The 144,179-nt window shown below is 39.7% G+C and overlaps 2 protein-coding genes across 22 annotated transcripts; both read right to left on the bottom strand.

Moving 5' to 3' along the window:
• Positions 1 to 33,206: 33,206 nt before the first annotated feature.
• GPRASP1 (G protein-coupled receptor associated sorting protein 1) lies at positions 33,207 to 120,680 on the bottom strand. 21 transcript variants are annotated; one of them, XM_071213322.1, is made up of 13 exons: positions 120,285 to 120,609; positions 118,623 to 118,691; positions 118,201 to 118,304; positions 116,366 to 116,422; positions 114,528 to 114,697; positions 88,693 to 88,847; positions 63,658 to 63,770; positions 61,778 to 61,913; positions 58,410 to 58,589; positions 54,749 to 54,904; positions 38,472 to 38,539; positions 38,128 to 38,206; positions 33,207 to 37,809 (listed from the first exon to the last, which is right to left on the bottom strand). In XM_071213322.1, exon 13 carries the CDS (start codon positions 37,485 to 37,487, stop codon positions 33,525 to 33,527), a length of 3,963 nt encoding a protein of 1,320 aa, XP_071069423.1. In that variant the 5' UTR covers positions 37,488 to 37,809; positions 38,128 to 38,206; positions 38,472 to 38,539; positions 54,749 to 54,904; positions 58,410 to 58,589; positions 61,778 to 61,913; positions 63,658 to 63,770; positions 88,693 to 88,847; positions 114,528 to 114,697; positions 116,366 to 116,422; positions 118,201 to 118,304; positions 118,623 to 118,691; positions 120,285 to 120,609; the 3' UTR covers positions 33,207 to 33,524. The 21 variants fall into 21 exon arrangements, with proteins under 21 accessions (XP_071069423.1, XP_071069424.1, XP_071069425.1 ...); XM_071213323.1 differs by lacking the exons at positions 61,778 to 61,913; positions 116,366 to 116,422; positions 118,623 to 118,691 and having other exon boundaries at positions 58,410 to 58,656; positions 120,285 to 120,425; positions 120,562 to 120,655; XM_071213324.1 differs by lacking the exons at positions 54,749 to 54,904; positions 58,410 to 58,589; positions 61,778 to 61,913; positions 63,658 to 63,770 and having other exon boundaries at positions 120,285 to 120,425; positions 120,562 to 120,680.
• On the bottom strand, positions 116,327 to 118,033 carry ARMCX5 (armadillo repeat containing X-linked 5). Its single transcript, XM_058291112.2, has one exon. The coding sequence runs from the start codon at positions 118,031 to 118,033 to the stop codon at positions 116,327 to 116,329; it is 1,707 nt and encodes a 568-aa protein (XP_058147095.2).
• Positions 120,681 to 144,179: the final 23,499 nt, after the last annotated feature.

Here is a 144,179-nt window from a genome sequence, read left to right as displayed (position 1 = left end):
GCCACAAAGAAAGGCTCAATGAATTCAGAAAGATCAAAATCATACAAAATAATATCTCTGACCACAGTGGAGTGAAGCTGGAAACTGCAAGGTCAGAGGTCCTGACCTTGATATGGAAGATATGGAAATTAAACAACACACTCTTAGAAAAACACTAGGTCAAAGAGGAAATCTCAAAAAAAATTAATAACTACCTTGAAACTAATGAAAATCATAACACAACATATAAAAACTTATGGGACACAGCAAAAGCAGTACTGAGAGGGAAATTTATATCCATAAATTCATACATCAAAAAAGATGAAAGAGTGAAAATTGAAGAACTAACTGCACATTTGAAGGAATTAGTAAAGAAACAACAAAGTAACCCCACAGGAAGAAGAAAGAAAGAAAGAACAAAGATAAGAATAGAACTAAATGAAATAGAAAATAAGAAAGCACTTGAAAACATAAACAAGACCAAGAGCTTGTGCTTTGAGAAGATGAATAAAATTGACAAATCCTTAGCAAGACTAACAAAGAAAATAAGAGAGAAGATGCAAATACACAAAATAAGAAATAAGAAAGGAGATATCATCACTGACCCCACAGAAATAAAGACTATCATAAGAGGATACTTTGAAAAACTATATTCCAACAAAAATGACAATTCAGAGGAAATGGACAAATTCCTAGAAACACATAAGCAGCCCATATTGACGAAAGAAGAAATTGATGATCTTAACAAACCAATCACGAGTAAAGAGATAGAAGCAGTCATTAAAAACCTCCCAGCTAAGAAGATTCCTGGGCCAGACAGCTTCACAGGTGAATTCTACAAAACATTCCGGAAAGAACTAATAACAATCCTGCTGAAACTCTTCCAAAACATCTAAACAGAAGGAACATTACTGAACTCATTCTATGATGTCAACATTACCCTTGTACCCAAACCAAAGACAACACAAGAAAGGAAAATTACAGACCAAATTCTCTAATGAACCTAGACTCAAAAATCCTCAAAAAAATATTTGCTAACCGTATTCAACAACACATTAAACGAATTATAGACCATGACCAAGTGGGATTCATTCCAGGTATGCAAGAATGCTTCAAAATAAGAAAATCAATCAATGTAATACACCATATAAACAGATTGAAGGAAAAAAATCACATGATTATATCTATAGATGCAGAAAAAGCACTTGACAAAATACAGCACCCTTTCTTGATAAAAACACTGCAAAAGATCAGAACACAAGGAAATTTTCTCAACATGATAAAGAGTATATATGAAAAACCCACAGCTAACATCGTTTACAATGGTGAAATCCTAAAATACTTCCCTCTAAGATCAGGAACAAGACAAGAATGCCCACTATCACCTCTTCTATTAAACATTGTCTTAGAAGTACTTGCTCGAGTACTGAGGCAAGAACCAGATATAAAAGGCATTCAAATTGGAAAGGAAGAAGTCAGAATTCCATTATTTGCAGATGGCATGATCCTATACATAGAAAACCCTGAGGGGTCTACAACAAAGCTTCTAGAACTCATAAATGAGTTTAGTAAAGTCGCAGTTTATAAGATCAGTGTGCAAAAATCAGAAGCATTTCTGTACACCAATAATGAGCAAGCTCAGGAGAAAATCAAGAAACAAATACCATTTATAGTAGTCAATAAAGAAATCAAATACCTAGGAATAAATTTAACTAAAGATGTAAAAAACTTATACACGGAGAACTACACAAGACTGTTCAAGGAAATCAAAAAAGACCTAAATAATGGAAGAATATTTCCTGTTCATGGATAGGAAGAATAATATTATTAAGATATCTATCCTACCAAAAGTGATTTACACATTCAATGCAATCCCAATAAAAATCAACACAGCATTTTTTAAGGAAATAGAAAAACTAACTATGAAATTTATTTGGAAAGGTAAGAAACCCCGAATAGCCAAAGACATATTGAGAAAGAAAAATGATATTGGAGAAATAACACTACCTGACTTCAAAACATACTACAAAGCTACAGTAGTGAAAACAGCATGGTATTGGCATAAGGAGAGACACACAGACCAATGGAACCGAATTGAGAGTTCTGATATAGATCCTCATATAAATAGCCATATAATATTCGATAAAGTTACCAAACCCTCTTAACTGGGAGAGAATGGCCTATTCAACAAATGGTGCCTGGAGAACTGGATATCCATATGTAAAAGAATGAAAGAGGATTACCATCTCACACCTTATACAAGAATCAACTCAAGATGGATCAAAGACCTAAGTATAAGAGCCAAGTCCATAAAGAATTTGGAACGCAGTGCAGGGAAGCATATACCAGACCTTGTAACAGGAAATGCCTTCATGAACTTCACACCAAAAGCACGAGCAGCAAAATACAAATAGATAAATGGGACCTCCTCAAAATTAAAGCCTTCTGCACTTCAAAGGTGTTTGTCAAGAAACTGAAAAGAGAGCTTACACAATGGGAGAAAATATTGGGTAACCATATATTGGATAGATTTATAACTTGCATATATAAAGAACCATATATCTTGAAAATAAAAAAATATACAACCCATTTTAAAAATGGGAAAAAGATTTAAACAGGCACTTCTCCAAAGAAGAAATACAAATGGCAAAAAGCACATGAAAAAATGCTCCAAATTTCTAGCTATCAGGGAAATGCAAATCAAAACTATAATGAGATATCATCTTACTCCCATAAGATTGGCAGCTATGAAAAAAATAGAAGACTGCACATGCTGGAGAGCATGTGGAGGAATGGGAACACTCATCCACTGCTGGTGGGAATGCAGAAGGATCCAACCATTCTGGAGGACAGTTTAGCGGTTTCTCAAAAAACTAACCATATATTTGCCATATGACCCAGCAATACCACTGCTGGGTATATACACAGCAGAACTGAAAACAAGGACACAAGCAGATATATGCACACCAATGTTCATAGCAGCATTGTTCACTATTGCCAAAAGTTGGAATCAACCCAAATGCCCATCAACAGATGAATGGATAAATAAAATGTGGTATATACATACAATGGAATACTGCTAGGCTTTAAGAACAAATACAGTACAAACACACGTGATAACATGGATGAATCTTGAGAACCTTATGTTGAGTGACCTCAATGATATGAAATCAGTAAACCAAGGTGCCTCAGAGAGCTAGAGACTGGATGATAGGCATACAGGAAATCAGGGGTAGAGGAAGGATATAAGCTGACACCTACATGGGTGAAATCTATGATAAGCTGGAGGTAAGTATTTGTACAAGGAAGGGATAAAACGGGGGCATAGGGTTACCTTTGGGTGGGGCTTTGCGTGCTAGAGGGGGTCTAGGGATGGGAGAATGGGTAATATTGCCCAAGAAATTGGGGGGAGGGTGGGGCAACATACAAACTTAGGAGAAGGTCAGCTATTTGGTTGAGAGTATAATGCTGAGAAAAACTTTTCAAAAATATATTAAGGAAAGTTACCTGATCAAGATGCTTAAAGGGAACAATCTGATGCAGGACAGGCTCTTAGGGAATATGTGAATGCTAATTTTGCCATAGTGGGTTATATCATTGGGTAGAGACCCATATAATGAGAGTGAAGGTATACCCACATCCTGGGGAGGACTGATGCCATCAAATAGAGGGAATGGTATGTCTCAAGAGAAATTGTGTCTCCCAGGGTATTAGGACAGTTGAGCATGTCAAGACCTCAACACTGTTGCAAGTATCCCTGAACATGGCTCTTCAAGAAATGAAGATTGACTGTCACTGTGGGCCCTAAGGGGAGGGGGAAATTGGTATTGAATAGATGGAACCAATGTAACTGTGTGGGCAATAGAAGTGTTTGGCAAGAGTATGCAAGGATGGATATAAGACATGTAAAATTACACCAAAAATATATAGGGGCTGATAGGCTAAAATGTAAATCATAATGTAAAACATAAGATAACTAAAAATTTAGAAAATTGTATAGTCTAAAATATAAATGACATTGTAAACACAAATATTCCCTTGTTTGAAAGCTATTGTCTCAATATCTGTACATCAGTTTCAGTAAATATGGTGTGAATATGTTAAAAGATTATTGCGGGAAACGGACTTTGGCCCAGTGGTTAGGGCATCCGTCTACCACATGGGAGGTCTGCGGTTCAAACCCCAGGCCTCCTTGACCCGTGTGGAGCTGGCCATGCGCAGTGCTGATGCGCGCAAGGAGTGCCGTGCCACGCAAGGGTGTCCCCCGCATGCGGGAGCCCCACGCGCAAGGAGTGCGCCTGTGAGGAAAGCCGCCCAGTGTGAAAAGAAAGAGCAGCCTGCCCAGGAATGGCGCCGCCCACACTTCCCAGTGCCGCTGACGACAACAGAAGCGGACAAAGTAACAAGACGCAGCAAATAGACACCGAGAACAGACAACCATGGGAGGGGGGGAAATTAAATAAATAAATAAATCTTTAAAAAAAAAAAAAGATTATTGCTGTGGAAGGGAAAAGGTTTTATGTTGGATATGTGGGAGTATTGTATATTGTATATATGAATTACTGCGATCTAAAACTCTTGTGAAGATAAGCTTAATAATTACGAAAAACAAAAGAAGATAGGACGAAGATAATTTTTTGATACCCCAATTTATTTTTACCGTAATTTTTCCAAATTAATATGTATTCTATATCTAACCTTTAAACTCATCGCTATATTCCATTTTACTATTAAGGGAACCTGGCAATATATTGCGCTTCACTTTTCAGGAAGTTTTGGATCACAGAGAGGTTCACCAATGGCTGTGGAGGAAAACTGGTGTGAGATGTTAATGACAGGGGACACATGGTTGGCAGGGAGTTCTACAGGGCATATATCCAGGGTACATAAAAATTTTCGGTATTTTCATAGTGGATACAATTAAAAACAACAACTGAGGGAGTGCTGAGTTCCTAGCCAGGGGAGCTCTATCACACTCCTTAAAGGAACAGCAACAATCCCCCAAGTGCAACAGCAAAGACCAAAAAAGAATGAAGGTCCAACCTGAGCCCTTGATACTAATGATTATGCTTGTGAGCCTGTGCACCTGAAATAAGAACACAGCCTAGAGCTGCTGGGTGCCTAAGAGTTACCTCCTGAGATCCTCTGTGTTGCTCAATGGTGGCCAGTCTCAAAGCCAAACTCAGCATGTAAATGCGTTGCCTTTCCCCCACCGTGGGACATGACTCCCGGGGATGAGTCTCTCTGGCACCGAGGGATTACTATCAAGTACCAGCCGATGATGTAAGTAGAAAATGATCTTAAATAAAAAGGTGAACTCGGACCAGCAGAATATCTCAGTCTACATATAATACCAGGAATTAAAATACTTTCTGACCTGAATCAAGGGGGAAATAGAAAGGACAAAAGAGTTTATATGGCTATGAGTCTCCAAAAAAGAGCCGGGAGGTTATCAGAGGGGTTGCCCTTATGCACATCTCAGCAGAGTCCCAGAGACAGACAAAGTAGATACAACCACGGGTATTGGTTCTTCTGAGGGCTACAGAGACCCACAGGTTCTATGGTCATGGCAGATGGAGTTCAGTGCCATGTCAGTTGGCCCTTCTTTGGAGTTTGTGTTTATATGTGATGGAGCTCGACTCAGATATGTTCTTTTTTCACAAGCCTCTCCTGTTACTTTTACTGGATCTATAGTTGTTGCTGGGGTTTAATATATACCCAGGGGATCTGAATCTCTGGTCTGACCATATGATAGCCAGGCCCTGAGCCTCAACAGACTTCAGCTCCTACACTGTGGTTTGTTAGACTCCCCCCCCCTCAGGTAACATGGAGTTGAAGAAGGTCAACCACCACACCATGGAGCCAAGAGTGCCTACAACTGAAAGCAGGAGGATTGCATCCAGCATCCATGTGGAATCTAAGGTCCCTCTTGATATAGATGTGGAGTGGACACAACCATTCCAAGGTCCACAGGATGGAGGAATAGAATATGGATTAGAGTTGACTTACTGATATTCTTTCATGAACTATTGTGATTAGTATTTGAAGAAAATGTGGCATTGGTGTGGAGAAAGTGGCCATCATGGATGCTGGGTGTGGGGAATGGGAGGAAGAGATGAGATGTGGAGGCATTTTCAGGACTTGGAGTTGTCCTGGGTGATGCTGCAGGGACAGTTACCAGACATTGTATGTCCACCCATGGCCCAGGGGATGGAACGAGGCAGAGTGTGGGCTATGATGTGAACCATTGACCATGAGGTGCAGCGGTGCTCAGAGATGTATTCACCAAATGCAATGAATGTCTCATGATGATGGAGGAGATTGCTGCTATGGGGAGAAGAGTAGGGTGAGAGTGGTGGGAGGTATATGAGGACCTCATTTTTAAAAATGTAATATTAAAAAAATAAATAAAGACAATAAAATTAAATTAAATAATAAAAAAAAGACACTGGGTGACCATAAAGACTATTTTTAAAACCTGATGAATTCTACCAAGGATTCTGAGAAGAATTAACACCCATTATATTTAAACTCTTCCAAAAAGTTGAAGGGGGAGGGGGGAATTGCTCAACACATTTTATAAAGCCAGCATTACCCTAACACCAAAATCAGATAAAGATAACAGAAGAAAAGAAAATTATGATCCAGCTAGGACTTAGTGACCTGAATGATAATGCAAAATGCTCAAACATACCTATTATAGGATCCCAGAAGGAGAAGAGAAGGGAAAGGGGTCAGAAGGAGTGTTGCAGGAAATAATGGCTAAAAACTTCCCAAATCTACTGAAAGAGACAGATGTACATATCCAAGAAGCACAGCACACCCTAATCATCATAAACCTCAACAGGCCCATGCCAAGACATATTCTTGTCAAATTATTCAATGCTCAAGACAAAGAGAAAATTCTAAAAGCAGCAAGAGAAAAGAAAACCATCACATGCAAGGGAAGCTCCTTAAGATTAAGTGCTGATTTCTCATCTGAAACCATGGAGGCAAGAAGGCAGTGGTATGATATAGTCAAGGTACTAAAGGAAAAAAATTTCCAACCAAGAATACTCTATCCAGCTAAACTAGCATTCAAAAATGATGGAGAGTTCAAAATATTCACAGATAAACAGAAACTGAAAGAGTATGCCAACAAGAAACCTCCCCTTCAAGAAATCCTAAAGGGAGTTCTGCAGGAAGAAAGGAAAAAACAGGACAGGCAGAGTTGGAGGAGAGTGTAAGAGCAACAAAAAAGACAAAAAGAGAAGGGGAAAAAAAAAAGGAAACAAAATATGACAAACACAAGTCCAATCAAAATATGGCTAACACAAATAATTCCTTGAAAGCAATAACACTGAATGTCAACTGATTAAACTCACCTGTCAAAAGATGCACACTGGGACATTGGATAAGGAAATATGACCCATCTATATGCTGTCTACAAGAGACACATCTTAGACCCAGAACTCATGGAGGCTGAAAGTGAATGGTTGGAAAACAATCGTACAAGCAAACAATAACCAAAAAAAGGCAGAAGTAGCTATATTAATACCAGACAAAATAGACTTTAAATGCGAAACAATTGTGAGAGACAAAGAAGGATACTACATTTTAGTGAAAGAGACAATTTGTCAAGAAGAACGAACACTCATAAATATTTATGCTCCTAACAAGGGCGCCTCTAAATACGTGAGGCAAACGCTGGAAAAACTAAGTGAAAAAATAGATGCATCTACAATTATAGTGGGGGATTTTAATACACCACTATCAACTCTGAACAGAACATCTCAAAAGAGAATCACTAAAGAAACAAAATATTTGAACAGTATATTAGAGGAGCTGGATCTAATAGACATATATAGATCATTACACCCAAACACAGCAGGATATACATTTTTCTCAAGCATACATGGATCATACTCCAAGATAGACCATATGCGAGGCCACAAAGAAAGGCTTAATGAATTTAGAAAGATTGAAATCATACAAAATAATATCTCTGACCACAGTGGAGTGAAGATGGAAATTTGCAAGGGTCAGAGGTCCAGATTTCACACCAAGATATGGAAATTAAACAGCACACTCTTAGAAAAACACTGGGTCAAAGAGGAAATCTCAAAAGAAATCAATGACTACCTTGAAACAAATGAGAATGATAACATAACATACCAAAATTTATGGGATGCTGCAAAAGTAGTACTGAGAGGGAAATTTATAGCCATAAATTTATACATCAAAAAAGAAGAAAGAGCAAAAATTGAAGAACTAACTGCACATTTGGAGGAATTAGAAAAAAACAACAAAGTAATCCAACAGGAAGAAGAAGGAAGGAAATAACAAAGATAAGAGCAGAACTAAATGAAATAGAAAGTAAGAAAGCACTTGAAAAGATAAACAAGACCAAGAGCTGGTTTTGTGAGAAGATCAACAAAATTGACAAACCTTTAGCGAGACTAACAAAGAAAAAAAGAGAGAAGATGCAAATACACAAAATAAGAAATGAGAAAGGAGATATCATCAATGATCCCACAGAAATAAAGACTATCATAAGAGGATACTTTGTAAAACTATATTCCAACAAAAATGACAATTCAGAGGAAATGGACAAATTCCTAGAAACACATAAGCAGCCCATATTGATGAAAGAAGAAATTGATGATCTCAACAAATCAATCACAAGAAAAGAGATAGAATCAGTCATTAAAAACCTCCCAACTAAGAAGAGCCCAGGGCCAGACAGCTTCACAGGTGAATTCTACAAAACATTCCAGAAAGAACTAACACCAATCCTGCTGAAACTCTTCCAAAAAATGAAAACAGAAGGAACATTGCCTAACTCCTTCTATGATGCCAAAATTACCCTAGTACCAAAGCCAAACAAAGACACCACAAGAAAGGAAAACTACAGACCAATTTCTCTAATGAACCTAGACGCAAAAATACTTAACAAAATACTTGCTAATCGTATTCAACAACACATTAAACGAATTATACACCACGACTAAGTGGGATTCATTCCAGGTATGCAAGCATGGTTCAACATAAGAAAATCAATCAATGTAATATACCATATAAACAGATTGAAGGGAAAAAATCACATGATTATATCTATAGATGCAGAAAAAGCATTTGACAAAATAAAGCACCCTTTCTTGATAAAAACACTCCAAATATCGGAATACAAGGAAATTTTTTGAACATGATAAAGAGTATATATGAAAACCCTACAGTCAACATTGTTCACAATGGGAAATCCTAAAATCCTTCCCTCTAAAGTCAGGAACAAGACAAGGATGCCCACTCTCTCCCCTTCTATTTAACAGTGTCTTAGAAGTACTTGCTCGAGCACTGAGGCAAGAAGCAGATATTTAAGGCATTCAAGTTGGAAAGGAAGAAGTCAAAATTTCATTATTTGCAGATGACATCATCCTATACATAGAAAACCCTGAGAGATCTACAACAAAGCTTCTAGAACTCATAAATGAGTTTAGTAAAGTCGCAGGTTATAAGATCAATGCACAAAAATCAGTAGCATTTCTGTACACCAATAGTGAGCAAGATCAGGAGGAAATCAAGAAACAAATACCATTCACAATAGTAAATACAAAAATCAAATATTTAGGAATAAATTTAACTACAGATGTAAAAATCTTATATACTGAGAACTATACAAGACTGTTCAAGGAAATCAAAGAAGACCTAAATAAATGGAAGAATATTCCTTGTTCATGGATAGGAAGACTAAATATTATTAAGATGTCTATCCTACCAAAATGATCTACACATTCAATGCAATCCCAAGAAAAATCAACACAACCTTCCTTAAGGAACTAGAAAAACTAACTATGAAATTTATTTGGAAAGGAAAGAGGCCCCGAGTAGCCAAAGACATATTGAAAAAGAAAAACGAAATTGGAGGAATCACACCACCTGACTTCAAAACATACTACAAAGCTACAGTAGTGAAAACAGCATGGTATGTGGCATAAGGAGAGACACACAGACCAAGGGAATCTAATTGAAAGCTCTGATATAGAACCTCATATATATAGCCATATAATATTCGATAAAGCCACCAAAACCTCTCAACTGGGAAAGAATGGCCTATTCAACAAATGGTGCCTGGAGAACTGGATAGCCATATGTAGAAGAATGAAAGAGGATTACCATCTCACACTGTATACAAAGATCAACTCAAGATGGATCAAAGACCTAGATATAAGAGCCAAGACCATAAAGACCTTGGAAAGCAGTGTAGGGAAACATCTACAGGACCTTGTAATAGGAAATGGCTTCATGAATATCACACCAAAAGCACGAGCAGCAAAAGAACAAATAGATAAATGCGACTTCCTCAAAATTAAAGCCTTCTGCACCTCAAAGGAGTTTGTCAAGAAAGTAAAAAGGGAACCCACACAATGGGAGAAAATATTTGGCAACCGTATATCTAATAAGAGACTTGTAACTTGCGTATATAAAGAACTCCTATATCTTGAAAATAAAAAGATAAACAACCCATTTAAAAAATGGGAAAAAGATTTAAACAGACACTTCTCCAAAGAAGAAATACAAATGGCTAAAAAGCACATGAAAAAATGCTCCAAATCTCTAGCTATCAGGGAAATGCAAATCAAAACTACAATGAGATACCGTCTTACTCCCATAAGATTGGCAGCTATGAAAAAAAAACCAGAAGAATACAAATGCTGGAGAGGATGTGAAGAAAGGGGAACACTCATCCACTGCTGGTGGGAATGCAGAAGGATCCAACCATTCTGGAGGACAGTTTGGCGGTTTCTCAAAAAACTAACCGTATATTTGCCATATGACTCAGCAATACCACTGCTTGGTATATATCTAGCAGAACTGAAAACAAGGACACAAACCATTATATGTACACCAATGTTCATAGCAGCATTGTTTACTATCGCCAAAAGTTGGAATCAACCCAAATGCCCATCAACAGATGAGCGGATCAATAAAATGTGGTATATACATACAATGGAATACTACTTGGCTGTATGAACAAATACACTACAAACACACGTGATAATATGAATGAATCTTGAGAACCTTATGCTGAGTGAAGCAACCCAGGCATTGAAAGACAAATACTACTTGACCTCAATGATATGAAATAAGCAAGCTGCCTCAGAGAGCTAGAGACTGGAAGATAGGCTTACAGGAAATCGGGGGGGTGGAGGAAGGATGTGAGCCGACGTCTGCAGGGGTGGAATCTATGATGAGCTGGCGGTAAGTATGAGCACAAAGAAGAGATAAAATGGGGGCAAGGGGTTGCCTTTGGGTGGGGCTTTGCGGGTTTGAGGGGGGCTGGGGATGGGCGGATGGGTAATATTGCCCAAAAAATTGGGGCTAGGGAGGGGCAACATACGAACTTAGGAGAGTGTCAGGTGTTGGTTGAGAATAAAATGCTGAGAAAGCCATATCAAAATATAATTACGAGGGTTACCTGTTTAGGATGCTCAGAGGGGATTCTCTGACAGGGACAGACTCCTGAGGAATGTCTGAATGCTCATTTTGCCAGGGTGGGTTGTACCATTGGGTAGAGACCCAAGTAGTGAGAGTGTGGGTGGACCCACATCCTGGGGAGGACTAATGCCATCAAAAAAGAGGGAACTGTATCTCTCGAGAGAAAGGGGGCTCCTAGTGCATTAGGGCAGTTGAGCAAGTCAGGCCCTGAACACTGTTGCAAGTATCTCTGGACGTGGCTCCTCGGGAAATAGAGATTGGCTGACACTGTGGGCACCAAGGGGAGGGGAAAAAGGATGTTGAATGGATGGAACCAAGGTAAATGTGGGGGCAAGAGAGGAGTTTCGCAAGAGTACACAAGGATGGATATAAAACATGTAATATTACACCAAAAACATATAGGGGATGACAGACTAATAATGTAAACCATAATGTAAAACATAGGATAACTAAAAATTTAGAAAACTGTATATCCTAAAGTATGCACCACAATGTAAGCACAGATGTCACCTTGTTTTGAAAGCTATTGTCTCAGAGTCTGTACATCAGTTTAAGTAAATATGATATGAATAAGTTATAAGATTATCGCTGTGGAGGGGAAAAGGTTTTATGGTGGATGTGTGGGAGTACTGTATATTGTATATATGAATTACTGTGATCTAAGGCTTTTGTGAAGAGAAGCTCAATAATTAGGAAAAAAGAAAAGAAAAAGATACGATGTAGAATTTTTCCAGATCAATACGTATTCTAGGTCTAACCTTTAAACATTTCTATATTCCATTTTACTAGTAAGGGAACCTGACATTATATTGGGCTTCACTTTTCAGGAAGTTTTGGATCACAGAGTGGTTCAACAATGGCAGCAGAGTAATACTGGTATGGGATGTTATTGACAGGCGATATATGGTTGACAGGGAGTTATACAGGGCATATGTCCAGGGGGCATGGAAATGTTTGGATATACTCATAGTGGAAACAATTAAAAGCAACAGCTGGGGGGTACTGAGTTCCTGGCCGGGTGGGGGCAGGGCTCTGTCATGGTCTCTAGCGGAGCAGCGGCAGTCCCCCAGGTGCAACGGTAAGGACCAGGAAGGAATGAGGGTCCAACAGTGAGCCCCTGATACTAATGACTATGCTTGTGAGCCTATATGCCTGATATAAGAACAAGTCCTAGAGCAGAACTGTGCCTAGGAGTTTCCTACTTACAGCCTTCATGTTACTCAAATGTGGCCAGTCTCAAAGCCAAACTCAGCATGTAAATGCAATGCATTCCCCCCAGCGTGGGACATGACACCCGGGGATGAGTCTCCCTGGCACTGAGGGATCACTACCAAGTACCAGCTGATGATGCAACTAGAAAATGACGTTGAATTAAAGGTTCAACGCGGACCAGCAGAATATCCCTGTCTGCTTATAATAACAGGAGTTTAAAATGCTTTTTCACCTAAATTAAGTGGGAAATGGAAAGGACAAATGAGTTTATATGGCTATGAGTCTCTAAAAAAGAGTCTGGAGGTTGTCAGAAGTATTGCTCTTATGCACACCTGAGCAGAGTCTCAGAGACAAATAAAGTAGATACATCCCCAGGTATTGGTCCTTTTGAGGGCTAAAGAGACCCACAGGTTCTATGGTCATGGCAGATGGGGTTCACTGCCATGCCAGTTGACCCTTTTTTGGAGCTGGTGTTTCTGCATGATGGAGCTGGACTCTGATGGGATCTCTTTTCACAAGCCTTTCATGCTACTTTACTGGACTTGTAGTTGGTGCTGGGGTTTAAGATATATCTAGGGGATTTGAATCTCTGGACTGACAACATGATAGCCAGGCCCTGACCTCAACAGAGGTCAGCTCCTACACTGTGATTTATTGGATTTTCTCCACTCAGCTAACATGAAGTTGAAGAATGTCAACCACCACACCATGGAGCCTAGAATGCCTACAACTGAAAGCAGGAGGATTGCATCCAATATGCATGTGGAATCTAAACCCCCTCTTGACATAGATGTGGAATGGACACAACCAAGTCAAGGTCCACACGAAGGAGGAATACAGTAAGGATCAGAATGGACTTAATGATATTTTATTCATGAACTATTGTGGTTAATAATCGAGAAAATGTGGCATTGATGTGGAAAAAGTGGTCATGGTGGCTGCTGGGTGTGGGGAAGGGGAGGAAGAGAAGAGATGTGGAGGCCTTCTTGGGACTTGGAGTTGTCCTGAGTGGTGCCCCAGGGACAATTGCCAGATGTTGTATGTCCTCCCATGGCCCACTGGATAGAACGAGGGAAAGTGTGGGCTATGGTGTGGAACACGGGACATGGGGTGCAGCGATGCCCGGAGATGTACTCACCAGACGCAATGGATGTGACATGATGATGGGGGAGAGTGTTATTGGGTGTGGAGTGGTGGGGTGGGGGCGGTGGGGGCGAATGAGGACCTCATATTTTTTTTAATGTAATATCTTTTTAAAAAATGAATAAATTGAGTAGAAATTGGAAAAAAATAAAATAAATTTAAAAAATTATGGACCAATCTCTGTATTGAACATAGATGCAAAAATTCTCAGCAAAATACTTTTATAAAAAATCCAATATTATGTCAAAAGAATTATACACTGTGACCAAGTGTGATTTATTCCTGGTATGCATGGGTGGTTCAACATGAGGAAATCAATTAAGGAAATACATCACATTTAAAAATAGAAGAAAAAAATGCATGACCATTTTGATTGATGTAGAAAAGGCATTTTACAAAATCCAGCATTCATTCTTGAAAAAAAAAACACTGAAAGATAGGAATAGAAGGAAATTTCTTCAATATAATAAAGGGCATATATGAAAAACACAGCTAGAGAAATAGTAACAATCCTTTAATGTTGGTGGGATTGTAAAATGGTGCAGTCTCTGTGAAAGACAGTTTGGCGGTTCCACAGGAAGCTAAATATGTAACTTCCATATGATCCAGCAATTCTTCTCCTAGAAATATATCCGAAGAACTGAAAAGTGTGACATGAACAGACATCTGCACACGATGGTCATAGCAGTGTTATTCACAATTTCCAAAAGATGGAAATAATCCAAGTGTCCATCAAACAATGAATGGATAAACAAAATGTGGTATATACATATGATGGAATACTATGCTCAGTAAGAAGAAATGAAATTGGGACACATAGGATAACATGGATGAATCTTGAAGACATCATGCTACGTGAAATAAGTCAGACAAAAAAGGACAAATATTGTTTTATCTCACTAATATGAACTAAATACAAAGAATAAATGCATGGAGTTAAAACCTAGAGTATAGGTTATTAGGAGATAAGAGGAGGGCTGTGAAGGAGTATTGATGCTTAATGTATATAGAAGTTTTAATTAACTTGACTGTAAAAGTGTGGACACAGAGTTGATGGTAACACATTATACTGAGTAGCAGCTGGTTTATAAATGGGATTGTGGATGGAAAGGGTAGTCTAGGGATGGAAATGTCAATTTAAAGAAAGCTAGAGAATAATCTAAGGACTGAATAACACAGTGAACCCAGAAGTGGATGAGGATTGTGGTTAATAGTACAAATGCAAGAAAATACTTTTGTGAACTAGAATGGATGTAGGTTACTATTGTAGGGAGGTGGGAATGCGGAGAAGCATAGGAAAATTATAATTAATGTAATCTAAAGACTATCATTAACCGAAATACTGCAATATTCTTGCATCAATGCCAAATACATACTGTTTTGATAATAGGGGCTATGGAAAAATATGCCAAATATATGCTAATGCTCCACAATGGTGTGGTGTGTTGGTGAAGGGTTGTTGTATGGAAATTCTACACCCATGCATGATTGATTTGTAAGTCACAACTTCTGTAAAAATAAAAATATATTTTAAATCACACAGGCAACATTGTACCAATGGGTAAGATTGAAAGCTTTCCCTCTATTATCGGGAAGAAGACAAGGATGCCCACTGTAACCACTGCTATTCAACATTGTGCTTGAAGTTCTAGCTAGAGCACTTAGAAAAGAAAAACAAATAAAAGGCATCCAAATAGGAAAAGAGGAGGTGTATTAGTCAGCCAAAAGGGTGCTGATGCAAAATATCAGAAATTGGTTGGTTTTTATAAAGGGCATTTATTTGGGGTAAGAGCTTACAGATACCAGGCCATAAAGCATAAATTACTTCCCTCACCAAAGTCTATTCTCACGTGTTGGAGCAAGATGGCTGCCGACAGCTGCGAGGGTTCAGGACTCCTGGGTTCCTCCCTTCCTCAGGCTTCTCTCTGGGTTCAGGTTTCCTCTCTTTCCACAGCTTGCTATTTACTGGGCTCAGGGTTCCTCCCTTTCTGGGACTTGCTTCTCTTTCCTCTGTGAGCTTAATTCCTGGGGCTCCAGCTTAAGGCTTCAGCATCAAACTCCAAAATCAAAACTCCAACATCAAAAACCCCCAACTTTGTCCTTTGCCATGCCTTTTATCTGAGTCCCCAACCACCAAGGGGTGGGGACTCAATGCCCTAATGATGTGGTCCAATCAAAGCCCTAATCATAGCTTAATCACATCCAGGTAAAACCAGATTACAAAAATAATCCAATATCTATTTTTTGAGTTCATAACCATACCAAACTGCTACAGGAGGTAAAACTCTCATTATTTGCAGATGACATGATCCTGTATTTAGAAAAATCTGAAATATCTATTCCTAATTTACTTGAGCTAATAAAGGAGTTCAGCAAAGTGGCATAATACAAGGTCAACACACAAAATTCAGTAATGTTTCTGTATACTAGTACTGAACAATCAGTGGAAGACATCAGGAAAAAATTCTGTTTATAATAGCTAATGAAGTTGTATGTACCCCAGAAAAACATGTTCTTAAATCTAATCCATTCCTGTGGGTGTGAACCCACTGTACACAGGATCTTTTGATGAGGTTACTTCAGTTAAGTTGTGGCCCAGCTCAATCAGGATGGGTCTTAATCCCATTAATGTAGTATTTTATAAGAGAATGCAATTCAGACAAAGAAAAGCCACAGGATCAGCCAGAAGCTGAACATCAGTGGAACTTGGAAGAGAAGGGAGAAACCAGGGGACACCTCCATGTGCTTTACCATGTGAAAAGCAAAGGACCAAAGATCACCAGCAGCCAGCCCCAGAACACCACAGTCTTGGGGGAGGAAGCATCGCCTTGATGATTTCTTGATTTGGGCATTTCCTAACCTCAAAAGTGTGAGTGAATAAATTTCCATAGTTTAACCTGACCCATGTCATGGTATTTGCTTGAGCAGCCAAGGAAACTAAAACAGGTACATATAGACTAGCAGAGAAGATGGAAGAAGGAACATTAAAGCAGAATATGAAGATCTTTGAACAGCTGTACAAACAAACAGGACAGGTTAGCCACTAGAGTGAAGGTATAAAGACATTAGTTTAGGGGGTATAGTCAAAATAAGGTAGAAGTTCATGTGGTTGGTGAAAGGGATAAGGTGCATCACCATGAAGAGGGTGGATGGCCTTCTAGAAAATCCTTTAAGAATGGAAAGTCTTCTGATTGAGAGATTGTAAGGCCCTGGGAATGACTGATTGAAAAGGACAATGCAAGTGAGAAATTCAGCTCCTCCAGGAAGAAGGAACTCTAAATAAACTGTAGTTCAAATAACACATACGAGGGAAACGGACTTGGCCCAATGGTTAGGGCGTCCATCCTATCACATGTGAGGTCCGCAGTTCAAACCCCGGGCCTCCTTGACCCATGTGGAGCTGGCTCACGTGCAGTGCTGTTGCGCGCAAGGAGTGCCGTGCCACGCAGGGGTGTCCCCTGCGTAGGGGAGCCCCATGCGCAAGGAGTGCGCCCCGTGAGGAGAGCCGCCCAGCTGGAAAGAAAGTGCAGCCTGCCCAGGAATGGCGCCGCCCACACTTCCCTTGCCACTGAGGACAACAGAAGCGGACAAAGTAACAAGACGCAGCAAATAGACACAGAGAACAGACAACCGGGGGAGGGGGGGAATTAAATAAATAAATAAATCTTTTTAAAAAAATCTTTGGGAAAAAAAAACAAAAAGCAAATAACACATATGAAAAACCCATTTTTATTTGTAAAATAAAATGTAAGTGTGCTCCAAAAGGCATTATGTACCGAGGAGTTTAGAGACAAGTTCTAAGTTATCTCTAAGGCATAGACAAATCTTATCTTTTTTTTTTTTTTTAAAGATTTATTTATTTATTTAATTTCCCCCCTCCCCTGGTTGTCTGTTCTTGGTGTCTATTTGCTGCGTCTTGTTTCTTTGTCCGCTTCTGTTGTCGTCAGCGGCACGGGAAGTGTGGGCGGCGTCATTCCTGGGCAGGCTGCTCTTTCTTTTCACGCTCGGCGGCTTTCCTCACGGGCGCACTCCTTGTGCGTGGGGCTCCCCCACGCGGAGGACACCCTTGCGTGGCAAGGCACTCCTTGTGCGCATCAGCGCTGCACATGGCCAGCTCCACACGGGTCAAGGAGGCCCGGGGTTTGAACCGCGGACCTCCCATATGGTAGACGGACGCCCTAACCACTGGGCCAAAGTCCGTTTCCCGACAAATCTTATCTTATAGAAAATGTTCCTAAGGCGAGAAAAAGAAGAAAACTATCCAAACACATTTATTGAGGTTAGTATAACCTTGAAACCATAATGAGAAAACTATAGTGCGACAAATTAAAATTATCTCAATCATGAAAAAGAATGAAAAAATTGGCAAGCTGAATCCAGCAGCAAATTAAGCAAAACCAATAATAACAACAACAAACCCACTGTGATCAGACAGCCTGAATCTTAAGAATTCAAGAATGGCATAACATGGGAAAATAGAGCAGTGTACTTCACAAAAGGAGAAAAATATACAATCAAAAAGCACTAGGAGAGAGGGGGCAAGATGGCGGCTGAGTGAACATCCCTGTTAGAGTCTTCTGCAGGGAATCGGCTGGACGGCGTTGGAGACTCTTTGGGACCGGATTGTTTCGGGATTTTTGCTGGTCCGGAGGTGTCTGGACATCGATTTGGAGGGAAGGTAACAGAGAGGATTCGTCTGTGAAATATACACGGAGATCCCAGCTACCTGTAGAGGATTCCCTTCTTGGGTAGGCGGAGACGAGGCATCTAGCCCCGCTCGGTGGGGCTGAGCCAGGCCGGGCCGGGCCACGGTAGCGTTTGGAGCCGGGCGGGGCCGGTGCAGGCCCCGGCTGCAGGCCGCGGTAGCGTTTGGAGCCGGGCGGGGCCGGTGCAGGCCCCGGCTGCGGGCCGCGGTAGCGCTTGGAGCCGGGCGGGGCCGGTGCAGGCCCCGGCTGCGGGCCGCGGTAGCGCTTGGAGCCGGGCGGGGCCGGTGCAGGCCCCGGCTGCGGGCCGCGGTAGCGCTTGGAGCCGGGCGGGGCCGGTGCAGGCCCCGGCTGCGGGCCGCGGTAGCGCTTGGAGCCGGGCGGGGCCGGTGCAGGCCCCGGCTGCGGGCCGCGGTAGCATTTGGAGCCGGGCGGGCCCGGGTCAGGCCGCGGCGGGTACGGAGCCGGGCAGGGCCGGTCCAGGCCGCGGTGGCGGGAGGTGGACGCCGGAGCCGGCTGGGCCGCTGTAGCGAGCGGAGCTGGGCGGAGCCAGGCCAGGCCAAGGCGCCGTGAGGAGCCGGGCAGAGCCGGTCCAAGCCTCCGTTTTTGTTTTGTTTTTTTTTTTTTTAATTTTACTTAATTTTTTTTTTTTTTTTTTTTTTTGAGCATCTGCAGTACTGGGGAGTTCGTGGGCCCTGGGCGGCCTGTTGGGGGTTTGTGGGAAGGGAGGTGCTTGCAGACCCATTTGGGCAGACAGACGGGGGGATTTTAGGGCAAAGCGGGGGGAAGTTGTTGTTTTAGATAGTGTTGCAATTGTGACACGTGTGTACCTGTATCTCTCTTCTCCCTATCCGTTCCCCACCGTTTGCCCATCCTCTTTTTCTTTCTTCCTTTCTTCTTGCCTTTCGTTTTTCTTTATTATAATTAGTTTGTTTTTTTTTTTTTGTTTTTTTTTCGGTTTTCTCTTTCCCTCTTGTCCCTCATCTTCCACTTATTTTTACTTTAACTCAAGTATACAATAGGTGCTACAGGGAACACCTCACATTTGCTGGGTTTTCCCATCCTCCACTGCCTCATTTCTGTGTGAACTGATTTAGGCTACCTACACTATCCCCCTTCCCCTGCATCTTGATATCCACTATCATCTACTGTCTCTCCTATATTCCACCCCCCACCTCCCGTTCTTTGATCCACAAAGTGTCTAACTCTTAATTTCTAATACCTTTGTTCTGTTTTCTGTCTATTATCCACTCTTGAAACTATTACCTTTCTTTTCTTTTTCCCTCTCTCATGAAAACAATAGCTGTGTAGTTCATACCATATTCCTCCCAAATTCAGTCATCTACTTCATAAAAGGTACTCTACCTACAGCTATAACTCTATACAATCTACATGAATCTAACCTCCATCCTTCCAGATCTCATATTCCTGCTTTATTAACATACATCACCAATACAACTTTACACTTTTCCCTTGCTTACACAATTGCCTTTCCCCAACACTAATACTTTCCTCTAAAGTGAACTTAACCAACAACAAGTAACTAGAATAAGAAGAAAAAAGTGACAAAGAGAAGATATAACACCTGTGCAAAAATAACAACTAATTAACCTCCAAGAGCAGACAAAGAAGCTAAGGAACTGATTAAATTCGTCAAAATAAAGAGATGACCAGAAAGCAACAAAAATCTACGAACCAAACCAATAATCAGGAAAACATGGCTGAATCCAATCAACAAACCAATAATCACGAAGGGGAGCAAAACTTGGCACAAGCAATGAAAGATCTCAGAACATTTATCACCGACAAATTTGATGCAGTAATGAAAGAGGTTAACAACATGAAGACATCACTTGGAGGGGAAATTGCAGACATACGCAAAAACATAACAGATATGATGGGAATGAACACCACAGTTCAAGAAATCAAAAATACACTTGCAGCAAATATCAGCAGACTAGAAGAGACAGAGCAGAGAATTAGTGATGTGGAAGACAGTACATCAGAAATCAAACAGATAGTAGAAGGGGTCAATAAGAAGATAGAAAAAATCCAATTAGGATTTAGGGACCTGAATGACAATGCAAAACGCTCAAACATACGTATTATAGGCATTCCAGAAGGTGAAGAGAAGGGAAAGGGGTCAGAAAGAGTGTTGCAGGAAATAATGGCTGAAAACTTCCCAAATCTACTGAAAGAGACAGATGTACATATCCAAGAAGCACAGCGCACTCCACAAGTCATAAACCCCAACAGGCCCACCCCAAGACATATACTTGTCAAATTATCCAATGCTCAAGACAAAGAGAAAATCCTAAAAGCAGCAAGAGAAAAGAAAACCATCACATACAAGGGAAGCTCAATTAGATTAAGTGCTGATTTCTCTTCTGAAACCATGGAGGCAAGAAGACAGTGGTATGATATAGTCAAGGTACTAAAGGAAAAAAATTTCCAACCAAGAATACTCTATCCAGCTAAACTAGCATTCAGACATGATGGAGAGTTCAAAATATTCGCAGACAAACAGAAACTGAAAGAGTATACCAACAAGAAACCTCCCCTTCAAGAAATTCTAAAGGGAGTTCTGCAGGAAGAAAGGAAAAAACAGGAAAGGCAAAGTTGGAGGAGAGTATAAGAACAACAACAACAACAAAAAAGACAAAAAAAAATATACAAACAAAATATGACAAACACAAATCCAATCAAAATATGGCTAACACAAATAATTCCTTGATAGTAATAACACTGAATGTCAATGGATTAAACTCACCTATCAAAAGATTCAGACTGGGACACTGGATAAGGAAATATGACCCATCCATATGCTGTCTACAAGAGACACATCTTAGACCCAGAGACGCATGGAGATTGAAAGTGAAAGGCTGGAAAACAATCATACAAGCTAACAATAACCAAAAAAAGGCAGGAGTAGCTATATTAATATCAGACAAAATAGACTTTAAATGTGAAACAATTGTGAGAGACAAAGAAGGATACTACATTTTAGTCAAAGGGAAAATCTGTCAAGAAGATCGAACAATCATAAATATCTATGCCCCTAACAAGGGTGCCTCTAAATACGTCAGGCAAACGCTGGAAAAACTAAGTGAAAGAATAGATACATCTACAATTATAGTGGGGGATTTTAATACACCACTATCAACTCTGGACAGAACATCTCAAAAGAGAATCACCAAAGAAACAAAACATCTGAATAGTATATTAGAGGAGCTCGATCTAATAGACATATATAGATCGCTACACCCGAACACAGCAGGATATACATTTTTCTCAAGCGCACATGGATCATTCTCCAAGATAGATCATATGCTAGGCCACAAAGAAAGGCTGAACGAATTCAGAAAGATTGAAATCATACAAAACATTATCTCTGACCACAGTGGAGTCAAGCTGGAGATTTGCAAGGGAAAGAAGCCCAGATTTCACACCACGATTTGGAAATTAAACAACACACTCTTAGAAAAACAGTGGGTCAAAGAGGAAATCTCAAAAGAAATCAATGACTACCTTGAAACAAATGATAATGATAACACAACATACCAAAATTTATGGGATGCAGCAAAAGCAGTACTGAGAGGGAAGTTTATAGCCATAAATTCATATATCAAAAAAGAAGAAAGAGCAAACATTGAAGAACTAACTGCACATTTGAAGGAATTAGAAAAACAACAACAAAGTAACCCAACAGGAAGAAGAAGGAAGGACATAACAAAGATAAGAGCAGAACTAAATGAAATAGAAAATAAGAAAGCACTTGAACAGATAAACAAGACCAAGAGCTGGTTTTTTGAGAAGATTAACAAAATTGACAAACCTTTAGCAACACTAACAAAGAAAAAAAGAGAGAAGATGCGAATACACAAAATAAGAAATGAGAAAGGCGATATCACCACTGACCCCACAGAAATAAAGACTATCATAAGAGGATATTTTGAAAAACTATATTCCAACAAAAATGACAATCTAGAGGAAATGGACAAATTCCTAGAAACACATAAACAGCCCATATTGACAAAAGAAGAAATTGATGATCTTAACAAACCAATCACAAGCAGAGAGATAGAATCAGTTATTAAAAATCTCCCAACTAAGAAGAGCCCAGGGCCAGATGGCTTCACAGGTGAATTCTATAAAACATTCCGGAAAGAACTGACACCAATCCTGCTGAAACTATTCCAAATCATCGAAACAGAAAGAACATTACCCAACTCCTTCTATGATGCCAACATTACCCTAGTACCAAAGCCAAACAAAGACATCACAAGAAAGGAAAATTACAGACCAATTTCTCTAATGAACCTAGACGCAAAAATACTTAACAAAATACTTGCTAATCGTATTCAACAACACATTAAACGAATTATACACCACGACCAAGTGGGATTCATCCCAGGTATGCAAGGATGGTTCAACATAAGAAAATCAATCAACGTAATACACCATATAAACAGATTGAAGGAAAAAAATCACATGATTATATCTATTGATGCAGAAAAAGCATTTGACAAAATACAGCACCCTTTCTTGATAAAAACACTCCAAATGATTGGAATACAAGGAAATTTTTTGAACATGATAAAGAGTATATATGAAAAACCTAAAGCCAATATTGTTTACAATGGAGAAATCCTAGACTCCTTCCCTCTAAACTCAGGAACAAGACAAGGATGCCCACTGTCGCCGCTCCTATTTAACATTGTCTTAGAAGTACTTGCTCGAGCACTGAGGCAAGAACCAGAAATAAAAGGCATTCAAATTGGAAAGGAAGAAGTCAAAATTTCATTATTTGCAGATGACATGATCCTATACATAGAAAACCCTGAGAGATCTACAACGAAGATTCTAGAACTCATAAATGAGTTTAGTAAAGTCGCAGGTTATAAGATCAATGCGCAAAAATCAGTAGCATTTCTGTACACCAATAATGAGCAAGATCAGGAGGAAATCAAGAAACAAATACCATTCACAATAGTAAATAAAAAAATCAAATACTTAGGAATAAATTTAACTAAAGAGGTAAAGAACTTATACACTGAGAACTATACAAGATTGTTCAAGGAAATCAAAGAAGACCTAAATAAATGGAAGACTATTCCTTGTTCATGGATAGGAAGACTGAACATTATTAAGATGTCTATCCTACCAAAACTGATCTACACATTCAATGCAATCCCAATAAAAATCAATGCAGCCTTCTTTAAGGAACTAGAAAAACTAACTATGAAATTTATTTGGAAAGGAAAGAGACCCCGAATAGCCAAAGACATACTGAAAAAGAAAAACGAAATTGGAGGAATCACACTACCTGACTTCAAAACATACTATAAAGCTACGGTGGTGAAAACAGCATGGTATTGGCATAAGGAGAGACATATAGACCAATGGAATCGAATTGAAAGCTCTGATATAGAACCTCACATATACAACCACATAATATTCGATAAAGCCACCAAACCCTCTCAACTGGGAGAGAGTGGCCTATTCAACAAATGGTGTCTGGAGAACTGGATAGCCATATGTAGAAGAATGAAAGAGGATTACCATCTCACACCTTATACAAAGATCAACTCAAGATGGATCAAAGACCTAAATATAAGAGCCAAGACCATAAAAACCTTAGAAAGCAGTGTAGGGAAACATCTACAGGACCTTGTAATAGGTAATGGATTTATGAATATCTCACCAAAAGCACGAGCAGCAAAAGAACTAATAGATAAATGGGACTTCCTCAAAATTAAAGCCTTCTGCACCTCAAAGGAGTTTGTCAAGAAAGTAAAAAGGGAGCCCACACAGTGGGAGAAAATATTTGGCAATCATATATCTGATAAGAAACTTGTAACTTGCATATATAAAGAACTCCTACATCTTGAAAATAAAAAGATAAACAATCCATTTAAAAAATGGGAAAAAGACTTAAACAGACACTTCTCCGAAGAAGAAATACAAATGGCAAGAAAGCACATGAAAAAATGTTCCAAATCTCTAGCTATCAGGGAAATGCAAATCAAAACCACAATGAGATACCATCTTACACCCATAAGATTGGCAGCTATGAAAAAAACAGAAGAATACAAGTGCTGGAGAGGATGTGAAGGAAGGGGAACACTCATCCACTGCTGGTGGGAATGCAGAAGGATCCAACCATTCTGGAGAACAGTATGGCGGTTTCTCAAAAAACTAGCCATAGATTTGCCATATGACCCAGCAATACCACTGCTGGGAATATACCCAGCAGAACTGAAAACAAGAACACAAACCAATATATGTACACCAATGTTCATAGCAGCATTGTTCACTATTGCCAAAAGTTGGAATCAACCCAAATGCCCATCAACAGACGAGTGGATCAATAAAATGTGGTATATACACACAATGGAATACTACTCGGCTGTAAGAACAAACACACTACAAACACATGTGATAACATGGATGAATCTTGAGAACCTTATGTTGAGTGAAGCAACCCAGACATTGAAGGACAAATACTACATGACCTCAATGATATGAAATAAACAAGCTGCCCTAGATAGCAAGAGACTGAACGATAGGCTTGCAGGAAATCGGAGGGTGGAGGAAGGATATGAGCCGATGTCTGCAGGGGTGGAATTTAAGACGAGATGGTGGTAAGTATGAACACAAAGAAGAGATAAAAGGGGGGCAAGGGGTTGCCTTTGCTTGGGGCTTTGCGGGTTTGAGGGTGGCTGGGGAGGGACGGGTGGGTAACGTTGCCCAAAAGTGGGGGGAGGGAGGGGTAGCATACGAACCAGGAGAGGGTCAGGTGTTGGTGGAGAGTAAAATGCCGAGAAAATCATATCAAAATATAATAAAGAGGGTTACCTGTTTAGAATGCTCGGAGGGGAGGGTCTGATGCAGGACGGGCTCCTGGGGAATGTCTAAATGCTCATTCTGCCAGAGTGGGTGACACCATGGGGTAGAAACCCAAGTAGTGAGAGTGGGGGTGGACCCACATCCTGGGGAGGACTAATGCCATCCAATAGAGGGAACTGTATCCCTCGAGAGAAAGGGTGGCTCCCAGGGCATTGGGGCAGTTGAGCAAGTTAGGCCCTGAACACTATTCCATCTATCTCTGGAAGTGGCTCCTCAGGAAACGGAGGTTGGCTATCACTGAGGGCACCAAGATGGAAGGGAAAATGGACGTTAAATGTGTGGAACCAAAGTAAATGGGGGGTAAGAGAGGAGTTTCTTGAGAGTACACAAGGATGGATATAAAACATGTAATATTACACCATAACATATAGGAGATGACAGACTGATAATGTAAACCATAATGTAAAACATAGGATAACTAAAAATGTAAAGAACTGTGTATCCTAAAGTATGCACCATAATGTAAACACAGATGTCACCTTGTTAGAAAGCTAATGTCTCAGACTCTGTACATCACTTTAAGTAAATATGATATGAATAGGGCGTAAGAGTATCACTATGGAAGGGAAAAGGTTTTCTGGTGGATGTGTGGGAGTGCTGTATATTATATATATACATTGCTGTGGTCTAGGACTCCTGTGAAGAAAAGCTGAATAATTAGGGGGGGGGGGGGGAAAAAAAAAAAAAAAAGAAAAAAATAGGATGTGGAATTTTTTCAAGTCAACATTCTTTATCTAAGTTCTTTATCTAACTTTATCCAAGTTCTTTATCTATCCTTTAAACTCATCGCTATATGCCATTCCCTAGTAAGGGACCATGACATTATATTGGGCTTCAAATTTCGGGGAGTTCTGGATCACAGAGTGTTTCAACAATGGCAATGGAGGGATACTGGTATGGGATACCAATGACAGGTGATATATGACTGACAGGGAGCTGTACAGAACATATGTCCAGGGTGCATGGTAATGTTTGGATATACTCATAGTGGCAACAATTAAAAACCACAGTAGGGGGGGTACTGGGTTCCTGGCCAGTGGTGCTCTGTCGTGGTCCCTAGGGGAGCAGCGACAGTCTCCCAGGTACAGTGGTGGGGACCGGGAGGGAGTGAGGGTTCAACAGTGAGCCCCTGATACTAATGACTATGCTTGTGAGCTGATAAACCCAAAATAATAACAAGGCCTAGAGCAACTTTGTGCCTGGGAATTTCCTTCTGTCAGCCTTCATGTTACTCAAATGTGGCCAGTCTCGAAGCCAAACTCAGCATGTAAATGCAATGCCTTCCCCCCAGCGTGGGACATGACACCCGGGGATGAGCCTCCCTGGCAACGAGGGACCACTATCAACTACCAACTGATGATGCAACTGGAAAATGACCTTATACGGAAGGTTCAATGCGGATCAGCAGAATATCCATGTCTACATAAAATACCATGACTTTAAAATGCTGTTTGACCTAAAGTAAGGGGGAAATGGAAAGGAGAAATGAGTTTATATGGCTACGAGTTTCTAAAAAAGAGTCTGGAGGCTGGCAGAAGGTTTGCCCTCATGCACAACTGAGCAGAGTCAGAGAGACAGATAAAGCAGATACAACCCCCAGATATTGGTTCCTTTGAGGGCTAAAGAGACCCATGGGAGTTATGGTCATGGCCGATGGGGTTAACTACCAGGGCAGATGGCCCCTCTTTGGAAATGGTGTTTATGTGTGATGAATCTGGACTCAGATGGGATCTCCCTTCATAAGACTTTCATGCTAATGTGCTGGAGGTGCAGTTAATGTTGGGGTTTAAGATATATTTAGGGGATTTGAATCTCTGGACTGACAATGTGATAGCCAGATCCTGAGCCTCAACAGACTCCAGCACCTACAATCTGATTTATTGGACTTACCACACTCAGCTAAGATGGAGGTGAAGAAGGACAACCACCACACCATGGAGCCTAGAGTGATTACAACTGAAAATGGGAGGATTGCATCCAGCATCCATGTGGAATCTGAGCCTCCTCTTGACATAAAGGTGCAATGGACACAACCAATCCAGTGTCCACATAGAAGAGGTGGCATTGGATTGGGAAAAGTGGACATAATGGACAAAGGGTATGGGGAAAGGCAGGAAGAGATGAGAGGTGGAGGCGTCTTCGGGACATGGAGCTGCCCTGGATGGTGCTTCAGAGGTAATCACCGGACATTGTAAATCCTCACAGGGCCTACATGATGGAATAGAGGAGAGTATGGGCCATGATGTGAACCAATGTATATGAGGTGCAGAGGTGCCCAAAGATGTACTTACCAAATCCAATGGATGTGTCATGATGATGGGAACGAGTGTTGTTGGGGGGGGGGAGAGGGGGGGTGGGGGGGTGGGGTTGAATGGGACCTCACATATATATTTTTAATGTAATATTATTACAAAGTCAATAAAAAATAAAAAAATTAAAAAAAAAAAAAAAAAAAAAGCACTAGACAAAACTCAATAACCAGCCGTGTTAAAGTTGCTTAGAGAAACAAGAATATAACTTCTAATATTCCTAAAGAATACTATAAGACCAAACATCATGCTATCACCCCTACCAGTAATCACTGTACTTGGGATACTAACTAATTTACTAAAACAACAAAGAGAAATAAGAGGTGCAGAAGGATAAGAAATGAAAACAAAAACATCATTATTAAAATTTATCTTTGAAAAACACTTTTTATTTGTATGCAAAGATATGTATTCATATTCGTAAGACTTGCAATACTGTTTGTCACACTTAACCTATGGAAACAACCCAAAAGTTCATGAATAGTGAATAGGATAAATTAATTAATTAATAGGAGACTCAACATGAGAAGGAATGAGGTAGAAGTTTATGTACTAACATGACAAGTTTTCCAAGATAAACTGTTAAATGAAAATAGCAAGTTACAAAACGGTATGTCTAGTCAGTTATTTTTTTAAAATCCTAACTGCTTGTCAGATAGGAATAGAAAAAAAAGAAGGAAAACAAACCAACAGAGTAAAATATGTAAAATAAGTAAAAAACAGAAGGACTGAAAATGGTATACACCGATATTAATCAAAAATAAAGATTTAGTCAATATATTTATACCAGAGCAAAGACTATTCCAGGGATAGAAAGAGTCAGTTCACAAGGATAAATGAGTCAATTCATCCAGAGGACATAACAATCCTAAATGTCTGTGGCCCTAAATAATAGAGTTACTAAATATATGTAGAAGAATTGATAGAACATCAAGGATAGAGGCATATGCAAAATTGTGGACAGGTATATCCAGAGTTTTAGCCAAAGATTTCAGCACCGCTCTCTCAATAATTTACTTACTAAGTAGGAAGAAAAGTTAAGCAAAAATAAGTAAAGATAAACTACACTATGAACCAAATAGACCTAACTGACATTTACAGAACAGTCCACAAAACAGCAAAATATACATTCTCTTCGAGTGTTCATGAAATATCTATCAAGACACACCATACTCTGGGCCATAAAAAACTCTCAATATGTTAAAAGGATTCAAGTCATGCAAGTCTGACAAGTATGTTCTTTGAACACAATGGAATTAAATTAGAAGTCAATAACTGAAACATACCTGAAAATCCTCAAATATTTGCAAACAACATAGCATACTTTTAAATAATTCTTAGATCAAAGGAGAAATCAAAAGAGAAATTGATAATGAATTTAAACTGAATGAAAATTAAAACACATATCAACATTTGTGGGATGCAGTTAAAACAGAATTAGAGAGATATTCATATTACTAAAATATCTATATTAGAAAAAGAAGAAAGGTCTCAAATCAATGACCTCAGCTTCTACTTTAAGTAATTAGAAAAAGAAAAGTACCTAGAAGAAGGCAAATAATAAATATAAGAGCAGAAACCAAGGAAACAGAAATAAGCAAAAATGAGAAAATCAATAAAACTAAATGCTATGTCATTGAGAAGGTCAATAAAATTGATAAACCTCTACCCAGAATGATAAAGATAAAAAAAGAGATGATATGATTAATAATATCAGGAGTGAGAGGTGACATCACTAATATTCTACAAATATTAAAAGGATGATAAATATATTGTTGGCAAGGTTATGGGGAAAAAACATTACCATGCCAGTTCCACTTCTAGGACTCCACCCTGAAGATCCACCTCCAACCTTAGAAAAAATACATTTGCTCAAGTTTATTTCTTTCAGCATTTTTTTGTTATGGCAAATCATTGGAGGTAATTTAAAGGCCCATACACAGGAGAATGACTGAATGAATTATGATTGTTACAAAATGGAGTACTATGCAAATGTTCAAAAAGAGTGAGAAAGAAGTCTATGAACTAACTGGCTTAACTTTGTAAACTGTGCAAATGGAGAGGTTAATGGGATTAGTCAAAAACGTTTTACCTATCTACACTTTCCTAAAGGTCTTTGATATTCTATGCCGTAGAACTAAGTTCTAACTTAAAAGGGTCAGCACAAACAGGGATAGGTGCAAATCACCAAATCCAAATCACTGGTCAGTGATATGGATAAATAGAAGGAAGAGAGCAAAAAGTCTGCAGAGGGTAACTAGTGAGACTATTCATGAAGAAGTTTCTGTAGGTGAGCCCTGATCCCCAGAAAGACCCTTCTCTGAGGTCCAGGAATGCAGGGGGAGGGAGCCTCAGAATGCGCAGCCACTTTGTGACCCTGAACTCCAGAGAGCACTTGAGGGGACAGTGGAGCTGGACTTTTTCAGAACCTCACTCCTGGAAGGGCTCCCTGGAAACTACTGCCTGTGGCTGAGATCTAGGTATCTTCTAAGGGGTTAAGAAGTTTCTATGGTATTATTGGACTTACCCCGGCCAGCTAACAGAGAGGTGAAGAAGGCCAACCACCACACCAGGGAGCAAAGAATGCCTACAATTGCAAGCAGGACAATTGCATCCATCATCCATGTAGAATCTAAGCCCCTCTCAATATAGAGGTGGAGTGGACATAACCATCCCAGGGTCCATAGGATGGAGGAATAGAGTATGGATTAGGGTGGACTTACTGATATTCTACTATGGAACTATTGTGACTAGTAATGGAAGAAATTGTAGCATTGATGTGGAGAAAGTGGCCACGTAGCTGCTGAGGGTAGGGAGAGGGAAGAAGAGATATGATGTGGGGGCATTTTTGGGACTTGGAGTTGTCCTGGGTAGTACTGCAGGGACAGATGCTGGACATTGTATGTCCTACCATGGCCCACTGGGTAGACTGGGGGAGAGTGTAAACTACAATGTTAACCATTATCCATGTGGTGCAGCAGTGCTCCAAAATGTATTCACCAAATTCAATGAATGTGCCATGATGATGAAAGAGGTTGTTGATGTGGGAGGAGTGGGGTGAGGGGGGTGGGGGTATATGGGGACCTCATATTTTTTGAATGTAACATTTAAAAAAAAAATAGAGATAGAGAAAAAGAAGCTTCTGTGGTAACCTGAAGAGAACTCCCAAGTGAAGAGTCCAGCAGAGGTACTGGGACCCAGACATGTCTCAAAACATCCAGGTTCTTTCCCCCTGAGTCTATGTCCTCTCCTTTCTTCCCTAGAGCTGCTTAGATTGCGGTTCCTTCTCCAGTCGCCAGACAGCTGGAGCCTTGAAATATATATAAATAAGGCAGAAGTACCTTCCATTCCCCCGTTCTGAACTGATTTCATCCTTCCACACTACCTGGATATGATCAGTTAAGGATGACAGACAGACCGACCGAGACAGTAGAGTGCCCACTGGATGGGAGCAAGAGAGTGGTAGCTAGTGCAGCCCATAGTTCTCTGCCCAAGCCCTGACTTTCTTGATCCAACGCCACTGTTTTCACAAACTGCAACATTTCCTCTCAGTGGGCTCTCCTGAAGCCAACCTTGTTCATAGGTTCACTCCCCCATCTCTCACGTACAGAGAAGCAGTCAAGCAGTTCTGGGCGGGAAGAGAAGGGATGGCGGCAGAGGGCCGGCAGGGGTGAAGCAGGAGAGTGTTCAGAAAGTAGGAGGGACCAGCGTCGGGGCCCTTCTGGCACCGAGATCTCAGCCACCACCTTTCACAGTTGCACCGCCATTTCCCTGCTTCGCACCCACTTTCGCCAATAGCAATGGCTAGTTCTCCCTAGGTGTGTTTCCCTGCAGGATGAATTCCTACCCCTTGAGTGCCTGGTCAAAAGAGGGACTCAGGCTAAGACGCTGGCGATTGGCTTAAGAAATCTTTCCTCTACCAACAAAGGTTGTACTTCCGGTAACCTGAGAAATTAGTTTTGCCACCAGTGCCGCGATGGAGTGAGAGACAACCACGTACCCACTCATCTATAATAATATCCCGCTACTCTTCCCACTTCAGTCTGTTGAACATCACATATTAAGTCCTTCCTGTCCCTTTTCTGTGCAGGTAAATACACATTGATGCCCGCCCCAATGCGAGCCTGGTTAAGTGATTCACTACGAACTCCTCCTAAAGAAGCAATCAGCTACTCAGAGGTTGCCCTGCTACTTGGTTGGGAGAATCTTCTGCTTCTTGCTTGAGCCGGTGTCGTCTTCTTGCTAGAAGAATCTGAAGTTCCTGGCCTTTTTGAAGACAGAGAGCTGGAAGGAAGGTTAAATTTGGAGCCAAAACTTCCAGTCCTAGGACTGGGTCTAGCAGTTCCATAGCTAGCTAGGAACACTTTTAAGAGGTTTTCAGGGATGAAGTGATTTTTAATATTTTGTGTAACACTCAGGCGACCTCTTAAAATACACACCCAGGATCTATCTGTCTTGAAAAATATTGATGCAAAAAACAAAAACAAAACTCAAATTGCAATTTCCATCACCAGGATGATCCCTGTTAATATTTGTGGTTTGTGAGGGGAGTGAAAACGACCACTTTGCTCTACTTCCATAACTACAGTCAGTTGAAAAAAAAAACACTTTGCACCCTGGGACAAACCAAAAACAGGGTCACCATGCCTAGTTCTTTTCCCTGAAAATAGTAAAACTGTGTATTTCTCATAAGCCTGGACTCCCTTCCCAAACCAACTTTATCCCTGACTTTGCTCATTTGAAGATATGTTAAAAACTTTGTGAATGTGGAAAATGTGATATAAACTCAGTAACTTTGGTAACTTTACAGTTTTGTTCACTTTAAATGCTTTGTCAATGAGATTATTTGGCAACTCAAAGTTGTAAGCATGTGCACCTCTTTAATACTTGGACATATTTTGTACCATTGCAGAATTTTTCATAAATCATATAAATTTGCACAGAAATTGTTTATTCACACATTGATTTTTAAAATGGGATTAGAACCATTTTTCAAACATGGAAAGCTTAAGGGGCTTTCCTGGCTGGTTTTAAAACTTATATATCATTTTAATGGCTGTATGGTAGTGTCTTAAGAGTTTCCATGGGCTACCATCATGAGGAAATCATCCCCGACTTCATTTGTGTGCTTTCCTTTTTTTTTTTTTTTTACCCTTTAGACATTTTTGAAGAAAAACCCATTCGTTTCCTCAGTTCTTTAAAATTCATTTTATTCTGTTCCTCAATATACTCCTCACACCCACTCTATGCAAACTGGTTACCTCACTCCCACGCCATGCTTTTCTTCATACCACCAACCTCCTAGATACTCTTCAGAGTATCATTTCTCTGAAGTATGTCCTGAGTAGTGGCCTACATTAACTTCTCCATTTAAAGCTTTGAGAATAAGCTTTTGCAAGGAGCATTTTATTCACAGCTTATTTATCTGTGCTCAAGTGTTATCTCTGTATCTATATTTTAAGTTCAAGAAGTGTTATTTCTGCCAACTTTAACACAGAACTTTATTGAAAACACAAAGACTCAAACAGATAATTATACATTAGAACAATATTCAAAAGGGTACCTTACTTAGGGTGACTCAGTTCACTATAAGCTCAAATACAAAATATCACAATCTGGACAAGACAGAAATGTATTTTCAATTATAATATTCATTGGCATCAGTAAAATGATACAGCTCAGAATCAGACAGTTGGTATTAAAAGATGTGTAGTACAATAAACTGGGAAAAGCAAACATTATTCAAGGATCATCAAGGGAACTAGGGAAAATCACTGGCAAGTGATTAATCATACTAATTTTCTTGGCCTGCCTCAGAGTCATTTTGACTGTTTCTTTTGCACTGCAATTCCTTAGCATACTCCTCAAATTCATGGAATGCAGAAATAAGTGGTTCAATACTGAAATCATCATCAGTGAACAGCATTGCTTCATTTTTAATATGGTCACCAATATTCTCAAACATTGCAAGAACAATTTGAATATTGTCATTTGTCTCGTTATTACAAAGGCCCATAAATTCTGACACTGCTTCAGCACTGAGTAGTTCTTTTGTCATGACAGGATTTTCAGACAAATTCAAAAGCATTTTCAGAGCATGATATCTTGTTTTTGTATTGCCTGTGGCTAATAAGGAGAGAAACCCTGACATATAGTTGGCAACCAGTGTGTGATAGTCAGTAGTAGTAGTGAGATATCCAACCATCCTAAGTCCAGACAGCTGCTCAAGAGAATCCAAGCTATAAGCAAGGGTTTCTTCACACACTTGACATATGTATGTTTCAATCATGTTTAGATTTGGATAGGGTGGAGCCATGCGAATCATATTTTCCAAAAAACTGTTCCTAACTCGGGAGGAGGGATAATTGAGCAAGGTTTCAATAAGTGAGACAACACCTGAATCCCGAATGAAATCTCGGGTAAACTGAGAAGCACTTCTCGTACCCATTGCAATTTTAGATATTTCATGAATAAAAGGATCCCGAATTCTGTCCATTAATAAAAGGAGTTCTTCAAACTCTTCAGAACTAATTCTAAGCTCACATTGTATGCAACTGCAAGACCAACTCTCAGGCTCTACACTTTCTTTGGCCTTAAGATGCTCTCGAATCTCTGTGACTGACCGGTAGGAAGATTCATACTCAAATAGAAACTCAGGGTCAGGTTGATCAGGCTGAAGCAAAGATTCCTGCTCTTCCCCTTCTGGACTCAGTTCCATGTGTTTAGGCTTTCCACAAAACATTTCAGAGAATAGAGATGATGCTTCTTTTGAGAATCTAAAGAAGCTTGTGGATGGGAAGCCGACCCTACCCCACGGACCAGGTTTGAACTGAACAGTAACTTCCTCCCAGCTTTGGGGCCTGCGAGAAGGATCAGGTTCCTCCCCAACTGTACACATAGACCTACAAATGTTTCTGAAAACAGGCATAGGATTTGATTCAAAGTGGGTCTCATCTCCTTCCCAGAACCAGGAACCCACTATGGCCTCCTCCTCAGCTACTAGACTGGACTCACAGTTGGTCCCACTGCCAGTCTCATTACTGACCTCATCTCTCACTCCAAATCCAGACCCAACAATCTCCTCTTTATCATTCTCTGGCCTAGACTCACAGGTGGCCACAGTTTCAGTTTCCTTAATGGTTTCATCTCCGGACCAGAACCATGACTCAATAACCATTTCTTCATCATCTTCTTGCTTAGATACACAGCAGGTCCCTGTTTCTATAGTGACCTCTTTTCCAGCCCAGAACCAGGGTGCAAAAATAGTTTCCTCCTCAGTACTTGACCTGGTCTTTTCTCTTATCTGAGACTCAGCATCTAGACTGGCTCTTTCTTCAGTGCAGAACCAGGACCTGATAATAGCCACCTCCTCCTCTGCTTCAGGACTGGATTTGCTGCAAAATCCAGACTTCTCTCTAATGGCCTCTTCTCTGGCCCTAAACCAGGACCCATCAGTAACTTCTTCCTCATGTACTAGTCTCTTCTGTTCCCTAGCCTTAGCTGTTGCCTCGATACTGTCTTCTTCCCCAGGCCAGAACCAAGAACCAATAGTAGTCTCCTCCTCAACCTCTGGTCTGGACTCTTCTTTGCCTGTAGCCTCTATAAAGGCTGCTTCTGTGCAGGAACAAGACTGGATCATGGTCTTCTCAGTCAACTGCCTGGGCTCTTCTCCAGCTCCTTCTACACTGCTCTCTTTCCTAGACCAGAACAAGGATCCTATTATGGTCTCTGGCTTTGCGTGTTTTCTGGATAAGAACAATGAACTGATAGCATCTTCTTCCTTCTCTGTCCCGGACTTCCAGCTCTCTCCATTGGCAGGGTGCATACAGGGATCTCCAACAGTCCAGAAACAAGACTCATTATTGGCCTCCTCAGCTCCTGCCAGAGGTCTGCAACTGTTACAAGTCCCAGACTGCATACTGACCTCTTCTCTAGCCTGAAACCAAGATGGTTTAATATCATCTTCTCTATCTTCCAAGGTGGACTTGCTACTGGCTCCAGCATCTACACTAGCTTCTACTATAGCCCAGAACCAGGACCCAACAATGGGCTCCTCCTCCTCTACCTCTGTTTTGGTGTCACAGTTGGCTTCAGGCCCAGAATCCATGCTAATCTTATCTCTAGCCCCAAACCAGGACCCATATGTTGTCTCTTCTCCAGCCCATGGTGTGGCCTCTTCTCCAGTCCAGAACCAGGAACCAATGACTCCTTCCTTAGATTTTGAGCTGGACTCACAGCTGGCCCCAACATCAGCTTTCACACTGGCATCATCACTGACCCAAAACCAAGACCCAAAAATAGTCTCTTCCTCTGCCTCCTGGTCGGCTGCATCTCTAGCCCAGAACCAAGAACCAACAAGTATTTCTTCTTCTTCATCTGATGGTGTAAATTTAGAGTTGGTAACACTCCCATTTTCTATACTGGTCTTTTCCTCTGACCTGAACCAGCACTGGACAACAGCCACCTCCTCAGCCCTTTGACTGGATTTAATACTGGCTGTAGTACCCATACTGGCTTCTTCAGTCCAGAACCAATTCCCAAAAATGGATTCATCCTCTGATTGTGGACTAGCCACCACACTATCCTCTTCTGCAGCCCAGAACCAGGTCCCAATGAGGACCTCTTCCTCAGACCTGGCTTCTTGCTTGGCCTTGGCCTCCTCCTTGGCCACTGATCTGGCCCTGATCTTTTTCTTGGTCTTGGTCTTTGATAGGTTATTAGCTTTTTCTTTAGGCCAAAACCAGGACGCCTTTTGGATTACTTCTACAGGTCCAGTCATGAAATTACTGCAGGTCTCTCTTTTGGCCCTGTGCCTAGATCTGATACTGATCTCTTTCCTGGGTTTCAACTTGGATTTGGCTTCCTCTCTATCCCAGAACCAAGACTTCATATGGGTTTCACCCTCAGACCCAGAACTGGACTCAAGAAAGACTTCTTTCTTAGTCCTAAACATGGACCTGCTGCTACTGGCCTCTTCTCTAGCCCTAGACCAGGGTTTAGTCTTTTCTTTGGCCCACATACAGGACATCTTAACAGACTCATCCTCAGAACCAGAACTGGACACAATATAGAGTTTTCGCTTGGTTTGGGTTCTAGACATGGTTTTGGCCTCATGTTTGACCCTGTGCCTGTACCTCTTATAGGTCTTTTCCCTGTCTTTAGGACAAAATCTGTTATTGAGCTCTTTTATATTCCAGACCCAAGAACCCAAAGAAGAGTTATCAAAATTGTTAGAGGCTTCTTGTTTGAATTGAGTCCTGGGACAGCACCAAGACTCCATATTAGACTCTTTCCCTGACAAAAAATAGGGATGGATTCCTCCTTGGGACTGGACCTTGGGGCCAGGAAAGGACGCAGTCTCCACATTGCCAAGTTCCGTATCTGTAAACAAGGTATTAGTTTTAGCAACTGGCCCAGAATCAGTAATAAACAATGGGCAGGCCTTGATATTGGATGGGTCTTTTCCTTTTGTCTTTGAAATTGCCTCAGCCCCAAAGTCAGTAAGAGACCAGGCTGGGGCTTTATCACTGGGCCTTGCCCCAGGGATGGCCTCAACCTCAGACAGAGGATGTTCCCCATTAATTACTGGGGCCACAGTTTTGGGCCTTACCCCAGTTGTGACATGGGCCTCAATCCTGACCTTGGGTCTGACCACCAAAGGGACATCAACCTTTCTCTCAGCCCCATCCCCAACCACTTCACCAGTCTTCTTTTCAGATTTGACCTGAGTTCCAGGCTCAGTCTCAGCCCCCGTCATGGTCCAACTTACAGAGAAGGCACAGTTATATGGCCCTATCCCAGGCTCAGCCTTGAACACAGATCTATCAAAGGGTTTCTATCTTCAAACTCTATAAACTTTCAATGATTCAGTCTTAAAGATGGAAGCAAGGGTTAGAGTCAAATGCCAGCCCAGCAGTCAATAAGCCTCACCCCCAAGCAAGCCTCTGCCAATAAAACAGTATACAGAAGTGGGACAACCAAGCTCTGGAGGATGGATGGATCTTGGGTGTGCGTAGACCTGTTGAGGGTGGTGGTTGGCAGCAACTCCACTATCACCAGGGCTGCCACAGGAGTTGGATCTAGAGAGAGAGAAAGGAAATGGGTTTTGAGTCTCTTCTAATTGTGTCATCCCACGCAGAAACTCACCCAAGGGAGACTGGACACTGAAAGCTCGGTGAGACAGTGGGCCTACTAAAAACAGTCCCTGAACCCTCATTTCAGCCATGCACCTTACAACTGGAGCAGCCAAGCTACCTTGCCTGCTACAAAACAGGTGCCAGAAAGGTGGGAAAGCAGCTTGGCAATGGGAGAGGCCCTCAGATTGGACCCTGACCATTATGGGAAACATGCTGGCTTACACAACCCCACCCCAAATGTCAACCCACTCTCACACCAACCTGCACTGAACTGGTGCAATTTCCCTCTCCTTTCCTGGCTTTCAGCAGTGTCAAGTCCACAGCAGACCAGCCGGCAATTCTATGGACAAGTAAAGAAACAAGAGAGAATGGAGAAGGAGTCTGTGGTAGGCAGGCACACACCCTAGGCCCTGATGGAAATACCTCCCTTTCCATTCAGTGGTCCAATTTGTCCAACTTTCCCATCTTCTTGTCCCACTCACAGGCCAACTACCCCTACCCCAATATTCATAAAATTCCCTGCATGAAATGGATGAGAGATGCAATGGCAGTATGGAGATATGGCAATATGGAAATCTCTACAATAGTTATCCCCTTTCACGAACCTCCAGAGATCTGCACCAGTTTCCTCCTCCTTCCCTTCTTTGCAGAACTGACCAATCCTAAAAGAGACCTAGGGACAAAGAGAAGTAAAAGTTAAAGACAGGAGACAGAGGTATCAACTGTGGGCTTGGTGAACAAACCAATACCCAAGATCGGAGTCCCCATATTATCTGTCTTTCGACATTTAGGGTCCTGTTGGAAAAACATTCTCCATCGCTACTTTAGGCCCTCTGTGTCAGGCGTCTGGTTCTGGAGATGATAACCTCCCCCTCTTCCCATTACTCCCTTCTCCAATTTCTGAGATTCACCACTAGGTGGAACACAACCTGCGTGCTGCGCAGCATAAATTGGGGGAAGGGCGCCTGAATATTCTGGAAAGCAAGTTGGAAAGAGGTACCACTAACTATGACCCCCTTCCCAACCCCACCTCCAATGCCTAATTGTTTCTTCCCCGAATTTGGGGGAGAGGGTTTACAAGTCTTAGAACACCGACAGACTGGGAAATATTAGGAGGTGCCCCTCCATCTCCTGGACCTGCTCTAGGTACAGTCACCACAACCCACTTCAGGACCTCCAGTCGCAGCCCATGGACCATTGCCAAGTTACCACACACCTTCGGAAATCCAGGCCATTTTCCAGCTCCTGCTTTTCCTCCAGCCTATTCTCTACAGATAGAGACTGTAGAGGAGTCTACATCTAGATAATTCCACAGACTCCGCTAGACCTACTGCGCAGACAGGAGACTCGGGCATCAACCCAGCGCACAAGGAAAGAAACGAGGCCAAGGAGGGCTGGAAAGAAAAGCGCCCAAGCCGCGGGGCCCCACAGGCCCCTCCCAAAAATCAGGGCCGGAGTGGCTAAGGAGAACACTCCTCCAGCCGACTCCACGCAAGGCTCTGACGCCAACCACCGCCCCTGGCGGCCTCTCCCCGCGCCCCCCGCCCCCCAGAGCCTCTCCGCCATTGCTCCCTCAGCAGCCTCTCTGCAGCCTTCTCCCAGCACAGACGCGGCCTGGCCGGGCGAGGGCGCCTGGAAGCCTGGCTGGGGAGCGGGTAGCGCGGTTCCTTCCAGAGGCCCCGGGAGAATCTCCCTGACCACCCCTCCGCCCTCAGCCCGGGCCTCGTCGATCTCCGCATCCTCAGCGTCAGGGCTTCCCGGCCGCTGAGCACCTCTCTCGAGCCGGGCCGCCTCCTCTCCTTGCCAGGCTGCCACGCTCTGAGGGGCACGCCGTCAGCGTTCAACAGGGGCGACCACCTCTCCCCCCCCCCCGTCCCCTTCGCCCGCACTTGCCTCTACTGGCCCAGAGCCCAGCTCGTCGGCCTCCCCCTCCTCGCAGAGGGCCTCCCCCTCCTCTCAGAGCGCCTCCCGCGGAGTCCCGCCGCTCTCAGCAGAGCGCGGTCACAATCGCAGAGGCGCTCCAGTCTCCTACGCTGCAGCACCAAATCCGGCAGGGGCTGCGCAAGAGTGCGACGCGAAAGGCTCGCGGCGAGGGTGTCGGGAAGGGGGCGGAGGGATACGGCACGAATGGGCTCGACGCCCCCTCCCAGGCCCACCGTAGTCCCGACCCAGGGGTGGGCGGGGCCGAGAGGGAGGCGGGTTAGCGCCAGCATGCCGCAGTCTGCGCGTCCCCTTACGTGGCGACCACCGCCATGTTTCTGCCCCTGGGATACCATACGCGGGAATGGCGGGCGGCTGGGGGTGGGAGCAGGATCTGGAGGTCGGGAAGAGCCGTGCCTCCCAGAGCAGCGGATGAACACCGAAACCCCGCTTGTTGTGTCTGGTAGCGTGTGTGTGTGCTGTGCTCCCTCCTGCTTTATACCTCCCCACCTCCCCAGCCCCATGCAGCCCAGCATCCTTCCAGGACGCTGACTGGGGGCGGGGAGTCCGGAAGGCAAGCTGAGGGGAGAGGCGACTCAAGGCAGACCACCCCGGACGTCTTGGGGGTGGTCGCTCCCATGTTGTCCTGGCATCGCTTCAGTAGGACAGGAAGAGGAGGAGGGAAGGTAGATCTGCCCTTAAGGGAAGTGTGGGAGATGGGGGTGGGCATAGAGGTGGTGTGCGGTCCCTCCCATAAAGGCCTCTCCACTGCCCTGCTTCTCAAAGAGTGGAGACCTAGACTTCTAACTCTGGGAAACAATCCACTCCTGTCTGCACCAAGTGTCATTCTTTCTGCCACACTGCTTTTTTCTCATCATTCCAAGTGGTATGTTGCCTTGGTGTTATAGGGTCACCAGTTGCCCAGGAAATGGGTGGCACCGAATCATACCGTCGTTTTTCTCTGTCTCCCCCAGTCAATCTCAGGCACGAGTCATGGCCTGTCCTGCCTCTTCCACTGTTCTCTCTCTCAGAGGTTTCCTTCCCAGTCACATCTAGCTCTCATGATTGGTGGCAGTGTGGAAATGTGGCAATGATGCCGATGGCCTGGAACTCGGATCTCAGGTCTTTGAGGAACCCACCTGTCTAGCTGTCCCAGGGCACCCTTGGTAATCCTCACCATGTTTACATTCCCGAAGACAGAAGTTTAGCTGTTCTTCCTGAATAATCTGGTTCCACATCCCTACATTTTTTCTCCAGTCTTGAGCCCCTCCTTATGCTCCAAAGGGCAAGCAGAGTAACTTTGGTTAAAGACAAATATGGTGCTGACAATGCTGCACATTTTGAAACCAATTTGAATGTACCCTCATTGTGGTAGGCAAAATAATACCCCCAACCTCACCTGCACATGTCTGAGTCCTAATGGTGAAACCTGTGAATATGTTCTCTTTATGGCAGAGGAGACCTAAGGATGCAGATGGAATTAAGGTTGCCAATTATCAGCTGACCTTATAAAGTATTTTCCTGGCCAATGTGACAACAAGGGTCCTGTACATGTGGAACAAGGAGGCAGAAGAGAGAGAACCAGGGAGATGGTAATTTGGGAAGTACTAGACCAGCTATGATTTCCTTTGAAGATGGAAGCAGGGCAGAAGCCATGTATACAGGAAGCCTCTAGAAGCTGGAAAAGGCCAGGAAAGAGAGTCTCTCCAATCAATTGGATTGTAAGACAATCAATATATTATTTTAATCTACCATGTTTGTAAAATTAATGCACAACCACAGTAGGAACCTAATATATTATTTCTGGATTAAACCCATTCTCCTTGACTTTCTTCACCTGGGCTCTTTATTTTGGGGCTCCTCTCTCATCACAAACCTACCTGAACCCTGCCATACCCGACCCTATATTTGGTAAAGCAAAGAAATTTTTCAATGGCCCTTGAAACCAATGTTGGAGAAAGTCTCCTTAAACTGAAAACAACTGATGTCCTGGATGAAAAGGGAACCATATACCATGAATTTTCATATATTTTTATATCAGCTTTTATTTGTTATCAATACTTATAATTTTCCAATACTTGTTGATAGATAAGACCTGGAGATACCATCACTGGAAGACCACGTTTTTACTGTGCTGTTTGAATGATCTCAGTGTGTGTGTGTGCATGCGCACATGCTCGCGCCACACCACACAATCTCAGTTGAATGCCAGGTTTGGAAGAAGGGAGCCTGAGATGTACTTGGATCTGAAGGTGTGTGAAACCCTGTACCTTCTCTGAAAAGTTCCTACTCTTTCTTTAATTCCCTTTTGCCATTCATTTATTCCTAGGCACTTTGGATACAATAGAAACAAAACAGAAGGAAATCCCTGTTCTCCTGGAACTTACCTTCACTTGTTGCTTCTTTCTCATTCAGTTCCCTGTTATAAATACTGGTTTGTCCAAAATACTCCCAGCAACAGCTTCTCTGATAATTTTCTGGAAGTACAGGATCTTGATAGCAAGATTTTTACTTACAAGGGAGTGGATCTACCAAGAGCTGATAGGGTATACTAAGAGGTTTGAAATATCTGTTGGATACTTTGTTCTCAATTCATTTAGAAAAGATGTGCTAATATTAACATTTATTCAATTGAGAAAGGTCCTATTTTAAGCATTTGCATATATTAGCTCATAGCAATACTAGAAATATGGACTACTACCAAACTACCTTCATGTAAAAGATGAAGAAACAGACTCAGGTGGTATCATATTTAAAGTCAGAGCTAATAAAAGAGTGAATCAGGATGCTGGCCTATGTCTATCTGACTGGTAAGCACTATTTATGCCCTCCTAAAATAAATTCCAGTGTAACAGATTCCCCTGTGCCTCCTCTAGCAACAGTAGAAGCCTGATTTGACGCTGATTATTAATTTTAGAACCAATTTTTGATACAGACACAGCTATTTTAATTCATGTTATCTCATTTAACCTACCACTCTGCCCACAGCCCACTGTACCTCATACAACAGGAGAATATTCAAAGTAGCATATCCCTTCCCTGCAAGGCCTTCATGATTTTGTGATTTACCCATACTCAGGAATCTACTGGAACTGGGCATATTTGGAAGACTGCAGGGGAAGTCTTGCAAAAGGCTGTTTGTGAGTATATTGGAGAGCCTCCTTGGAAGAGTCATGGTTTATATATTTGGGAGGAAGTGAGGGGAGTGCTGGTGCTTGTACATACCTGGAGTATGTCTGGAGAACTAACTAGCAAAATGGGCCCAATGGAAGTCTACTGGTAGTACAGCCTGAGAGCCTCCAGGAAAGAATTCAAGCTCTGTTTGCTGATCGAGTTAGGACACATCTGGTGAACTTGTGAAGAGACCTGACACAAGAACATTTTTAGGTCATATGCGGGTGGGCCTGCTACAGAGAATTCATCCAGAGGGACAAGAGCCAGGCACAATGAGCTCACCTCAGGAACAAAGCCTTGTCATTACTATAGTATAGCTATTCTAATGATAGCACTGGAATTGGGATTCCTATTTGCACCTGTTTAAACATGTGCCCTCAATGATATGTTATAGGCAGGGTTACAAGAAAGCCCAGAAAAAATATTTATATTTTCTATAATAAAGTCTTTATCACTTTAGTGTGCAAATCTCATTAATAAAGCACCATCCAAAAGAGAGGAAAGATCCCCCTTGCCTACATGGCGTTAAGAGTTATGACTGGCAATAGGCTGTGACATCATGAGGGCTCTGTGTTGGAAGGAGTGGTTTGGGAAAAATAGAGGGAGCAGTTGGAGGGGCTTAGGTAGTAAAGGAAAGCTTAAAATTCCAACAATATCTGGAAGAATCATGTGAAAACCACTGAAGGTCAGCACATGGAAAGTGCCCTTTGACGACTTCTGTAACTGCAGATGCTGGTTAGAAGAGCTAGTTAGCTTCTCAGGGAGAAAAACATCCTGAATTTTAGCATTGCCAGCAAATATTAGTGATTAATGAAATGTCTAATTACATTTTTAAAAGGAAAAAGTAATGAGAAATCCACAATACCTTTTTTGGTGATTCAGGTTTCTAACCATGGCTTCCTGTTTCACCATGAGAAGGACTCATCACAGCCTGTATCCATCCATCAAAATGGGGAACAAATGTTAGAGGTGTTCCACCTGCTTCTTAAAATCCTTTGCCAAGAAATGTGCAAACATTTTCCCTCACATTATATTGAGTGGAATTTAATCAAATGACCAAATAAAAAATTTTCCCATATAGATATCTAATTGACCCAGAATCATTTATTCACAATCCTCTCCTCTCTCCCCTGTTCTGCAGCATCATTTTACATAAATCATACACACACACATACACACACACACATCTTTTCCTATACATTGTATTCTGTTTCTTTGGTCTATAAGACTATCCTTGCACCAATAGTACGATATCTTAATTACAGCACATTTATACTAAGTCCTCCTAGCTAGTAATATGTTTCCTACATTTTGTTGTTTTCTTCGGAAGTTTTCATTTCCGTATACATTTCAGAATCAGCTTTTCAATGTTCCCTCCCTGCCTCTATCTTCAACCCACCCAGAGTCAATGACTGGACACTGAATGAGATTATATAATATCTGCCTGTTTGTTTTTTTTACCTGCCTTTCAGGTCACCAATTTTTCTCTTCTGCTCTGTTGAATGCATTCACTGTGTTTTTAATTTCTGTTATTGTATTTTTCAGTTCTGAAATCCTCACTTATCTTTTTCTTATACTTTTCATTTCTTTAGCAAAGTTCTTAATTTTATTATTTATTTCTTTTAATATACTAAGAATTATCTGTATCCCATATGGTTTTCTTTCTAATGTCTTGTTTACCTTTTGGTTTTCAGACACATGGTCTTATCTCCTCACATAGTCATTATTGTTTCAGTGACAGATACTGCATATGAAACTTTATATATATGTATATACTTTCAATTATTAGATGGTGTTGTCTTTGATTTATTTTTGCTTCCCAAAGGTTACTAGAGGCACTAACGTTCCCAGATCATGTTAATCCAATCAGGAATTGGGACTACTGGAATCTGGGCTTCAGTCATTATCAGGACCTGTTTTTGAGTCACCCTTACACCTAAGGTATATCTTTTGGAGTAACAATCTGAATTCTTGGAGTCTTGCTAGAGCATCTCTCTCCTTGGAGGTCACTAAATGCCAATCTTGTTACCCCTAGATTTCTGAATCTGCCAATGCTTAGTTCAGTTTCTTTCTTTCTTTCTTTTTTTTTTTTTTTTTGGTACTTTGGTCCAAGGAATGAACCCATGAGTTCATATGTAGAAAGCTAGCGCTCAACCACTTGAGCCACATCTGCTCCCCTAGCTCAGTTGCTTAGCCCCTATATCATCTGTGTAGTTAACATAGCATGCCTGAGACTGCTATCCTTAGGAAGGCCTCCTTGCAATTTTTGTCCTTGATTTAAATCAGAGATCTTAGATTTTGGAACTGTTTCTACTATTCCAAGAACTGATAAGAATGGTTCACTGCACTTAAACTCTTTGTTCAAACAATATGATTTATGGTGAACATCTGCTTTCATTTAGGAGATCTGGAATTTGGTAAATACTAGGCAGAAGCTGCCTACATAACAAGTCCCCAATAAAATCCCAGGCACTGAGGGTGTAATGAGTTTCTATGGTAGTCAACATTTCATATGTGTTTTCATAACTCATTGCTAGAGGAATTAAGCATGTTCTGTGTGAAATGCTTAGAGTCACTTTTGGAAGTTTTGCCTAGTTTCCTCCAAACTTTGCCCCATGTACCTATTCTCTTTGATGATTTTGCTTTGCTTCACTTTAATAAACCATAGCCATAAGCATGAACTATATGAGTCCAGTAAGTCCTGCTACTGAGTCATTGAACATGGAGTGGTCTTTTTTTTTTAAGATTTATTTATTTATTTATTTCTCTCCCCTTTCCTCCCCACCCCAGTTGTCTGTTCTCTGTGTCTATTTGCTGTATCTTCTTTGTCCACTTCTGTTGTTGTCAGCAGCACAGGAATCTGTGTTTCTTTTTGTTGCATCATCTTGTGGTGTCAGCTCTCCATGTGTGCGGCACCATTCCTAGGCAGGCTCTACTTTCTTTTGCACTGGGAAGCTCTCCTTACGGGGGGCACTCCTTGCGCGTGGGGCTCCCCTATGCGGGGGACACCCCTGCATGGCAGGGCACTCCTTGTGCGCATCAGTACTGCACATGGGCCAGCTGCACACGGATCAAGGAGTCCCGGGGTTTGAACCGTGGACCTCCCATGTGGTAGATGGATGCCCTAACCACTGGGCCAAGTCCGCCGCCCTGGAGTGGTCTTTAGGGCCCCCAACACACCATCTCAAGCCGTCTCAGATTCCTATAGTGAAATAAAATACACTGAAAATCATGCCTTATCTACTGGTTTATTTATTCCAGACTTTGGTCCTATAATTTTTCATAGGTAGTTCTCCTGAGAGTCCAATACATTTTCTACTTGTTCATTTGGGTCATGGTCTGGATTGCATAATCTGAATTACCACCATGGGAGGTGGAACTCACCCATTCTATGTTGTTGTTTTTTATTAAGAAGAAATTCACATAACATAAAATTCACCATTTTAACTATTTAAAAGTGTACAGTTCAGTAGTTTTTAGTATACACTTACAATGTTGTGCAATTACTGCTACTATCTATTTTTAGAACATTTTCATTGTTACAAAAATAATTCCTGTACCTATTAAGTTACAACAGGAAAGTCACTTGTCACATTCAAGAGTTTCTCAATAAGATTAGCAATTGATTCTTTTCATAAACTATGAAGGACAGAAGATAGTGGGATGACATATTTAAAGAGTTGAAAGAAAGAGAGCTGTCAACCAGGAATTCTATATCCAGCAAAACTATCCTTCAAAAAATGAAGAATAAGTTCAGACATTCCCAAATAAACAAAAACTGAGTAGGTAGCTAGTAGACCTTCCCTTAAAGAAATGATAAATCGTGTCCCTCAGGTTGAAATGAAAGAACACTAGATTGCAACTTGAATTCAACCAAAGAAATAAAGAACATCAATAAAAGTAACTATACGGGTAAATTTAAAAATCAGTATTACTATAATTTTGTTAGTAATTTTTCTATTTGTCCATATATGATTCAAAATACAACTGCATGAAATAATAATTATAAATTTATGTCAACAGTTGTTCTATCTTCCTGGCTGCTAAAACAAATATCATATAATGGGTTGGCTTAAAAAACAGGAATTTATTGTCTCCCAGTTATAAGGCTATGAGAAGTTTAAAACTGAGGCATTAGCAAGGTGATATTTTCTCTCAGAAGACTGTGGCATTCCAGGGTTGGCTACTGGTAATCCTTGGTCCTTGGCTTTTCTGTCACATGACAGTGTACATGGCAGCATCTTCTCCGTTCTCTTCTGGGTGCCTTTGACTTCAAATTCCTTCCTTCTCTTGTGGCTTCTCTTTCTGTGTCTAATTCCTTTGCTTATAAGGACTTAATTCATATTGGTTTAAGACCCATTCTTATTCAGTTTGGGCACACTGTAACTATTCACATTAAATGTCCTATTTACAAATGGTTTCACATCCACGGGACCTGAACATGACATTTGTGGGAGACAAGATTCAATCCCCAACAATTATCCTATAATACATAAAGATGCAATTTGTGACAATAGTAGCATAAAGAGGATGTGACTGAGTTGTATAGAAGAGCTTTTGTATACTTGAAGCAAAGGTGGAACTAATTCAAATTCATTTCTTTATAAATTTAAGGTATCAATTATAATCCCCAGGGTAACCACTAAGGAAATCACGTAAAAATATACAAAAAAGTAAAGGAGAATAAAAACAGTAAACTAGAAAAAAATCAAGTAAATACAAAAGAAGACAGTAAGGGAGTAATTGAGGAACAAAAGTGATATAGAACATATAGAAAACAAACAAAATGGCAGAAATAAGTCCTTCCTTATTAGTAATTAGTTTAAATGTAAATGTATTATATACCCTAATCATTGGGGAGAAATTAGCAGAATAACAACAAAAATCATGACCCACCTATATGCTGGAAAGAGTTCAAGTAGGGCTTTGTTCTGGATTGGATGCAGTTAGGAAGCGGGCCTTATTCTATGATTGATCATCTTAATAAATCTTATCTATAAATTGGGAGGAATGTGGAAATTTTAAAGCTGTAGTCAGTGAAGAAACAGCAGTCATTCTGAGTCAGTATAGTGGGATAGTCATTTTGTGATTTGGAAAATGTTCAACGGATGTTTGCATTTTGTAGTCTCCTTCATGATTATGGTGTGGTCCTGTTTTTCTTCTTGCATCATCAGGGTCACAAAATGACCTTTTTAATGTTGGTTTTCTGTGATGTTATTTATGTTCAACAGGATTGTACAGCAGGTCAATTCCCTGCAACACTGAGGCCCAGCTGGCAATACTAGGTCAGCTCCCAGATTATAGGGGCTACATTTCTCTTTTTCATCTCCTACATTCTCAAACCTCTTTGAATGTTTCTTTCACCTTTTCCCAATATTAGAAATTTGACTCTCTCATAAAGATATTGCTTTTGCTATAGCTCTTTCAAGTGGTAACTCTTTCATCTCCTACAACTCATATAACACAGGTCCATGTTTCTCACTGACAGTTCCAGACCATGTCCTTTCCTTCTTCATTTTGAAGACCATAATATTAGACTATACCATATATTACCTATCCTTGATGTAGTTATCTATATAGTCCAGGATCACAATCTCTACTTTCTGAAATATTTTAGTACATGGCTCACTACCACTCTTTCCCCACAATTCCTGCCCAAATTAATATTTATATATCCACGTAGATGATCATGCATTTTCTTAACCTTCTCTAGTGATTTTTCACTCCACGCTTGTTCAGCTGTTCAATCCCACAGTCATATCCTAGATCTTGTCATTCTTAGTAATTGCACCATCTCCAAAATCCATATATCAAACATCCTACTCTCTGATCACAACACAGTTGTCTATATCAGTACTTTAATCTTCCTATCTCATATTCACAATTTCCTCTTTATTCATACTCTTTACACTTTATCCTGTGATTTCCATCATTATAATCACTCATCTAAACATACTCTCAACTCCTGTTTGACTCACTCCATCATACTTATCTGTCAGCCCTAACTAAATCACACTTTCTGTCTACCCTGTAACAAAGAGTTAAATGTGATTAGAAAAAGAAAACACACACAACACACATTAACATTTCCAGTTCTCACTTTTTAATTCAAGCCATGAACCTTAGGTAGGTCGTCCTTGCTGCCCTGCAACCTTACCACATTTCCTCAGTCTATACACTTATTCCCCACTGCAAAAAGATTATACAAGACCTTTTTCTTTTCCCTCAAACCACCATCATCTCTGTCCTATTCCTTACTCTCAGTTGATGGCTTTGCATATTTCATTGAAAAAGTAAAAGCAGTTGGAAGAAAACTCCAACTGCCACATCTACTCACCACTTATTCCTGTGCTATTAATGCTTCCTTCTCTGCTGTTCTATGAATGAACTGCCCATGCTCCTATCTAAAGCCAGCTTCCCCATTTGTACACTGGATGATATCTCATCTTTTTGAGTCAAGCTGATTGTTCCAGTAATTTTCTTCTCTCTCCTCTTTCATAAAAATTCCTCATTCTACTGGAATATTACCAGTAATACCTAGATATGCCATACTATCTCCAGTCTCAAAAACAAAATACTGACTTGTCCTCACATCCTAGCTATTATCCCATTTCTCGGCTCCCCTTTGTTGCAAAACTCCTCAAAAGAGTTGTCTAAATTTATTGTATTGACACTGTCTCCTCCCATTCTCTTAAAACCATCCCAGTTAATCTTTCATCCCCAACATTCAATGGAATTGCATTGACGCACTGAAACTTCCCTTGTCAAGATTGCCAATGATCTCTGTGTTGCCAAACCCAATGATCAATTCTCAATCCTCATCCTGAACTATCAGCAGAATGACTGCATAATTTATAATACAAATCATGACACTTATGAGAGTAAAAAGTGTGTGGGTTATAATTATTCCAGGATAACAGGCATATACTGTGATTATCCTGTGAAAATAGGGACATTTGGTCACCTAACCTATCGGCATTCTTGGGCATGTTTGATCATTTCCTTCTTTTTTTTTAACATTTATTTTTTATTTATTTCTCTACCCCCCCCTCCCTTGTCGTCTGCTCTTTGTGTCCATTTGCTGTGTGTTCTTCTGTGTTCTTATATTCCTGGTGGCACTGGGAATCTGTAACTCATTTTGTCATGTCATCTTGCTGCGTCAGCTCTCCATGTGTGCGGCGCCACTCCTGGGTGGGCTGCACATTTTTTCACACAGGGTGGCTCTCCTTGCAAGGCATACTCCTTGCGCTTGGGGCTCCCCTACGCGGGGGACACTCCTGCATGGCATGGCACTCCTTGTGTATGGCAGCACTGCATATGGGCCAGCTCACCACATGGGCCAAGAGGCCCTGGGTTTGAACCCTGGACCTCCTATATGGTAGGTGGATGCTCTATCAGTTGAACCACATCTGCTTCCCTAATCATTTCCTTCTTGAAATATGCTCTTCACTTACCTTCCAGGATACCACACTCCCCTGGTTTTTTTCCTAACTTACTGGTTACTTTTTACCAAACCTCTTAGTTTTTTGTTTTTGATTTATTCTCATATCCTGTATCTCAAAATTGAAATACCCCAGAACTCAATATTTGGACTTCTTCCCTTACTTCCTACAGTATCCATATCCCTCAGTGTTTTTATCCAAGCTCATGGCTTTAAATACCACCTATACCTTGATGATGCCTATTTTCTGTCTTCAGTCTATATGTCACCTAAGACACAAATCTCCAAATGCCTACTTTATTTTTATGTGCTTGTCTAAAATGCTTGTCAAATTCACGATTTATGTACATGTACTTCCAATCCCTGTGCTAAAACCAGCTCTTCCTAGAGACTTCCCCATCTCAGTAAATGGCATCTTTATTAACTCAGTAACTCAGTATCAGAATCATCATCGTTTTCTCTTACATTATATTCAATCTATCCACAACAACTGTTGGTTCTATCTTCAAAATATATTGCAAACTTAAGGGGAAGAGGCCCCAAATACCCAAAAACAACTTAAAAAGGAAAAAATAAGTTGGAGGACTCTGACTTCTGGACTTTAAACCATATTACCTAGCTACAGTGGTAAAAACAGCATGGTACCGACATAAAGATAGGCATATAGACCAAAGAAACCTAACTGATGGTTGAGAAACAGACCTTCACATCTTTGGTCAAGTGATTTTTATAAGACTGTCAAGACTACCCAGCTGGGGCAGAATAGTCTTATTCAACAAATGGTACTGGGAGAACTGGATATCCATATCTAAAAGAAAGAAAGAAGGCCCCTGTCTCACACCTTATTAAAAAATTAACTAAAAAATGGATCAAAGACCTATGTATAAACTAGAACCATAAAATTCTTGGAAGAAAATGTAGGTAAACAGCTTCAAGACTTAGTGATAGGTGGTGGATTTTTAACCCTTACAACCTAAGCACGAGCAACAAAAGGAAAAATGGATAAATGGGACCTCTTCAAGCATGAACATTTTGTGCTTCAAAAGACTTTGTCAAGAAGGTGAAAAGGAAGCCTACTCAATGGGAGAAAATATTTGGAAACCACTTATCCAATAATGGGTTAATTTCCATGCTATATAAAGAGATCATACAACTCAACAATAAAAGGTAAGCAATCCAATTAAAAATGGGCAAAAGACTTAAATAGACAATTTTGCAAAGAGGAAATACAAATGATGAAAAAGCATATGAAAAAATGTTCAGTATTATTCGCTATTAGGGAAATGCAAATCAAAACTACAAAGCAATATCGTCTCATACCTCACAGAAGGGCCATTATTTTAAAAAAAACCAGAAAACTGCAAATGCTCGAGAGGATATGGAGAAATAGAAATACTCCTTCACTGTTGGTGGGAATATAGAATGGTACAGCCTCTGTGGAAGACAGTTTGGTAGTTCCTCAGGAAGCTAAATATAGAACTGCCATATGATCTGGCAATCCCTCTACTAGTGCAGAAGAACCGAATGCAGAGACAATGTTTTACACTCCAACATTCATAGCAATATTAGTCACAATTGCAAAAAGATGGAAACAACGTACGTGTCCATCAACCAATGAATGGGTAAACAAAATGTTGTATAGTACATATGATGGAATACTTTGCTGCTATAAGAAGAAATCAAATTGGAACACATATGATAACATGAATGAACCTTGAAGACATTATATTGAATGAAGTAAGTCAGAAACAAAAGGGAAAATATTGTATGGTCTCATGAACTAAATATGAAGACTAAACAGATGATTAAGTATAGATTACTAAGAGATAGGAGGAGGGCTGAGAAGGGGTACTGATGCTTAATGTATGTAGAATGTTTAATTAGTTTGACTGTAGAAGTATGGAAATGGATAGAGTTGATCATAATACATTATATCGAGTATAAATAACATGAATGTTTATAAATGCAATTGCAGCTGAAAGGGGTGGTCTAGGGATGTAAATGTCAGTTGAAAGAAAGCTAGAAAATAACCTAGGGACTGAATAAAAAAATGAACCCAGAGGTAGATAAGGATTGAGGTTAATTTGGTGAATGCAAAAATGTTCTATGAGTTAGAACTAAAATACATCACTATTACAATGAGTAAGAATATGGTGATACATAGGAATAATACAATTAATGTAACTTATGGAAATGGGGGAGAGAGCAAAGTTATGAGCTGAAGCCTATATGGGTGAAATCTATGACACAGTGGAGGTAATTAGTTGTGCAGTAAAAGGATAAGACAGGGGTATAGGGACACTATTGGGTGGGGTTTTGCAGGCTTAACGGGCTAGGGTTGGGAGGATGGGTAAGATGGTTCATGGAATTTGGGGGAGGATTTGGGGGCAGCAGGTGAACACTAGAGATTGGCAAGCACATGGCTGAATCTATAATGTTGAGAAAACTCTTTAGAAAATATAATAAGGAAGGGTTACTTGTTTAAGGTGTTTGATGGGGAATCTGGTACAGGGTGCACCTGGGGCAGGCTTCTAGAGAGTATGTGAGTGCTCATCTTGTCATAGTTTGTTATATTAGTGGGTGGAAACCCATACAATGAGTGGGAAGGTGCTGTACCCCCATCCTCGGGAGGCTTGATGTTCTCAAACAGAGGAGAGGATGTCTCCTGAGAGCATGGTAACTCCCAATGGGGAAGGACAGACTAGTGTCAAGTCCTTAGCATTGCTTCAAGTATCTACAAATCTTGTAGTTCAAGGAGAGAATCTTGGTTGTCACTGCGGCTTCTGAGGTGAGGGGGAGAGAGGGATAGAACAGATGGAAGTGTTCCACAAGATCATGCAATGATGGATATAGGCCATGTTAAATTTCATTAAAAATTTCAGAAAAGTGTACAGTCTAAAATATAAACCATAATGGAACAACAGTAAAGAGCTTTGTTTTAATATCTGTACATCAGCTGTAGCAAATATAACATCCACATGTAAATAGATCCTTGCTGGGGAAGGGGGAAAATGGTTTGATGTTGGGTATATGGGAGTCCCCTATATTGTATAAGTGACTTTCTTGTGAGCTAAAACTTTTCTGAAGACAAATTAAAAATTAAAAAAAATATATGTTGACACAGGAAGGAATGGAAGAGACTGCCTTGCAGTCTGTACATACAGGGCAACTCCTATTACAGTGATGAAAGGCAAAACATCAAAAACAAAGTTTTATGATATTTTCCATTTCATAATACCCCAACTGATTTTTTACTTTATTTTAGTTTTTCTAAATTATTATGTATTCTATTTCTAATCTTTATACCTATCATTATTTCATTTTCCTGCTAATTGAATTTGGCAATATTTTAGGCCTCATTTTTGAAGATGTTTTGGATCACAGAGGGGATCAACTATGGCAGGGGAGGAGCACTGGTGTTGGGTGACATTGAAGGGGGATGCATTGATGGGTGGGAGTTCTCCAGTGCATGTATATAGGGTATATAAATATGTTTGGCTATTCGATGAGTGTTGTCATAGTAGGTAGAGGTACCCAAGACAACTGAGGGAGTGCTGAGTTCCTAGCCAGGGGAACTCTGTAGCATTCCCCAATAGCATAGCACAATCCCGCAAGTGAAAGGGCAAAGAACAGTGAAGGAATGTCCAGTGATGGGCCCTTGATACTGATGACTATGCTTACGAGCCTGTGTGCTTGAAATTCCAACTAGACCTAGAGCTGCAGGGTGCCTAAGAGTTACTTCCTGAGAGCCTCTGTCTTGCTCAAATGTGGCCACTCTCTAAGCCAAACTCAGTATGTAAATGCATTACCTTGCCCCCAGCATGGGACATGAAACTCAAGGATGAGGCTCCCTGGCACTGAGGGATTACTAGCAATCATGAGATGGTGATGCAACTAGAAAAAGACCTTGAATAAAGGGGGAAATGTTAAAGACAAATGAGTTTATATGATTGAGAGACTTCAAAACGAGTCAGGAGGTCATCAAAGCGGTCATGCTTATGCATGTCTCAGCAGGATCCCAGAGACAGCCAAAGTAGATACAACTCCAGGTACTGGTTCTCCTGAGGGCTATGGAGACACATAGGTTCTACGGTCATGGCAGATGGCTCTGGAGTTCAGTGCCTTGCCAGTGGGCCCTACTTTGGAATTTGTGCTCCTGAGTGTGATGAAAGTGGACTCAGATGGACCTCTCTACACTTTACTCTTCTGTCGCTTTTACTGAACCCGTGGTTGGTGCTGTGGTTGGTGTATACTCAGGAGACTTGACTCTCTGGACCGTTCATATGCCAGCTGGTCCATGAGCCTCAGCAGATTTGGAACACCTACTCTCTGGTTCATTGGACTTACCCAGGTCAGCTAACAGGGAGGTGAGGATGGTCAACCACCACTCCAGGGAACCGAAAGAGTCTACAATTGCAAGCAGGAAAATCTCATCCATCAGCCATGTGGGATCTAAGTTGCCTCTCAATTTAGAGGTGGAGTGGACATCGCCATCGCAGGATCCTCAGGATGGAAGAATAAAATATGGATTAGAGTGGCCTTACTTGTATTCTACTATAGAACTATTGTGATTCTATCAATGGAAGAAATTGTATCATTGATATGCAGATAGTGGTCACGGGAGTTGCTGAGGGCAGGGAGAGGGAAGAAGTGGTGTGATATGGGGGCAATTTCGGGACTTGTCCTGAATGATATCGCAGGGACAGATTCAGGACATTATATATCCTGACATAACCCACTGAATGGACTGGGGGAGAGTGAAAACTACAATGTAAACTAAAATCCATGCTGTGTAGCAGCACTCCAAAATGTATTCATCAAATGCAATGAATTTGCCACACTGATGAAAGAAGTTGTTGATGTGGGAGGAGTGGGTGTGGGGTAGGGATTGGGGCATATGGGAACCTATTATATTTTTTATTGTAACATTTTCTGTGAATTATGTATCTTCAAAAAAAGATATAAAAGAAACAAAAAAATAAAAACATTGAAAAAATATAAAATAAATAATAAAGTAAAAAAAACATTACTTACGGACTGTAGTTAACAGCAATATTGTAATATTCTTGCATCAATGGCAAAGTAGTTACTATATCAATGCTAAGCATAAATAATAGCAACCTATGGGATTTTTTCTTTTGGACTAAGGAAAATATTCATAAATTTACTGAGGCAATGACTATATAACTCTGTGGTGAAAGTGAGAGGCACTGAAGGTATACTTTGGATGGATTGTAAAAGTCATGGGACTGTATATAAAAGTGAACCATGTGGCAGAAGATTGACTATGGCTAACAGTACAAATATATATGAGTGTTCTCTCATGAACTATAATGTACAATACTAATACATGGTATTAATAATAGGGGATGTATGGAGTAAATATACCAAATATATGCTCTGGACCATATTTAAGGTAATAGTCTTATGATATTCTTCCATAATCTGTAACAAATGTTCCAAAACAATGTAAGGTGTTGATGTAGGGGTAATGTATGGGAATTCTGCACATGATGTATGATTGTTTCGTAAGCTCACAAATTCTCTAATAAAAATATATATTAAAAAAGTAATGAGTACTATGAAAAAATAGAAAAGCAGGATAAAAGGGGTAAAGGGGTGAAATTTTAAATACCATAACATATAAATAAAGATAGAAGAAATGAATGAAAAGCAATAAGTAAAATACTTAAATAGGCATTTTTCCAAAGAGGAAATACAAATGGCAAAAGAGAACATGAAAAAATTTTCAATATCAGGAGCTATTAGGGAATGTAAATCAACACTACAATGAGACTGAAATAGTAATAAAAAACCTCCCAAAGATGAAAAGTCCAGGACCAAATGACTTCACAGATGAATTCCACCAATCATTCAAAGATGATCTAATACCAATGTTGCTCAAGCTCTTTTAAAAAATTGAACAGGAGAGAATGCTACCAAAATCATTCTATGCAGTCATCGCCCTAACACCAAAACCAGATAAAGATACTACAAAAAAAGAAAATTACAAAACAATGTCAGCCATTCTGGAGAGCAGTTTGGCGGTTCCTTAAAAAAACTAGCTATAGATTTGCCATATGACCCAGCAATTCCACTGCTGGGTATATATCCAGAAGATCTAATGAATATAAATGCAATATCCTCAACAACATACTGGCAAACCGAATCCAAAAGCACATTAAAAGAATTATATACCACTATCAAGTGGGTTTTATTCCAGTTATGCAAAGGTGGTTCAACACAATAAAAACAATGTAACAAACCACATTGATAAATTGAAGAAGAAAAATGACTGATCTTTTCGAGTGATACGGAAAAGGCATTTGACAAAATAAAGCATGCTTTCTTGATAAAAACACTCCAAAAGATAGGAATAGAAGGAAGCTTCTCAATATGGTAAAGTGCATATATGAAAAACCGACAGCGTTGTACTCGACAGTGAAAGACTGAAAGGTTTCCTGCAAGAGAAAAGGAAGTCCAGTGTCACCAGTTACTCAATATTGTGCTAGAAGTTCTAGCTAGAGCAATCAGGCAAGAAAGAGTAATAAAATACATCCAAATAGGAAGGGAAGAAGTAAAACATTTGCTATTCACTGATAATATGACCCTTCATCTAGAAAACCCTGAAAACCTCAAAACAAAGCTACTAGAATTAATAGAAGAGTTCAGCAAAGTGGCAGGATACAAGGTTAATATACAAAAAGCAATAGGATTTCTATACATTATTGATGAGCAATATGAGCAGAATATCAGGACAAAATTCATTTATAATAGCAACTAAAAGAATAAAATACATTGGAATAAAATTAACCAAGGACATAAAGACCTGTAAGTTGGAAATAAACAAAATATTGCTAAAAGAAACCAAAGAAAATTTAAATAAATGGTAGGACATTCTGTGTTTGTAGACTGGAAGACTAAATATCGTTAAGATATCAATTCTACCCAAAATTATTTAAAGATTCAATACAACCCCAATAAAAATCCCAACAACCTTTTTTTTGCAGAAATAAAAAAGCCTGTAATTAAAATTATTTGGAAAGGCAAGGGACCCTGAATAGCCAAACATGTCTCTTTTTTTTCAGTTTTTGCAACCATTTTTATTTTTTATTCAATTGTCTTTTTTATGATACATAGATCACAAAAATATTACACTAAAAAATGTAAGAGGTTCCCACATACCCTACACCCCATTCCCCAGTTCTCCAACATCAACAATCTCTTTCATCTTAAAAAAGAAAAACGAATTTGGAGGGCTCTCACTTCCTGACTTTAAAGCATATTACTTAGCTACAATGGTAAAACAACAACAACAACAACAACAACAAACCCAGCATGTTATTGGTATAAAAACAGACAGATCGACTAGTGGATTCAAATCAAGAACTCAGAAATAGACCCTCACATCTGTGGTCAAGTAATTTTTGACAAAGCTGTCAAGCCCTCCCAGCTAGGCCAGAAATGTTTATTCGACAAATTGTTCTGGGAGAACTGGATATTTATATCCAAAAGAACAAAAGAGGACCCCAACTCATACCTTATACAAAAATTAAATCAAAATCAAAATATAAAAATGACAATCATAAAACTTCTAGAAGAAAATAAAGGAAATCATCTTTAAGATCTTGTGGTGGGTGGTAGTTTTTTAAACCTTACACCCAAAGCATAAGTAACAAAAGAAAAAAGATAAATAGGACCTCCTCAAAATTAAACACTTTGCACCTCAAAACACTTTGTCAAAAGGGTAAAAAATGCAGCTGACTCAATAGGAGAAAATTTTGGAAATCACATATCCAATAAGGGTTTAATAGCCATGATATACACAGAGATACTATAACTCAACAATAAAAAGACAAAACTACCTCTATTAGTCAGCCAGAGGGGTGCTGATGCAAAGTATCAGAAATCTGTTGGCTTTTATAAAGGGTATTTATTTGGGGTAAATCTTACAGTTACAAGGCCCTAAAAAGTCCAACTCCAGGTACCATAGGTGGTACTTTCTTACCAAAGTCAGCTGCCATGTGTTGAAGCAAGATGGTGGGTGATCTCTGCCTGGTCTCTCCCTCCTTCTTCCTCTTAAAGCTCTGTGGTCTCAGCTTCTTCGGATCTCAGTTCTGGGCTGGCATAGGGCTGATTTCCTTCTGGGCTTTCCTTCTCAGCTGCTCAGCTTCTCTATTCTCTTCAGCTGCAAACCATCAGGTGAATGGCTCATCTCTCTTTCCAGGGCTTGATCCATTTGAGCCTTCTCCTTGCTGTCACATGGCAGAACCAAAATGACCAAGTTTTGTCCCCTTCCATGTGTCTTCTTGAGTGAGTATCCATTTATATCAGCCTACCAATTAGGTGGGGACTCAACCCTGAGTCACACCCTACTGACATGGTAGAATCAAAGCTCCAGTCCTAACAGTTAATTTAATCAAGACATGTCAGCTGAATCTAATTCAGTCAAAGGGTATCACAACCAGATCAGTTTACAAACATAATCTTTTTTGGGAATTTATAAATAATCTCAAACTACCACACTACCCAATTAAAAAAATGGCTAAAAGACTTGAAGAAATAATTGTCCAAATAAAAAATACAGATGGTGAAAAGACGAATGAAAAAATGTTCAACATCACTAGTGATTAGGAAAATGCAAATCAAAAATACAAAATATCATTTCACACATATTAGAATGCCCACTATCGAAAAGTCGGTAAACAACAAGTGCTTGAGAGAATGTGGAGAGATAGGAATACTTATTCACTGTTGGTAGGAATATAGAATGATACAGCCACTGTGAAGGACTGTTTGGCAGTTACTAAAGAAGTTGACTATAGACTTGCCATATGAGCTGGCAATACCACTACCCAGAACAGAGAGCAGTGGCACGAACAGACATCTGCATCCCAATGTTGAGAGCGACATTATTCACGATTGCCAAAAGATGGAAACAATCCACATGTCCAGCACCCAATGAATGGATAAACAAACTGTGGTATATATATACACATGCACATGATGGAATATTATGCAACTATAAGAAGAAATGAAGTCGTGAAGCATGTGACAACATGGATGAACCTGGAGGACATTATGTTGAGAGAAACAAGCCAGACACAAAAGGACAAATATTATATGACCATGCTATTTTGAAGTAAATATATTGTGCAAACTCATGGAAATAATAATTAGAATATAGGTCACCAGAAAATAAAATGGGGGTAAAGAATGGAAAGCTAAGGGCTAATCTATGCAAAATTTTTATAAAGGTTGTTTGTAAATCTTTGGAAGTGAATGGAAATGATGAGAGCACATCACAATGTTTGTCAATAGCAGAGTTATGATATAGGATTGACAGTGTTTGAAAGGGTAATTCTAAGGTAAAGTATATTACTAGAAGGAAAGCTAAAAAATGTAACATGGGACTATATAACATAGTGAAACCTCATGTAAACTATGAATATGGATATTATTGAATACACAAGACTATTTTTACAAAATATAAGTACAAATAAACTATAGAGACAGAAAAAGAATAGCACTATGTGTGGCAGGGGAATCAGAGATTGAGAGGTGATGAGGTTTTTTTGTTTTTTATTATTATCATTATTGGAATACTAAAAACGCTCTACTAATGAATGAAGTGATGAATGCATAACAATGCAATTATACCAAATAACACCGATTGTATACTTTGGATAGATTTATGCTTTATTAATATGTATAAATAAAATTGATTTTTCAAAAAATTTTTCCAACAGCATATTTTAAATATGTGGAAATATTATATGTCAGTTATAACTCAGTAAAGCTGTTTAAAAAATCTGGTTGACAAAAATAACCCAGCTACCTATCATCTCATTACTGAATTGCCATTATTAAAGAAAAATAAAACTGTAAGTGCTGGAGAGAATATACAGAAACAGGAACACTCCTTCACTGTTGATAGGAATATAGAATGGTACCGCCTCTGTGGAAGGCAATTTGGCAGTTCCTCAAGAACCTAAATATAGAACTGCCATATGATCCTGAAATCCCTGTACTAGGAATATATTCAAAAGAACTGAAAACAGGGACACAAACAGACATTTGGACACTGATGTTCATAGCTACATTATTCATAATTGCCAAAATGGAAACCTCAAAAGTCCATCAACCAATAAAATGTGGCATATTCATATGATGGAATACTGTGCTGTTGTAAGAAGAAATGAAACTGGGACACATATGATAATATGGATGGAAGAATATTGTATATTCTCACTAATATGAAGTAAATATGAAGAATAAACAGATGGAGTTACAATTTAGAGTATAGGTTACTAGGAAATAGGATAAGGGCTGAGAAGTGGTACTGATGCTTAATGTATGTAGAATTTTTAATTAGCTTGACTGTAAAAGTGTGGAAACAGAGTTGACAGTAACACATTATAGTGAGAATAACTTATGCAGCTGCTTTATAAATGAGATTGTAGCTGAAACTGGGCAGTCTAGGGACATAAATGTCAATTGAAAGAAAGCTGTAGAATAATCTTGGGACTGTATAACATAGTGAATCTGATGGTGAATGAGGATGGTGGTTAATAATGCAAATACAAGAATGCTCTTCTATGAACTAGAACAAATGTACATCACTATTACAAGCTGGTAAGAATATGATGATGCATGGGAAAAACACAATTAATATAACTGATGGACTACAGTTAACAGCAATATTTTAATATTCTTGCACCAATGTCAGTGAAGGTACTGTATCAATGCTGAGTCAATAATAGGGTGCTATGGGATCTTTTTTTTGGGCTAAGGAAATTGTTAAAAAATTTACTGAGGCAATGACTGCAAAACTCTGTGATGAAAGTGTGAACCAATAAGTGTACACTTGGATGGACTGTGCAAGGTATGACACTGTATAACAGAGTGAGCCATGTAGTGGACTATCAACTGTTCTCTCATGAACTATAACAGATATACAATACAAAGACATTGTGTTAGTAATAGGGGTACATATGGAAAAATACACCTAATGTAAGTTATAGACTAGAGTTAGTAGTAATATTTTGAAGATGTTCTTTCATAATCCGTAACAAATATTCCGGAATGATGCAAAAACAAAATCTTGATGGAGGAATGATGTATGGGAGTTCTGTATGTAATGCATGATTGTTTTGTAAGCTTACAACTTCTCTAATATAAAAATATATCAATATATATATATATTCCAAAACTGACCAATTACCACTATTTACTCAGATAATACTCTAGTGTCAAGAGCTGAGCGAGCTCAGGTGCCAAGTGTCAAAGTAGCTAAGGAAGACAAGCTAAAATGAATGCAATGGTCAAGTCAAGTCTTTACTCATTTACCTGAGATAGTATAAGCAAGAGTCTAACCTGGAGAAAGCTCCCTTCTATTCCATTTTTCCCAGGGAATAGCACTGGGAAAAGGTCATATGGATCACTGTAGATGTGGTGAAGTTACTCACTGCTCAGAGATCCCCAAACAAAAGGTTCCTGCTGTTTAACGAACCTAGAGACCATGGGAAATGAGAAGGGGAAATCTGACTTAGTATTGAGTCAGAGTGGAGAAAAGTGTCTTCAAGGCCTCTCCCTCCTCACCCTGATAAGGAGATCTCAGTCGAAGTGCCTTAGGAAAGCCTCAGATAGGAATGACCATAAGCATAAGAGAATGGCCAGCCATGGGTCCTGAGTCACTGACTGCCATTCTCTTCAGAGACTGCAATGCACTAACTGTGCACCAAGTCTGGTGTGGGGAGGGCAGATTCCCCCGACAAGGACTGCCAGGTCAAGCCTTTGTAATTACTTATTGCTAGGACTTGAAAGATCACACATTGGTTTTTGGCCAGGAGTCAGAATCTTAACTTAGTCCAAGCTACCATTGTCTATCACCTGGACTACTACAACAGCTTCCTAACTTAAAATTGGTCTCCCTGTTTCCATTCTAGTTTCCCTAGAATTCCTTCTCTACACAACAGCCAGGATCATCCTTTTAAAAAAATCAATTCACACTTCTACCTTGTAGAAAACCCTCTGATGACTTTCCATTACACTTTGAATAAAATCTAAATCCCTTTCCATGGCCTACAATACCCCACATAACTAAACTCTTCTTGCTTATTCCAATTAACCACACACCTCTGCATTTGTTGTGTCCACTGCCTGAAATACTTTACCCTCAGATAGCTTCATGAGTCACTACTTCACTTCATTCAGTTATTTGCTCAGAGAAAGATTCCACCTAAAATAGTACTCCCCCTTCTTACACCCTCTGTCTTAATACACCATTTTATTTTCATTGATAACATTTATTACTACTTCATAATATATTACATATTTATATGTTAACTTTCTTATCTTTCTCAGCTCCATGAAGATAGTACTTTGCTTTATGCTATGCTATATATCTGAGACCTAAGAACAGATCCTGGCACATAACAGATTGTTCAATAAATATTTGTTGAATATAGAAATGCCTCAGGGAGCTAGTTGTTTCTGATTATAATCAAGCATAATAGTTTATAATATTGATTAAAATCCAGACAGAAGTGTTATTCTTTTATAAACTTTAATCATTTCATACACTAAGTACTAAGTACCCCACTAAACTATTTAAACTAATTATTTTGTCAGAGATAATATTTTTAACTGGTGAAGGTGAATGTATCCCATCCAGTGGGTTTTTTTTTCTCTATTATGCCATCCAAAGCATGTGGAAAGCTAATGTATACACTATGCCCCACTGAAATTGAACGTAATACTGAATGAAGGGCTATACGTTTGCTAAGATTTATAAAATTTGAAATTTTAAAGAAACTCCACAAAATTCCCTGATGAATACATTTGCTTATACATGCACTATTAAAAAAAGAGCTTTTCTTTTTCTAAGCTGATGTAAGATGATATACCAGGAAATAAAGTTTGTGGATTATCATGGTGAAGAGGGTATCAAAATGAACTTCTATCATATTTACAAACTGTTTTTTAATTCATTATGAAGTGAAATTTACAGAATGGTCAAATTTCACAACCAATTTGGTGAGGAAATCTGGGGCATTTGACACACACTTGTTTTTGCCTTATTATGATAAATCCTATTGTAAATTCATGGTTGACGACATGGCAATGATTTGACACACTTCTGTGTGTCATATTTTAGTTGCTGGCTCAACATTCCAGAACTTGCCCTGCATGTACAAGCAGCTCCCAGAAATCTCCTACAGAACACTGTAGGAGAACAGTCAAATAGCAGTTACCTGAGTCAAAGGTTTGCTGGCTGTGGGGTAATGAATGCAGTACCCAGGACTAGGAGTAAACAGTGTTTCCTTGGGAAGAGGCAGCATTTGGATCCATGTAAACACGGAGATTCCTAGGGCCATAAAAACATGCTCAGGGAAAGACACATGCACAGAAACTACCAGGGAAGACAATATACAGGTTATTCTTTAAATTCACTGTATGAATAAGCTCTAAAGGAGAGCACTTGAACTGGCAAATTTGCCAAGACTGGGAATGTGTTTCCTTTCTTTCCTTCTATTTTTTTTTTGTTAGTTACTGGCATTCAAGGAAATATCTGTCATAACACTAACTGGATACAGACTTTAAAATGGATGCCTCAATGTCTAAATTCAAGCAGTAACACATTAATATATCAAAACATCTAGGTTTCAGGAAAGATTACAAAATATACAAAGAAACAGGAAGTGATGACCTAGACAAAAGACCAGGTTAAACCATTATAAACTATCAATGACAAGCACGAGACCTGGGGCATACCAGAAATATACCTTAAAAATAGTCCTAAATATGCTCAACGAACTAAAAGGCATGTAGAAAGAAGTAAAGGAAACAGGGAAAATGAAAGATGAGCACGGAGTATCAGTAAAAAGATACAAATCATGAGAGGAATCAGAGTTGAAGACCACAGTAACAAAAAAATTTAAAAACCAATAAAAGGGTTCAACAGATTATATCCGGCAGAAGAAAGAATCAGTGAACTTGAAATAAGACAATTGAAATAATTCAGTCTGTAGAGCAGAAAAAATTAGAATGAAGAAAAATGAACAGAGCCTAAGAGACCTGTGTGTCACAAATACGAACATCAATATACACATTCTGAAGGAGAAGAAAGAAAGGGACAGAGAGAATATTCAAATAAATAATGGCTGAAAACTTCCCAAATTTAAGGAAAGACATGAATATACATTTTTGATACACTCAACAAACTCCAAACAGGATATACCCAAATAGATCTACATGACAACATATAATTAAACTGCCAAATGCCAAATATACAGAATTCTGAAAGCTGCAAAAGAAAAGCAAAGTGTCACGTACATGGAAGCCTCAATAAGATTAAATGTCAATTTCCCACAGGAAACCATGCGACCAAGAAGGCAGTGAGAAGAAATACTTAAAGCACTGAAAGGAAAAAAATGCCACCCAAGAATCCTATAGCTGGCAAAACTTTCTTTCAAAGATAAAGGAGCGATTAAAGCATTCCTTGATAAACAAAAGCTGGAGGAATTTGTCAATCATGTTAAAAGGATTTCTTTAGGTTGAAAGTGAAACTCACTAGACAATAGATCAAGTTGCATGAAAAATTCAATCTCTCTTTTAAAGGTAATGACATCACTAAGTATAAATGCCAGTACTATTATATTTTTGGTATGTAACTCCACTTTTTACTTTCTACAGGATTTAAAAGGAAAATGCATAAAATCCAATGATAAACCAATCGTTTCACACTCAAAATGCATACGTATGTATTTGTGATAAGAACTACATAAAGGTGGGCAGGGAAGGAGGGGTATAGAATCATAGTTTGTGTATACTATTGAAAGTAAGTTGATATGCAAGCAAACAAGAATGTTATAGACTTATGAAGTTAAATTTAGACCTCATGTAGTGACAAAAAAGGAGAAAATATACAGACTTACAGAGATAGAAAGTAGAATACAGGGAAACAGACTTGGCCCAGTGGTTAGGGCGTCCATCTACCACATGGGAGGTCTGTGGTTCAAACCCCGGGCCTCCTTGACCCGTGTGGAGCTGGCCCATGCTCAGTGCTGATGCGCGCAAGGAGTGCTGTGCCACGCAGGGGTGTACCCAGCGTAGGGGAGCCCCACGTGCGAGAGCCGCCCAGCACGAAAGAAAGTGCAGCCTGCCCAGGAATGGCGCCGCCCACACTTCCCGTGCCGCTGATGACAACAGAAGCGGACAAAGAAACAAGGCGCAGCAAATAGACACAGAGAACAGACAACCGGGGGTGGGGGGGGTGGGGGGGGTGAGGATTAATTAAATAAATAAATCTTAAAAAAAAAAGAAAGTAGAATACAGATTACCAGGAGCAAGAGAGAGGTGTGTGGTGTATGTACCTACCCCAGAAAAGCATGTTCTTAAATTAATCCATTCTTTTCGGTGTGAACTCATTGTAAGTAGGATCTTTTTTTTTAATTATTAACTTTTTTTTGAAAGATACATAGATCACACAAAATGTTACATTAAAAAATATAAGAGGTTTCCATATACTCTATTCCCAACACCCCCTACTCCTCCCACATCAAAAACTTCTTTTATCAGTGTGGTACATGCATTGCATTTGATCCATACATTTTGGAGCACTGCTACACAGTATGCATTATAGTTTACATTGTAGTTTACATGCTCTTCCAGTCCATTCAGTGGGTTACAGCAGGATATATAATGTCCTGCATCTGTCCCTGCAATATCATTCAGGATAACTCCAAATCCCCAAAATACCCCCATATCACACCTCTTTTGCCCTCTCCCTGCCTTCAGCAACTCCCGTGGCCACTGTCTCCACATCAGTGATATAATTTCTTCCATTGCTTGAGTCATAATAATTCTACAGCAGAATACCAGTAAGTCCACTCTAATGCATAATTTATTCTTCCATCCTGAAGACCCTGGGATGGTGATGCCCACTCCACCTCGAAATAGAAAGGGGGCTTAGATCCTACATGGCTGATGGATGGGATCCTCCTGCTTGCAGTTAAGGACTCTCGCGGTTCCCTGGTGTGGTGGTTGACCATCCTCACCTCCTTGTTAGCTGACCTAGGTAAGTCCAATGAACAGAGAGAAGGTGTTGCAACTCTGCTGAGGCTCAGGGCCCAGCTGGCACATGGACAGTTCAGAGATTTAAGTCTCTTGGGCACACAGCAACTCCAGTGCCAACCACAGGTTCGGTAAAAGTGACTGAAGAGTCATGTGTAGAGAGGTCACATCTGAGTCCAACTCCATCACATTCAGGAGCACAAATCCCAAAGTAAGGCCGACTCGCAAGGCACTGAACTCCAGAGCCATCTGCCATGACTGTAGGACCTGGATGTCTCCGTAGCCCTTGGGAGCACCACTACTTAGAGTTTGACTGTTTCTGAGGTCCTGCTGAGAAGTATGTAAGCTGACCCCTCTGATAACTTCCTGACTCATTTTGAAGTCTCTTATCAATATAAATTTATTTGTCTTTACCATTTCCCCCTTTTATTCAAGGTGTTTTTCCAGCTGCATTACCAGCTGGTACTTGGTAGTAATCCCTTGGCACCAGGGAGTATAAATAGGATCTTGTGATGAGGCTACCTTCGTTAAGGTGTGACACATCTCATTCAGGGTGGGTCTTTTTTTTTTTTACACTTTTTAAATTAAAGTTAATAGATCACAAATAACGTTACATTAAAAAACATAAAAAAAAATAAGAGGTTTCCATATACCCCACTCCCCACCCTCCCACCCCCCATTTTTATAAATTTTATTTTTTGAAGATACATCCATCACAAAAAATGTTACATTAAAAAATACAAGAGGTTCCTATATACCCCCCATTCCCCCATGCCACTCCTCCCACACCAACAACCTCCTCCATAATTGTAGCACACTCATCACACTCAGTGAACACATTCTGGAGCACTGCTCCACATAGATAATAGCTTACCCTGCAGTTTACACTCTCCGCTGGTACATTCAGTGGGTTATGGCAGGATATATAAAGTCCAGCATTTGACCCTGCAATATCATTTAGGACAACTCAAAGTTCCAAAAATGCCCCCACATCACATCTCTTCTTCCCTCTCCCTGCCCTCAGCAACTACTGTGACCACTTTCTCCACCTCAATGCTACAATTTCTTCTTTTACTAGTCATAATAGTTTTATAGTAGAATATCAGTAAATCCACTCTAATCCATATTTTATTTCAGGATGGGCCTTATTCTCTTACTGGAGTCATTTACATAAGAGAAGGAAATTCAGATAAAGAAAGAGAAAGCCACAGAAGCACGAAACTGAAAGCAACAAAACCAAGAAAAGAAGGAATAGACCAGCAGATGCCACCATATGTCTTGTCATGTGGCAGAGGAACCCAGGGTCACTGGCAGCCAGTCTTGGGGGAGAAAATGTAGCCTTAATTTGGACATTTTTCTCAGTCTCAAAACTGTAAGCTAATAAATCCCCATTGTTAAAAGACAACTCATTTCATGGTATCTGCTTTCAGCAGCCTACCAAACTAAAACAAGAGGGAATGAAGAATTGATGCATAATGGGTACAGGGTTTCTGTTTGGGGTAATGGGAAAATTCTAGTAATGGATGGTAGTGCAGTCACTGCAACATTGTGAATGTGACTAATCCCACTGAATGGTATGTTTGGGAGTGCTTGAGATGGGAAAGTTTATGCTGCATATGTTTCCACAATTTAAAATTTAAAAACAATGAAAATTTAAAAACAATGAAAGGCAATTAAAGAGACAATGACATTTTAATGCAATACATATTCTGGGTGGGATCTAATAAAAAAGGAAAAAAGTTTCATAAGGACATTATTGTTATATATGAAAAAATTGGAACATAGAGTATAAGCTTTATATCAATGTTAAATTTCTTGAATGTATTAATTAAGTACAGTTAAGTTGGTTAAATAAATGAATATCCTTGTTCTTAGGAAGTATTAAAGGAGTATACTTAGGGAGTATTAAGTCTTCAAGGAGCATGATATATATAGCCTATTCTCAAATGTTCAGAAAATAGAGAAAGGCAGAGTGATGGCATCAACATGCTGATATAAAACATCCCCTGAACAAATGTCCCCAGAGATTCAGCAAATATAAGGGCAAATTCTACTTGCTTAAAACACAGGAAGATAGAGAGAAGGAGAAGGTCTCCACAAATGCTAAATTGAAGAAAGCTAAAAATATCAGGTTTGACATTCCTATCCCATACTGGCCAGCCCTCTTAACCTCCCCCTCCCTAGTCCCTTTCAAAGCTTGAAAATTTTCTGGAAGCAGTGGCCCTGGTCCTTCTGATGGGACACATACTACAGAGAAGATCACAATAGTGAGCTAGAACCCCACACATACCCAGTCACAAGGACAAGTCTGCTGAGACCCAGGGTGGAACACAAGACACTGAAGAGTGCTGCATACAAAAGGGCCCTGAGGGAGGTGGAAGAGAGAAAAACCATAGCAGAATAGCATCAGGCCAAGTATACTTTCTCAATGAAGTTACTATAGTCAGGACTCCCTAAATGAAAAATGGACTTTTCTAGACTGTCCCACCTTTCTGAATTGACCCAATCTGGCTCCCTGGGGTGGGATAGCCTAATATGGAAGAAACCAGAGGCAGAAAAGCCTCATAGAACAAAAGAAACAAATGGATTAAACTGAACTGCTGTAAGACTAGAGGGTACCAGAACTGAAAAGTGTAAAGAAAACAGGGCACTGAGTGAGGGAGAGAATTTAAACAAGTCATAGGAGCTAGGGAGAAAATTTTGCACAAAAGCAAACAGAACAGATCAAAATTCCTCAAGAGGGAACAGGGGAAAGGACGCTTTTTCCTGGAGGTGAAACAATTACACCAAAAGTACAATATTGAAAATTATATCACATATCCAGGGCAAGAATCAGATGAAGAGCTGAAAAAATCTGCTCAGTTAAATCGGCCTATCCTAAGGGTCCAGAATAAATTGGAACAAGAGTCAAAGAAGAGCCTTAACACAAAGCAAATTAAAAAAACACCCATGTACAAGAGGGAGAAACTGGTCTTCAGAGTTAACTCAGATGCAAAAAATAACAAGCCATACTAAGAAACAGGAAGATACAGCTCAGTCAAGGGAACAAATTTAAAAATTCAGAGACGACACAGAATTTGGAACAACTAATAAAAGAAATTCAAACAAATCTCCTAAATGAATTTAAGGAGATGAAGGAAAATATGTGTAAAGAGCTAAAGGATTTTAAGAAGACAATTTTAAGATTTATGAGAGAATAAAGAAGAATTTGGAAGTAGAAAAAAGACACATAACAGAAATTATAGGGATGAAAGGCACAATAGTAGAGATTAAAAATAGACTAGAGGTATATAACAGCACATGTGAACAGACAGAAGAAAAATGAATGAACTAGAAGATAGGGCAATCAAAATCATACAGAGTAACAGATGAAGAAAAGAAAGGAAACAATTGAGCAATGCCTCAGTGATTTGAGGACAGCATGAAGCACACAAATATACATATCATGGGCATCCCAAAAGAAAAGGGAAAGGGGCAGAAAGAATATTTGAGAAATAATGGCTGAAAACTTCCCAACTCTTATGAAAACCATGAATATGTATATCTAAGAAGCACAACATAATCCAAACAGAAATTATCCTAATATGCCTACTTTGAGGCACAAATTAATCAGAATGTCAAATGCCAAAGATAAAGAGAGAATTCTGAAAGAGGTAAGAGAAAAAGAGAGTCATCACATACAAGGGATCCTCAATAAGACTACGTGCCGATTTCTCGTCAGAAACCGTGGAGAAGAAAAGGCAGTGGTATGATTATATTTAAAGTACTGAAAGAGAAAACTGCCAGCCAAAAATTATTTATCCTACATAACTTTAAAAATGATGGAGTGTCTGAAATATTCACAAAGAGAAACTGAGAGTTTGTTAAAAAAAAAAAAGGTTTGTGTCACAAGAATTACTAAAGGGAGTTCTGTAGGTTGAAAGGGGAAAAAAGGAGAGAGTGACTCAGAGACGTTTGAAAAAATGAAGGTTCAGAAAATAGGTATGCTATTTCAATAGCATGCATATTATAATAACAAAGTTGGTATATTTTCATATTAGTAGGTAATAGATATAGGTTGTGCAATATAAACCACAGGGTAAATACAAAGAAAGTATTTTTTAAAATATACAGAAACAGAAGTGAGAAACAGATTAGTTAGATACCACAAAATATCAACAATATAGAAAAGACTATTGTAGTAAAGGAAAAGAGACAAAAACTATGACATATAAAAACCAAAGGAAAAAAATGACAGAAATACTGCCTTTATATTAATGACACTGAGATGGCAATGGACTAAAGTTTCCAGTCAAAAGACAGAGATTGGCAGAATGGATAAAAAAGCATGATCTGGCTACATGTTGTTTATAAGAGACTCACAATAGGTTGAAAGTTAGAGTTTGGAAAAAGATATTCCATGCAAATAGTAACTAAAACAAAAAACAAAAAACAACAGATGGGGTTACTATACAGATATCAAACAAAATAGATGTTAAGTCCAAAACTGTTATGAGACAAAGAAGAACATTATATAGTAATAGCAGGAGCAATCCATCAAGAAGACATAACAATCATAAATACTTATGTACCTAACCACAGTGCCCCAAAATACAAGGGGCAAACATTGGCAAACCTGAAGGGGAAAATAGACACCTCTAAAATAATAGTTGGAATTTTCAATACATCACTCTCATCAATAGATAAAACATCTAGACAGAAGATCAATAAGGAAACAGAACCTGAATAATACGGTAAGTGAACTAGACCTAACGGTATATACAGAACATTATACCCCAAAACATCAACATACACATTCTTCTCAAGTGCACATTTTTTTTTCTGCAATTCTACTCAATTTATTTATTTTTTAAAAAGATATTACATTAAAAAAATATGAGGTTCCCATTCGCCCCCACTGCCCCCACCCCACCACTCCTCCCACAATAACACTCTCCCCCATCATCATGTCACATCCATTGCGTCTGGTGAGTACATCTCAGGGCATCACTGCACTCCATGTCCCGTGTTCCACACCATAGCCCACACTTTCCCACCTTCCATCCAGTGGGCCATGGGAGGACATACAACATCCGGCAATTGTCCCTGGGGCACTACCCAGGACAACTCCAAGTCCCAAGAATGCCTCCACATCTCTTCTCTTCCTCCCCTTCCCCGCACCCAGCAGCCACCATGGCCACTTTTTCCACATCAATCCCACATTTTCTCGATTATTAACCACAATAGTTCATGAATAGAATATCATTAAGTCCACTCTGATCCTTACTGTATTCCTCCATCCTGTGGACCTTGGCCTGGTTGTGTCCATTCCACACCTATGTCAAGAGGGGGTTTAGATTCCACATGCATATTGGATGCAATCCTCCTGCTTTCAGTTGTAGGCACTCTAGGCTCCATGGTGTGGTGGCTGACATTCTTCAACTCCATGTTAGCTGAGTGGAGTAAGTCCAATAAATCAGAGTGTAGGAGCTGAAGTCTGTTGAGGTCAGGGCCTGGCTATCATATTGTCAGTCCAGAGATTCAAATCCCCTAGATATATCTTAAGCCCCAGCACCAACTACAATTCCAGTAAAGTAGCATGAAAGGCTTGTGAAAAGAGATCCTATCTGAGTCCATCTCCATCACACAGAAACACCAGCTCCAAAGAAGGGCCAACTGGCATGGCACTGAACCCCATCTGCCATGACCATAGAACCTGTGGTTTTCTTTAGCCCTCAAAAGGACCAATATATGGGGTTGTATCTACTTTATCTGTCTCTGAGACTCTGCTCAGGTGTGCATAAGGGCAATCCTTCTGACAACCTCCAGACTCTTTTTTAGAAACTCATAGCCATATGAACTCATTTGTCTTTTCCATTTCCCCCTTACTTTAGGTCAAAAAGCATTTTTAACTCCTGTTATTATATGTAGACAGGGATATTGTGCTGGTCCGCATTGAGCATTTAATTTAAGGTCATTTTCTAGTTACGTCACCAGCTGGTACTTGGTAGTGATCCCTCGGTGCCCAGGGAGGCTCATCCCCGGGTGTCATGTCCCACGCTGGGGGGAAGGCATTGCATTTACATGCTGAGTTTGGCTTCAAGACTAGCCACATTTGAGTAACACAGAGGCTGTCAGGAGGGAACTCTTAGGCACAGTGCTGCTCTAGGCCTTGTTCTTATTTCAGGTGTATAGGCTCACAAGCATAGTCATTAGTATCAGAGGCTCACTGTTGGACCCTCATTCCTTCCTGGTCCTTACCGTTGCACCTGGGGGACTGCTGCTGCTCCCCTAGGGACGACGACAGAGCCCCACCCCCCCACCCCCGGCCAGGAACCCAGTACTCCCCCAGCTGTTGTTTTTAATTGTTTCCACTATGAGTATATCCAAACATTTCCATGCACCCTGGACATATGCCCTGTATAACTCCCTGTCAACCATATATCGCCTGTCAATAACATCCATACCAGTATTCCTCTGCTGCCATTGTTGAACCACTCTGTGATCCAAAACTTCCTGAAAAGTGAACCCCAATATAATGTTAGGTTCCCTTACTAGTAAAATGGAATATAGCGATGAGTTTAAAGGTTAGATATAGAATACATATTGATTTGGAAAAATTCTACATCCTATCTTTTTCTTTTTTTTCCCTAATTTTGAGCTTCTCTTCACAAGAGCCCTAGATCACAGTAATTCATATATACAATATACAGTACTCCCACACATCCACCATAAAACCTTTTCCCTTCCACAGCAATAATCTTTTAACTTATTCATATCATATTTACTGAAACTGATGTACAGACTCCGAGTCAATAGCTTTCAAATAAGGTGACATCTGTGCTTACATTGTGGTCCATACTTTAGGATATACAGTTTTCTAAATTTTTTAGTTATCCTATGTTTTACATATGGTTTACATTATTAGTCTGTCATGCCCTATATGTTTTTGGTGTATATTACATGTTTTATATCCATCCTTGTGTACTCTCGTGAAACTCCTCTCTTGCCCCTACATTTACCTTGGTTCTACCCATTCAACATCCTTTTTCCCCTCCCCTTGGGGCCCACAGCGACAGCCAATCTCCATTTCCCAAGGAGCCATGTCCAGAGATACTTGCAACAGTGTTCAGGGCCTGAGTTGCTCAACTGCCCTAATGCCCTGGGAGCCACCCTTTCTGTCGAGAGATGCAGTTCTCTCTATTTGATGGCATTAGTCCTCCCCAGGACGTGGGTCCACCCCCACTCTCACTATTTGGGTCTCTACCCAATGGTACAAACCCCCTGGCAAAATGAGCATTCAGACATTCCCCAGGAGTCCGTCCCGTGTCAGTCCATCCCCTCTGAGCATCCTAAACAGGTAACCCTCGTAATTATATTTTGATACGGTTTTCTCAGCATTTTACTCTCAACCAACACCTGCCACTCTCCTATGTTCATATGTTGCCCCTCCCTCCCCCCAATTTTGTGGGCAATATTACCCATCCGCCCATCCCCAGCCCCCCTCAAACCCGCAAAGCCCCACCCAAAGGCAACCCCTTGCCCCCATTTTATCTCTTCTTTGTGCTCATACTAACCGCCAGTTCATCATAGATTCCACCCCTGCAGACGTTGGCTCACATCCTTCCTCCACCCCCCGATTTTCTGTAAGCCTATCTTCCAGTCTCTAGCTCTCTGAGGCAGCTTGCTTATTTCATATCATTGAGGTCATGTAGTATTTGTCCTTCAATGCCTGGGTTGCTTCACTCAACATAAGGTTCTCAAGATTCATCTATGTTATCACGTGTGTTTGTAGTGTATTTGTTCTCAAAGCCGAGTAGAATTCCATTGTATGTATATACCACATTTTATTGATCCACTCATCTGTTGATGGGCATTTGGGTTGATTCCAACTTTTGGCGATAGTGAACAATGCTGCTATGAACATTGGTGTACATATATCGGTTTGTGTCCTTGTTTTCAGTTCTGCTGGGTATATACCCAGCAGTGGTATTGCTGGGTCATATGGCAAATCTATGGTTAGTTTTTTGAGAAACTGCCAAACTTTCCTCCAGAATGGTTCATCCTTCTGCATTCCCACCAGTAGTGGATGAGTGTTCCCCTTTCTTCACATCCTCTCCAGCATTTGTATTCTTCTATTTTTTTCATAGCTGCCAATCTTATGGGAGTAAGATGGTATCTCATTGTAGTTTTGATTTGCATTTCCCTGATAGCTAGAGATTTGGAGCATTTTTTCATGTGCTTTTTAGCCATTTGTATTTCTTCTTTGGAGAAGTGTCTGTTTAAATCTTTTTCCCATTTTTTAAATGGGTTGTTTATCTTTTTATTTTCAAGATATAGGAGTTCTTTATATACGCAAGTTATAAGTCTCTTATCAGATATATGGTTGCCAAATATTTTCTCCCATTGTGTGGGTTCCCTTTTACTTTCTTGACAAACTCCTTTGAGGTGCAGAAGGCTTTAATTTTGAGGAAGTCGCATTTACCTATTTGTTCTTTTGCTGCTCGTGCTTTTGGTGTGATGTTCATGAAGCCATTTCCTATTACAAGGTCTTGTAGATGTTTCCCTACACTGCTTTCCAAGGTCTTTATGGTCTTGGCTCTTATATTTAGGTCTTTGATCCATCTTGAGTTGATCTTTGTATAAGATGTGAGATAGTAATCCTCTTTCATTCTTCTACATATGGATATCCAGTTCTCCAGGCACCATTTGTTGAATAGGCCATTCTCTCCCAGTTGAGAGGGTTTGGTGGCTTTATCGAATATTATATGGCTATATATATGAGTTTCTATATCAGATCAAGTGCACATTGATCATTCTCCAGGATAGATTACCTCTTGGGTTACAAACAATTTAAAAAGTTTTTTAAACACTGAAATTATATAAAGCATCTTCTCTGACAATAATGAAATAAAGCTGGAAACAAAAAACAGGCAGAAAACTGGAATTCCATGGCTAGATGGAAGACAAATAATACTCTTTTTTCCCCATTATTATACTAATTAATTTAAAACTGCTTGTGAGTGAACCACGGAGGTTTTTGCATATCATGAGTTAATGTCTTACCCTCTAGAAATGTTTTTTTTCCTCTTATCCTATGTAAGTCTCATGTAAACATACAAACATACTCAAGATATAGGCAGAACCATGCTCTTATGGTTGATTAGAGAGCCATGTGTAGAACATATTGTGGCTATGACTTTTAAATAATAAACATTTTTAAAAAATTGTTAGCATAGGTTTACTCTGTTGTAGGGCCTGAGTCCAGAATTGTTGAACAGTGGTACTGCCGAAGCCCCCAGTTCGATCCTTAGATTTTTTTGTCCTTTTTTTAAAGATACATAGATCACAAAAAATGTTACATTAAAAAATAAAAGAGGTTCACATACCCCACACCCCACACCCTCACTACTCGCATGTCAAAAAACACATTCATCATTGTGGCACATTCATTACATTTGGTCAATACATTTTTGAGCACTACTTCACTGCATGGATTATAGTTTATATTGTAGTTTACACTCTCCCACAGAGGATCAAAAAAGAAATTGCAAGGGAAATCAGTAAATATCTTGAGATGAATTAAAACGAGAATATACCATATCAAAACTTATGTAATACAGCAAAGGCAGTCCTGACAGAAACATGTATAGCATTCAACACTTACATTAAAATAATAAGAACTAAAATCAAAGACCTAACTGCTGAACTGGAGGAACTAGAAAAAGAACAGTACATTAAAACCCAAAGCAAGTAGGAAGAAATAACAAACACTAGAGCAGAATAAAAAGCAATAGAATGAATGAACAGAACCAAAAATTGGTTCTCTGAAAAGATTAATAAAATTAACAAATACTTAGCTAGACTGACAATGAAAAAAGAGAGAAGACCAAATAAAATCAGAAATGAGAGTAAGGACATTATTACTGACAACACAGAAAATGGTCAGAAAGGATACTATGACCATCTGTAGGACAACAAATTAGGCAACGCAGATGAAATGAACAAAATCTTAGACATACACAAACAACCTACAATGATGAGAAGAAAGAAAACTCAACAGACCAATTACAAGTAAAGAGATTGATTTTGTCATCAAAAACCTCCCAACAGAGAAAGGAATAGAATAGATGGAAGATCAGGTAACTGGGGGGAAATGTAAGTGTTCCACAAGATCGTGCAATGACGGATATAGGCCATGTTATACTCACCAAAAATTTATAGAAGTGTATAGTCTAAAATGTAAACCATAATGTAAACCATAATAATGTAACCAAAAATTTAGAAAAGTGTACAGTCTAAAATATAAACCGTAATGTAAACAATAATGGAACCATTGTAAAAAGCTGTGTTTCAATATCTGCACATCAGTTGTAGCAAATAAAACATCCACATGTAAAAAGATCATTGCTGGGAAAGGGGGAAAAGGGTTTGATGTTGGACATATGGGAGTCCCCTATATTGTATATGTGACTTTCTTGTGATCTAAAATTTTTTTGAAGACAAAATTAAAAATTAAATAAAAAGGATATTGACACTGAGGAAGGAATGGAAGAGATTGCCTTGCCACTGTACATACAGTGCAACTTCTATTACAGTGATGAAAGGCAGAATGTCAAAAAGAAAGTTTCATATTTTTCATTTTTTAATACCCCAAATTATTTTTTACTTTATTTTAGATTTCTAAATTATTATGTATTCTACTTCTAATCTTTATACCTATTATTACTATTTCATTTTCCTTCTAATTGAATTTGGCAATATTTTAGGCCTCATTTTTAAAGAAGTTTTGGATCACAGAGGGGATCTGTAAGGGTAAGGGCCACATTGGGAAAATAGGAATAGGGCTACACTGGGAAAATAGGAATTGCAAATGCTTGGGAAAATAGGAATTGCAAGTGCCTTCAGATAAAATTTTTAAAGCTTCCCACCCGATAAGAAGGGAGGAAGCAGCTGCAGAGGAATCAGTATATAAAATACAGGAAGGGGTTTTACAAACGCAGATATTCTATTCTCCGCTAACTGTAGTATTCCGTTTCTGTGCCTGCTTGCTTGGTTGCTTGCCAGTAGACCCCCTTCCTGGAGGACTATATAAACACCCCTTCCCCTAGACTCAGGGCTGCTCTCTCCTCTGCGCAGGAAGAGGCAGTCACCGTGCAGCTAATAAAGGCTCTCTAATTGGCTTTCAATCCTGAGTTTGAGTGTGATCGATATGGGTGGGTTACAACAGATCAACTATGGCAGAGGTGGAACACTGGTGTTGGGTGTCATTGATGGGGGATACATGGGTGGGAAAGAGTTCTCCAGGGCATGTACACAAGTTATGGAAATATGTTCGGATATTTGTTGGGTATTGTCATAGTAGGTAGAGGTAGGTAGGTAGGTAGGTAGAAGGAGTGCTGAGTTCCTAGCTGGGGGAACTCTGTAGCATTCCCTAATGGAACAGCAATAATCCCCCAAGTGCAAGGACAAACACCAGTGAAGGAGGATGGTCCAGTGATGGGCCCTTGACACTGATCACTATGCATATGAGCCTGTGTGCTTGAAATTCCAACTAGGCCTAGAGCTGCAGGGTGCCTAAGAATTACCTCCTGAGAGCCTCCATGTTGCTCAAATGTGGACAATCTCTAAGCCAAACTCAGCATGTAAATGTATTACCTTCCCCCCAGCATAGGACATGACTCCTGAGGATGAGCCTCCCTGCTGCTGAGGGATTGCTACCAATCACCAGCTGGTGATGCAACTAGAACCAGACCTTGAATGACAGGGGGAAATGGCAAAGACAAATGAGTTTATATGGCTAAGAGACTTCAAAATGAGTTAGGAGATCATCAGAGGGGTCATGCTTATGCAAGTTTCAGCAGGATCCCAGAGACAGCTAAAGTAGATATAACTCCTGGTAGTGGTGCTCCTGAGGGCTACAGAGACACACAGGTTCTACGGTCATAGCAGACGGCTCTGGAGTTCAGTGCCTTGTCAGTGGCCTTACTTTGGAATTTGTGCTCCTGAGTGTGATGGAAGTAGACTCAGACGTTTTGGGAAACTGGCTTACCTGTTCCATATTTGTTGTACTTGTCCCCAGTTATTGTAAACATTGTTGTGCTGATGAGGAACAGCTGTTTTGGAGTTCCTAATAAATATAATGCAGAAACTAGGGTCAAGGCTCTCAGTTCCAGAAGCTGCGAGCCCCCTGGTTCCATCCTTGGTTTCTCTCTTGTGTTTCTCTTTGTCCATTATTTCTGTAAGTTCTGTGTCACCTTCCCTTCAAGCAAAACCTATTGCTGACCTGGTTCTCAGTAATAGAGGCCCCAACGTGGAGCCTGAAGGGAAGAACTCTTCCTTGGAGTGAAACTAAAAGGTGGTGTAAAGGTGTAAATCCCTGACTGGTACAGAAAACCTTCCAAGTCCTTGGTGATGTAGGCTATGATTGGGCGGGGGTGGGGGGTAGGGGGGGCTGTTCATCTCTTTGTAGATAACCTGAGCTATATGTGTCCTGAGCTGTGCATTTGGAACAGTGAAAACTGCAGCCCTGCCCTTGGTAACCATGACAACAACTCCAGTCCTGGAGAAACAGTTTAGCAATGCAAACTCTATAAACTTTAAATATTCAGGGAAAATGCAAAGCAAATGTGCTAAAAGCTTATCTAGAATGTATGAAGTCAATGCTAAAAGCTTACCTAGGATATGAAAGATATAATCTAATTCAAGCTTACTGAGCACTGAAACAAACATTTGGCCCTTTCTCTGTATAAAAAGATCTCAAAAATCTTGTTCGGGGCTCAGATTTTGAATGAGATACTCCAAGCCTGGCCGGTCATAAATAAATCCTTTTTCCTTCCTCAAATTATTCCTGAGTCCTGGACTTTCTATACGCAAATAATTGAACCCGTCAACTTCTACAACATCAGTAAATAAGGACACTTTCGGGTGTTTTTGCACAGTTACGATGGGAAACAAGAGACGGTTCAACAAAATATCGCCCGTATGTCTGTCTCTTGAAACAACTTCTCAAAGCCAGAGAAGCTATGGTCACTAAGCCATGTATTTTGGAACTCTTACAGGTTATAGAACAATATTGCTCATGGTTCCTAGCAATAGCAAGTTTAGAATTAGGAGACTGGGAAAAAGTGGGAAAAGTGTTAGAAAAATTACTTGTAGGAGGTGTTCTTCTCCCTTTTACTATATGGCCCACTTTGATTATAATTAAATATGTTTTAGAACCCTCGCAAACAGAAGAGGATGAAGATAGAGAATGCGAGGAAATTCATCCCATTGTCTTGCCTTCAGCCCCTTCTTTAACTGACTTTAAAAAATCAGTTTCCCCTCCACCAACTCCTTCTCCCCCTCCCCCTCCCATATCTGGAGATGCTCATCCAAAGTTGTCCACTCTACAACAGGGCATCTTAAAGGCTAGAAGGGAGGGTGATTTGGAGTCATTTCAAATGGCCTCTCTGGTTATCATACAAGAAAGAATGGCTCCCGGAATAGATCCTCAAAACCCAAATGGATTTTATGAGTTCATCCATGAACCTTTTCCATTTAAAATATTGAAAGAGTTAAAATCAGCAGTACAACAGTATGGTCCAAATTCTCCTTTTACCTATGGTGCAGTGCAGAGGCTTACTGAAGGCTCTAGGCTGATTCTGGCTGACTGGTTTTGATGTGGGCTATGGGTGGAAGGCTCTTTGTCTCTTCAGAAATAACTAAGCTGTTTGACTTGTGTCTCTTCAGAAATAACTAAGCTGTTTGACTTGTGTCTCTTCAGAAATAACTAAGTTGTTTGACTTGTGGGTGTGAAACGGTAAGAGGCTGCAGTCCTGCTCTTAGGGACCAGCAAGCTCCAGTCCCAGGAAATGTTTAACAAAGCAAGGGCTATAAACTTTAAGTATTTAGGGGAAATGCAAAAACCAAGGCTTATCTAAAATGTCTGGAGTCCTTGCTAAAAGCTTACCTAAGATGTGGAAGAGATATATGCTAATTGAAGCCTATTGAGAACTGAAACAAAGGGACGATTTGGCCTTTCCTCTCTGTATAAAAGACGTTTGAAAATCTTGTTCCGGGCTCGGGATTCAAACAGAAAGCTCCCGAGTCCGGCCGGCCGTCAATAAACCATTTTTCCTTCTCAAAATCATTCCTGAGTCCTGGCCTCTCTATACTCAAATAATTGAACTTCTCTTAAATTCCACAACAGTTTGAGTTAGCACACATCACTCTAGGTCCTGGAGAAATTTTACAATTCAAAGCCTGGTGGACAGATACAGCAGAGACTCAGGCTCCTCACAATAGAGCCCATAATATCCCCATTTCCTTGGACCAATTAGTAGGGGTGTGGAACTGGGCGGGAGTAGATCAGCAATTAGCGATGAATGATCAAGCCATTGCACAAGTTCAACGCTGTTGTTTAAGAGCCTGGGAAAGATTGAGGTTAAAAGTCAGCCTCTGTTGTCATTCCAAAAAAATATTACAGGGACCTAAAGAACCCTACCCTGACTTTATTGCTCGATTACAAGAGACTATCAAAAAGCAGGTCAATAACTTAGAGGCTGCGGATATTATTTTGCATCTAATGGCTTATGAAAATCCTAATCAGATTGTCAGAAAGCCACAGGGTTTATGAAGGGCAAAGTGGATTTGACCGGATATATTAAATTGTGCCAGGATGTAGGGACAGAGGGTCAACATGCAACAGTGATGGCTCAGGCTATGACTGGGATGAAAATCAATAAGAGGTTTTCTGGAAAATGCTTTAATTGTGGAAAAACTGGTCATATGAAAAAAAGATTGTTGAAAAAGGTCTGAGGGAAAAACTCCATTCAGACAGAATATTTCAGCTTGGAAACGACCTCAGTTGTGTCCCCACTGTGGTAAAGAATATCACTGGCCTAACCTATGTCGGTCTAAATACCATAAGAATGGCACCCCCTTGTCGGGAAGCTTCCAGCGGGGCCTGCTTCCATTCCAGTCCTGCTCCAAAAGGGGGTTTTCCCAGTTCAGGAAAGCAACCCTGGCACTCCTCAACACTCCGCAGTGTCCTGAATTTATCCCCCCCCACACCGCCGACAGCAGGAAGTGCAGCCTTAGATATCCCTATGGCTGGACCTGTTATGTTGCTTCCAGGGGATACCCCAGTCTGAGTAAAAATGGGAATAATGGGACCTTTACCAGTTGGCACAGTCAGACTTCTCCTTGGGAGAAGCAGTCTTACCTCACAGGGAGTTAGAGTACACACAAGAATTGTGACTATCAAGACACAAGAATTGTGACTATCAAGGAGAAATTCAAGTTATATGTCTACCTCAGTTCCTTGGAAAGACAATACTGGAGATGGCATAGCACAATTTTTGTTGCTCCCTTATGTTTCCATAGGAGCTGGAAAGAAAGTTCGAGGGAAAAATGGTTTTGGAAGTATAGGAATGACAGTAATATTCTTAACTGAAAAAAATTTAGAATCTCATCCCGTTTGTGGAGTAACCATTCCGAACATACAGTTTAAAGGATGTGTTGATACTGGAGCTGACATTTCTATCATTAGTTCTAACCATTGGCCCCCTGCTTGGCCACTACAAGATGCATCTATTTCTGTTGTGGGACTTGGCACTCCCAGAGGTTTGAAACAAAGTGTGCAGATTTTTCAGTGTCTGGGACCTGATGGGCAACCTGTCACACTGCAGCTGTATGTTGCAGATTTGCCTATCAATCTTTGGGGATGTGATCTATTAGAACAGTGGTAGGCTGAAATTTATATTCCCAGAAGGGCCAATATAGTAAACAAAGACAACAATTAATGAGTAAACAAGGACATGTTCCAGGATATAGGGTTGGGTAAACTCCACTAGGGAATTATTAAATCAATCGATCCCATAGCTCATGGTAATCATGAAGGATTAGGATATTCACCTTTTCCATGATGGCCACTGCTTAGTCTAGCCTCCTTGGATCACCCAAACCCATCCCTACAACTTCTCCGTTTTAGGTTGAATAGTGGCCATTAACTCAAGACAATTTGGAGGCACTTCATAAATTAGTTAAGGAACAATTAGACAAGGGGCATACTGAAGAATCTTTTAGTCCTTGGAACTCTAGGGTATTTCCTATTAAGAAAAAATCAGGCAAATGGAGGCTTTTAACAGACCTCCGAGCAGTAAATGCAGTCATTCAACCTATGGGTGCACTGCAGCCAGGTTTGTCCACACCAGCTATGATCCCTCGTAGCTGGCCACCTGTTGTTATTGATTTAAAGGATTGTTTCTTTACAAACCTTTGGCTCCCCAAGACTGTGAGAAATTTGCATTCTCAGTGCCTTCTTTCAATATGAAGAACACATGAAATGGTTTCAGTGGAAATATCTTCCTCAAGGAATGTTTTTTTTTTAAATTTTTTAATTCATTTTTTAAAAATATTACATTCAAAATATATGAGGTTCCATTCAACTCCACCGCCCCCACCCCACCACTCCCCCCACAGCAACACTCTCTCCCATCATCATGACATATCCATTGCATTTGGTAAGTGTATCTCTGGGCATCGCTGCACCTCATGGTCAATGGTCCACATCATAGCCCATACTCTCCCACGTTCCATTCCTCAAGGAATGTTTAATAGCCCTACTATTTGTCAAAACTTTGTAGCCAAAACTTTAGATCCAATCCGAATGGCTTTACCTTTCTGTTACATTATACATAATATGGATGATACATTATGTGCTGCTTCCTTTTCCCAGACTTTAGTTTTAGCATATCAGGCCTTAGAAAAGAGCTTTACTGCAGCAGGGTTAAAATTTGCCCAAGAGGTGTCCCCCGCGCAAGGGAGCCCCACACGCAAGGAATGCGCACCATAAGGAGAGCCTCCCAGCATGAAAGAAAGTGCAGCCTGCCCAGGAATGGTGCCGCACACACGTAGAGCTGACACAAGATGACACAACCAAAAGAAACACAGATTCCGTGCCACAGACAACAGAAGTGGACAAAGAAGATGCAGCAAATAGACACAGAACAGACAACTGGGGTGGGGGCAGGGGGAGAAATAAATTAAAAATATAAAAAAAATTTGCCCCTGAGAAAATTCAAAAGATTACTCCTGTTTCTTATCTCAGGACTATTGTTGATAAAATTACAATTAAGCCTCTGAAAGTTCAGATTCATAGAGAGTCTATTAAAACTTTGATTTGCAAAAATTATTAGGAGACATAAAGTGGTTGAGGCCCAAAGTGGGCATTTCCAAATATGAACTGTCTTTTTTCTTTATTATGAGGAGATCCTCAATTAAACAGCCCCTGAGTTCTGATGAAAGAAGCAGAACAAGAATTAAAACTTATAGAGAAAAAAATTCAAAGTGCCCAATTTGAACGCATTAATCCAGAACAGCCGCTGCAATTGCTTATTTCTCCTTCTTTACACTTTCCCATGGGAGTCCTGATGCAGCAAGATCATATCATAGAATGGATATTTTTGCCTAATAGTGTTGGTAAAACTTTATCTTCTTATGTGGATTTTATGGCCCAGATTATATTCAAAGGCCGTGAATGCACTCGTGCCCTTCATGGACAGGACCCTTCTCATATCATTCTCCCACTTTTATGCAAAGAAGTTGAGGCTTGCACAAAATCACTTACAATGGCAAATAGCCCTTGCTGATTATATTGGACAAACAGATAATCATTACCCTAAGAAACATATATTACAATTCATTAAGTGCACTCAATGGATTTTACCTAACATAACTAGGTTTCAACCAATATCTGATGCCCCTACACTCTTTACTGATGGGACTGGAAATGGTACAGCTGGGTATACTGGTTATACCCAATTAATTGAAACAGCTTTTATCAAACCCAATATAAATCAATTTCTTTATAAACTTTTTCACAAACTTCAACAGATAATTAGGAATAGAAAAAGTCCATTTTTTATTACATTCAATTACATTCAAATTTACCTGGACCAATGTATTAAGCAATGATGAAGCCGATAAATTAGTTAATCCTGTTTTACAAGGAGCTATTCATTTTCATAATTTACCCATCCGAATGCAGCTGGCCTCAGAGTCGTTTCCCTTTAACACGGACACAAGCTAAGGACATTTTTCCCACTTGCCCATCCCTCAAATTCTTAATAATCCAAAACAATCAGAACCTGGAGTAAATCCCCGTGGTTTAACTGTTAACTCTCTGTGGTAAATGGATGTAACTCATATTGCCTTCTTTGGAAAATTATGTTATGTTCATGTCTCTATACATACTTGTTCAGGATTCATTTGGGCTACAGCTCAGACTGGAGAAACTGCTAAACAGGTAAGACAGCATTTGTTAGCTTGCATTGCTATAATGGGTCTTCCTCAGTCTCCAAAAACAGACAATGTTCCTGCTTACATGAATGTCTCCCTTAAAAGGTTTCTAGATACTTGGAGTATTTCACACACTACAGGACTTCCTTATAACCCCCAAGGACAAGCTATTGTCCAGCGAGCAAATCAAGCCCTAAAACTCATACTACAAAAACAAAAAGGGGGAGACAGGGAGACACCGCAGGTACTCAATTTTCATAACTGTGGAATAACCCTGGAAGTTACAGCAGCTGAAAGGCATTTCCAAACTAATTCTAAAACTCAAACCCAAACTCTGTCTGAAAAACCTTTAAATTAGTGGAATGGTCCACTGACCAATGATTGGTCAACAGGGAAGCTGTTAACTTGAGGAAGATGTTTGCTTGCATTTCCCCCAGGAGACGGAGAACGTCCTGTGTGGGTACCAGCTCGTTGGATAAAGTCATAGCATGAACGCTAAAAGATGAGGAAAGTTCCTGTGGAACCCATAACCTCCGGTCATGCAGATGGAGAAACGGACGCTGAAAACTACATGGATGGGTCTCGTTCCGAAGACTAGAATGGCTTTACATTAAAGTAACTAAACTACAAAACTTGTTTAAGCATGGCATCATAAAGCAAGTATTGCTTGGGGACAGAAAGAGATTAAGAAGGAAATTGAGAGGAGAAAAACTGTAAAAGAAATGTTGGGTTATAAAAGAAAGCAAGAAGAAAAATTACAAAAAATGATAGAGGAAAGAAAACAGAAAAGGCAGAAGACAGGGCAGCTCAAGAGCGTATAAAAAGTCAAATTTATGTCAATGAAGAAATTCTTGTTAGTAGATTTGGAACTGCTTTTGTGTTTGTTTGTTCAATGCCAGTGTGTATGCTGTAATTGTTTCAGTGTATGTTGTAACTCTTTGTGACTGTTCATTGTCAGTGTATATTCTGATACCTCCAGATGGTGATATAATTTGATTAAAAAAAAAAAACAAAACAAAAACTGAAAGAGCTCTACATAAATGGCCAAAAATTAAATAAGTATTTACATTATTACCTAAGTTTAAAATGTTAATGAGATCTCTAAAATAATAAAAAGTGTAAGTCTTGATTAATAGACTTACTATGTCTCGTTGTAAAAAATGGTTCTTGCTTAAATTGAAATTAATAACTTATTTTTCTTCATAGGATAAAATGAAAGATGTAAAAATTAAGTGAATATTGAAAAAGGTAAGAGGTTTGTGGGAATGCTAACTGAAATTTAAGGTGTATTTTGTCTTAAAATAAAATGGTTTTAAAAAATCAGAAAATGGAGACATGCTGGACAGAACTAGTATGCATATAGCAAGTTGTAAAAGTATTGTGATAGTATTCAGTGAGTTAATGTGTTTTGCAAAAATAAAATGAACCTGAATGAATATAAAAAGTACAAATTGTGTGAAAAGGTCAGCAATGGACTTCTGCAGTTCTTCCTCAAGGATTTCTTCCCTGGCCTGATGGCAATGAATCTAGATGCATAGAAGAAACCTGTGGCAGTGACCCTACTAAGAAACATCAGAGTCAATGGTATTTTAAGGGCCTGGAATAGGCAAACAATTGGGACAAGCTGTAAGGTCCTGCTACTCTATCAAATTATTAAATGTTGTTTGGATGGGTAAGACAAAACTATATCATCTACTGTATTTGATAAAGTACAATGTTTTCTCATGTTAATAGAATTAGTAATTGTTGGAATACTAAAACTCTTTTATCCCTCACTAAGATGTGTTAATTAGGAAAGGTCCTTCATGGGAGTGGGAGGACCTCCAGCAGGCTGCTTTAAAAAATAAAAAAAGCGGACATGGCCCAATGGATAGGGCGTCCGCCTACCACATGGGAGGTGCCCGGGCCTCCTTGACCCGTGTGGAGCTGGCCCATGTGCAGTGCTGATGGGCGCAAGGAGTGCCCTGCCACACAGGGGTGCCCCCCTGTAAGGAAGCCCCACGCGCAGGGAGTGCACCCCATAAAGAGAGCTGCACAGCATGAAAGAAAGTGCAGCCTGCCCAGGAATGGCACCGCACACACAGAGAGCTGATGCAGCAAGATGACGCAACAAAAAGAAACAGATTCCTGGTGCCGCTGATAAGGATAGAAGAGGTCACAGAAGGACATACAGCGAATGGACACAGAGAACAGACAATTGGGGGGGGGAAGGGGAGAGAAATAAATTAAAAAATAAATCTTAAAAAAAATTAAAAAAAATAAGGGAAGGTGAATATTGACTTAGCCTGTGTATTGGCTGTGGCCAGCACCAATATTGGCTTTGGGTGGGGTTTGTAGCAAAGACAATATTCTAATTGAGTACCCCTAGGGTTTTAGTCACAAATGTGGGAAGAGGCCAAAAGTACAATATAAAAAAGCAATTGTGTGCAGCATAGCAAGTCCTGCTGAAAGTGAAAGATGTAACCCAATAGTGTCTGGTCACTCTGAAGGCTGCCATCCCTATCCAGAAGTGGACTGCAAATACTAAAATCAAAACTGAAACAATGGACTGTTGTGAATTACCCTCTATGGGGGAGAGATCTGTTGAAGAACATCTGGGATGCCTGCCAGCAGTGACAGTTAACTGACATGTCCCTGCCCACTCCTCTTACATCCCTCTCAGGACTGATGAGGCAGATACCTCATGAAGATCCAGAGCCATTCAATTGACATCTGAGAATGAAGCAGAGTAGCTCCACCAGAAAAGTGAACATCATAAATACCAGACCTTGTGGTGCCTAGTACAGGAGTTCCTGCTGCCTGCCATTCACCAACAGCTTGTGGCCTTAATGCTCACTTCAATGACTGTGACATCAGCACCCTCCTGTTCTTAGAAGGGGCAAGATATGCTTTCACTATTACAGACACTGCAATGGGACTCAAAACAGGTCAGCTATTGTTTTCTGCCTGGAAAAAGAGTCCTCACAATGATGTACTTAAGTTTAAATTCAACACTGAGTTGTGGTCCAGTGAAGATGCTAAGAGCAGGACCAAGGAAGGCACTGAAATTATGTGATAAACTTTTCAGCTGATCTACAGCCCAAAATGGGGAAGTAACAATAAGTTGTCATTGCCTATGCCTCAAACTATACAAATTGGGGAAAATGAGGTTATTTTTGATCGAGTACAGGCCTGTATAGCCTTGCTGGTAGGAAATCTTAAACTCAAAAGTTGTCACTAGTTGGAAGTTTGTATAATCTGTTGTAGTTAGTGATTATGTATAAAATGCTCTTCCAAACTTGGAGGAAAAATTACAAAATGTAATGAAGGCTGGAATTGTTGATGGACTACAGTCACTAAATGCTATGGCTTGGGAAAAAGTTGGGAAGGAGGTATTCTGGGAGGAATGTTGCTTGTTTGTCCTTGTTTCTTTTGAACTTAGTCTTCAGAAGCACGCAATGAGCCCTTCGGGGTATGAAGCAGCAAGATACTACCAAATCTGCCTTTGTTGCCTTACAAAAACAAAAAGGGGGAAATGTTTGGGAAACTGGCTTACCTGTTCCCTATTTGTTGCACTTGTCCCCAATTATTGTAAATGTTGCCATGCTGATGAGGAACAACTGTTTTAGAGTTCCTAATAAATATGATGCAGAAACTAGGGTTGAGGCTCTCAGTTACAGAAGCTGTGAGCCCCCTGGTTCCATCCTTGGTTCCTCTTTCATGTTTCTCTTTGTCTATTATTTCTGTAAGTTCTGTGTGGCCTTCCCTTTGAGCAAACCTATTGCTGAGCTGGTTCTCAGCACTCAGATGTGACCTCTCTACACATGCCTTTTCTATCACTCTTACTGAAACTATGGTTGGTGCTGGGGTTGGTGTATGCTCCGGAGACTTGAATCTCTGGACTCTCTATATGCCGGCTGGGCCCTGAGCTTCAGGGGAATTGCAGCACTTACTCTCCGATTCATTGTACTTACCCAGGTCAGCTAACAGCGAGGTGAGGATGGTCAGCCACTACACCAGGGAACCGAGAGAGTCTACAACTGCAAGCAGGAGAATCACATCTGTCATACTTGTGGGATCTAAGCCTCCTCTTGATTTAGAGGTGGAATGGACATCGCCATCCCAGGGTCTGCAGGAGGGATCAATAAAATATGGATTAGAGTGTACTTACAGGTATTCTACTATAAAATTATTGTGACTCTAGCAATGGAAGAAATTATACCATTGATGTGGAGACAGTGGCCACAGGAGTTGCTGAGAGGGAAGAAGAGGTGTGATATGGTGGCACTTTTGGAACTTGGAGTTATCCTGAATGATACTGCACGGACAGATGCAGGACATTATATATCCTGCCATAACCCACTGAATGGACTGGGGGTGAGTGTAAACTACAACGTAAACTATAATCCATGCAGTGTAGCAGTGCTCCAGAATGTATTCACCAAATGCAATGAATGTGCCACACTGATGAAACAGGTTGATGTGGGAGGAGTGGTGGGGGTAGGGAGTGGGGTATATGGAAACCTCTTAAATTTTTTAATGTTACAGTTTGTGTGATCTATTTATCTTAAGAAAAAAAAGACAATTAAAAAAAACCACACCTCTAAACAAAGAAATTTCCAGGACCAGATGGCTTCATGGGTAAATTCTACCAAACATTCTAAGAATAATCAATACCAATGCTACTCAAACTCTTTAAAAACACTGAACAGGAGGAAGCACTACCTAACTCATTCTGTGAGGCCAAAATCACCCTAATACCAAAGCCTAAAACAGATACAAGAAAAGAAAATTATCGACCAATAGATCTTAAGAATGTAGATGCAAAAATTCTCAACAAAATACTTGCAAATGTAATCCAACAGTACATTAAAAGAATTATACACCATGATCAAGTGTGTTTTGTCTGAGTTATGCATGGGTGGTTTAACATAAGAAAATCAATTAATGTAGTATGCCACATTAACAAAACGAAGGGAACAAAAACATATGACCATCTCAATTGACACAGAAAAAGGCATTTGACAGAAATGAGGGTCCATTCTTGATTAAAACAGAAAAATAGGAATAGAAGGAAAATTCCTCAACATGATAAAGGGCATATATGAAAAACCCACAGCTAACATCATACTCAATGGTGAAAGCCTGAAAGTTTTCCCTGTAATATCTATAACAAGACAAAGATGCCCATTGCCACCAGTTATTCAACATGCTACTGGCAGATTTAGCCAGAGCAGTTAGGCAAGAAAAAGAAACAAAAGGCATCCAAATTGTAAAGGAAGAAGTAAAACTTTCACTATTTGCAGATAGTATGATCTTATATATAGACTGTCTTGAAAAATCTACAACCAAGCTATTAGAGCTAATAAATGAATTCAGCAACATGGCTAGGTACAAGATCAACATGCAAAACTCAGTAGTCTTTCTATACACTACTAGTGTTAAAATCTGCTGGGTACAATATACAAGAAATGAGTTAGCTTTTCCAATGGGAGTTTATTAGGTTAAAAGATTACAGTTCTGATTCTGAAGCCATGAAATATCCAAATGAAGGCATCATCAGAGATGCTCTGTCACTGAGCTGCAGCTCTGGGCCATCAGGCACATGGTGGTGTCCGCTCTTCTTTCCCCTCTCCTCTGGGCCTCACTGCTTTCAGCTTCTGACTGTTCCTTCTGTGGCTTTTTCTCTACCGGTTTCACTGAATTCAACTTCTGGAGGCTTTTCTCTGTCTCACCAGCTTTTTCCTGTGTTTGCATCATTTTATTCCTCCATTTATAAAGGACTCCAGTAAGAGTATTAAAATCTACCCTGGGTCATGCCCCACTGAAGTAATCTGATCAAAAAGATGGTCCCTTAAATGAATCTAATAAAAAGGTCCCATTTTTAATAGGTTTACATGCACAGGAATGGATTAGCTTTGAGAACAGGATTTTCTGGGCTCCACAAGACTCAATTCAGCACATTCTATCCTCTGAACCCCCAAAATATAATTCTTTCCATATGCAAAATGCATTCATTCCATCACAATATTTCAAAAAACCTCAAATCATCTCAGCAACAGTATTAAGTACAAGTCTCATCAAAATGAGTTATAGGCATATAGTCTGTCCTGGGTCAAAATTCCTTCTGACTGTGGACATGTGAAACTTAAGTCAAGTTATCTGCTTCCAGTGTACAGAGGAAGGACAGTCACAAGATAAATATTCCCATTGCCATCGGGAGAAATTGTAAGGAAAACAAGGGTTACAGATCCCAAGCAGTTCCAAAAACCAGCAGGGCATACTCCATTTGATTTCAAAGTCTGACAGTCATCTATAGAACTGTAGTTTCTCCTCCTTGGGGCCAGATGGAATGTCGTTCCTTTCCAAGGGCTTGCCAAGAAGGGATATGCTTGACTCCACCCACATCAAGCATCTGGGTTGCATCCAAACTCTAGACCCCACCCTCTGAGACAACTGGGTTGATGACCACATTCTTCCCAATTTCTGGAGCACAGGCTCAACCCATCCTAACCATGGGGTTGCAGCCAAACTCTCCTCAATCCCCAAGGAATATGTTCTACCCTCCCTGAACCCTGGGGTGATAACACTCTCAATCTCCCTGAACAATAGGGCAGAAGGCCCATCCTCTCCAAGCTCTGGGGTATATTCACTCTTTCCCCACACATGTGTGTAGTCCCTTTCTTGGCAGAGAAGATGTATATAGTCCAGACCTCAGTTTCCATTGTTCTGCCATTGAAGTAATTTTTCCTTCAATCTCTCCCTTTTCTTTCCCTTTTAGTTCAGGCTGGAAGTGGTTTCATTCATACAGATACCACAAAAAAAAAACTTGTTGGTTTAGCATGCAAGAAACAGGAGTCTAAGCCGTCAGACAGTTAAGATCTTTCACAGATCCTTCCTGGATAATTGCATTTCCCATCCTGGCTTAGACTGAAAGGACTGGTTGGGTTTATGTTCAGTTAAATTTTCACATGGGGCATTATCCTCTGGGGACTCATTTTCTGAAACCTCAGAATTTCCCAGACCATCAATTTCTGGTTTTCTTTGTGCCCAGGTGTTCAGTTTTCGCCATTTCCCTTTTCTCTCGCATTTTGCTATAAGCTGCAAGGAGAGGCCAGGTCATACTTTCTACATTTAGTTTGGAAATCTCCTCAGCTACTATCCTAACTCATCACTTTCAAATTCTCTCTTTCATCTAACATCAGGAATCAATTTTGCCAAGATCTCTGCCTCTTTAAAACAAGTATCACATTTCTTCCAGTTTGCAATGACATATTCACCACTTCTGTCTAAGACCTCATTGGAAGTACCCTTTAGCATCCATATTCCTACCAACAATCTCTCCAAAGCACTCTAGGTCTTTTCTGTCAAGTGTCTCACAATTTATCAGAATCTACCCTTAACACATTTATAAAACCATTCCAACATTTTTGGTATTTGCGTAACTAGACATGCCCTACTCTCCTGGTACCAATTTTTGTTTTGGTTTGCTAAAAGCAGCTGGGAGCAAAATATCAGAAATGTGTTGGTTTTTGCAGTGGGAAACAGTTGCCTCAAACAGCAGGCTCCTAAGGGCTTTAGAGACATCCAGAAACTATAAGCAGGGAGACAGCTCAGGAATTCGGCACCCTTTCAGTGGGCCTTAATGAATTTATGCTCCCCAATATAACGGAGTTAGGTTTATTTATAGGTTCTCTTCGCATGGCTCTTCTGCTCCTTTTATTTGGACATATAATTAGCACTGTACTTGATAAATATATGTCCCAGAGACTTAAATCTTTGATCCATCCACGTGCCAGTTGTGCCCTGAATTTCACCAGAGTTGCAACACCTATTCTCCAGTTCATTGAACTCGCACAGGACAACTAACAAGGAGATGATGATGGACAATGCCCTTCCCAAGGAACAGAGTGATCTGTATCTGCAAGCAAGACAGTTCCATCTATCTGTTCCCTGGGATCTAAACTCCCTCTCAATAGAAGCAGAGGGGCATCACCATTCCAAAATCCTCAAGATGGGGAATGAACAATGGACTAAATAGACTTATTATTATTCTATTATAGACTTGTTATTATTCTAGCAATGGAAGAACTCTTATCATTGATATAAAAGCAGTGGCCATCAGAAGTTCTGAGGGATGGGACAGGGAAGCATAGGTGTAATATGGGGGCATTTTTTGGAAATTGGAGTTGTCCTGCATGACACTGCATGATAGATACAGGCTATTGTATATTTTATCATAATCTACAAAATTGTGCGGGACAGAGTATAAACTATTAATGTAATGTAAACTGTAATCCATGGTTAATACCAATGCTTCAGTATGTGTTCATCAATTTTAACAAATGTACCATACTAATGAGGGATGTTGTTGATGTAGGAAAGTGTGGAAGGGGAAGGGAGTGCAGCATATAGGTCTCCCTTATATTTTTTATGTAACATTTATGTAATCTAATTCTCCTTTAAAAATAAAATATATATATATATTTTTTAAAACTTAAAATTCTAAGGCTTTGAAAGTGCTCAAATTGTGGGATCATCAGAGTTGTTTTCTCACCAAGCTGCAACTGTAGGCAATCAGGCACATGGCAGTGTCTGCTCAAGTCTCCCCTATCCCTTCTCCTCTGGGCCTCAATTTCACCTTCAGGCTGCTCAATACACGGATTTTCTCTCTCCCAGGTTCATTGATTTCACCTTCTGGAGGCTCTTCCCTGTCCCTGCAGCTCTTTGCTGTGTCCATGCCTTTTTAGTCTTCCATTTATAAAGAACTCCAATAAAAGAAATAAGGCCCATCCTGGGTCACACTCCAGTGAAATGATCTAATCAAAAGGAAGACCCTTAACTGAATCTAATCAAAAAGTCCATCTGCAATAGACTTACACACAAAGGAATGGATTGGCTTCAAACCATAACAACCATAACAACATAATGAGCAAGCTGAGGAACAAATCAAAAATTCCATTTATAATAGCTACTAAAAGAATCAAATATATAACAATGAATTTAACTAAGGATGTGAAAGACTTGTACACAGAAAACTACAAAAGAGTGCTAAAAGAAATCAAAGAAGGACATTCCGTGTTCATTGAAGACTAAATATCATTAAAATGTCAATACTATCCAAAGTGATTTACATATTCAACACAATTCCAATAAAAATTTCAACAGCCTACATTGCTAAAATGAAAAAGCCAATTATCAGATTTAATTGGAAGGTTAAGATGACCCACCTAGCCACAAACATCTTGAAAAGGATGAATGAAATCAGAGGACTCACACTATTTGACTTTAAAACATATTACAACGTTGCAGTGGTCACAGCAGCATAGTATTGGCACAAGGACAGATATACTGACCAATAGTATAAAACCAAAAGTTCAGATATAAACCCTCACATTTATGGCCAATTAATTTTTTACAAGACTACTGTATTAGTCAGTCAAAGGTGTACGGATGCAAAGTACCAGAAATCTGTTGTCATTTATAAAGGGTATTTATTTGAGGTAGAAGGTTACAGTTACAAGGCTCTAAAGAGTCCAATTCAAGGTACTATAAGAGGTACTTTCTCACCAAAGTCTGTTGCCATGTGTTGAAGCAAGATGTTTGCTGATTTCTGTGAGTGTTTGCCATTCCTCTTCCTCTAAGTCTCTGTGGGCCCAGCTTCTTCCTATCTCAGCAGTTGGCTGGAGGGTTCTTTTCTTTCCAGGCCTTTTCAGCTGCACAAGGCTCTGGTCTCTTCAGCTGTAAACTATCAGACAAATAGTTCAGCTCTCCTTGGGGTTTTAGGTGTTTGCGCCTTCTCCTTTCTGTCACATGGCAGGACTGAAATGACCAAGTTCTCTTCTCTTCTGTGTCTTCTTCTATCTGTCTTCTTGAATGAGTGTCCATTTATATAACCCACCGAGGGGGTGGGGACTTAAACTGAGTTACACACTATTGATGTGGTAGAATCAAAACCCTAATCTTAACATAATTTAATCAAAGACTTCTCAGCTGAATCTCATACTATCAAAGGAGATCACATCCAGAGGAACAGACCAGTTTACAAACAAACATAATCTCTCTTTTTGGAATTCATAAATAATCTCAAACTTCCACAACTGCCAAGGGAAAGAATAGTCTCTTCAACAAATGGTACTGTGAGAATTGGATATCCACATGCAAAAGAATTAAGGAGAAGCCCTATCTCACAAAATATACAAAAATTAACTCAAAATGGATCAAAAGCCTGAATCTAAGAAGCAAAACTATAAAACTCCTAGAAGAAAATGTAGGGAAGCATCTTTAAGATCTTGTGATAGGCAATGGTTTCTTAGACTTTACACCAACAGCAAAAGCAACAAAAGAAAAAAATAGATAATTTGTACCTCCTGAAAATTTACAACTTTTTTGCCTCAAAGGACTTTGTGACAAAAGTAAAAAGATAACATACTCAATGGGAGAAAATATTTGGAAACCACATAATGGAAAAGGGTTTAATATCCAGAATATATAAGAAATCCTATCATTCAACAATAAAAAGACACAAAACCCAATTTAAAAATGGACAAAGACTTGAATAGACATTTCTACAAAAAGGATCTAGAAATATCTAAAGAATCATGAAAAGATGCTCAACATCTCAAGCTATTAGGGAAATGCAAATCTACAATGAGATATCATTTCACACCCACTAGAATAGCTACTGTCAAAAAAACCCAGAACATCACAAGTCTTGGAGAGGATAAGGAAAAATAGTAACATTCATTCATTGCTTGTGGGACTACAAAATGGTGCAGTCGCTGTGGAAGATAGTTTGGCAGTTCCTCAGGAAGCTTAATGTAGAATTATCATATGACGAGCAATCCCACTACTAGGTATATATATCTAGAAGAACTAAAAACATGGATGTGATCAGACACTTGCCGACTGATGTTCATAGTGGCGTTATTCACAATTGACAAAAGATGGAAGTATCTAAAGTGCCCATCAACTGATGAATGGATAAACTAATGTGTTATATACATATGATGGAAAATTGTTCAGCTGTAAAAAGGAATGAAGTCCTGATGCATCCAGCAACATGGATTAGCCTTGAGGATATTATATTGAGTGACATGTCAGACACAAAAGGACAAATATTATACGATATTACTGATACGAACTAATTATAAAAAGCTAAATCATAGAGACAGAATTTAGAATAGAGGTTACCAAGGGATAGATGGGAGGTAGAGATTGTGGAGTTGATGCCTTATTTGTCTAGGATTTTTATTTAGGTTGATTGTAAATATTTGTAAATGGATGTTGGTTATGGTAGCACATTACTGTGTGTGCAATTAACAGTACTGAATTATACAGGTGAATGTGGTGAAAAAGGGAAACTTTAGGTCTAAAATGTTTCTTGAATAAAAATTAAAAGATAAAACGTAAGACTATAACAGTGAACGCTGCTAGTGACAATGGACTATAATTCATAATATAAGTATAAAAATGTTCTCTCATGAATTAAAACAAATGCATGACACTAATAAAGGGTTTAATAATAGGTTGGTATACGGGAAAAATATTCCTAATGTAAACTGTGGATGACAGTCAATAGTACTATTTTACTATTCTTTCTTCAACTGTAACAAAGGTAACTACTGTTTAAAAAACACTACTATTATAAAAAAGTACAATCATCAATTGCAACATATGTTTCAAACCAATGCAAGGTATTGGTAGTCGGGTGGTGTAAGGGAATTTTGTATTTTATGCATGATTGATCTGTAAATTCAATTTTTTAATACCAAAAAATCATTCTGCAAGCCAAAAAAACAAAAAAAGAATTAAGAGAGAGAGATATGGATAAATGGATGGATGAACAGATAGATAGATAGACTGTATTCATACAGCAAAGGTGGTAAAAATGCTAAAATAGGTAGATCTGCTATCAGTGGGGTAGAGGTATTTTGGAGTTCTCTGTATGGGGTTCGGATTATTTTTGCAACTGCCCTGTAAATTTGACATTATTTCAAATTAAAAATATTGGAGACTTCTATTGGGCCAAAATGGCATAAAATGTTCCAAGGCTGTTACCTCACAGAATCTTTTAACAACTAGAAAAATTGGCTGAGCCATCTACTTAAAACTCTGGAAAACAGTTAAAACGATGCAGTAACTGGGCAAGTTCTGAATTAAAATAAAACAATTAATAACCGGTAGCAAAAGCTCAAGCCACCATTGCTGGCCTCTCCTATCTCCTTCCTGGCCAAATGAGGTGTGGAGCTGGCTGCTGCTCACACTGTAGGTCCCTGGCCCTGTTCTGGAGGAAGAAGAGTAACCCCTACATACATACAGGTGTGCCTGTCTGTCAGAGCCAATCTATTAGAGATACCAGTCTCTGGCTCACCATCCTAGAACTTGTCTTACAGGTAGATGCAGCTTGTAGACAGTTAAAAGAGTGTAAGAAACAATTGAGTGCAAGCAGCCTGGGACAAAGGATTACTGAACTGGCTTTAAGGCATACAATAGAGCACTCCAGAGGCAAAAGTCCATTTCCCAGGGGGTAGATTCCTATAAAAGGGGGGATTCTGAAGGCCATAAACACAACTGCAGGACAAAACAAAGGCTCAGAAAAGACAGAACCCCACACTTTCATCTTAGGCTAATATACTTGATAGGAGGGCTAAATTCTGAAGGAGAGCACCAATAAATTTGCAAAGACCGTTAAAGGTGTTTTTTGCATTACTTTGTTTTTGTTAGCTCCTGGCACTCAAGGAAATCTCTGCCATATCACTAGCTGGATACACATTTAAAGAATACACAGTGCATGGACTAAAACCCTGAGTTGACACATTAAAATATTAAAATGTACAGTGTGCAACAAAAGAATACAAGACAAAGTAACAGGAAATGGTGGCCCATCCAATGGAACAAGAGAAACCTTTACAGACATTCATGGAAGAAGACAGAATTTGGACAAACCACAGGAGAAAGATTTAAAAAAAAAAAAAAGGATCTCCAATGTGCTCAAGAAGATAAAGGAAAACCCCAAGAAAGAACAAAAGGATATAATGAAAATGATAAATGAACAATATGGGTATCTCAATAAGTAGATAGAAATTTTTCAAAAGAATCAAACAGAAATACTAGCATTGCACACCACCATTATTGAAATAAAAAATTCCCTAGATGGTTTCCAAAGCAGATTAGAGCTGGCAAAAGAATCAGTAAACCTGAAGATAGGAAAATTGAAATGATTTAGGCTGAGAAGCAGAAAGTAAAATGAATGAAAAAAGTTTATAGAGCCTAAGAGATCTGTGGGACACCATCAAATGTTCCAATACTCACATTATGGGAGTCCCACAAGGAGAACAAAGAGAGAAAGGGGAAGAGGGAATAGTCAAAGAAACAACAGCAAAAAGCTTCCCAAATTTAATGAAAGACATTGGTTAAATACATTCAAAGAGCTCAACAAACCCCAAACAGGATAAATTCTAAGAGAATCACACCCAGTCACATTGTTGCCAAAATGCTGAATGTCAAGGACAAGGAGAGTTCTGAAAGCTCCAAGAAAAAAAGCAATATTAATGTACAAGGAAGTTCCAATAAGATTAGGTGTTGATTTCTCCTTGGAAATCTTGGAGGCAATAAGGCAGTGGGATAAAATATGTAAATTCTTGAAGAAAATAACTATTGGGGATTGAATCATGTCCCCCAGAAAAGGCAGGCTAAAGCCTAACCCCTGGTTCTGTGGCTGTAAACCCATGGGTGTATAAGACCTTTGAAGATATTTTTAGTTAAGGTGTGTCCAAAATTGAATAAGGATGGGACTTAATCCAACATAGGTGAAGTCCTTTTAAGAAAAGGAAATTGGACACAGCAGGAGAAGCCACGAGAGAAGCAAGAAGCTGGAAGTTAAAGGAACCTAGAAGAGAAAGGAGAAGATGCCACCATATGCATTGCCATGTGATGGAAAAACCAAGGAACCCCAAAGATTGCCAGCCAGCCAGAATATACCAACCCTGAGAGCAAGTAAGCCTTCTAGATTTGATGTGGGCTATGGGTGGAAGGCTCTTTGTCTCTTCAGAGATAACTAAGTTATTTGACTTGTGGGTGTGGAACGGTAAGAGGCTGCAGTCCTGCCCTTAGGGACGGTGACAGCAGGCTCCAGTCCCAGGAAATGTTTAACAAAGCAAGGGCTATAAACTTTAAGTATTTAGGGGAAATGCAAAAACCAAGGCTTATCTAAAATGTCTGGAGTCCTTGCTAAAAGCTTACCTAAGATGTGAAAGAGATATATGCTAATTGAAGCCTATTGAGAACTGAAACAAAGGGACCATTTGGCCTTTCCTCTCTGTATAAAAGACGTTTGAAAATCTTGTTCGGGGCTCGGGATTCAAACAGAAAGCTCCCGAGTCCGGCCGGCCGTCAATAAACCATTTTTCCTTCTCAAAATCATTCCTGAGTCCTGGCCTCTCTATTCTCAAATAATTGAACTTCTCTTAAATTCCACAACATTAATGGCGACCACGAAGGGACAAAAATGAAGGCCAGAGACGGTAGCATTTTGCTGCCCCTTCCAAATCCCCGAGGAAGCCGGGAGGACTCGGGTGAACCCCAAATCTGGGCGCCCCTGGATTAAATTTAATCCAGAAAAGATGTGGGCTCCACCAGAATCTTCCCGACAAAATCAAGGGGCAATGGAAGGTCTGAAGAGAAAGATTCTGGGAACGAAAAAGAGCTCCGAACAGGGAAGAAGGTAAGACTCCCCGGGTGAGCAGAGTCTGGAAGGCCCTAGCTTTAATTGCTAGGAAGGGGAGGCTGATCACCTCCCGAGAGAACCCTAGTAGCCCCAGAAGGCTGGGGGGAAGCCGTTCTCTCTAGGCTTGGGAAAAGGAGGAAAACCGGGGAAAAGCCCTGGTGTTTTGGGTTTGTCTAACTGCATGTTAGAATCTGGTACTGGTCTTATATCCACTAAAGGAGTGGATTCTCGATTTTAATAGGAAGGGTATTTATAGGTTCGAGTCCTAATATCCTGGAAATTGGTCTAGATTAAGGAAAACAAAACTTGGTTACAGGAAAATGGATTGGCTTTTCTGGTGGAGCTTGGTCTGGGTGTAAAGTTTAAACAGTGGAAAAGTCTAGCTGAAATCTTTTGTTATGGTGCTAATTTGTGAATGAATTTGCTTTATACCAAATGTTAAGTGTTCTGAGGTTTGTGATGGCTGTGGGGGCAGCCGTGGTGAAAATAAATATATAAACTTGTGAGTCAGATTAGTGACCTTTGTGCTTCTGTCTGTGTCAGCTCAATGTTAGTGTTGGAGTTGTGTCCTTACATGAAGTAGAATTACAGCTGAGCTGGAGCCCTCCCTTGCCATTGGCAAGGGGGTGAAATGATTCTGGGGCAAAAGCTGAGGAGTCTGGATGTTTGCGGAGTCTAGATGTTTGTGCATGTTCTGGTGTCTTGTCTCTGGTCTGGCCCTTTGCCGGGGCTTGGAGGCCATCTGTGTCCGAGCCAAGCACCCAAGTCTGTTGGGAATGTCCCAGTCAGGGCGGCTGGGTTCCTGGGAGAGTTGCCAAATTTGAGTAGGTTCTGTCTGCCCATTTTGGCTGAAAGCTGGAAAGGGGGGAGCGGCTTGCCCCTTTCCAGTGAGTCCACCCTTCTATTCATAAGCCGCATTCCTGTTTGTTGTGCACCCGACTGCCTGGAAGGGGGGGAAGTGAAGGAGGTGAAAAGCAGAATCAGAATAAATGCAGTAAAGTTCCCTCCTTAGGGTGTCAAAGCCAAAATACGTTTGCATTCTGCTCAGGTTCTTAGAAGGTATTGTAGTAACCTTAAGTAAGAGAATGTGTTCTGTGAAGGTAAACTTTGTATTAAGGGTATAAATAATTATAAAAGTTTTACAAAGCATTGTTTAAGGTATTTAAGTGGCTAATTGCAGAAAGTCATTATTTAACAAAACTGCATTGATAATAATAATAATAAAAGGCAATTTTATAACAAACTTATTCGGCAGCCAATCTCCCCTGCCAACTTGCTTCCAAAAAAACTGTTTCTGGTATTACATGCTACTAAGTATTTAAAGTGAAGAAAAGTTCATTATTTTAACAAACTTGTTTAGTATTAATGGCAATTATATGTTGCAAGAAGTTTGCCTGGTATCTTAGTATGTGGGATATATGGAGTGTGTTTTTATTGTTAAGGCAACAGAAGATGATTTTGTCCTAAGATAAAATGATTGATTATTGGAAAGAGTAGAGTGTGGGACAGAACCTGAATGAATACTGAAAGTGTAGAAGGTTTGTGGAAGGGAAATTTTTATGATTAAATTGAGTAAGATCAATATACAAAGAAAATATTTTATCAATAGCTTCTTGTGCTTTAACCTCATCATATCCTCAATGTTTGAAGAAGAGTTCTTTTAAAAGAACATTTTATGTTCTAGAAATCAAATCCTGAAAAGTAGCCTTTTATTTCAAACTAACTGCAAGAGATTTATTCTTTCACTTTAAAGGAAAAATTAAAGTAATGGTTAAGTTCATTTAATATGTTATAAGTTGAATGAAAGGTATTTAAAGGTGTTATAAAATTAATAGGTTTTAAAAAATTAATAAAAACTGTAACTAAGAGTTAAAATCATTTATAAATGCATTTATATTGTAAAACAGTGGAAAGACAATAACTGAGATTATAGCTGGGTGAATTTAGCCTGAAACTATTATTTAAGTGTAAATTCTACACTAACCTTTCCTTTGTTTATGGTTACTTCAAGCCTAACCTCACCCTTTGCCTTTGCCTACGGTTATTTCATAATTGAGAAGAGCTGGGACAGCACTGTCTCCTCTCCTGGTATTAGTAACCCTTTCTCTCATGAATTCAAGTGTAAACTAAATAAATTGCTGCCTGATAGAATAAGGTTAAATGACCACTGGAGTTTTATTATCTCCAAAACCAAAAGGGGGGTGGAGGGGGAAAAGTCTCCTGCCTTGACGGTCAGTGTTCCTAAGAGTGGCAATTCATGAGAGAAAGCAGTCTGTCTCCCTGAGGCTTCAAATAGCCTCAGTAAATATATATAAAACTAATCTTGTTGCTTATCCAAAATTCTGCTAATTTCAAGGTAAAATATAAAGTTCTAAAACAAAATGGTGCTAAGGCATTGAGAACATTTTGGTTATTACAATCCATTAAGTAAGAAAGAAAATTCTTGTGGTAAACTGCATGGTCATAGTGCAAATTAAGAAGAGTTTCAAAAGTCTTTGAAAAGTTTAAAGTAACTAAAGTCATGTTGTTGTGTCAAACTATTCATGTCTGCCTATTTGCTCAAATTGTTAAAAAATATGCAGTTATATTTATAAATATTCTTAAAGCCCAAATTGAACTAAGCAGGATGAAAAAGTCATAGAAATCTGATTATGGAAACAATTGGGAAAGGGCCTCCTCTTTGCAAGAGCTTTTAAGGCAAGACTAGGTGTGGCAGATTAAACCTATCTACTAGGCTAGGGAATTAAGAATCAGTTTGCCTGGTAATTTCCCAGTTTAAACCTTTGTCAGCCATAAATTGGAAAAAAAAAACAAAAACAAAACAAAGATTAGGTTAATTTTCACAGAAGAAAAATGTTGATGTAACCCGGCGGCCTGCTGCCTCAGTCTCCCACTCCCGGGTTGGACAGCAGTGGAGGAGACCAGTTTAGGCCAGTCCTATGGGCAGTGGAAGGATGCCCAAGAAGGAGCTAACTAAGTCGGTGCCATTTCAGCACTAAATTCTATTCCTTATTTGACAAAGGGGGGGAGCAGGTAAAAACTAAAATGGTTGGAATGTGATAGAAGAAGCAGTTAAATCAAACTTTTGCGTGGGAAAGTTAAATCTCAGATAAGCTGTAACTTCTGAAGTATCCAATCTATGGAAAAACAGGAAGAGCTTGCATGCTAGGCTTAGGGGTATAAATTGTGTCATTTTTCTTTGTTCGGGGCACCAGCCATATCTGGCTCTGCGCCCCTTCTTGCAAGATTGAGAATAAAGTATTTTCTTCTCCACAATCTGGTGAGCCTTATTTTCTTCCAGAAGATTTCTTTCCAACAAAATAAGGTAATTAGTGGCTCTATTAACAAATTTCAGTAAGTAAAGGAAAGTCCATAAAAACTATGGAGAGATCTTTCCTGGGTTATGATTTTAAAAAAATTAAGTAATTGTGTAATGTGTTTTGAAACCTGGAAGTCAGTATGCATGTGTTTTAAAACCTGGTAGTCAGTTATGCTTTTAAATTAATAATTTTCATAACTTAAAGAAAAGAAGTTTTTAGCTTCCTGTAAGGGAAAAAGAGAACATTCCTTGCATAAACTATTATGGTTTCAATTTTATTTAACTTGAGTGTAATCTCCCATAGTTAATTTATAAACTAAATTAACATATGTACAAAATCTTTACAGTAATGAAAATTGTAAGTGAAAATTGTAAGTTCACATTGGTGAAATTAGGCTAAAGGGAAAAGATTGTAGATACGCTCTCTTAAATAGAGAGTAAATTTCTTTCATTGGTAATTGTAATTTAGTAAGTTTATTTAAACATGAGGTGTCTAGTCAATGCGGTTATAGTCAATTATAAAGAGTTTGTAAAACATCTTCCAAACTGAAAATGTTTAAATAGTTCTAGTTGTAGAAGTTATTGTTAACTAAAGAAACTTAGATTGGTATTGGTAGCAGAAATAACTTCATAATAATAAACCTGTCTGAAGGCCACTGCAAAATACACATTTAAGTAAATGGTAATAAAAAGTTGTCTTGATTCTATTGGAAAAATTGTTTTCATTCTAACAATGAAAAATAATATTTTTCCTCTATTACTAAAGTAAAGCACCTACTGTTATCTTCATAGTAAAATTGTGTAAGTAAATAGTCATTTGATATATGTATTGCGTTAAGTTGTTTAAAATATATATAAAACAAGGAATAGACTTTAACATTGTCAAACTCTTGTGCATTGGAACCAGGCCTTGTATACATTACAGGTGGCCTCTCCATGTGAGTTATTGGCTAGGCTGGTCACTGACCCCTCAATTAAAAATATGTGCTATATCAGTCTCTGGTTCTGCTCCTGAAGTTGATGGAAACTATATTGCAGTTTCAAGCTCCTGCAGCCAATAATGACTCGGTACAGCCAAGTGTACAATGGATATCGCCTCCAGACTGGCACTGTTCCATGGTGCCAGAGAGCACTATGCACCAGGCTAGTAGAATACTGGAAAATCTCTGGAATACTGGAAGGATGCTGCAACTTGCTCACTGCGTTGAAGAACATGCTAAGTGGAGCCATGATACCAGGAGACTGTAAGTAAAACTTAAACACAATTGGCATTATGGCCTGCTCTCATGGAGAGATAACATGTAAAGTATTACAAACCTGAAACTCAAAACTAATAATGGCAACTCTGAATCCTTATGCATTAAGTAATACATTAGTTAATATTAAGTGCTGTACTTTTATCCTGTACTAAATATATGCCTAATAATTGTAATGTTATCTTTTCTATTTTGGATCAAGTGCAGAAGTATATTAGACATGTTAAATTCCTGGTAAAATGATTTTCTAAACAGTTTAATAACATGTCTATAGAATAAGGTGGCAGTCTCAGCCAGTCTCAAGTTAGCAAAAGTGAGGCTTGCTTGCTGATGGTGAGTCACCTATTGAACAAGTCAAAATTGCTAGAAATTGTACAATGAAAACCAAGGTGTAAAAATCTTTATTCTGTAGTTCTGATCACTCCCACAGGTGAAAACTAAGAGTATTTCCAAATTAGTGTTCTAATCCTGAGTGAAGCCAGTTGCCCAAGGAGTGCCAGTTCACCAGGAGCATCTGACAAAGCGAATGACTGTCAATCATTGAACAGCTTGGAATGTGTCTTCAGACAAAGCTAAGTGTCTGTTGCAATTTCTCTCTAAAGATGGATAACTTAAAAAAGAACATATATGCTGTTCCCACCAGCTTTTAAGGAATGCCATCTTTATAGGCACCTAACCTTGTCTACCTCTGTAATCCAATGTGTCCTCTTTTAAAAACAGGTATTCCAAAATTTTAATTAAGTTTGTTTCTTTCAGAGTGAACATCTTATTAACCATATGAAAACTTCATCCAACTTCGTACAGAATGCCAGATCCATCTTCCTCCAGTTAGAATAAATTAAAGAGTTTTTACACCTTATCAGGCAATGACTACAGCCCATGGCCAGCAGGAAGCAGTTACAGAAAAGAGATCGTCTCCCTTCAGCACCCCTTTTAAATTAAAGGTGTAAACTCTTTAAGAGTAAAATAAAAGTAATAGATGGATCTGGAACCTGACTGGAAATCCACGTGAGTGCCAGTGGCAGCAGAATAACTGCGGGAGGCCCCTGCCCAAGATTCTGCTGTCCAGAATGAAAAGTTCTAAACTTCTAAAAACGGTCCTTGATGCTGTACTAAAGACTGATAAATAATCAGTCAAGACAACAAACAGTCATCCACCTCATAGCTACAACAATAATTATGCCAAAGCTTAGCAAGTAAACTTTGACAAAGGGGGGGAATGATGTGGGCTATGGGTGGAAGGCTCTTTGTCTCTTCTGAGATAACTAGGTTATTTGACTTGTGGGTGTGGAACGGTAAGAGGCTGCAGTCCTGCCCTTAGGGACGGTGACAGCAGGCTCCAGTCCCAGGAAATGTTTAACAAAGCAAGGGCTATAAACTTTAAGTATTTAGGGGAAATGCAAAAACCAAGGCTTATCTAAAATGTCTGGAGTCCTTGCTAAAAGCTTACCTAAGATGTGAAAGAGATATATGCTAATTGAAGCCTATTGAGAACTGAAACAAAGGGACCATTTGGCCTTTCCTCTCTGTATAAAAGACGTTTGAAAATCTTGTTCGGGGCTCGGGATTCAAACAGAAAGCTCCCGAGTCCGGCCGGCCGTCAATAAACCATTTTTCCTTCTCAAAATCATTCCTGAGTCCTGGCCTCTCTATTCTCAAATAATTGAACTTCTCTTAAATTCCACAACAGATTATGAAACCATAAGCCAATATATTCCTGCTGTTAAGCCAAGTCATTGTATGGTATTTCCTTTAGCAGCTTGGAAACTAAATCACCAACCAAGAATTTTATATCCAGTGAGACAGTCTTTAAAAAATGAGTATGGAGTATGGATTAGAGTGGATTTACTGATATTCTATTCATGAACTATTGTGATTAGTAATTGAAGAAAATGTGGAGAAAGTGGCCATGGTAGCTGCTGGGGGTAGGGAACAGGAGGAAGAGATGAGATATGGGAGCGTTTTCGGGACTTGGAGTTGTCCTGGATGGTGCTGCAGGGACAGTTACCAGACACTGTATGTCCTTCCACAGCCCACTGGGTGGAATGTGGGAGAGTGTGGGCTATGATGTGAACCATTGACCATGAGGTGCAGCGGTGCTCAGAGATGTATTCATCAAATGCAATGAATGTCTCATGATGATGGAGGAGATTGTTTTTATGGGGGGAGAAGTGGGGTGAGGGGGTTGGGAGGTATATGGGGACCTCATATTTTTTTAATGTAATATTAAAAAAATAAAGACAAAAAAATGAGTATGGATTAGAGTGGACTTACTGATATTCTACTATGGAACTACTGTGATTAGTAATGGAAGAAATTGTAGCACTGATGTGGAGAAAGTGGCCATGATAGCTGCTGAGGGTAGGGAGAGAGAAGAAGAGATATGATGTGGGGGCATTTTCAGGACTTGGAGTTGTCCTGGGTGGTAATGCAGGGACAGAGGCTGGACATTTGTATGTCCTGCCATGGCCCACTGGGTGGACTGGGGGAGAGTGTAGACTAAAATGTAAACCACTATCCATGTGGTGCAGCAGTGCTCCAAAATGTATTCACCAAATGTAATTAATGTGCCATGATGATGAAAGAGGTTGTTGATATGGGAGGAGTGGGGTGAGGGAGGTAGGGGGTATATGGGGACCTCTTATATTTTTTGAATGTAACATTTAAAAGAAATAAAGATATCTGGTAAAGTTCACTAAAAAAAGAAAAAAAATTAAAAGAAGGAAAGAAAGAAATCAAGAATGTTAGAAAAAAACCCTGAAAAACAAAATGTTCACATAAAAGAAAAAAAAAATAAAGGTACACTGCCTCTCCAAGTTTCTCAATAGATACTGGTTGGAAGCTAGAAATTGCTGCTGTCGAGGTCAAAACTGAGGCCAGCATCTGTTCTGGTCCCCAGACCAAAACCACAAAAAAAGACAAAGAAAGAAAACAAACCAACAAAAAACATCCAAAAATCTACCATCCATTCCATTAGGTACTGGTGTGAAGTCCAAAGACACTGCTGCTGAGACTGCTGAATTCAAGGCAAGCATCTGCCAGACCAATAAACACATGCACAACAAAAACAACAGTAAAAAAAAGACAGGTAAAGAAAGCAAGCCAGCCAAATCATCCTGGAAGATACTGGTGGGAGACAAGAACCCTTGCTACTGAGGAAGGGAAACTGAGGCCAATGACGGTACTGGTCTCTCAGGGATTCACCAGATCAGAAAACACAAAAAGAGGAAAGAAAGAAAACCAATCTCCAAAATATTTTCACTCACTTTTCCTGTCCTGGTAGATGCTGGTATGAGGCCAAGGCCAACAGTGCCTAGAGGGCCAAAACTGAGGCCAGCATCTGCATTGGCCCTTCAGGGATCCACCAGTCCAAGACACACTCACACACAAAAGGAAGAAACCCAGAGAAAACAGATGAAAAAAGTTTTACTGGTTCTCTATGTCCTGGTGGATGCTGACAGGAGGACCAAAGCTGTTGCTGTCTAGAGGGCAGGGCCCTCGGGGATCCACCAGACCAAGAAACACACCAGACGAAAAACATACAAAAGAAAATAAAAACAATGAAAAAAAGGTGCACTGGCTCTTTATTTCACGGTGTTTCCTGGAGGAAGGCTGGAAGTCATTGCTTCCCAAGGGGCCTAAACCAAGGTCAGCATCTGCCCTGGGCCCTTAGGGATCCCCTAGACCAACCTGGACCTCCTACCCCAAATTTTAGAGGATGAGGTTTCCTCTACCCGCCCTTGCCCAAGCAAGCCGCCCTTCAATCCAGGTTGCACTTCCTCAATTGCCATCATTTCCACAGCTGTCCCTACAGGGCTGAAGTGTAGAGGCTGGTTGCTGATTTGTGCTTACCCTCACTTACAAAAGCTGAACCTGTGCAAACCTCTCCCTTCAAACAGCACTCCCATGTTTTTTTCAATAGCCAGTCTGGCTGCAGGGTTACTACAAGGTACTACCTTGTTAACTTCAATCTACTTTAGCAGCTCAATCATTTTTCTGGTGAAGGGAATGACCTGTAAAGCTTCCTACTCTGTCAAATCAATACCCAATATTTTTTAAATTACCAACTTCATTTAATCAGCAACCAGCAACTATTTTGTATTATAAATTTGGTTGATATGTTCTCTTTAGTGCCTACTCCAACTACTTCCTAGCCACAGTTTGTCTTCATAATGGAAGGAACAGGACACAACTTCATCTACTGTCTTAGGTTCCTAGGTGTGCCATAACAAAATATCACAAACTGAATGGCTTAAAACAAGAGACTTATTAAATCACAGTTCTAGAAGCTAGAAGTTAGAAATCAAGGTATTGGAAGGCCCATGCTCTCCTCTGAAGTCTGCAGGGTGAATCTGTTCCATGTCTCCCCTGGCTTCTGGAAGTGGCCAGCAATCCCTCACATGCCATGACTTCTACCAGAGCTCTAATCTCTGCTTCTGTTGACATGGTTGTCTCCCCAATATTTGCCTAGATTTCTCCTCCCCTTCTTAGTATGACACCAGACATATTAGACTGAGCGCCCCCTACCCCAGAATGAACTCACTTTAACTTGCCTTATTCTATCTGTAACAACTTTTTTTTCCCCAAAATAATGTAATATTCTTAGGTACTGGGGATTAGGACTTTAGCATAACTTTTGAGGGAACACAGTTCAACCCATAACATTTGGCTACTCTTGGGCTACCTAAGCAGCTCTGTCATCACACACAATATTTGCTAGTATGATCTTAACTGTATCCACCTTTCTCCAGGAATGCAGGTATGACATTATCAGTGACATCCTCCAAGGATATTTGTTTGACACACTCCTTAAATCCAACTAATCATTTTTGAGTTCTGGAGGCAAAATATTCCATATTTATAAATTTTACTTATAAAATTTACTGTTATTTGCAAATTGGCCCAGCATGAATGGGGCCCCTCCATGAAAGACTCTAGATTCTATCAAATTTAATATCAATAGGCACACCCATTAGGGCTATTGGAGGCTGTTTTAGTTTGCTAAAGGCTGACAAGGTAATATATCAGAAATGGGTTGGCTTTTACAAAGGGGATTTATTAACTTCTAAGCTTACAGCTCTCCAGGGCTATGAAAATGTCCAAATCAAGGCTTCATCAGGCGACACTTTTCTCCCCAAGACCGGATGCTGGTGGTTCTGGACTCCTCTGTCATCAGTAAGGCACATATATAGCCAGGCAATCCCACATTCTTGACCCCCTGCTCCACCTCTGCACACTTACCACAGAAACCACAGTAAAGACACTTTCTCAATCCCATTTGCACTCTCTCTGCCTTGTAACCAACATTCTGATTTTCTGTGTGGACCTGCATGGTGTGCTGCCCTCTTCCTAGGGAGCTGTGAATATAATACATCTTTTGAACTCTAATAAAAGCTTTAAAGAAAAAAAGGGACTTTGCTGATATGATTAAGTTGAGGATCTTGAGATAGGAAGATTACCCTGGATTATCCAGATGGGTCCAAAATAACCACAACAGTTCTTATAAGAGAAGGAAAGAATGTGCAAAACAGAAGAACAGACAACAGAAGCAGAGGTTGGAGTAATGTGAGGAAGGGTCCACAAGCCAAGGAATAAAGGCAAAGGAATACAGGCAAAGGAAAAAGGCAAGGAGCTAAATTCTCCCCTTGGAAACTCCAGGGGGAACCAGCCCTGCTGACACCTTGACTTTAGCCTAGTGAGACTAACTTTTTTTTTTAAAGATTTATCTATTTTTATTTATTTCTCTCCCCTTCGCCACCCTCCCCCCGCCCCCCCCCCCCGCAGTTGTCTGCTCTCTGTATCCATTTGCTGTGTGTTCTTCTGTGTCTGCTTGTATTCTTGTCAGTGGAACCGGGAATCTGTGTTACTTTTTATGTTGCATCATCTTGCTGCGTCAGCTCCCCGTGTGTGCAGCCCCACTCCTGGGCAAGCTGCATTTTTGTCACATGGGGCAGCTCTCCTTATGGGGTGCACTCCTTGTACATGGGGTTCCCCTATGCAGGGGACACCCCTGTATGGAAGGGCATTCCTTGCATGCATCAGTACTGCGTGTGGGCCAGCTGCACCACACAGGTCAGAAGGCCCTGGTTTTAAACCTTGGACCTCCCATGTGATAGGAGGATGCTCTATCCATTGGGCCAAATCCGCTTCCCCAGACTAACTATTGACTAATGGCCTCAAGAACTGTAAAATGATAAATTCATGTTGTTTTAAACAACTAAATTTGCAGTAGTTTGTTATAGCAGAAATAGAAAACTAACACAAGTTGTCTCTGGTTTTTGGCAGTAGACAGGGACACCAGAACTTTAGGGCATTACCACAGTGAATTGTTGAGTATATTGATACTAAGCAAATCACAAAGATTCCACACACCCCACAGCTGTGGGCCCCAAATAAGTCTATAATAAAGCATCTGATAAGACCTTGATGGAAGAAAAGGGGTGTGGTAAATTGAGTTACATAGCCCAACAAAAGACATGTTCCTAATCTTAATCTGTGTTCTTGTGGGTGTGAATCATATGCCAATAGGAACTTTTGAAGATTTTTTAAAATTAGGTGTGGCCCAACTCTGTTAGAGTGGAATTTAATCCGTATCACTGGAGCCTTTAAGAGCAAAAATTCGGACACAGTATGTCAGAGAAAGCCACAAGTAGGAGACAAAAGTCAGAGGAAACTGGCAGAACAGACAGAAGAAGAAGGAAATTGCCATGTGACTGGAGGGAAACATGCAAGCCAAGGAACCTCAAAGATCATGGAAAGCCAGCACTGGAATGCTAAAGACTTTGGGAAGAAAATATTGCCTGGATGACACCTTGATTTTTGACTTTTAACCTTCCAAACCATGAGCCAAATAAATTACTGTTTTTAAGCCAAACCATGATGTGGTATTTGTCATAGCAGTGTGGAAAACTAAGGCAAGGGGATACTTTTGAATTGAGGAAAGAATACCGGTCAATTTTTAAACTTTAAAGACAACAATTTTGTTTACTGCTCAGAGAGGAAAGGAGAACTCACAAGTATGAACAATCTGGTAACAGTGGCAGACAGAAAAAGAGTGGGTGAAAAAAACTCAGCAAACTGTCTAAAAGTATATGATTACTGACTGCTTTAATATATTCCCTCTTGTTTGAGTACTTTGAGCAGTAGCAACAGCCCTTTTTTCATATGATCTGCTTATAGAGATCTTCTATTCCAGAAAAAAGATATTTAGTATTTTTTTAATTACTGGAAAAATATGGAATTATCAAAGTTTCTTAAAATATACTATAACTGTTAGCAGATTTTTTATAGTGAATTCAATAGCATTTCCCAAATATCCAATTTATAGGATTCTTCCATGCAAGGTTTAATCATGACAAATTCTTTCCAACTGACATATAAACATGGTGGTTGTGGATACCTGATAGACAGAGTCTATGATGATGGTAAAATTTTAAAAGCCTCCACACTGTTTGACTACCACCAGAATCTCAGCTTCATTTACATCTTTCACAATATATTCTCTTATGGAAAAAAGCCTCTTAATCAAATTGAACAGAGACTATGTAGTTCTTGCTAAAATTCTTTAGGGACAAATGCAATTTGTCAAAAATTTAACAGCCTTTTTTCATTTTCAGAAATGGGATGGCAGATACTCAAATTCATGTGGAATTGCAAGGGGACACAAATAGTCAAAACAATCTTGAAAATGGAGAACAAATTTGGAGAATTTGTACTTCGTGATTTCAAAACTTACTACAAACCTACAATAATAATAATAATAAACAGTGTGGTAGTAGCGTTAAGTATACACATATAGATCAGTGGAATCAAATGGAGAATCCAGAAATAAACCCATACACCCATGGTCAAATGTTATTTGAAAATTGCCAAGCCCATTAAATGGAGAAACATAGTATCTTAAACAATTGGACATTCACATGCAAAATAATTAATTTAGATTCCTATTTTACATGATACAAAAATGAGCTCAAATCAAAATGGATCAAAGATGTAAATATGCAGCTAAAACTATAAAACTCTTAGAAAAAAAGTGGCGATATTCATGACATTGCCATTAGGTAATATCTCAAACCCATGGTTTCTGAATAGTCATTTATCTCTTACTATTTTCAAGATTATCTGTCTAGTTTGATTATACTGTCATAGTATCAGAAACCACGAAGGCCAGAAGGCCATAGGATGTCATATTTAAAATGCTAAAAGGAAAAAAAAAAGGTCTATATCTGGCAAAATTATTCTTTAAAATTGAAGGAGAAATTAAGGTATTCTCATATACACAAAAACAGAGGTAGGCTGTCACTAGTAGACCTGCCCTACAAGAAATACTAAAGAGAGTCTCAGGCTGAAATAAAAAGACATTAGGTAGTATTTCATACCCATACAAAGAAACAAAAAAACAGCAGTAATGGTAGCTACATAGGTAAATATAACAGGCAGTAATATTGCATGATTGGGTTTTTTTGTTTTTTTTACTCTTCCTTTTTCTACATGAATTAAAAGACAAATGCATTAGACAATAATTATAAATCCAGGTAAATGGGCACAAAATGTATAAAGACATAATTTGTGACAATAGCACCCTTAAAGAGTAGGAAGGACCTGTATAGGAGCAAGAGTTTTTAAATACTATTGAAAATAAGTTGGTATTAATTCAAACTTGAAAGTTATTAATTGTAATCCCCAGGGTAACCACTAAACACATGAAAAAAACATAAAGAAAAGTAAATGAGAATAGATTCAAAATAGCACATAGAGGAACCAACAAATTGTTTTGCATAGGGGCTGCACCATTTTACATTTCCACCAGTAACATACGAGGGTTCCTATTTTTCCAATATCCTTGCCAACAGTTGTTAGTTCCCCTTTTTTCCCATTATAGTCAATCAAGTGGGTGAAAAGTAGTATCATTTTGGTTTTAATTTGCATTTCCCTAATGACTAATGATGTTGAGCATCTTTTCATGTGCTTGTTGTTCATGTGTATATCTTCTTGAAATAAATGTTTATTCAAGTTCTTTGAATATTTTTCAATTGGGTTATTTGTCTTTATATTGAGTGGTAAGAGTTCTTTATATATTCTGGATACTAGACCCTTACCATATATATGATTTGCAAATATTTTCTCCAATTCTGTGAGTTGTCTTTTCATTTTCTTGATGGTATTCTTTGCAGCACATTGCTATTTTTATAGCTTAACTGAATAAGCCTAATATATTTGCTCTGGTAAACTCTGAAGGGATAGAATTGTATTTCATAATCTTCAATCTTGTCATTAATCTAATGTAGCTAACACTTAAGTTCCTTAGTTTATCCATGGCTTTGGCGTATTGTACCCTTGCACTTATAGGATATAGATTCAGCTTTTGGAACAAAGATACCAGAGTAATTAGCTCAACCACAATGGACTTGCTGCTTCAAAGTTAATGAAAACATATCTGTATGTTTCTAGTTATTACTAGTCACTGAAAGTTATTTTATATTCCCTGTAGTAAACAAGCTAACTCCATTTTTTCCCCTCATTCTTGCCTTTCTCTTTACATGATGGCCTTTTCACAGAAGGCTATGTCCTATTCTGTTTCTCTATACCATAACTTTGCAAGGGTAGGTTGGAATAGGCCCCAGTTTATAACTGGAGGTACTAGGGTATAAAATTCTGGGATTTATTTTTAGGAAGCCTACTTACCCAAAGATCTAAGTTACATTCTCCTGTATCAGATTTATCAGTAAAAAAGATATTTTGATCACTCATCTGCTTTTTTCTTTCTATTCAGTTTGGTTGGGAAAAGAGGATTAATATTTATTGGGGCCCTCAATCCCCAATGCATGTAATACCTTAAAACATTCTGGTTTCAAAACATAACACACTACAAATAAAGTTAAAGACCTCTTAGGTGACAGTACCTAATCCCAGTCTCCTTCTTAGAGGTAACCAATATTGTAGTTTTCAGAACTTTTCTATGCATTACCTGCACACAAATATATAGTCCAGTGTGGCTTGAGTGCAGGCCACATAGAAGGATATAATGGGAAAAATGAAAAGGTGCTGAAGAGTGCAAGAGTGTTGAAAGTCTTGCTAGGGAGTCTTGTGATAATTTGTAGATGAGCCCACTGAAGGTTCTCTATTTAAAATTGAGAATGGGGGCTAATATTCCAGCTATGCTATAGGAAGATAACTTACTTAGTTCAATTCATGTCAGGAAAGGTGAGGATTCCACACTGACTTTTATCATGAGAGAGCCCATCTGATGCCAGGACTTAAGATACCTGAGTCAGTCCTGACACTAGAGGTGCTTGCCCAAATTATCTTTCTACAAAGGAAGAAGAAGAAATAAGAGGGAAGGTAAATAACGAAGTTTTGACTTCAAGCACACCCCAGAAGCAACTAAGGAGACAATCCTGCTTCCCACGAGTTCCACCAAAGGAGAGAACATCAACTTCTTGTTAAGACTCACACACACACACACACACACACACACACACACACACACACACACACACCACTCACCCTTCTCTTTAGCTGAGGTTTGAAAATTCCATAATCATGAACTGATTAAGTATCTGCTCCATGGGCATTTTTGATACAGAATAATTCCAAAGGATCTGGTCAGATTATACTGTGAAGATCCCCAATTCTCAGAGCAGTGCCCACAGCGGGAAATCCAGGCTAGTGGAGTTCTGTGAATTAAAAAAAAATTATAAAGAACTTTAAAAATCATCTAAATTAAAGCTGTGCATTGCTAAAATCCATTCTGATTTTTTATACCCTTAATACACATGTGGCTGATTATCCTTCCTTATAACTTCTAGATATATGAAAGGTAACTTCAGACTTGGCCTTAGTAAAAATTCAACTAGGGATAGCTATTTTAAAAAGTATATATGATACCATGCTGAGCTTTTCAGTTTAGTCCTTCCCCCAAATAAATTTAGAGGACAAGGAAATATCAATAGAAAGACCAGAACTTGTATACTGATCCTAATATTACCCAATTCGTGGCAGTAAAGGGAAGAGGATAATAACAGAGGCAAGGGATAGGAGCAATAGAGAGCCTAGGCCCCACAGATCACAGTCTATACTCTGCCATTCCATACCACAAGTTCACATCAGACCCTAGCTTTTTAAGTGTAAACAGGTGGAACTGAGGTATTATAGACAACATGGGTTCAACTCTATAAACTGTACAAATAAACAGAGAGGTTTCCTGGGATTAAGGGAATTAATTTATTTCTAATTTAACTCTCCTCAAGTACTTTGGTATACTGTAGTTGAGTCATAGAGCTGAATACTTGCTAAAAGGAATCAGCATAAATAAGATGTTGCCACCAAGGATAAGTCCAAATTCCAAAGTCCAAAGCATTGACAAGCAAACAAAAGGAAGGATAAGAATAAACAGTCCCCAATGTGGAACAGGTAAGACTATCTATCAATGAGGCAGTTTCTGTGGATGGTCCCCAGAAAGACTACTCTGAGGCCCAGAACTACAGGAGGAGGTAGACTCAGGTGAAGGAGCCAACTTGGTACCCCTGGACGAGAAGGAAGCTGTTGAGAGCACAGTGGGACTGGGTCCATTCAGAACAACACTTCCTTGGCAGTTGCCTACGGCTTTTCTGTATAGGGGGAGTGAGAACCAGGAATGATCTTGGGAGTGAAAAAGCTTCAAAATATCCTGAAGAGAAATCCTATGTGAAAGGCGAAGTACAAGTTCTGGAATCCAGACCAGAATGAAAGCACCTGTGTTCCCTCCTTCTTCAGTCTGTGTCCTCATATCCTTCCACAGAGCTGCCCAGATCAAGCTTCATTCCTCACTTGGAACCCTGTTAGCTGGGACCTGCCAGTCACCTGGTACCATGGTTCTGTCTTCTTGCATACAGAGTGATTATACTCATTAAAGATGTTGAAATTAAAGCATCTGTCAAAGGAAGTTGTTTTGTTCAGGGCCCCTGTAGACAGTCACAGCGTTCTTCAGTATTTTTGTGTTGTTTGTGCCTTATTCCTCTGATTAGACTATCAGCTGAAGAACTAGGACAATGTTTTCATCAGTTTTAGCACACAACTTTATTAACAATGTGTAAATGAAGTCTCAACACACTTATGTCAACATAAAGCACAGAAGTATAGTTTACTCAGGATGAATAGATTTAAGAGATCAAATTTCAGAAATACTAAGAATATCTCAAATACATAAAATTGCTACCCTTTAATCAAAACAGATAACATAAGTATTGGTTTATAATTATAATGTGCATTGCTTTCACTTGCAATATCAAAAATTTGCTCAAGGTTTTGTGAGAACATATAGCTATTCAGAGTTTGAGTATTAATCTTATAACTTTATCTCTCACCTCAGGATCACTGTGCTCTGCTAAGTCTTGGAGTTTCTGACCAAACTCTTTTGCTTCCTGGAATATGGAAATAAGTTCAGATTTAGTGAACTGTTCCTTGGTAAAGAGCTTCACCTTCTTTTTGAATTGGAAATTTATATTCTCAAATATTGCAATTATATTAAGAATATTAGCCTTTGACTCATTCTTGTTAAAGGGTGCAATCAGTGATGACAGTACTTCAGCACTGATCAGTTCTCTTGTATTGGCTTGATTTTTAGACAAGCACAAAAACACTTTTAAAACATAAAACTTAGTTTTGACACTTCCTTTGTTTAACAAGGTAAGGAAATCTGGAATGTAATTGGCAATCATGTGGTGATCATCAAATTTCACACTCAGGTGCCCTAATAATTTTAGTCCAGCCAGTTGCACAGGGGAGTTCATGGGATAAGAGAGGATGTCCTTACAAACTTGGTTTATGTATGACTCTCCACTTTTTAGTTCTTCAGAAGACTCAGAGCTGTCATCCACCATATTTAAAGCTCTAGGGTGTTCTTTAACATTGGGATTATTGATCAAGTTTTCAATCATAACAGTAACACCTACATCGTGAATTATATCTTGGGTAAATGGGTAAGCAGGACTGATGCCCATTACCATTGTAGCCATTTCATGAATGAAAGGATCTTTAGTTAACTTAAGTAGAGCAACAAGTTTATCAAACTCTTTAGGCTCTAAACTAAAGTTACGTAGTTTACAGCGGCAGGCCTTTGGATTGGGCCCATATTTTTCCCTATACCTAACCTGCTTTTTGATGTCAGCTAAGGTCTGGAAATAAGGCCCATTATAGGGTGGGATCTTGGTCAGAGGCCGAATCCCCAGAGGGGTTTCAATTAAGGTCTCAACCAGAGTCCAATTCCCTTCTGGAGGCAAGGATCGCTCCCCTCCCTCAACTGGGACAAGGACACTATACCTGGCCCTTGACCATGCTGCTGCTTTTTGCTTTATAGTAAGTTCAGGTTTGGATGTGGGCTTGGGCTTTTCATGGATCTTAGGTGGGGGCTTATAAACTTGAGGTGTGGTCTCTTCTTCAGGCCAGAACCATGACCCTACACTAGGTTCTTCTCCAGTCCAGAACCAGGAACAGACATTTTTTTCATCCTCATCACTGGACTTGATCCCAATACCAGCTTTGTCCTCAGCCCTGAGCTTGATGCCAGCTTCTTCACTTGTCTGAGGTCTGGACCCAATATTTGACTTACCATCAGCCTTGGCACAGGACCTGATATTGACCCCACTCCCAGCACTAGCCTTGATTTCAGATTTAGTCTTCACACTGACCCTGGACTCAAGCATGGTCCTTGGCTTAGTTTTGGGCACCACACCATGTTCTACTGGGGTTTTTGACTTAGTTTCAGGCATGATTCTGGTCTTAGTCATGGTTTCTACCTTGCTCACTTTCCTCATCATGGTCAAGGCATCAGTGTGGGCCATTGTCCGTGTCTTGGCCACTGCTCCATCCCCAGTCTTGGCCTGAGTCACTGATCCTGTTTTGGGTTCTGCCACAGCCACTGCCTTTGCTTGGGTCTTAGCCTTGGCTCTGGCTTTGGAAGGGTCCTTAATTCCAGCTTTAAGGTCAACCCCAGCCCCTCCTCTAGTCCTTGCCCTGGCCCTGGAGTCAGTCATAGTCCAAGTTAAAGACAAGGCCACATTATGTACGCCCACTCCAGTCTCAGCCTTGACTGAAAGTCTGTCCCAGGTTGGTGTTTTCATATGAAGTCCAATAGTCACTCATCCCCCTTTCCAATCATAGGATCTGCCAAGGATATAGACAATGTGCAGAGGAAGCTCACTCAGAGTGGGGACAGATAGCTGTAGGTCTGCGTGAAGCCCTTTAGAGGGTGGTAGGTAGTCTTCGGCCACTTGGAGGCCACCAGATCTCTCACTGAAGATGGACCTAGGGGTGGAGGAAAGAAATGGCTTTTAGTCTTTTCCAATTTTGTCTTCCTATGCAGATTAGCACATAGAGGAGAATATGGAGATTCAGTGCTAGGTAGGAGAAGTAGATAATTAGCAAACTCACTCTCTCTCCCCCCTCATTTTACCCACTCTTTATGCTTCCAGGGGCTACCGTGATACCAAACTCCTTTCTAGGCACCAAACAGGAACAAGAATGGTGGGAAAGCTAGATGGAATTGAGATAGGATGAGGAATCTCTAGATTAGACTACTTCATCGTACAAGTCTATTTAGCCAGTCCTCACACTCATACTGACCTGCAGTGATTTAGAGTAACTTTTTTCCTCCTTTCTTTGTTCCAATGGTGACAAGCCCTACATGCAGACCTATGGACAAATAAACAGGAGGAAAAGGAACTTGGTAGATGGACCTTGGTCCCTGATTCTTATACTTCTCTTTCCAGATGCAGTTTGTCCAGTATTTCCTCCTCCTGCTCCCCTCCCTTCATTGCCTTGCTTTAGGTATGTTCTCCTTCTTCCCTGCTAACTTACCATTTCCTCTTCAAGGTCAGCCCTGGTACTTATATAGCTCATAAGTGACCTAGGGTGAAACATCAGAACAGAGAAAGCAAGGAGGAGTGGGAGAGGCAAGTCTTAGCATTCTGTACCCCCAAAGTTTACGAAGCTTCTCACTTAAATCACCTGGGGGGGGTAGAGTTATTGGAAAGCTGCTAAATTGAAGAGATGGAATTCTCTAGCCTCAGTCACTCCCTATCTCTCTACCCTCAAACCAATATTAACAGACACAGAGCAATCTTCTTTTTTCATTATTTCCTAGTTTAAAGTTAGGTTGCCATTTACAATGCTTCATAACAACTGGGAGTTCGACAACCCTACTGACAGAGATATATAAACAAAGAGACACAAATGGAGACACTAGAGACAATGGACATTGTTTCCTTGGTAGAGAGACCAGCATCTAGGATACATATCCTTTCTGAATATAGGCATCTATTGGTTAAATATTGTCTACCTCCCATTCTTCCTCTACCCCCACATATCTAAGGCCCCCTCCTCCATTCCCAAAGTCTGTTAACTCCCCTACTGAGGCAATACAAATACCCCTTTCTTGCCACTTAGTGGTGTAGTTAGTAGAGAAGGAATGCCCAGAGAACAGACAAGTCATGGAATCTAACTGGGAAAACAACATACTATTTCCAAATTTCATCTAGGTTCTTGTATTTTCTTCCCCTCCTCCCAAGTCTATCATTTTCTGCAACATAATGGGAATAAGAGAGAAAACGTTTGGAAAGCTAGCAGAGAGATCTGGAGGTTCTCTTAAAAAGCTATCTGCTCTAGTCATCTACCATTTCCACTCTCAGAGGGTTCCCAAGGACTTGACCACTCTACAGAAGGCAGGGCAATTTTTTCTTCTCGCCTGTCTTTGGGGTCTGCTACCCCTACAGATCTTTATAGAAACATGGAGTATCATAGACTTAAGAACAGACGTACACATATAAAATGCCAATACACACATCCAAAGATCAACTGAAAAGACAGTGGGAGGGACTTAGTTATTAAATGGCCAGACCAGTAACAAGGACATGAGACCTTTCTGAATCCAGGACCATGAGTATCAAACATTTACAATATCTTTTCACATTCTATCTCTCTCAGGGTTCAAAAGACAATGTTCTTCACTAATAGTGGCAGCCCCGACTCAAAATATAGAGCACCATTTCTCCCCAACAGAAGCCGCTACTACACCTCTTTACCTTCGAAAATATGGTCGGAGATGGGGTGAGTGTCTGGAAATCAGGCTAGTAAGAAGAGGATCATTTTTAATTTATCATTGTCTACTACTCCAATTAACCCTGCCCGGCTCTTCTCACCGCCAGTCCCACGACCAGATCACTTATCCCGCGTCTGTCTCCGAAACCCACATCCATATCCTAGGGCGATGCTCGCTTTCTCACTGACCTGCTCGGCTTGGATCGGAGACAGTTTTCTCATTTCCTTGCCTCAAAGGATGCCATGCCCTTCAGAAAGAGGGACGGGCAGTCAGATGGACACAACGACAGGAGACAATGGCGACGACAGTGTTTGGGAGATGACCGGCACCTGGGAGTCAGGGCGAAATACCTGCTTTAGTAGATTATGGGCCGTGAATAGAAAGCAATGGTCACTCTTTGATTTTCCCTACTCCTTCCCACTCCCCGGACTCCTGTAGGACGGGCACACAGACACTAACATCTACCTTCACCACCGCAGATCCTGCCTTGCCACGTCCCCAATACCGAAATCTGCAGCGGGAGGAGCTCCAGTGTGGTTTAAGGGGATCCGGCTGTCTGGAGGCGGAGTGATACCAAGCTTTGCAGAGTGCCGCTTCTTACCCTGTGAAGGAGCTTCTTTCCGCCCAGAGTGGATTTTTTTTTGGTACTGGAATGGGCAGGGGATGAATCCGGCTATAAGGTAAGCAGTGCTGGATAGCAAGCAGCAGGTCCCTCCCCAAGAAGCCTACTATTTTTTTTTTTTTTTCTGAACTGAAATGTACAGGGTTTTCAGGTTTTGGCGCCAGTAAATCAGCTCCTGTGTTAATGGCGGACGGATATCAAACTCAAGGTCCACCAAATTGAGCAGAGTGTGGGAAGGAGCAGGGTAGGAAAACTGGAGGAGAGACCGAAGATTGAGAGAGTAATGCTAATCTAGTCCTAAAAACTGCGTGTGCGCTCTATGAGAAGCTCCTCCTAGCCGCCGCTCCCAGCCCTCAACGTTTTACTCAAAAAGTCGGGGTTCTGGCGGCGGCATTTGGGAAGGTGCTCCGTCCTAACTTGTGGATCAATATTACACACCTTAATCTTTTCTGGTTTCCCTCCTCTGAGCCGTCTGCCTTATTGCGCAACATATTTCTTACGCTGAAATAGTAGACGGTGAGGTGAAATGAGTACAGAAGGAAAGCAGAGACAGAGAGAAGCATTTTAATATCAAACATGTCCCGTTCCTATACTCTACCTCCCCTCCCAGTGCCCATCAGATTTTCAGCACCTAATATGCAGTGGTGTGAGCTTGAGCTGGGGGAAAACAGCTCTTTACTCATGGAGAAGGATTAATACCGAAATACATTTGTACCCGTGAAATCCCCCTCCCTGAATGCTTTTCTTTTTTGCCACCGAAAACGGAGAGTGAACTGGAACAGAGGAAAACAGCGCAAGAGTGACAACAGATTAATACCAAAATATTCCTTTATGTGCCCCTTTTAAGTCTGGCCTAACATATTTGCTGCACAAAATGTTGAGTGGGGGCATAGGGGATTCAGGAATGCAGGAGAGAGGAGAGGTGATTTAAGGCCAGGCCAACCAGGAGGTTCTGGGGGTGGCCGAGCCATGTTCTTTTCCCCTGCCTTTAGTGGAACAGGGAGAGAAGGAGGGAAGGTGTATTTGCTCATAAGTGAAGTCTGGGGGATGGGGTGGGGCTCCCTCCCATAAAGGCCTCCCCACTCCCTCTCTTCTCGCAGAACACAGACCTGAACCTAGGAAGCAAACCACGCTCTGCACCAAGACTTCATTCTGCCACACTGCTTTTTTCTCATCATTTGAAATAGTAACTCACCTTTGCATGACAATCCCCTAAAAAGTCCAAGAAAGAGGGTCTTTCCTGGCACCAGAACATGCAATCTTCCTTCTCTGTTGCCCCACAACCAAGAGTCAGACACCAGGTGCCATCTGTCCTGGCTCCCCTTCCAGGGTTCTCTCTTTCAGGGAAGGAGACCACATCTTCCTCAAGGCAGATATTTGCTTCTCTCCTTGACGACTCCTTTTCTCTTTTCCCTACATCCTGCCTAATGAATGCATGTGCTCTTTTCCCATGATTATATAAAATTTTGATTTTCCCTTCCATTCAATAGGAGGAGGAAGGAGCATGGATTAAACAGGCTTTAAGTTCTAGGAAGACAAGGCCTCTTCTACAGTCTCCTCCATAGCTGTATCCTCAGTGTCAGGTACATGGTAGACAAAGTAATCAGTCAGTAGTGTAAGGAGATGAGGGGGCATTGAATCATGAGAATTTTTTGTTACTCATTACATAATCATTGCCAGTCTGTCTGTGTGTCTTTATTTTTCATACCTGTAACCCCAGTGCTTAGCCCAGAGTCTGTCACACAGGAGATGCTCTATATATGACGTTCAATGGTGTAAAGGAATAAAATAATGGAGGATTTTAAAAAAGACAATTAATAGTACACTTATAAAAATGTGCTATCTTCAATTGAAACAAATGTTCCACACCACTGCAAGGTGTGGTATATGGGAATCCTTTATTTTATGCATGATTGTTTTGTAAAATCCATGACATCTATAATAAAAACAAATGCTAGCAGATGAAATACAAAAAAACAAAAACAAAAACTCAGCAACCCAACTGCTCAATACTGGCACAATATAGCTACATCCAACTAAGGGATGACTCTAATGAGCTTCTCTGAGTGAACTAAGCCATGTTCACACATCAATTACAGAAACGAAGCTGGCAATAGCACTCCAGAAAATACAAGGGCCATCAAACACTATCAAATTCTTGGGTATCATCTACTTCTCTTGGGATAGCCAGATTCTTTCCACCCTCAAACACAAGCCTAACTTCAACACTAATACATGTACAACGTTTAGGATTATTTGTGTTTTGGATGTAAAATACCCGACATCTCTTACTCTCATTACAGCCCATATAAAAAAAATCACATGTACATCTGTTGCTTTCCACTATCGAAAGGCCCAACAATATGCCTTACAATTGGGCTCATAGGCCATTTTCCAAGCCATTGCCCCTTGTCCCACTGAGAATGGATTTTAAATTAGAGACCTTGGCTCCCTCTGAATATGTCTCTTGGAGCCCTTTGACTAAGCATAGCAAACCCTGGCTGCTTATTGGGCTATATGAAATGTATACATATTTTTATTTTTTGAAAGAAGACCAGGGTGTCTTAATTGTTCATATTATACTGAAAATTTTTGGATAGAGATACATGTAATTTGGATTTCATGTTAAGGTTTTATGTGTTTTCATTTTTTGTCCTCTATTTATTGCTTTTGTTTTGTTTTTTCACTAGAGAAGTTGTAGATTTACAGAAAACTGATGCACAAAATACAGATTTCACAAGTTATCTCCCTATTATTAACATCTTGTATTAGTGTAGTACATTGGTTATAATTAATGAAAGAACATTTTTATAATTGTACTATTGATTATAGTCCATCATTGACAATAGGATTCATTGTGTTATACGGTCTTGTTTTTTTTTTTAATTGTAATCTGGTAACATATACACAAACTATAATTTCCCCTTTAAACCACATTCACCTATATAATTCAGTGCTATTAATTACATTCACAATGTGTTACTGAAATTTTACAATCAGCCAAAAAATCTTTAAAATTTAAGGCTTTAATCCCCATTCCCTACCCTCACACAGGCCCCTGGAAACCTATATTAATATTCTGACTCTATGAGTTTGTTTATTCTACTTATTTCATATCAGTGAGATCATCTAATATATGTACTTTTTTGTTGTTTTTTGTTTGTTTGTTTGAAGCTTAACATAATGAAAGTTCTCTTTTCCTTTTTTAAATTTATTTTTGTCTTTTTTAAACGATACATAGATAAAAAATGTTACATTAAAAAATATAAGAGGTTCCCATATACCCTACACCCACCCCCTGCTCCTCCCACATCAACAATCTCTTTCACCATTGTGGCACATTTATTGCATTTGGTGAATCTATTTTGGAGAACTGCTGCACTGCATGAATTATGGTTTATGTTATAGTTTACACTCTCCCCCAGTCCATTCAGTAACCTATGGAAGGATATATAATGTTCAGCATCTGACCCTGCAGTATCATTTAGGACAACTCCAAGTCCAGAAAATGCATCCGCATTACATCTCTTCTTCCCTTTTCCTGCCCTCAGCAACTACCATGGCCTTTGTCTCCACATCAATGATACAATTTTTCCATTGCTACAGTCACAATATTTCTATAGTAGAATACCAATAAGTCCACTCTAATCCATATTTTATTCCTCCATCCTGTGGACCCTGGGATGGTGATGTCCACTCCACCTCTAAATCAAGAGGGGACTTAGATCTCACATGGCTGATGGATGCGATTCTCCTGTTTGAGGTTGTAGGCACTCTCAATACAAAACATGGTTCCATTTTGGTTTACATTATGGTTTAAATTTTAGACAGTACACTTTTCCAAATTTTTAGTTACGTTATGGTTTACTTTATGGTTTACATTTTAGACTATATACTTTTATAAATTTTTGGTGAAATTTAACATGTCCTATACCTGTCATCGCACAATCTTGTGGAACAAGTCCATTGCCCCCAGTTACCCTTTCTTCCATCTGTTCTATTCCTCTCTCCCCCACCCCTCAGGACCCACAGTGATAACCAGTCTTCACTGCTTGAAAGACCAGATTCACAGATACTTGCAACAATGCTGAAGGCTTGACACACTAGACTGTCCTCCCCCATTGGGAGCTACCAATCCTCTTGAGAGATACCCTTCCCTCTGCTTGAGAACATCAGGCCTCCCCAGAATGGGGGTACACCTTCCCACCTATTATATAGGTCTCCACTCAATGATATAACACACTGACAAGATGAGCACTCACACACTCCCTAGAAGCCTGCCTCTGTGCCCTATGGCCCTTAAACAATTAATCCTTCCTTATTATATTTTCTAAAGAGTTTTCTCAACATTTTAGTTTCAACTACATACCCAACAATCAACCATGTTCATCTGCTCCCCCCAGTCTTTCCCCCAATTCCTTGGGCTATCTGACCCATCCTCCCATCCCTTACCCCCTAAAGCCTGCAAAGCCCCACCTAGTAGTGTCCCTATGCCCCCGTCTTATCCCTTCCCTGTACAACTACTTACCTCCACTTTATCATAGATTTCACCCAAGTAGGCATCAGCTCACAACCTTCCTCTCCCCACCAATTTCCTATACGCTTACCATCCAGTCTCTAGCTCTTTGAGATAGCTTGATTTGTTTATTTCAAATCAGAGAGTTCATGTAGTATTTGTCCTTCAATGGCTGACATACTTCATTCAACATAAAGTTCTCAAGATTCATCCTTGTTATCCCATGTGTTTGTACTGTATTCCTTCTTACAGCTGAGTGGTATTCCATTGTATGTATATACCACATTTTGTTTATCCATTCTTCTGTTGATGGACATTTTGGTTGATTCCAGCTTTTGGCAATAGTTTTACTTCTTGTTTATTTCACTCAACTGATGTCTTCAAGGTTCATCCATGTTGCTGCATATAACAGAATTTCATTCCTTTTTGTACCTAAATAATATTCCATCATAAATATACACCACATTTTATTTATCCATTCACTGGATGATGCACACTTGGATTGCTTCCCCATTTTCACAATGGTGAATAATGCTGCCATGAACGTTGGTATGCAAATATCTGTTCGAGTCCCTGTCTTCAAATCTTTTGAGTATAGATTTGATCCTGAGGAGTGAGATTACTGAGTCCTATATAATTCTATGCCTAACTTTCTAAGGAATTGCCAAACTGTATTCCATAGCAGCCACGCAATTTTACATTCCCTCCAAAAATGAATGAGTGTTCCTATTTCTGCATATCATCTCCAACACTTGTAATTTTCTTTTTTTCAATAGCAGCCATTCTATTGGGTGTGAAAATGATATTTCATTGTGATTTTGATTTTCATTTCCCTAGTAGCTAGTGATGTTGAGCATCTTTTCATGTTCTTTTTAGCCATTTTTATATCACTTTGGAGAAATGTATATTTAAGTTTTTTGCTTTTCCTTCAGTTGCATTGTTTGTCTTTTTATTGTTGAGTTGTAAGATTGCTGTATATATATTCTGGATATTAAATCCTTATCAGAAATGTGGCTTCCAAATATTTTCTCTTATTGAGTAGGTTGTCTTTTCATTTTCATGATAAAATCCTTTCATGTGCTAAAGTTTTTAATTTTGATGAAATCTTATTTTTCTGTTTTTTCATCTGTTACTTGTGGTTTGGGTGTTAAGTCTAAGAAGCCATTGCCTAACAGAAAATCCTGAAAATATTTGCTTACATTTTCTTCTAAGAGTTTCATAGTCTTGATTCAATTTAGGCCATTGATACATATTGATATATTTTTTGTGTAAGGTGTGAGATAGGGGTTCTCTTTCATTGTTTTGCATATAGAGATCCAGGTCTCCCCGCACCCTTTGTCAAAGAGACTACTGTTTCCCAATTAAGTGGGCTGGTAGCCTTGTCAAAAGTCAATGGGCTGTAGATGTGAGGGTCTATTTCTAAACTCTCAATTTGATTTCATTGATCTATATAGCTATCAGCTATCTTTTTGACAGTACCATCCTGTTTTGACACTGTATGTATGTAATAAGTGTTAAAGTCAGGAAGTGTGAGTCTTCCAACTTCATTCTTCTTTCTCATGATATTTTTGACTATTGGTGGCATCTTCTCCTTCAAAAAAAGTTACTGATTGGCTTTTGCATTTCTGTAAAGAAGTCTGTTGGAATATTGACAGGGATTGCATTGAAACTTTAAATCATTTGGGGTAGAATTGACGTGTTAATAATATTTAGTCTCCCAGTCCATGAGTGTGGAATGTCCTTCCATTTATTTGGATCAAGTTTGATTTCTTGTAGCAAAGTTTTGAGGTTTTCCATATCTGTGCTTTATGTCCTTGTTTAAATTTATTCCTACACATATGATTCTTTTAGTTTGCTGTTATAAAAGGAATGGATTTTTTTTCTTGATTTCCTTCCTAGATTTTTTGTTACTAGTGTATAGAAACTGATGATTTTTGCATGTTGGTCTTTTACTCTACCACTTTGTTGAATTAGTTTGTTAGATCTAGTAGCTTTGTTGTAGAGCTTTCAGGACTTTCTATGTATAGAATCATGTCCTCTGTATATAGTGAAAGGTAACCTTCTTTCCAAATTAGATGTTTTATTTCTTGTTCTTGTCTTATTGCTTTGACCACAACTTCCAGTACAATATTGAATAACAGTGGTGAAAGTGGGTATCCTTGTCTTGTTCTGGATCTTAAAGAGAAAGCTTTCAGGTTTTCGCCACTGAGTCTGATGTGGATTTTTCATATATGCCCTTTATCATGTTGAGGATGTTTCTTTCTATTACTGTTTTTCTAAGTGTATTTTTATCAAGAAAGGATGCTGACTTTCGTCAAATGCCTTTTCTTTGTCATTTGAGAGGATGATGTGGTTTTTTTTTTTCTTTGTTAACAAATGTGGTGTATTATATTGATTGATTTTCTTATGTTGAACCACCCTTGCATACCTAGGATAAATCCCCCTTGATCGTGGTATATAATTCTTTTAATGTGCTGTGCGATTCAGTTTGCTAGTATTTTGTTGAGGATTTTTGCATTTATATTCATAACAGGTATTGGTCTGCAGTTTTCTTTTCTTGTGGTATCCTTATTTGCCTTTGGTATGAGGGTGATGCTGGTATTTTTAAATGAATTAGGGAGTGTTCTCTCTTCTTCCCTTTTATGGACAATTTTGAGCATAATTGGAGTTAAGTCTTCTTGGTATATTTGGTATAATCCCCCTGTGAATCCATCTGGTCTTGGGTTTTTCCTTGTTAGGGTTTTTTTTTTTTTGGTCTTTATTTATCTTTTTAATGTTACATTCAAAAAATATGAGGTCCCCATATACCCCCCACCCCCCTCGCCCCACTCCTCCCCCATAACAACAACCTCCTCCAACATCATGAGACATTATCATTGCACTTGGTGAATACATTTCTGAGCACCCCTGCACCTCATGGTCAATGGTCCACACCATAGCCCACACTCTCCCACAATCCACCCAGTGGGCCATGGGAGGACATACAATGTTTCTGGTAACTGTGTTAGGGGGTTTTTGATTGCTGTTTCAATCTTATTACGAGAAATTGGTTTATTGAGGTCTTCTATTTCCTCTTGAGTCCAAGTAGGTAAATTGTGTGTTTCTAAGAATTTGTCCATTTCATCTAGATTATCTAAGTTATTGGCATACCATTGTTCATAGTGTGCTCTTATAGTTCTTTTTATTTCAGTGGGGTCAGTAGTAATATCTCCCTTTTCATTTCTGATTTTAGTTATTTGTATCCTCTCTCTTTTTTTCTTTGTCAGTCTAGCTAATGGTTTGTCAATTTAATTAATCTTTTCATAGAAACAACTTTTGGTTTTGTTCATTGTCTCTTCTTTCTTTTTTTTTTTTTTTTTTTTTTAATTTTTTTATTTTTTATTGACTTTGTAATAATATTACATTAAAAATATATATGTGAGGTCCCATTCAACCCCATCCCCCCATCCCCCCTCTCCCCCCCCCAACAACACTCGTTCCCATCATCATGACACATCCATTGGATTTTGTAAGTACATCTTTGGGCACCTCTGCACCTCATATACATTGGTTCACATCATAGCCCATACTCTCCTCCATTCCATCCAGTGGGCCCTGTGAGGATTTACAATGTCCGGTGATTGCCTCTGAAGTACCATCCAGGGCAGCTCCATGTCCCAAAGATGCCTCCACCTCTCATCTCTTCCTGCCTTTCCCCATACCCTTCGTCCACTATGTCCACTTTTCCCATTCCAATGCCACCTCTTCTATGTGGACATTGGATTGGTTGTGTCCATTGCACCTCTATGTCAAGAGGAGGGTCAGATTCCACCTGGATGCTGGATGCAATCCTCCCATTTTCAGTTGTAATCACTCTAGGCTCCATGGTGTGGTGGTTGTCCTTCTTCAACTCCATCTTAGCTGAGTGTGGTAAGTCCAATAAATCAGATTGTAGGTGCTGGAGTCTGTTGAGGCTCAGGATCTGGCTATCACATTGTCAGTCCAGAGATTCAAATCCCCTAAATATATCTTAAACCCCAACATTAACTGCACCTCCAGCACATTGGCATGAAAGTCTTATGAAGGGAGATCCCATCTGAGTCCAGATTCATCACACATAAACACCATTTCCAAAGAGGGGCCATCTGCCCTGGTAGTTAACCCCATCGGCCATGACCATAACTCCCGTGGGTCTCTTTAGCCCTCAAAGGAACCAATATCTGGGGGTTGTATCTGCTTTATCTGTCTCTCTGACTCTGCTCAGTTGTGCATGAGGGCAATCCTTCTGCCAGCCTCCAGACTCTTTTTTAGAAGCTCGTAGCCATATAAACTCATTTCTCCTTTCCATTTCCCCCTTACTTTAGGTCAAACAGCATTTTAAAGTCATGGTATTTTATGTAGACATGGATATTCTGCTGATCCGCATTGAACCTTCCGTATAAGGTCATTTTCCAGTTGCATCATCAGTTGGTAGTTGATAGTGGTCCCTCGTTGCCAGGGAGGCTCATCCCCGGGTGTCATGTCCCACGCTGGGGGGAAGGCATTGCATTTACATGCTGAGTTTGGCTTCGAGACTGGCCACATTTGAGTAACATGAAGGCTGACAGAAGGAAATTCCCAGGCACAAAGTTGCTCTAGGCCTTGTTATTATTTTGGGTTTATCAGCTCACAAGCATAGTCATTAGTATCAGGGGCTCACTGTTGAACCCTCACTCCCTCCCGGTCCCCACCACTGTACCTGGGAGACTGTCGCTGCTCCCCTAGGGACCACGACAGAGCACCACTGGCCGGGAACCCAGTACCCCCCCTACTGTGGTTTTTAATTGTTGCCACTATGAGTATATCCAAACATTACCATGCACCCTGGACATATGTTCTGTACAGCTCCCTGTCAGTCATATATCATCTGTCATTGGTATCCCATACCAGTATCCCTCCATTGCCATTGTTGAAACACTCTGTGATCCAGAACTCCCCGAAATTTGAAGCCCAATATAATGTCATGGTCCCTTACTAGGGAATGGCATATAGCGATGAGTTTAAAGGATAGATAAAGAACTTGGATAAAGTTAGATAAAGAACTTAGATAAAGAATGTTGACTTGAAAAAATTCCACATCCTATTTTTTCTTTTCCCCCCCCCCCCCCCTAATTATTCAGCTTTTCTTCACAGGAGTCCTAGACCACAGCAATGTATATATATAATATACAGCACTCCCACACATCCACCAGAAAACCTTTTCCCTTCCACAGTGATACTCTTACGCCCTATTCATATCATATTTACTTAAAGTGATGTACAGAGTCTGAGACATTAGCTTTCTAACAAGGTGACATCTGTATTTACATTATGGTGCATACTTTAGGATACACAGTTCTTTACATTTTTAGTTATCCTATGTTTTACATTATGGTTTACATTATCAGTCTGTCATCTCCTATATGTCATCCTTGTGTACTCTCAAGAAACTCCTCTCTTACCCCCCATTTACTTTGGTTCCACACATTTAACGTCCATTTTCCCTTCCACCTTAGTGCCCTCAGTGATAGCCAACCTCCGTTTCCTGAGGAGCCACTTCCAGAGATAGATGGAATAGTGTTCAGGGCCTAACTTGCTCAACTGCCCCAATGCCCTGGGAGCCACCCTTTCTCTCGAGGGATACAGTTCCCTCTATTGGATGGCATTAGTCCTCCCCAGGATGTGGGTCCACCCCCACTCTCACTACTTGGGTTTCTACCCCATGGTGTCACCCACTCTGGCAGAATGAGCATTTAGACATTCCCCAGGAGCCCGTCCTGCATCAGACCCTCCCCTCCGAGCATTCTAAACAGGTAACCCTCTTTATTATATTTTGATATGATTTTCTCGGCATTTTACTCTCCACCAACACCTGACCCTCTCCTGGTTCGTATGCTACCCCTCCCTCCCCCCACTTTTGGGCAACGTTACCCACCCGTCCCTCCCCAGCCACCCTCAAACCCGCAAAGCCCCAAGCAAAGGCAACCCCTTGCCCCCCTTTTATCTCTTCTTTGTGTTCATACTTACCACCATCTCGTCTTAAATTCCACCCCTGCAGACATCGGCTCATATCCTTCCTCCACCCTCCGATTTCCTGCAAGCCTATCGTTCAGTCTCTTGCTATCTAGGGCAGCTTGTTTATTTCATATCATTGAGGTCATGTAGTATTTGTCCTTCAATGTCTGGGTTGCTTCACTCAACATAAGGTTCTCAAGATTCATCCATGTTATCACATGTGTTTGTAGTGTGTTTGTTCTTACAGCCGAGTAGTATTCCATTGTGTGTATATACCACATTTTATTGATCCACTCGTCTGTTGATGGGCATTTGGGTTGATTCCAACTTTTGGCAATAGTGAACAATGCTGCTATGAACATTGGTGTACATATATTGGTTTGTGTTCTTGTTTTCAGTTCTGCTGGGTATATTCCCAGCAGTGGTATTGCTGGGTCATATGGCAAATCTATGGCTAGTTTTTTGAGAAACCGCCATACTGTTCTCCAGAATGGTTGGATCCTTCTGCATTCCCACCAGCAGTGGATGAGTGTTCCCCTTCCTTCACATCCTCTCCAGCACTTGTATTCTTCTGTTTTTTTCATAGCTGCCAATCTTATGGGTGTAAGATGGTATCTCATTGTGGTTTTGATTTGCATTTCCCTGATAGCTAGAGATTTGGAACATTTTTTCATGTGCTTTCTTGCCATTTGTATTTCTTCTTCGGAGAAGTGTCTGTTTAAGTCTTTTTCCCATTTTTTAAATGGATTGTTTATCTTTTTATTTTCAAGATGTAGGAGTTCTTTATATATGCAAGTTATAAGTTTCTTATCAGATATCTGATTGCCAAATATTTTCTCCCACTGTGTGGGCTCCCTTTTTACTTTCTTGACAAACTCCTTTGAGGTGCAGAAGGCTTTAATTTTGAGGAAGTCCCATTTATCTATTAGTTCTTTTGCTGTTCGTGCTTTTGGTGAGATATTCATAAATCCATTACCTATTACAAGGTCCTGTAGATGTTTCCCTACACTGCTTTCTAAGGTTTTAATGGTCTTGGCTTTTATATTTAGGTCTTTGATCCATCTTGAGTTGATCTTTGTATAAGGTGTGAGATGGTAATCCTCTTTCATTCTTCTACATATGGCTATCCAGTTCTCCAGACACCATTTGTTGAATAGGCCACTCTCTCCCAGTTGAGAGGGTTTGGTGGCTTTATCGAATATTATGTGGTTGTATATGTGAGGTTCTATATCAGAGCTTTCAATTCGATTCCATTGGTCTATATGTCTCTCCTTATGCCAATACCATGCTGTTTTCACCACCGTAGCTTTATAGTATGTTTTGAAGTCAGGTAGTGTGATTCCTCCAATTTCGTTTTTCTTTTTCAGTATGTCTTTGGCTATTCGGGGTCTCTTTCCTTTCCAAATAAATTTCATAGTTAGTTTTTCTAGTTCCTTAAAGAAGGCTGCATTGATTTTTATTGGGATTGCATTGAATGTGTAGATCAATTTTGGTAGGATAGACATCTTAATAATGTTCAGTCTTCCTATCCATGAACAAGGAATAGTCTTCCATTTATTTAGGTCTTCTTTGATTTCCTTGAACAATCTTGTATAGTTCTCAGTGTATAAGTTCTTTACCTCTTTAGTTAAATTTATTCCTAAGTATTTGACTTTTTTATTTACTATTGTGAATGGTATTTGTTTCTTGATTTCCTCCTGATCTTGCTCATTATTGGTGTACAGAAATGCTACTGATTTTTGCGCATTGATCTTATAACCTGCGACTTTACTAAACTCATTTATGAGTTCTAGAATCTTCGTTGTAGATCTCTCAGGGTTTTCTATGTATAGGATCATGTCATCTGCAAATAATGAAATTTTGACTTCTTCCTTTCCAATTTGAATGCCTTTTATTTCTGGTTCTTGCCTCAGTGCTCGAGCAAGTACTTCTAAGACAATGTTAAATAGGAGCGGCGACAGTGGGCATCCTTGTCTTGTTCCTGAGTTTAGAGGGAAGGAGTCTAGGATTTCTCCATTGTAAACAATATTGGCTTTAGGTTTTTCGTATATACTCTTTATCATGTTCAAAAAATTTCCTTGTATTCCAATCATTTGGAGTGTTTTTATCAAGAAAGGGTGCTGTATTTTGTCAAATGCTTTTTCTGCATCAATAGATATAATCATGTGATTTTTTTCCTTCAATCTGTTTATATGGTGTATTACGTTGATTGATTTTCTTATGTTGAACCATCCTTGCATACCTGGGATGAATCCCACTTGGTCGTGGTGTATAATTCGTTTAATGTGTTGTTGAATACGATTAGCAAGTATTTTGTTAAGTATTTTTGCGTCTAGGTTCATTAGAGAAATTGGTCTGTAATTTTCCTTTCTTGTGATGTCTTTGTTTGGCTTTGGTACTAGGGTAATGTTGGCATCATAGAAGGAGTTGGGTAATGTTCTTTCTGTTTCGATGGTTTGGAATAGTTTCAGCAGGATTGGTGTCAGTTCTTTCCGGAATGTTTTATAGAATTCACCTGTGAAGCCATCTGGCCCTGGGCTCTTCTTAGTTGGGAGATTTTTAATAACTGATTCTATCTCTCTGCTTGTGATTGGTTTGTTAAGATCATCAATTTCTTCTTTTGTCAATATGGGCTGTTTATGTGTTTCTAGGAATTTGTCCATTTCCTCTAGATTGTCATTTTTGTTGGAATATAGTTTTTCAAAATATCCTCTTATGATAGTCTTTATTTCTGTGGGGTCAGTGGTGATATCGCCTTTCTCATTTCTTATTTTGTGTATTTGCATCTTCTCTCTTTTTTTCTTTGTTAGTGTTGCTAAAGGTTTGTCAATTTTGTTAATCTTCTCAAAAAACCAGCTCTTGGTCTTGTTTATCTGTTCAAGTGCTTTCTTATTTTCTATTTCATTTAGTTCTGCTCTTATCTTTGTTATGTCCTTCCTTCTTCTTCCTGTTGGGTTACTTTGTTGTTGTTTTTCTAATTCCTTCAAATGTGCAGTTAGTTCTTCAATTTTTGCTCTTTCTTCTTTTTTGATATATGAATTTATGGCTATAAACTTCCCTCTCAGTACTGCTTTTGCTGCATCCCATAAATTTTGGTATGTTGTGTTATCATTATCATTTGTTTCAAGGTAGTCATTGATTTCTTTTGAGATTTCCTCTTTGACCCACTGTTTTTCTAAGAGTGTGTTGTTTAATTTCCAAATCGTGGTGTGAAATCTGGGCTTCTTTCCCTTGCAAATCTCCAGCTTGACTCCACTGTGGTCAGAGATAATGTTTTGTATGATTTCAATCTTTCTGAATTCGTTTAGCCTTTCTTTGTGGCCTAGCATATGATCTATCTTGGAGAATGATCCATGTGCGCTTGAGAAAAATGTATATCCTGCTGTGTTTGGGTGTAGCGATCTATATATGTCTATTAGATCGAGCTCCTCTAATATACTATTCAGATGTTTTGTGTCTTTGGTGATTCTCTTTTGAGATGTTCTGTCCAGAATTGATAGTGGTGTATTAAAATCCCCCACTATAATTGTAGATGTATCTATTCTTTCACTTAGTTTTTCCAGCGTTTGCCTGACGTATTTAGAGGCACCCTTGTTAGGGGCATAGATATTTATGATTGTTCGATCTTCTTGACAGATTTTCCCTTTGACTAAAATGTAGTATCCTTCTTTGTCTCTCACAATTGTTTCACATTTAAAGTCTATTTTGTCTGATATTAATATAGCTACTCCTGCCTTTTTTTGGTTATTGTTAGCTTGTATGATTGTTTTCCAGCCTTTCACTTTCAATCTCCATGCGTCTCTGGGTCTAAGATGTGTCTCTTGTAGACAGCATATGGATGGGTCATATTTCCTTATCCAGTGTCCCAGTATGAATCTTTTGATAGGTGAGTTTAATCCATTGACATTCAGTGTTATTACTATCAAGGAATTATTTGTGTTAGCCATATTTTGATTGGATTTGTGTTTGTCATATTTTGTTTGTATATTTTTTTTTGTCTTTTTTGTTGTTGTTGTTGTTCTTATACTCTCCTCCAACTTTGCCTTTCCTGTTTTTTCCTTTCTTCCTGCAGAACTCCCTTTAGAATTTCTTGAAGGGGAGGTTTCTTGTTGGTATACTCTTTCAGTTTCTGTTTGTCTGCGAATATTTTGAACTCTCCATCATGTTTGAATGCTAGTTTAGCTGGATAGAGTATTCTTGGTTGGAAATTTTTTTCCTTTAGTACCTTGACTATATCATACCACTGTCTTCTTGCCTCCATGGTTTCAGAAGAGAAATCAGCACTTAATCTAATTGAGCTTCCCTTGTATGTGATGGTTTTCTTTTCTCTTGCTGCTTTTAGGATCTTCTCTTTGTCTTGAGCATTGGATAATTTGACAAGTGTATGTCTTGGGGTGGGCCTGTTGGGGTTTATGACTTGTGGAGTGCGCTGTGCTTCTTGGATATGTACATCTGTCTCTTTCAGTAGATTTGGGAAGTTTTCAGTCATTATTTCCTGCAACACTCTTTCTGACCCCTTTCCCTTCTCTTCACCTTCTGGAATGCCTATAATACGTATGTTTGAGCGTTTTGCATTGTCATTCAGGTCCCTAAATCCTAATTGGATTTTTTCTATCTTCTTATTGACCCCTTCTACTATCTGTTTGATTTCTGATGTACTGTCTTCCACATCACTAATTCTCTGCTCTGTCTCTTCTAGTCTGCTGATATTTGCTGCAAGTGTATTTTTGATTTCTTGAACTGTGGTGTTCATTCCCATCATATCTGTTATGTTTTTGCGTATGTCTGCAATTTCCCCTCCAAGTGATGTCTTCATGTTGTTAACCTCTTTCATTACTGCATCAAATTTGTCGGTGATAAATGTTCTGAGATCTTTCATTGCTTGTGCCAAGTTTTGCTCCCCTTCGTGATTATTGGTTTGTTGATTGGATTCAGCCATGTTTTCCTGATTATTGGTTTGGTTCGTAGATTTTTGTTGCTTTCTGGTCATCTCTTTATTTTGACGAATTTAATCAGTTCCTTAGCTTCTTTGTCTGCTCTTGGAGGTTAATTAGTTGTTATTTTTGCACAGGTGTTATATCTTCTCTTTGTCACTTTTTTCTTCTTATTCTAGTTACTTGTTGTTGGTTAAGTTCACTTTAGAGGAAAGTATTAGTGTTGGGGAAAGGCAATTGTGTAAGCAAGGGAAAAGTGTAAAGTTGTATTGGTGATGTATGTTAATAAAGCAGGAATATGAGATCTGGAAGGATGGAGGTTAGATTCATGTAGATTGTATAGAGTTATAGCTGTAGGTAGAGTACCTTTTATGAAGTTGATGACTGAATTTGGGAGGAATATGGTATGAACTACACAGCTATTGTTTTCATGAGAGAGGGAAAAAGAAAAGAAAGGTAATAGTTTCAAGAGTGGATAATAGACAGAAAACAGAACAAAAGTATTTAGAAATTAAGAGTTAGACACTTTGTGGATCAAAGAACGGGAGGTGGGGGGTGGAATATAGGAGAGACAGTAGATGATAGTGGATATCAAGATGCAGGGGAAGGGGGATAGTGTAGGTAGCCTAAATCAGTTCACACAGAAATGAGGCAGTGGAGGATGGGAAAACCCAGCAAATGTGAGGTGTTCCCTGTAGCACCTATTGTATACTTGAATTAAAGTAAAAATAAGTGGAAGATGAGGGACAAGAGGGAAAGACAAAACCGAAAAAAAACAAAAAAAAAAAAACAAAAAAAAAAAAACAAACTAATTATAATAGAGAAAAAAGAAAGGCAAGAAGAAAGGAAGAAAGAAAAAGAGGATGGGCAAACGGTGGGGAACGGATAGGGAGAAGAGAGATACAGGTACACACGTGTCACAATTGCAACACTATCTAAAACAACAACTTCCCCCCGCTTTGCCCTAAAACCCCCCCGTCTGTCTGCCCAAATGGGTCTGCAAGCACCTCCCTTCCCACAAACCCCCAATAGGCCACCCAGGGCCCACGAACTCCCCAGTACTGCAGATGCTCAAAAAAAAAAAAAAAAAAAATTTAAGTAAAATTAAAAAAACAAACAAACAAACAAACAAACAAACAAAAAAAAACAAAAAAAACCAGAAACCCCTCCGCAGGCCCGGCTCCGCCCGCCGCGGAGGCTTGGACCGGCTCTGCCCGGCTCCTCACGCCACCTTGGCCTGGCCTGGCTCCGCCCAGCTCCGCTCGCTACAGCGGCCCAGCCGGCTCCGGCATCCACCTTCCGCCACCGCGGCCTGGACCGGCCCTGCCCGGCTCCGTACCCGCCGCGGCCTGACCCGGGCCCGCCCGGCTCCAAACGCTACCGCGGCCCACAGCCGGGGCCTGCACCGGCCCCGCCCGGCTCCAAGCGCTACCGCGGCCCGCAGCCGGGGCCTGCACCGGCCCCGCCCGGCTCCAAGCGCTACCGCGGCCCGCAGCCGGGGCCTGCACCGGCCCCGCCCGGCTCCAAGCGCTACCGCGGCCCGCAGCCGGGGCCTGCACCGGCCCCGCCCGGCTCCAAGCGCTACCGCGGCCCGCAGCCGGGGCCTGCACCGGCCCCGCCCGGCTCCAAGCGCTACCGCGGCCCGCAGCCGGTGCCTGCACCGGCCCCGCCCGGCTCCAAACGCTACCGCGGCCCGGCCCGGCCTGGCTCAGCCCCACCGAGCGGGGCTAGATGCCTCGTCTCCGCCTACCCAAGAAGGGAATCCTCTGCAGGTAGCTGGGATCTCCGTGTATATTTCACAGACGAATCCTCTCTGTTACCTTTCCTCCAAATCGATGTCCAGACACCTCCGGACCAGCAAAAATCCCGAAACAATCCGGTCCCAAAGAGTCTCCAACGCCGCCCAGCCGATTCCCTGCAGAAGACTCTAACAGGGATGTTCACTCAGCCGCCATCTTGCCCCCTCCGATCTGTCTCTTCTTTCTGATATTTGTTTTCTATTTCTATTTTTTTTTCTTTTGGCTATTGTGAATTATGTTGGAATGAATATGGTTCACAAATATTTTTCTGATCACCTGCTTTCAATTCTTTTGAATATATACCTAGAAAAGACAAATGGTACTTCTATGTTTAACTTTTGGAGGAACCACCAACAGTGTACACAGGTTCATATTTCTCCAAATCCTCAATAGTTATTATTTTCAAATTTTTAAATAATAGTCATTCTAGTGGATGTGAGCTAGTATCTCACTGTGATTTAAATTTAAAATTTGACTTTACCTAATGGCTAATGATGTTGATCATCTCGTCATGTATTTATTGGCCATTTGAATGTCTTTGGAGATATGTTTATTTAAGTTTTTTGGCCATTTTTAAATTAGGTGGTGTGTATTTTTGTTGTTGAGTTGTAGGAGTACATTATATGTCCTGGATATTAAACCCTCGCCCAATAATTTCATGTACTTTTAAATTTTATAAAGATACTTAGATTACATAAATATTACATAAAACATGTAGGGGATTCCCATATGCCCTGTTCCCTACCCCTCCCACATTTTCCCACATTAACAACATTCTTCATTAGTTTGGTACATTTGTTACAATTGATGAACACATATTGGAGCATTCCCAATAAGCTTGGATCATAATTTACATTGCAGTTTACACTCTTCCCCATGCAATTTTGTAAGCTATGACAAGAAATATAATGGCCTGTATCTGTCATTGCAATGTCATTCAGGATAATTCCCAAGTCCCAAAAATGCCCCCATATTACACCTATTTTTCCTCTCCCTCCTAGCAATGGAAGATCTTTTATCATTGATTTGGAGACAGTAGTCTCACCCAATATTTTGCTTCCAAAAACTTTCCCTATTTGATTGGTTGTCTTTTCACTTTCTTGATAATGTCTTTAGATGCACAGAACTTTTAAATTTTGATGAAGTCCAGTTTATCTATTTTTTGTTGCTTTGCCTTCAGTGTAAAGCCTAAGAATCCATTGTCTAATAAAAGTTGCTTCTGATATCTCCCTTCATTTTCCTGTAAGATTTTTATTGTTTTAGTTCTTATATTTAGGTTGTTTATCCAGTTTAAGTTAATATTTGTATATGGTTCATTCTTTTGTATGTGGATATTCACTATTCTCAGCACCATTGTTGATGAGACAGTTCTTTTCCCAAATTGTGTGGACTTGACCCCACAATTGGCCATAGATGTGTGGGCTTATTTCTGCACTCTCAGTTCTCTTCCATTGGCCTATATGTCTGTAGTCATGACAGTACTACTCCATTTTCATTACTGTAGATTTGTAGTAAGTTTTGACACTGGGAATTGTGTATGCTTCAACTTGAATCTTCTTTATAACATGGTTTTTGCTATCTTGTGTACCTTGTTTTCCACATGAATTTGATGATTAACTTTTCCATTTCTGCAACGAAGGCTTTCAGCAATTTGGAATTGAAATAAATCTGTAAATTACTTTGGGTTGTGTTGATATCTTAATATTGTCTTCTAATCCATGAACACAGAATATATTTTTCTATTTATTTAGATCTTCTTAAATCTCTTTCAATAATTATTTGCAGTTTTCTTTATAGAAGTCCCTTTACATCCTTGGTTAAATTTATTTCTAGATATTTTATACTTTAGTTGCTTTTGCAAATTGAATTGTTTTCTTAATTTCATTTTTGGGCTGTTCTTTGCTGCGGTAAGAAACAGCACTGATTTTTGCATGTTAATCTTGTACCCCACCACTTTGTTGAATTCATTTATTAGCTTTAATGACTTTCTTATATGGATTTCCTATATATAAGATAATGTCTGCAAATAAGGGTAGTTTTATTTCTTCTTTTCGAATTTGGATGCCTTTTATTTATTTTTCTTGCCTGACTGCTCAGACTGCCTCTTCCAGTATAATGTTAAATAGCAATGGTGATGGTGGGCATCCTTATCTTCTTCCTGGTATTAAAATGAAAACTTTCAATATTTCATCATTGACTGTGATGTCAGCTGTGTTTTTTTCATATATGCCCTGTACATGTTGAGGAAATTTCCCTCTATTCCTAGTTTTTCTAAGTATTTATATCAAGAAGCAGTGCTGGATTTTGTAAAATGCCCTTTCCTTTTCTTTTCTTTTATATATATATATTTTTATTCATTTTTTAAAAATATTACATTAAAAAAATATGAGGTCCCCATTCACCCCCACCGCCCCCAGCCCTTTCCTTTTCAATTGAAATGGTCATGTGATTGTTTTCCCTCATTCCATTAATGTGGTGTGTTACACTGATTTATTTTCTAATGGTGGGCCTTCTTTGCATGCTTGGAATAACTCATGGGGCATAATCATTTTGATATACTATAGGATTTGATTTCCTAGTATTTTGTTGAGGATATTGCACCTATATTTATGAGGGCTATATATCTCTAATTTGCTTTTCTTTTGTTGTCTCTGTCTGTCTTTGGTAGTAGCGTGGTGCTAACCTCATAACATGAATTTTGAAGTCTTCCCTTCTCTTCAATTTTTGGAAGAGTTTGAAAGGATGAGTATTAATTCTTCTTTGACTATTTGGCAAAATTTACCAGTATAGCCATTTTATCCTGGGCTTTTATTTGTGGGAGGTTTTGTTTTGATTTTTTTAAAATTTCTGATTCAATCTCTACTTGTTATTGATCTAGTGAGGTCATTTATTTCTTCATTAGTCAGTTTAAGTAGTTTGTATTGCTAGGAATTTTTACATTTCATCTAGGTTTTCTAACTTGTTGTTGTATAATTGTTCATAATATCCTCTTATAATCCTTTTTTTTTTTTTTTTTGGTATGGTTGGTATTGGTGTTCCCCTTTCATTTCCAAATTCTGTTATTTGAATCCTCTTTCTCTTTTGTTGTCAGTCTGGCAAAAAGGATGTCAGTTTTACTGATCTTTTCAAAAAATCAACTTCTGGTTTTGTTGGTTTTCTCTTATTATTTTTCTATTTTCTATTTCTTTAATTTCCACTCTAGTCACTATTATTTCCTTCTTTCTGCACACATGGGATTTTGGTTTACTCTTCTTTATCTAGTTCTTCCAGTGGTGAACAGAAGCTGGTCAATTGAGAACTTTCTTCTCTTTTTAATATAAGCATATAATGTTATATATTTTTCCCCTAACACTGTATTTGTTGCCTCTCATAAGGTTTTGTGTGTTATGTATTCATTTTCATATATCTCAAGGTATTTACTAATTTCCCTTGTGATTTATCTTTGACTCATTGGTTGTTTTTTTTTCATTTTTTATTATCATTTTAAAAAGATACATAGATCACACAAAATGTTACATTAAGAAATATGAGGTTCCCATATACTACACTCCACACACACCCCACTCCTCCCATGACAACTTCTTTCATTAGTGTGGTACATTCATTGCATTTGTTTTTTGTTTGTTTGTTTGGTTGGTTTTTTAAAAGATTTATTTATTTTTTTATTTATTTCTCTCCCCTTCTCCCCCCCTCCCTCCAGTTGTCTGCTCTCGGCATCCATTTGCTGCGTGTTCTTCTATGACCGCTTCTATCCTTATCAGCAGCACCAGGAATCTGTGTTTCTTTTTGTTGCATTCATCTTGTTGTGTCAGCTCTCCATGTGTGGTGCCATTCTTGGGCAGGCTGCACTTTCTTTTGCGTGGGGTGGCTCTCCTTACGGGGCACACTCCTTGCACGTGGGGCTTCCCTACCCAGGGGACACCCCTGCATGGCTTGGCACTCCTTGTGCGCATCAGCACTGTGCATGGGACAGATCCACATGGGGCAAGGAGGTCCGGGGTTTGAACCGTGGACCTCCCATGTGGTAGGTGGACGCTCTATCCATTGAGCCAAGTCTGCTTTCCCATTCATTGCTTTGGATGAGTACATTTTGGAGCACTGCTACACAGCATGGATTATAGTTTATGCTGTAGTTTACACTCTCTCCCAGTCCATTCAGTGGGTTATGACAGGATAAAATTATACTCCTAAACAACCAATGGTCCTCCCATTGGTTGTTTAGGAGTATAATTTTTTTAAAAATTTCTAGCTTCATTCCATTGTTGTTGGAGAAGATGCTTTTTATATTACCAATATTTTTAATGTATTGAGACTTGTTGTGAGCCTAAAATATGGTCTGCCACAGAGAATGATCTGTGTGCCCTTGAGAAGAGTATGTACTCTGCTGTGTTATATGAAATATTCTGTATATGTCTACTAGGTATAGTTTTGTTTATGATGTTTTTCAAGTCCTCTTTTTCCTTAATGATTTTATGTCTAGATATTCTATCTGTATTTGAAAATGTGTTTTGCAGTTGCTTAGCATTAAAGTGGAACTGTTTATCTGTAAGAGGAAATGAAGTTAGGATGTGTACAATAACATGGATAAACCTTGAGGACATTATGTTTATTGACATAAGCTAGACACAAAAGGACAAATATTGTATAGTCTCATTAATATGAACTAAATATGATGAGTATACTCATGGGGTTAAACTCTTGAGTACATATTATTAGGAGATAGCATAGGGGTGGAGAAGAGGTTGTTGATGCTGAATATGTAGAATGTTTAATAAGGTGGATTGTAAATGTGGGGAAATGAAGAGAGTTGAGGGTAACACATTATAGTGTGTATAATGGGGTAGTCTTTGGTGGTTAATGTTAATTGAAAGAAAGCTATAGATTAATCTAGGGCTGGTATAACAGTGATTTCAATGTTAGATGATGATTACTGTTAATAGTACAGACACAAGAATGTTCTTTTATGAGAAGGTGTTGAGAATATGGAGATGCATGGACATATACAAGTAATGTTATGTATAGACTACAGTTGACAATTATATTGTAATGTTTTTGCAGCAAAGACAAAGAAGGTACTGTATCAATGCTAAGGGTCAATAATGGGGGTGTATAGGGTTATGGGATTTTTCCTTTTAGAGGAAGGAGGGCATTCTGAAATGAACTGAGCTTATGACAGCACATCTCTGTGATGAAACAGAGCTACTGAGGTTACACTTTGGGTGGATTGTACAAGGCAGGGGACTGTATAGCATTTTGAACCCCATTGTGAATGATGGACTGTGGTTAATGGTACAAGTATGATAACGTTCTCTCATGAACTATAACAATATAATTCCGAAATGTGGTATTAGTAATAGGATGATTTTTTGGGAAAATACAGCAAATATAAGCTATGGACTATAGATAGCAGTAATAAAATGATGATTTCTTTCATCAGTTGTAACAAATGTATCACAACAATGTAAAATGTTGGTGGTGAGGAAATGTATGGGAATCCTGCATGGCATGCATGATTGTAAACTTACAACTTCTCAAGAAAAATAAAGTAGAACTGTTTGTTTCTTTTAATCTTTCAATTGTCAAATTTTTATGCCCTCTTTTTTAGGTGCACACATGTTTATAATCATTACGTCTCCATGGTAAATTGACCCTGTTATCAATCTATAATACCTTTCTTTGTCCCTTTTAACAGTTATTGAATTAAAGTCTACTTTTTCTTATATTAATATCTCTTGATTACTATTCTCATGGAATATTTTCCATCCTTTCCTTTTCAATCTATCTGTGTCTTTGAATTTAAGATGAATGTCTTGTATAAACAATATAGAGTTGGGTCATACTTTTTAATCAGCTCTGCCAATCTCTGTTTTTTGACTGGAGATTTTAGCCATTTACAGTTAAAACAATTACTGATAATGCAGCATTGTCTTCTAAAATTTTACTCTTGTGTTTTTTTGGTAAGTCTTACAATTTTTTCAGCCCTCAGTTCTTCCATTCTTACTTTTAAAAATTTAATTGACTTGTTATAGTGAACCCTTTAGAATCTACTCCTTTCCTTCTGTGCTTATTATTCTGATAATTTCTTTGTGGTATCATAGGGCTTAAATTGAACATCCTAAATATATAACAATCTTATTTGTTTTGATACCAACTTTAATAATAAAACAAATTATATCTCTATACCCCTCACCTTTATGTAG

This window comes from Dasypus novemcinctus, chromosome X (genome assembly GCF_030445035.2).
Source record: "Dasypus novemcinctus isolate mDasNov1 chromosome X, mDasNov1.1.hap2, whole genome shotgun sequence".
Taxonomy (NCBI): Eukaryota; Metazoa; Chordata; class Mammalia; order Cingulata; family Dasypodidae; genus Dasypus; species Dasypus novemcinctus.
This window is presented reverse-complemented; position numbering and strand designations above follow the sequence as displayed.

What these genes read in the sequence shown, in the direction of transcription:
- ARMCX5 (XM_058291112.2), bottom strand. Translation starts at nt 118,033, where the DNA reads ATGACTGACTCCAGGGCCAGGGCAAGGACTAGAGGAGGGGCTGGGGTT.
- GPRASP1 (XM_071213324.1), bottom strand. Translation starts at nt 37,487, where the DNA reads ATGACGGGGGCTGAGACTGAGCCTGGAACTCAGGTCAAATCTGAAAAG.